This window comes from Camelus bactrianus, chromosome 33 (genome assembly GCF_048773025.1).
Source record: "Camelus bactrianus isolate YW-2024 breed Bactrian camel chromosome 33, ASM4877302v1, whole genome shotgun sequence".
Lineage (NCBI taxonomy): Eukaryota > Metazoa > Chordata > Mammalia > Artiodactyla > Camelidae > Camelus > Camelus bactrianus.
In genome coordinates, this window is record NC_133571.1 from 5,638,738 (window position 1) to 5,770,601 (window position 131,864).

The following is a 131,864-nucleotide window of genomic DNA, read 5'->3' on the forward strand; positions in this document are numbered from 1 at the left end:
CTAGCGTTGCAACGTCATTTAGTGTGGCTGTTACGTTTTCTGTTTCTAGAAGGCATCCTGGGAAAAGTTGGCACCATCACCTGGGGTCCTTGCCGGAGTATTAAATCCAGCATCCTGTGAAAATGCTCCCAAATCAATAAAATTTCCCCTACCCAACCTTATATTCTGGGCTGCTCGTCAAGCACCTTCAGGAACCAACAGCAGCCTAATCCCCCAGCCCCTGCTGGCTCATACTTGGCAGTCTTTCGGGGTGCAGGCTTTTTCCTGCCTTTTCAGGCCCAGCACATTGTTGACTGGGTTATATTGTGACTCAGCCTGAGTTAAGGCCAAGAAAGGGCACGTGTTACCTTGTGGGGAAAAAAATCCGTGTCATCAACAAGCCAAGGGAGATAGGGAGGGGTGGAACTTTCGGCTCAGAGGGCCCAGGGGAACCTGGTAATTCATGATTTTCTGGGTCATCAGCCTAGGTGACTTCACTCCATGTGTCCATCCTTTCTCAGTTGTGGCCCTGACCTTGGGGTAGAAGGCCTGTCTTGTAGGGGGGTTAACTCTCTTTGAAACTCCTTTCCTCTGAGGATTAAGTCCTGGGCCTGGTCCTTGACTGTCCCTATCATCCCACTGGAGGAGATGAAAGCCTCATTGTAAGTTATCAGGGAGCCTTCTGGATGTCACACTGTTTCCAATTGGCCAGTTACTGCTCACAGGTTTTCATTATCTTTTTCTTGTACTAAGTGATAGCCACCCAGGACCACTGTCCTTGTACTTACCCTGGTGACCCCATGTGGTGAGCACACCTTCCTCAGATGCCTTACATATCACACCAGCTAACGCATTCTCTTCTGCCATATAGCAGACACTTTGCTGCTGGGGCAAGTTTTAACCTTTGATGGTCTCTTTGTCATACTAGTAAGAAGTGGTTCAGTTCCAAAACCTCATTTTATTGGGGGGAGGGTAGAGCTCAAGTGGTAGAGCACGTGCTTGGTGCACGAGGTCCCGGGTTCAATCCCCAAGACCTCCATTAAAAAAACAAACAAACAAATAACTCTAATTACCACCCACCCTCCCCCCAAAAAACAAAAACAACAAAAAACAAAACTTCATTTTGGTTGCTCTTTTATTGAAAGCCTCCTGGTAACAGCTGTCATAGGATGGGTTTCCTAGGAAGCTGACTCTGAGACAGAGTTAGGTTGAGATGTTGAGCCTTTATTACTGTTTTGTTGATAAGTTGTCAGAGACGGGGCCTTCCAGAAGAGGTGTGGCCTGGGGTGTGGCTTTGGGTGAGGTGGCTCTGCAGCTGGGACAAGTCTGGAGAGAACTGACAGCTGGATGTTGCCTGTGGACAGCAGAGCTGAGGCGATAAGCCCTTCACAGAAGGGGGTCAGGATGGGGCATCTCAGTGTCCACCACAGAAATCTGTAAGTTAAAAGAGACTTCAGGGATATATCAACCAAATGTATTACACTGACCATATGATCCTGGTTTAAGTGTAAAAAAGAATTTTGTGACAATCAGGGAAATCTGAATAGTAAACAATGATATTAAGACATCATTGCCTTAATGTTGATTTTTAGGTGTGATAATGGCATTACAGTCTGGTTTTTAAATGAGCCCTTACATTTTAGAGATACATACTAAAGTGATTATGGATGAAATGGTAGAGTATCAGAGATTTGCTTCAAAACGATAGATTAGAAGTAAATTGGAGTGATTATGAGTTGTTTCTATGGATGGAAGACAAAGTAATGCCTCCGCCACCCCTTAGATGTTCATGCCCTAATCTCCACAACCTGTGAATATGTTACCTTATGTGGCAAAAAGAATTTTGCACGTGTGATTAAGTTAAGGATCTTGAGATGGAAAGAGCACCCTGCATTACCCAGGTGGGCCCCACTGTAATCACAAGAATCCTTATAAGAGGGAGGCAAGAGGGTCCAAGTCAAACATAGAAGACTCGGCGGCAACAGAAGCAGAGTCAGAGAGAGAAGACGCTATGCTGCTGGCTTAGAAGTTGGAGGAGAGAGCCACCAGCTAAGAAAGCTGGCAGCCACCAGATGATGGAAAAGGTAAGGAACAGATTCTTTCCTGAAAACCTCAGAAGAAATGCCAGCCCTTCCAACACCTCGATTGTAGACTTCTGATCTCCAGAACGGTAAGAAAATTAATTTGCATTGTTTTAAGCCACTAAATTTATGGTAACTTGTTACAGCAGCAACAGGAATCTAATACATTGTGTGTATGGAGTTTCATTGCGCTATTTTTTCTACTTTTATGAACTTTTCTTTAATAAAAAGTTAAAAAAAAAAAACCCCAGCATTGAAAAAGTAATGTGGGTTGATGTGTTAGTTGCACAAGTCCTTTTTTTTTTTTTTAATTATTTTTGGCATTCTTCCACATTTTTATCTCAGATACATTTTTAATTGGCTTGTCAAGTTTTTATTAAAAAAGATTATATATTTTGCTGTAATTTTATTGAATATACAAATCAATTTGGGGAAAATCATATCAAAGAGAACTGTCACAGGATGTCCCTGCTAGTGCAACATGATTCTTGTGCATTCTAGTGGGTAGATTCCAGGCGCTGGTCCCTTCTAGGCTGCAAAACTTGAAAGAGGTTTGTAGTTCTCTAGCTGCCCCACCTACAACTAAGTAGGCAAGTTCTATTCAGAGGCAAAAGAAGGAAAAACAACTCCTGATCTCCCTTTCAAGATGTACTCTCCAGGATAGCTTTACCACCATGATTTAAATATTTTAAGCCCTGTTTGTCCCCTTATGTTCTCAACTGGCCCCTAATTAGCATCTCTAAGTACGTGTATTCTCTGAAATCACTAATACGTTGCTCTAGGTTCTCAACTAAATGATGGAGCTGAAGTTTCCAAGCGGAGTTGATATGAACATTTTGAAGCAAGCCCTGGAGACTGACAAAATAAAACAAAAAAAAGTGAGGGGGCAGAAGTGAAGGCTGATGGAAGAAGTGGCAAAATTAATATTAATATTGATTAATTAATTATTATTAATATTAATATTGATGTGATCTCATTGCCTAGATTTGTGATGCCTGGGGATATGTTCTTTTTATAAGTACTAAGTTACTAAGCAAAGATACAGCAGGACGCATCTGTTGTCCTGTAATTACTAGGTTGCTTGACACAGCAAAAATACTGTGACAATTCGCTTCAGATTTAATTAAATTAAAAAACTGAGTTTCATGTAGAAGATAACCTTCTAAATTCCATTACTACAGTGTTACTTTCACAGTCTCTCCTCATCTTGTAAATTGTCTAAACTGAGAATTTTAAAATAAGGATTTTAAAAGACAGTAGCTTGAACTAAAAGTACTATAGAATTTAAAAGTGAAACTCTAATTAGTTGAAGTTTGCAAGTGATAGCATGAATGACGTGTTAACAATTGGCCAACAACCTTTTTGCTGCTTAGCACTAATCAGGCAAGATAAAGGCTTTTTTGTTTCTAGTATTGGAAAAGTGAATGTGTAATTATAGACAATAAAACAAATGTTAGAAGTGTTGGGGTGCAATTGCGTGTGTTCCTTTCAGGGTCTTTTAAATCACCCTTGAGCCAAAAAGTCAATGGGACCCCGGATGGCCGCTCCTGCCACTGTAGCTAACTGACGTACCACAGTGGGGAGCTAGGGAGATGCAATTTTGAACACTTTCCACCACAGTGGCCGCAAGCCCAGCAGTGGTCGCTGGAGGGTACCAGAGCGCAAGGTTAAGGATCCCGGAGTTAAAACCTCTGACTTGCCTTCTGATGTACCACTGGGCCTGGAGTTCATGTGCTGGTCTTCTTTGCTCTCCACTGCTGCTTCCAAATCCTCCTCTTCCCCTCTGCCCTAAAAGCACTCGGCTTTAAGTCCGGTGTCGGTGGACTATCTCCATCCATTCACCATCCTTGTCACAATTGTGTACTGACCCCTGTCCCCTGGTCATTCTCCTGCATTCCTTAATTTACATCCTGACTCACTATCATTCTCTCCAACATGACTCCTCTCATAATTCTTGGCGATTTCAATATCCACAGAAGATTTACTAGTATCCTTGTGTTTTACTAAGGTTTCTCCCGAAGGTAGACCCTGAAATAAGGGCTTGGGAGATAACCCGGGAAGCAGGAAGCAGGGAGCAAGGAGAATAGGATATAGGGAAAGAAGAAAAGCCTCTGTAAAGGTGTGGCTTCAAGGTCACTACCGTGAAAAAAAAAAGGGAGGAGGGACTCACGTCCAAGAAGACCTCTGGGAAGCATCCTGAGTGTCCCACAAAAGCGTCCGTCTAAGGACTGGAGGCTGGGACGCTTACTCACTGGCTTCCGACCCTGCTGGTTGGAGGTGGTTCCCTGAAGCTTACCTTCCCCATCCTTGCTGTACTTTGCACTTGTTTGTGAACCTAGCGGGCTCCTGGGCTTTAAGAGAAGACGTTGAGTTGGAAGCAGAAGGAGGGGGCCCTTTTCAGGTGGGAAGATGTCAGGGGACGTCTGAAAGGTCTTCCACCATAGCTGCTGCTGAAACCAGAAGTAGGTCAAGGAGATATGACTAGGACATCGAAAAAGCACCTGGGGTGCCTGGCTTCTTGGTTCCCCTGACCTCTTGTTCTCCAGTGGCCCCATCCTGTACCCTACTCCAACCATTCTCTCCCATGTTCACAGTTGAGCCCTTTTCATTGCCAATAACTGCAACCAGTAACAGCCTAAGCTCAGTTTCACCCTCAGCCACCTCCTCCTATCTCTCAGCTCAGTCCCTCTTGTATCTTGACGCCAGCAATCCTTAGACGCTTACCCAGACCTCAGTACTTTGATCCTCTTATCTTTCCACTGTTCTTCACCCTCCAGATTCAGGTCTAATCCCATGGTCAACCATCATACTCCTTTACATGTATGCTCACTCCAGCCTAGGTTACAGCTTATTCTGTACCTGTTCAGTTCTGTGCCTGAGCAGCTGAATGTGGCTTTAGAACCAAACAGGTCTTGCCACTCATGAGCCGTGAAACCTTCAGCACATTGCCTAACCCTGCTGAGTCTTAATTTCCTTAGCTATGCGGAGTGGTCTCAACTAAAATTCAGGACCACTGCTCTCAAGTGGGTCCTTGGGGCTACCTAGAAATCCTCATGCATTTCCCTAGCCCTTCATCTTCTCCACTGAAAATAATTATTTCCTTCTCTCTTTCCTCTTTTCTTCTTAAACCTCACAACATCCTATCAGCTGGTTTCCAACTTCAGCCAGAGAGGACAAGCAGTCAGAAGAGAACTCTCACTTCCAACAGCCCGTCCACTGTTTTGCATCCATCCTGCTGCTACGTGTGACTCCCGTCTCTCCATTTGTGCACTACGTGCCACCTGCTCTCCTCATCAAGAAAATGATTCTGAAAATTTCCCCCCTTCTATCTTCTGCATCGTTTTTGTAAGTGCATCATTCCCATCAGCTACTTTTGATGATTCCTCTCCAAAGATGTAAAGTTTAAGTGACGCTTAAAGTCTCCACAAGGAGGGATTAAACTCCAGCATTTAATATATTCATCTATGTAAAGTGCATAGAACGGTGCCTGGCATGTAGTAAGCAGTTTACATGTATTAGGTCTTATTACATTTATTGAGGGCTCACATGTGTAACACACTATACTACATTGCACCTTACATACACTGTCATATTTAATCCTTACAATAACTATGATGGAGATGCTGTTTTTATCCTAATATTACAGACAAGGCAACTAAGACAGCAGGATTAGCAATGCATGAGATATTGACTATAATTCCCTGTGCTACACAGTAGAAATGTGTTGTCTATGTTATATATTGTAGTTAGTATCTGCAAATTTCAAACTCCCAATTTATCCCTTCCTAGCCCTTTTTCCCCCGGTAACCATAAATTTGTTCTCTATGTCTGTGAGTCTGTTTCTGTTTTGTAAGTTCATTTGTGTCTATTTTTAAGATTCCACATATAAGCGATATCATATGATATTTTTCTTTCTCTTTCTGGTGAAGCACATGCACTTAGCAGTATACAAGGGTTCTCAACCATTAGTACGTATAAAAATTTTCAGCAGGGGAGGATATAGCTCAGTGGTAGAGTGTGTGCTTAGCATGCACAATTTCCTAGGTTCAATCCCCACTGCCTCCATTAAAAACTTTTTTAAGAAATTAATCTAATCACTTCCCCCTAAAAAACAAACAAAAACAATTTCAATAAGGTTGTGGATTAATCTTTCTCTGAAACTTAAAAATAAAATTAACTCCTCTGATCAAAGGGGTTGGTCAATACTTTAAGATAGACACCCCAAACAGATATTTGTGAATTTCTTTTCTCTGATGAATAAAAATGAAATTCAATCATGATTTTTTTTTTAAAAAAGCCCAAATTAGCAAAGTACTAACTGATTTATACGATTTACAAAGATAGTCATGATAAGTGGAGATAAACATTTTTCTCACAAGGAATATATAGAACTTTATTTTAAAATAATAAAGTAATTATTGGAAAGAATAATCTTTCATTTCCTCAAATTAGGTCTATTCTCTCTAATGTATCATTTGGTAACATTACAACATAGCACATGGACACTAATTCTTCCACCTGCCCCAACTCAAATCTACTGCATAGGGAATGAACTAAAGAAGCATATTTAGGGATCCATTGAAGTTACCTTTGTTTGTAATAAGGTGATGGCAGTGATTACAGAGAGAAATGGACAGAGTCAAATTATGTTTTGGAAACAGAATGGAGGGGATTTGCTGATGCATTGGTTGTGGGAAGTAGGGGAAAGGAGAAAGGTTTTGGACGTCAACAGCTGGGTGGAGAGTGGTTTAAAACTTGGATGAGAAGCCTTGGGAAGGTGAGAGAGAAATACATTTGGACCAGGAAAAGGCATGGAAATGGCTGTTAAAGAAGAGAGAAGATCAGAAGTCATGTTTTACACATTGTCAAAGGTAAAATACCAAGTCAGGAAGCTGATTTTACCCAGGCGATTGCAATGGGGACAGCACCCCAAATCAAAGACCAGAGGTAGGTCCTTAGGTGATTTTGTCTGGAAGAACGACCAAGTTACAGGCGGGGTGATTCTGTAACTAAGCAGGACCCCATGGGCCTTCCTGGGACAGACCCCTCCCCCATGTCCTCTGCTGCAGCTCCTCTCTGAAGGACCCAGATAAGTGTCCGATGCACATTTCCTGAGTTGTTTTACAGATATGAAAATCCCCCAACAAATGGAATTTGATGAGCATGAGCACACAGCCCCCAGGCTTACTGGAACCTAAGGACTAATAATGTTAATCCCTGGGACACTGCCCTATTATCTCACCATCAGCCAACCAGAGAATTGTGCACAAGCTGATCGCATACCCTGGGATGGCCCTCCCTCACCTTGTCGTTAAAAATGCTTTGCTGAAACCCATCTAGGAGTTCAGGGTTTTTGAGCACTAGCTGTCTTGGACTCCCTGCTTGGCGCCCTGAAGTAAAAACTGATCACAGAGTTAAAGGAAGGATACTTTTTAACATGAAAGATGCTTTTTGCTGCGGGACACAAGGTGGGCCAGCGGGTGTGGGCGGTAAAGGATTTACCAAAGACCGAGAGGGTTTAAGAACACAGGGGGGTTTACTAGATACGCTGTTACAGGCAACAGCAGAACACACAGATAGAGGTGCCTGGGTGAGCACCCAGGGTGAACGTGCAGGGGCTTTTACTGGGGGGAGGGGGTGTGCACACGAGGAGCAGGGGCTGCGTGATCAATTCCTGCACAGGCAGCTGATTGGTTGTAAGATCTGTCAGGAGCACTCTGACCAATGAGGGCAGGATGTGCTGTGAGACCTGTCCCCCGAGGGTATTGTCTGACAGGCTATTTCGTAGGGTGGTTAGTTCTGTTAGGGTGAAAACACAAATCAAGAGATGTTTTTATCTTGCAGAAATGCAGGTATGCGAAGGGTCCTGCAGTGGGGAGTTGGGGTTAAGGTGTCAGTCGGCTCCAGGCACATGGAGAGCCCAGGAGTGGGCTTTTTTATGAACTTTAGAGCAGCTTCAGAGAGCGCCAGCCAGCTCCACACTTTGTGAACACGTTTTTTATGCTGATGGGAATAAAATAGGAGAGGAGGGGAAACGATGATACAAAAGAGGTGGGGAATGGATAAAGGAAGGAAGTTCTTGAGATGGGATCCAGAATACAAACGGAAGTACTGGGCTGGAGGAGGGGCCTGGCCAACAGTACAATAAGACAAAGGGATTAAAAGATGGAGGGACAGAAGTTTGAAGACTTCATGGGAGAAGAAAAGAAAGATGCCATTTATTTCTGTGATGAAGTATGGATGGAGTACCCCACTGAGGTGCGGGGAGGGGAGTAAGTGATTATGAGATGAAGCAGGTGCACTAGGGAAGGAGCGGAAGGGCAGGCCCACCAGAGAGAAGCAGGACAGGACTGTGGGGTAGCGTTAAGTTCCCATGTGAGGTCTGGTGTGAGTTTAGGGAGAAACCGCTCAACCTGGTTTTGCGCTTTTCTCCAGCAGCGTTCAGCTACTCGGGTGTGGGTACAAAGAAGATAAAGAGGGTTTATTTAAGGCTGTGATTTTATTACTTACAAATGATGGAGGAGAAAAAGGGTAGGCTGTTGCAGGTATTTCCAAGAGAGTGATTATGGAACATGTCCAAACTGGACTATGGGAGCTTCACTCCTGACCTTGACCCCTGGATGGAAATCTTAGGTTCTCTGGTGGGGATCTCACTGCCTTACCTCTCCATCTCTCAGCCCCCGCGTCTTGTCCAGGGCCCCACTTGCTGGAGATGGGAGTGGAGGTTAAGAGTGTTTGGGGCCCTGGAGGAGGGAGCCACCCGAATAGAGTGGTCCGGCAGGCTGAGCAGACGTAAGGTACAGGGGACTGCCTTACAGAAGACAACGTGCCTCCAAGATACCCTCTCCCGAGGAAGACAGCTAACACACCCATCAGCACCGGCAATGGGTGGCACCTCCAGCCCAGCAAAGGGGGGTCTTCCGGTTGAGGAATAGGATAGAAATTGCTATAGGGACACAGTTAGACTCCAGGAACGGTTAGGCTCAGGGCTGGCTCTGTGGGGCTGTCTTCCCGGTGCCAGGCAGTGGCGCCGTCTTTCAGGGGGAGCTCTTTTTCCTTCCAGAAGTCTAGGAGGCCCCGAGAGCCATCTTCCTCCCTCTCCCACTCCCAAATCTTGAAAACCCTTGATGCCCCCCTGGTTTTTCATCAGTTCTTTAATTAATAGTTTATTGATTAAATTTTACATACTCCCTTTATATGCACAAAAGCTTTTTTTTTTTTTTTTTTTGCTTCTTACAAATGAAAAACGTTAGCTTTACAGCTATTGTGTTTAAAATGGGCCTTTCAGAGCATACAATTTTGGAAGCAACTATCCCAAACATCCTGGAAGCCTCAGGTGCTTTACGGCCTGCCAGTAATTGGATTTCTATAAGAAAGTATGAAAAAAAATAAGCACAAATATATTTTCCAGTGATTTACATCATACAGCTGAGTGGAAAAAAGATGTTAAAGAGCATAAGCAGTGTGCCATCATTCGTGGGGAGAGAAAAAAATACACACATAAATAGTGTATATACGCACAGCATGTCCTCAGGAGGTGCAAGGACCTTGTAATCGTAGTTGTCTCTGCATGAGGGAGAATGGGTGCCTGGGGGACTGTGGAGGAAGGAGGACTATCAAAAAAAAATGCCCACAGCATTTATTATGCAAATTTCAAACATATAGACAAATTGAAAGATTTTACATAGAGAACACTAGTAAACCCATCCCCAGACTCTGTTATTAATATTTTACTATATTTGCTTTGCAACCATCAATCCATCTTTTGATACATTTCAGAGCAAATAACAACTATAACTTCATTTATCCCTAAATTCTTCAGCATGAAGATCATTAGCTACATTCAAATTTTGTTTACTATTTTTTTCTTTTGAATGAGATGCAAAAACATTAAGGGTACACTGGCTGAGTTCTGGCAAATGCATACACCTGAATGAGCCAAATCCCTACCCCAATGCAGAACATCACATTACCCCAGAAAGGGGGAGGGGAGGCCTACTTTTAACTGTATGCCTTTCAGCACCTTCTGGATTTTGTATCATGTGCTTGTGTTCTCTATCTTTAAATAAATGTGTAAGCATTTTAAATTTTTAAATATTTTAATGATGATGGGTCATTGAATCTAAACTGGATGAGGAAGAAAGTGAAAACAGAAGGGGATGAGAGATAATAAGGAATTGGTGGGGTCAATGAAACGGAGAATTCATTTGAGTCAGACTTTTGTGAGCAGTGATGTTGCCAGAACAAGCGAGTTAGGAGAATGGACTGTCTTGTTAGACAGTGGGATATTTTAAACCCAGTTTTCAAAAGTAGTCATAAGGTTCAGAGCATGATCATAGGAATAGTGCTATCATAAAATAGTAGTCCCCCTCCAAACCGTACGCTCTGAAAGGCACATTGTGTCTTTCCCTCGCAGTATTTATCACAACTCCAATCAGGCAACATGTGATCGATGTAACTAGGCTTAGTATCTGGCTTTCTTACTAGACCATAAACTCCAAGAAGGAAGAGGTCTTGTCTGTCTCATTTAATCCTGTATTTCCAGTGCCTAGTACATACTAGATACTCAAACAGGTATTAAATACTTAATTGGATTCTTTAAGCTGGGTCATTAATTTATGGATTCAATCATTACATCACAGTTTGTCACCTAACTCTTTTTACGGTACAGAAGGTTGGCTATAATTCAATCAACTTACACTTTAAGCAGCAGAGTCGGACTAGGGTTGAAGACACCCCAGTTTCACTGGAAAAGGGAACCGTAATTATATACAAAGTTTGTTCTGGACAAGGACCTTTCCTTGACCTAGTTGTGACCTTGGCCAGAGAGAAGCCTCCATTTTCTCATCTGAAGAACAAAGGTGACCTCTAAGAGTCATCCGTATGTGGACATTCTGCCAGGACATGACAGGCCTAGTGGCTCTGAATCCTTGTCCTACCATGGAGTCACTGTTTAATCATGCCTAGATTACTCTCCAAGAAATCACTGTAAACTATGGGGCACCTAGGTGGTATGACTGGGTTGATTTAATGAGGTAATACAAAAGCCTTCTATAAATTACCTCTCTCCTTCTACTCTCTACACAGCAGTCAGAATGATCATGTTGAAATGGGAGTCTGATCACTCCACTCCCCTATTCAAAAGCCTGCAATGATTGCCCATCTCACTTAGAAAAAAAGCCAGTCTTTCCAGTGGTCCACAAGGCCCTATACGGCCTTATGCTGGCCTTATTCTCTTTGCTCTGAACACACCAACTTCCCACTGCTCCTCTGACACGTGGGCGACTCCCCACCTGTACTCCCCCCGTACCTGGAATGCTCTCCTCCCACATATGTCCTGGCCTCCTCCCTCACTTCCTTGAAGCCTTTGCTCAAATGCCATCTTCTCAGTGAGATCTACTTTGATCCCTCTATTTAAAATTGCCAACTTCATCCCCCTTCCCTGCTTTACTCTGTAGCTCTTATTTATTTCTGCCATATTATGAATGTATGAATGAATACTGTTTGGAAACATGTATAATACAACACCAAGTATACTGTGGGCTCTACATATAAATTATATTCTCTTTCTTTGGCCAGTGGTTTGGGGTCTAAAGGGATTAAAGTTTAGGGGCTTGTGGTTTAGGCTTTTGTAGGATAATGTACCTTCAGGTAATCCAAGATTGATACTCATTACCTGAACAACCTCTTACAGATTATTTCAGGGCCAGGCACTCTTTTTCCCCATATCTACAATTACATTTTAGTTTATTTATAGCTTTTAATAACAGCATCACAGAGGTGTAATACACAATACAATAAGGTACACATTAAACTAGGAAATTTGGTAGGATTTGACATGGGTTTACTCCCATGAAACCATCACAACAACCAAGATAATGAACATACCCATCAACCTCAAGTTTCCTTGTGTCCCTTATGATCTCTCCATACTGCCCATCACGTGATAGGCAACCACTGATAAACTTTTTGTCATATACAAATGCTAGAGAGGCTGTGGAGAAAAGGGAACCCTCCTTCACTGCTGGTGGGAATGCAGTTTGGTGCAGCCACTGTGGAAAACAGTATGGAGATTCCTCAAAAGACTAGGAACAGACTTACCAAATGACCCAGGAATCCCAGGAGTGGGCATATATCCAGAAGGAACCCTACTTCAAAAAGACACCTGCACCCCAATGTTCATAGCAGCACTATTTACAATAGCCAAGACATGGAAACAGCCTAAATGTCCATCAACAGATGACTGGATACAGAAGATGTGGTATATTTATACAATGGAATACTATTCAGCCATAAAAACTGACAACATAATGCCATTTGCAGCAACATGGATGCTCCTGGAGAATGTCATTCTAAGTGAAGTAAGCCAGAAAGAGAAAGAAAAATACCATATAAGATCGCTCATACGTGGAATATAAAAAAAAAAAATACAAAACAGAAATAGACTCATAGACATAGAATACAAACCTGTGGTTGCCAAGGGGGGAGGGGGTGGGAAGAGATAGACAGGGAGTTCAAAATTTGTAGATATTGACAGGCATATGTAGAATAGATAAAGAAGATTATACTGTATAGCACAGGGAAATATATATAGGATCTTGTGGTGGCTCACAGCAAAAAAAAAGTGACAATGAATGTATGTATGTTCATGAATAACTGAAAAATTGTGCTCTACACTGGAATTTGACACAACATTGTAAAATGAGTATAAGTCAATAAAAAAAGTTAAAAAAATTTTTGTCATATAGACTGCCTTGCAATTCCAAGAACCTTACATAATTGAATCATAGAACAGTAATCTCTTTTTTTTTTTTTTTTTTTGTCTGACTTCTTCCACTTACCATCGTTACTGTGAGATTCACTCACAGGCCAGGCACTCTTGAGTAGAAACAGTAATAGCTGACACCTCTGTGCATTCATCCATTCCTGCAACAAGTATTTAGTGGGTGCCTTCTGTGCGCCAGCTCTTATTGAAGGCTCCTATTTATTTTAACAAGCATTTCACTCGGGCTAAGGCATTTCCCTGCACCCCCAGGCGGGGGACGAGGGAAGACAGCCAGGCCCGCCAGCAGAGGGCGCGCTCCCGCCCTCTCCGCAGCCGCCCGGCCCCCCGAGGCTGCCCGGCTCCCACGCTCGCTCCCGAGCGCGCCCCCGCCTGCCGCGTCACGTGATGCGACCGCCGACCCACGAGCCGCCGGGCCCGAAGCCGAGCTAAATTCGTTGCCGGCGGCCTCCGCGGGCGCAACCACACAGACTAGTCCGAAGCAGTGGGGAGGCCCGTGGTGGAGTCGATGCTTCCTCTTCCCGTTCGGGTCGGCTCCCGTTACCTCCTCACCATTCGCCGCTGCAATCTCCCCGAGCGTTTGCATGAGCTCTTTCGCGTGGGGAAGCTCCGCTGACCATGTAGGGGGAAAGGGCCAGGACGCGCCAGGTGCCTGGGACGAGGTCAGCGCCGCGGGCACGCCGACCCGGCGCCCGCACATCCCCGGAGCGGCCCAGGTGGGGACTCCGGCCTGCAGCGGTGGCCTGGCCGGCAGCGCCACGAAATCTCGCGGCGTCTCGCGAGAGTCTAAGTTGAAGGAACATGGCGACGTCTAATCTGTTAAAGGTAAGACCCTCGGTCCGGCTTGCTTTCTGCTCCGGGGCCGCCTGGGTTCGGCCCTTAGGGAAAGGCTCGGGTTAGGTTCAGCAGCGCAGTGTGGGAGCGCTCGGGGCTTGTCTGCAGGAAGGGGAGCCGGGGAGGCTGCCGCCGCGGGCCGGAGCGCGCGGGTCTCCGGCCTTGGGGTCGGGAGGCCGCTGGGCCGGCGGGCGCGAGGCCTGGCCGGGGGCTGGCGGGGAGCGGGGCTTCCCCGGGGCCGGCGCCGGCGGGGGCCGCGGAGAGGGGACGTCTGGGCGCCGGGCCGCCGGGCCGTTAGCCTTCTCAGGGTCCCCGTTTCTTCTGAAGAGACAGTCTAAGACGCGTGGAAGGAAAATCCAAGCAAATGCTGCCTAACAGGTTTTAATAACCCGCCCCCCCGCCCCCCCATGTCTGTTCTTCTCGTTCTGTCTGCTCGAAATTCCAAGTCAGACAGCGGTGCCTTCCTCCCCACTCCCTCCGTTTTCTGCATGCTATACCTTCCCCCCTATTCGCCTTTTTTGGAGTTCATATTTTACCCGTTTTTTCCCTTAGGAAACGGTCCCTCCACCCCATTACAGCACACAGCCAGACTACTGGGGAAGCACCTCTATCGTTTCAGGGCTTAGGAAAGTTGCCTTATCAAAGGAGACGGTTCAAGTTAGTTTTAAATATTTGGGGTGCCAAGGGAGGTCTAGGCCCAGAGGGGCAGAGGCTCTACCACCAGTTAAAAAGGCTGGAAGAGAAGGAGGAAGACATGGTACTGGTTTCCTCTGTGCTGTGTTTGTAGTAGGAACCTTTTGCCTTAAAAGTGTTAACTGAAATGGGGACAGTGATTAGCTCAAGGAACGTAAATACAACGGATGAACTACTCTTTCAAACCTATGATGCCTTCAGGCAGTGTGAGTGGGTAATAGAAAATATATTAAAATTTATTGTAACCCCGCTCATGTCTTCTTTAGACTACAGATATTAGCTGTCTAATAGATGGGACTGTCTTATAAAGTATAGATCTAATTTTACTAATTTAAGAGGCAATGTATCTTCTTTTAAAAGGGGGAGAGACCTAGAACTAGACTGAATTTTTGCCGCTTAGAAGCTGTATGACTTTGGGCAAGTTTCTAAACCTCTCTGTGCCTGAGTTTCCTCAACAATAGAAGGAAATTATCAATAGGAACCTATTTCGTAGGAGCATTGTGGAGATTGAGTTAATATATGTAAAATCTTAAAAGCAGCGACGGGCACTTAATTAGTACACAATATACATAAATTACTAGAGTTACTGCTGTTTCTCTAAGAAAAGAGATTCATGGAAATTGAGTAACCCACTCTACTCTTCCTTTGTAACAGTATACCAAAGTCCTAATACTAATTCAGAGGGAAAACTTGCTTAACTTCTGAAGACTCCTGTTAATGATCCGTGTATTTACATAAACAATAGTGTAAGTTATTAATTGAGATGTGTTTAAGAAGCAGTTGGATTCCTGATTCTTTGTGACTTTTTGACTTGTTGATTACTTGGATATAAAGCAAGGTCTTCTTTCCCCCTCAGGTTTCTCTCTCAGAAAAGAGCGAGTCACTTTATTCTACTCCATACAAAGGATTGTTTGGGGGAGATATAAGTCTGAAGCTACTTGTCAGTACTACAGAGTGGTTACGTTGTAGAGATTATGAATCAACGTTTATAGCACACACCTACCTACAGAATGAAAAAACTGCCCAGATGTGTATAAATAGGCACTTAGGACTCAGGTTAAAAAGATCACTAGAATTCAAAAAGTTCTGTAACTTAAACTACTTAATAAAAGGAAAGTGATAATGCTTTGACAGAACTGGTAAATGACTCAGTCACTCAAGTGAGCATGAAAAGATGCCATAGATACCCTGGAAAAATTTAATGAAATGTTGAAAAGGGGGAAAAAGAATTTCTAAATACTATTTTGTATAGTATATGATTTTTAAATATGTGTAATGTAATAAAAGGGATATTATGAGTAGACATTTGATTCTTTTATCTGTATCACCAGAAGTTTACATATTGGCCAGAAAACTTTTTTTTTCCTCTTTTTCCTCTTCTTATTGGGGGAGAATTGCCTTGTGTTTATATATTTAGAAGTAGTTAATGAAAAAGTGGTAAGTTTATCTTCTTGGAAAACTGCAGTGAAACCCTTAAAGGAATTCATAGGATCATTTAAATTCACGCGTGGTGGTACTTTGAACAGAGACAGAGCTGGCTGGGGGCTGGCCACATTAACCTCGTTTCCTTTCTTGACATCGCTCATCGACTGGTTCACTAGCCACCTGCCTTAGACATTGTGCAATTAGATTTCACCCGAGTGTATTTGACAGAATTATCATGTCATATGGTCAGCATGGAGAAATGGGGGCCAGATGAGAATGCGTTTAGGATTGGGTTGTCAGTTAAACAACTGAACCTGAAGAATGATGAGTAATAAGCCATCATCAGCCCTGAAGGGAGGCCTTTACTTCCTGCTGAAAAAATACGTCTCCTTCTTGTTCACCAGGAGCTTGGTTGAAGTTGAGTTTATTGAATTTGTGAATGGAGAGTTTGGAGGGGTAGCTAGTATGTTAAGAGAGAGAACAAGATTCATGCCTGTGATCTGAGACTTACAAGTTGCATAAAAACCAATAAATCCAATGCAATAAAAACCACCTACTTTTTTTTAATATTGGAATTTGATTGTAATAATAATTGTTTTCACTACTTAAAGCAAGTGGACTGTTGCTGGATTTTGGAAATCTTTTGGGCATACAAAGACTTGTGTTGTACGTTTTGAGATACTCAGTGATCAGTTGCTTGGGGGGTTTATAGCTCCCAAAACCTTTCAGTCTTACTACTTTAAGTTTGTTGTTTTAACATGTGATTCTACTTGTTCCTTTACTTTTGCTGTTGCTATCTAGGCTCATTTTCTTCATTTCCAGCTGACTATCCTATTCCAAATAGCAGTTGTTTAAATCTTACTTTTTTAAGCCTAACAAATTGTTCAAACTAATTCTTAGCATATTACTTTATCGCGCTATTTAAATGCCCTTAAGTTCCTTGGCCAGTACTACAACTTTTTCTGGTTTGCTGAATATTCTTTTCTCAAGGCACCTGTTACACTGCCTCCTTCCATTTGTTCAGCCTTCATTCCCCACCCCTACCCCCAGGACTTAGCAGCGCGTCCCCCTTATTTTGTTTTGTCTTCATTGATCTCACTTCTCTGAGGATAAGAAAGTTCATGTATTCTCTCTTGTCATATAAACTTGACCTGTACTCTGCTTTGCCCTCAAACCTTTGCCCTTTTTCTCTTTTTTCCCTTCACTGTCACAGCTCTTAGAAAAGCAGCCCCTACTTGCTGTCTTTATAATTCTTCAACCTTTTCCATTAGCTTACTACGACTTGGCTCTCTCCTTACCCCCACCCAGTTAGACTGCAACTGTTAGTCTCAGGAGCACTGGCGACCTCCTGATTGCCAAAGGAGGTTCTCCTCTAATACAGTCATCCTGTCTTCTGATGTTGATTGCTGCCTCTGCTTCCCTTTTGGTTTTATGCCATTCTCTCCTTGGTCTCCTCTCTCTCAAGTTACTAGTGTTTTTCACTGACCTCCCTCCTCTCCTCAATATAATTATTCCTCAGGATTTAATCTTCATCCTTTTTCTGTCTTTATACTTTTTTTCCTGGGGCATTCTTAACTCCCATGATTTCACTATTTTTATCTCTTAACTCTGACCTGAGCACTAGACCAAAACACAGGGCTGACCATATCGCTTTCCTGTCAGATACCTTTGATAGTTCAAATTCTTTGAGAGCTTTCCAGCTGGGTCTTCTCCTAATAATGTCCTCTCTCGCTCTGTCACACGCAGTCTCTCAGACTCACATGCACACACCCCTTCCTCCACCTCGCTGGTTACTTCTTGGTTCACTGGCATATCAGAGTCTTCAAGACTCTGTGTTTGCTGTGCCTTCTGTCAGAAATGCCCCCTCCCCTCAGTGTTGTCCTGTGACAGTCCTCCTTAGTCGTGGAGACCCAGCCCAGACCCCTGCTTCCTTCTCAGCACCCTCGCCTGGAGTTAATTGTTGCCTACTCTGCGCAGCCACAGCACTGCACCTTTCCTCTAGCACTTACATCCTACCTTCCGTGTTAGTTACAGCGTCTGTTTACATGTCTAACTCCCTTTCTGGATTGTAAGTACCAGCAGTTTAGGGACTTTATAACCTGTTGATGCTTTAACCATTTAGTGTGATGATTACTTATGGTAGGTGCTCCATAAATGAGTGATAATTGATTGAAAAGGGAAGTCTAATGTGGTATCCGTGCATTGTTAAAGATGTTCAGTAAACGAGTGCTGATTGGTTAAAAGGAGGAATTTCTGGGTTTATTCCCTTCTAATTAGATCTAGAGAAAGAGACAGAAGGAGTAGAGGTGTAAAACCAACTTAAAAGACAATCCAAACTTTCAGTGGAAGCACCCTTTCTTCAGTGGAAACTTTTTTATCCTTTGAGAGGAAAGAAAAAGGAAATACAAAGGAGTGGTTCAAAGTGTGTGCAGAATTTATTCATTATTAAAATAATTTTATTGGACACGTGTGCATGACACCATGAAGATATGTAAAACAATGTCCATGCTCTTTGGGGGTTTACTGTATACTGAAGGAGATTAAAAAGTACAAATGATTAGCTAGAACTTCAGGAGTGTTGCCATGTGTTGTGTTGGTCTTTCACAGACAGAGGAGATCATTTCTGGTGGGATGATCAAGGAAGTTTTTATAGAGAAAGCACTGGTGCTGGATTTTGAAGAGTGGGTAGACTCTTTGTAGGTGATGATTAGGAGAAAACTGGGTAGAAATGGAGTCTAGATCTGTATGGCTGCGGTAAAAGCAGGGCTGCATGCTGGGTTGCATTCTGTGTCAGTGGTGCTCCTTGAAATTGTTGCGGCATAGTAGCCCAAAATACAGGAAACAGTAGAAGATAGGAGTACAAAGGAAAGTCAGGGTCAGATTATTAAAGGTCTTCAATGCTAGATACAGGAGTTTAGAATAAAGTTCCATAGATGATGAGGAATATTTGAAAAATATATGAGCAGAGATACGGTTAAGCCCTCAGTCTAATTCTTGGCTCTTATGCATAAAACCTATTCATTATTACTTCTATTCTGTGTGTATTCAAAATCTGATTTGTGGAGTGGCCATGGATGAGGGGCATTTGCGCTAACGACACCGTGTTCATTGAAATTATAGCAGGAGTCATTAAATATGGAAAATAAATTCATTAATTCAACAAGTATTTTAACATTTTCTAAGTCCAACTAGATAATGGTGATCCAAGCAAATTCCTGCCCTTAAATGTAACTTAACATTTGGGGGGGAGAGATGATAAACATATAAGTATATGTACTACAGGTCAGGTTGTAATAAATGTTGTGAATAAAAACAGTCAGGGTAAAGAGTAGTCATAGGTGTTATTTTTGAGGAATGATCAGGGAAGGCTTCTAAGGAGATGACATTTGCAGTTAGACCTGAATGAAGCAAGGGAGCAAGCCATATACATTTTTAGGAGAAAATGCCCAGGTGAATGGAACAGGAGCAGCCAGTGTGAAGGCACTGAGTCAGGAACATGCTTGGCAAGGATTATGGTAACCAATTATAATAACCAAGATGTAAATATTGTCAGTGAATGTGGCTAAAACTAGATATTTCTTTTTTAATGTTTGTTTAAACATAATCGAGAGCCTTGTTTAGAACCTAACTTGTCAGTTTTCACTGGGTTGATGAAAATTGCCCTCTTGAATGGGCAGACTAAGGGGGTCATGATCTTCGGGGCCACCTTCCCTCATTCCAGTGGCCTCTCTCAGAGACACGGTTACGTTTGACCCTCAGAGCCAAGGATAAGAAGCAGTTCAGGGAACGTATGTTGGCCATGGGTAGGGGTGGGAGTGGGAGTAGTGGACTAAATCATTCACTGTGAAATTGTGTGATAAATATAAATGTGTAAAAATGAAAAATAAGAAAAACAGAAAACAACAAAATGTGAAAATCTTTCATGTTCTGTGAAAATAAGTGAGTGAGCAGTTGCTATAATCTGCAGGTGATATATGTTAATTAAAGCTGCTAACAGGAAGTGACAGTGGAAGATAAACTTTGAGAGATTTATCAATTTATCCATGAATTAGAAGGGAAGAGTTTTAGGCTGCAGTAGGGTTTCTAGAGGACACTAAGCCTCTGTTTGGTGGGCAGAGAAGGGTGGAGAAAGACAGACAGGCGTTTCTTATTAGGTATTTTGCTAGGGTCCTAGTGAACCGAGTTGTGATGCTGAAAGTCATCAGGCTCTGGCCTTGGTATAGCAGATGGAAAAAGCTGGTGCCTGATGGGCTCTGTGAGCAGGCAAACAAGTTACAGCTCAGGTTAAAACACTGGTCACAATACATGGAGTACATGCAGGTAATAATTTCAGGGACATTTGATGTGTGTACCTGGGCTTGTTCACTCCACAAGTACACGAGTCTCCTCTCTGCTGGATGCCGTCCTGTGTGTCAGTGGTACAGCAGTGAGAGGACAGGCGAGGTGCCTGGTCTCTGGATCCTACATTGTAATGTGTAAATACTGACACCAAAGAAATCAGTAACACACTGGGTAATTTTTATAGTAGTGAAGTCTCTGATGAAAACAACATAATCAAGAGTTCTTAGAGGGTGGCGCCACTATTTTACTTACCTATTTACAATAGAAAATTATTTTTTATAGCTTTCAGCTGTGTCCTGTTGAATTTTCCTTCCCTGCTACTTGATGACATTTCAGCCAGATCCCATAGCTTTCTGGTCTTTTTAAAAAGTATTGGTTTATCTGAATTAAAAGTTCTTTCTCATAGCCAGTCAAAGCATCTGTCTTACCAGCTCAAGACCTTGGCTCTGGCTCTGCAGAGAGGAAAAGGGAAGGGCATTTTTCTTAGGTTGGTTTGGGAAGGCCTGTCTGGAGTGACATTGACGCTGAGACCTGAATGATCTGCTTTCTAGGCAAAGGTTTTGAGGTGCAGTGGTGAGCTTGGCACATCTGAGGAACACCTTTAAAAGGGTGGTGTGGCTGGAACATAGTGAGAATTGCCAGTATTCAGATATATACTGTAGTTTTGTGGTTCTTTCAGTTAATGGGGATTGCAAATGTGGGTTTAAATCACATAACTGGGAGCACTAATGGCTCATAGACATTATGGGAAGCCACACATTCAAAAAGCTAACCTCGTAATTTACACAAAAGACTTAAAGTATACAAATTGGATTCCTTTTGAAAGTTATTAGAATACCATCATTGGATATAATCTATAGTCAGTAGATCAGGAACTTCAAAGAGGGAACAAATACAAATCTTAAAGCACCTGAACTCCTTGTGTTGTAAAAATGTAGTGGGCATGAAAGAACACAGGTGACAAAAAATAATTGCTATTAGTTGTGTGGGTGTTACTATTTCTTGTCTTGCCTACAGGTTGTCCTTTAACTTTTCTTGTACTTTAGTCATCATGTAGTAAGACCTACAACAATAATAATTACATTCTTTGTTTCCTTTTAAATATGTAACACTTGACATCGTTATAAAATACTGTAGTAATGTTGTTCCCAGAACTTGATGGGGTATGTTTTGTCCTGTGTATTGTGCAGAGATTTCTGGATATTTTTCAAGGCAAACTAATAGTTTAATATTTGTGTTATTTCATTGCGAAGTAAGTGAGTAAAATGATTCTGTTACTTTTAAAACATTTTGCAAGCCAGTGGGGTTTTCTGTTTTTATTTACTTTCATGTGTTTATTTAAGCATTCCTATTTTTTAACATGGTACCAAATTTTATATTTGCATATAAGGTATTATACATCTGCTCTTTGTTGGGATTAAATAACATGGAATTGTTGTAGATGAACTCATTGCTTGGAAAAGCACTTTTGAATTTCAGTGGGAGGTGTAGATTTTTTAAGTGATAATATATTCTAGAAAGATCTATATAGTATCTTCCATTACTGGCCTGTAACAGCTCCCCATGCGCTAACACATTACAAAAAATTAATTTTTTTTCTGTAATTGACTTTCTTCTAAGGTTTGTTTGTGTTTCTTTGAAACAACCACCAGGGCTATAGGTAAGAGATTGTGGGACTTGACTTTCAATCTGTTTTAAAACTGATTCTTCCACTAGGGAATATTTTTAGATAAAGCTGAATGTGTTTTATTTGGGCTGGGCAACCAACACGTTATATTGAAAGACTCTGATTTCTTTCTACCAAGTGGAGCAGGGAAAGGGAACTGAACCTTTGTTCGCCTGTTTTTCATCTTTCTTTTTTCATGCTGTTTTTACCCTCTCTCTTCTAAGTTTCTGGGAAACTTTACGCTCATTCCACCCCCCCCCCCCAGCTGCTGGGGAGACATTAAGTAAAAAGCAATTCAGTAGTAAATACGCTTTCATCTTAAAATAAAGAAGGGAGAGCACAGGCAAAAAGAAATGAACACCAAGGGTTACAACTTCAACATTTGCTTTTATTGGACAATGCATTCAAAATACATCACCCCTTCTAAACTGTCCAATCAAATGCATTATTCCCCCAGTGTTTCTTCTATGGGCAGTGATTCCACCAGCCATTCATTCAGGTCGGAAATCTGAGAGCCTTGTTATATTATCCAGTAGGCAGAACAAGCACGTGGTCATGAACCACAAGAATGTGAACTACTTGACGACCTTTCATTTATGTGTCCCAATGATTGGCATAATCCTTCATGTACTTTAGGCCCTCTGATGTTTGTTGAATGAATAAGTGTAGTAAATGAATATGAAGGAACCACCCCCCTCCCTAATAAGTTCAAACTTTCATTAGTTTTCTTCTCCTTAAAATTAGTTTGGGTTTTTAAAAATATAAGCATTGTCAGAATTTGTTTAAAAATTATTTTTGCCTCTATAAAAGAAACCTAAAAGTTTTGGGGTGTTTTTTTTTTGACTCCTCATTTATGGGTCAGAAGAAACCTGAAAGTTTTGAAGGGAAGTGTAATGTGAAAATTTTCATTTTACTAGAAAAAGATGTTTAACTTTTTGGAAAATAATGTCCTCCCCTTGCCCCACAATGTTTAAAGAGAGACTTTTTTTTTTATGTAGTGATGCTTCCACCATGTGGCTTCTACATAATTGCTACTAAATTTTTATAATCATAGTCCCCCTCACCCCAATTTATAAGCCTGATGAGATGAAGCCAAGGGCTGGATCTGGCCCAAAGGTTAGAAGTCCCTTCAGTCCTCTTTCAGGGAAGATCCAGGGAGTATTTAAGAATGTGGCTCTAACTGAACTAAACTGCATGGGCTTGACCCCTTACTCTGCCACTGACTACTTGTAACCTTAGGGAAATAACCTAACCTAATCTCAGGTTACAGTGTATAGTTTTTTCACCTCTAAAATGGTAATAATGTCGCCTAACACATAGGATAGTTGTAAAGATTAAATGAAGTATTTAGAATAGAACCTGATGCGTAAGTAGCAATCAGATGTTATAAAGGAAAATGATCAAAGTGATGGAGTGATCTGTGCTGAAGTTAAATAATGGAGGGTATAAATAGCTGAATTCATATTTTTTCACAGGTCTCAGATGTTTGAACTACCCATAGAAATGTAAAGAAAACTTATTTGAAGATAAAAGGAACTGCTCTTTTATACCACATTTATCACACATACAAAATTTTTTGGCTGGTATAACCCAAAATTAGCCAAATGCCATGTGTTTGCAATGAGAGGTATAGTAGAAAGCCTTGCAATGGAATGACTGAGCAAAAATACAATGAGAATTTTTTTTTTGTCTTTCCAGTTTCAAGCATCCTAGTCTGATTACCTCCTCCTCTTTTTCAAACTCACGCTAGTGCTCTTATTCTGATAATCCAACTTCACTAGGGTCTCCAACTCACTGATTCTGCCTTATTGTTTAATATCTTACATCTGTGGGTTTATAGTTTTCATCACATTAGGAAACATTTTGGCCTTTATTTCTTCAAGTATTCTCTGCCTCCCAAGATCCCAGTTACATGTAGGTTAGGTCATTTGATTTGTCTCACGGCTCACTGATGCACACTTTTAAACATCTTTTGTTTCTACATTGTTCATGCTTTCAGCTGTCTTCCGGAACGTGTGGCGTATGTATATAACAGCTGGTTTAACATCTGCCATTATCTGCTAAAACTGTCATCCACGTCATTTCTGGGTCAGTTTCTGTCGATGGTTTTTTCTCTGGATGGGTTTATGTTTTCCTCCTCCTTTGCCTGCTTGGTAATTTTTGATTGGATGCCAGACATTGTGAGTTTTATGTTTTATGGGCTGGATTTTTAAAATTTCCTATAAATATTGTTGGATTTGACGGTGACAGTGAAGTTACTTAAAATCAGTTTGATCCTTCTGACGAGTGCTTTTGTTTTGTTAGAGTGGGGTCTGAACAGCACTGAGGGCCGGGCTGCTTTGTGTCTTTACAGATGCCTTGGAGCTTCCTGAAGATGCTGCCCGGTGGTTATTTCCCCAGTCTCTGGTCGTTTTCTCACTCACACGTACAGGCCAATATTTAATAGTCAAAGGCTCGAGGGGACTCCATTGTATATCTTCAGAGCCCCCCTTTTTTCTGATACTCTGTGCTACACATTTTTGTTACTTTGGCCTCCCCAAACTCTGAGCTGTGTCTCCTGAACTTAGTGAAACCCCAGGCTCTGTGGGTTCCCTCTGCTTATGCTCAGGCCTGGAAAGTCCCCAGGCAGCATGCTTGGGCATTTGCAGGGCTCGCTGCGTTTGTTTACCTTGTCTCGGGAAAGCAGTCCTGTGCTGCCCTCTGGCTTTCCAGTTGTTTAGGCAGGAGGGCAAATCTGGCCTCTGTTATTCCATTGTGGTTGGAAGCAGAAGTCTCTGTCTCTCATCATCCTGTTGTCCTTTCTCTTCCCCTTAGCCTGTCATGAATTTTCTGTTCAAGCATCATAATCTCTCCCTTGAATACACTTTTGACTCCCTTGTTCCTCTCTTGTTTCACTGGCAAAAACCACCATCCCAGTTAAATCCATCTCTTCACCTTGCAGTGCTGGCCTCCGTGTGGTTGAACGGTGCCAGAGAAAAAGACACGCACATGCTGTTTTTGCTTTAAATTCATGACCACAGACTATGACTGAGCCAGATCACACCACAGTTCCATGGTCGCTTATTCTTCCACTTTCCTAGATGTCTGTTCGACGTCTTTTCTCTCAAAATTTTGGCACGTCCTCCCCGATCTTCCATGGCATTTTCCTCATCTCCATATCACTGAGAAATTGAAGCAGTCAAAAGGGAGCTTCTCACAGCAGTGCCGTATCCCCGCTCCTGCCAGAGTCTGCACATCCTGCGTGCTCTGCCTTCCCAGCTTAGCGTAGAGTCCCTCCACCTGTGCACTGGATTCCGTTCCTTTTTGTCCACCCAGGGCATTTTAAATTCCCCAACGATTTCCGTCTTTTTCCCCATACATCATTGTTAATATTATATCTTGGAACATGTCTATCAGTATACAGACATACTGGATTCCATCTTAAAAAAACTTTTTTTTGACTGTCGGTCAGCCTAGCAATGACCATGCTGCTTCTGTGCTCCCTTTTACAGCAGCAATTGTCAAGAGTTGGCCAAAGTTTCTCCAGTCCCGTCTCCCCTCTTCCCCCTCCACTTCCTCATTCTAGTCCAGTCCGGCTTTTGTCCTTACCACCCTACAGAAGTTGCTGTTGACAGAATCTCGGTGACCCTCGCATTGCTGTCTCAGTAGTCATTTTAAGTGACCCGTCAGGAACGTTTGCTCAGGTTGATTACTCTTTCTTTCCTGATATGCTCTGTTTACTTGGTTTCCGGAATACCATGTTCTTGACTTCCTTTCCACCTCCCTGGTTGCTTTGTTTCCTTTCCTAGTTCTTACTTGTCTCCCCACCTCTCAGTATTAGACACCTAACGACTTGGGCTTGGCTCTTCTCTGTTTATGTAATTTACTCCCTCAGTGATCTCATCCAGTAACAAGTTTTAAAACCCATCTGCACTCTGATGACTTCCAAGTTTTTATTTCTTGGTCAGATCTTTCTTTTAAATTCTAGATTTGCTTGTTGAACTGCCTGCTCAGCATCTTCAAATGGCTGTTTGATAGATGGGTCGAAAGCAGCATCTGAAACTGAACTCCTGGGCTTTCCTTCTTCATAAGCTTGTTACATCTGCAGTCTTTTCTATTGCAGTTGATGGCAGTGCCATACTTCTTGGACATGTCAAATCACAAAACTGAAACAATTTAGTGACAGATTTGATGTCCTTTATTAAAGGGAAAATAGCCCATGGATTAGAGGAGTACAGTGCCTGACAAGCGGTGAAGCACTTTCCTTGAAGGATTTTGGGCAGGTTTTATAGAGTGTCAGAAGAGGCAATACAGAAACATGGCATGACTGGCTAGGAGGTCAGATTTCCTTATAAGGTAAGCAGGTCCCATTTTTCAGGCAGGGTTAGCTAGCTAAGGCTGAGTTGGAGGATTGTGACTGGTGTTAAGTTTCCTCGACAGAGAGGTGTTTCCCAAATGTGCAGGCTGATTTAGGTTTAGGTTTTTGACATGGGCTGGGCCAGTAAGGAGGCCTCCATTTTACTGGTACCAATATACAAATTAACTTCATCAGAGTCACACTTTATTCCTTTCTCTCATCCCAGGTGCATACTGTCAGGAAATCTTGTCAGCAGTACCTTTAAAACATGTAAAATCCAACTACTCACTACGTCCACTGCTACCACCCTGGTCCATGTCACCGTTACTTCTAACCTTGCCTCCTGACCCTACACTCAGCTTTAACACTCGCTCCTTATAATATATTCTCAATCTAGCAATCAGGGAGATTTAAAAACACAAGTCAGATCATGTCACATCTGCTCAGAATCTTTTAATGGTTCCCCATCTCACTTATAATTTTTTATGATGGCCTTCAAGGCCCTTATAACAAGATCTAACTCTCTGTTGCTTCCCTGACCTCATATCTCTCTCCTGTCCTTACTTTGCTCTACCTTGAGTACATCAGACATGCTTCTGCCTTGGGGTCTTTGCAGTGACTGCTTCCTCTGCCTGGAATACTCTCCCCCATCACCCCCCATGGCCAGCCTCCCATTGGCTTCCCCGTGGCCATCTGTGTTTGAGAAGAGTGCTTCTGAGGGAATTAGTTGTGCGTAAGAAGGGAAGGCTAGAGGGGCAGGGGTATGGCGAACGTTGACATCCTGTTAGTGAAGAAGAGCCGGTGAGTGTGATCATGCTAGACTTAACAGCAGTTGGTAAGTTACATAGCCTGCTTGTTACTCTGAGCGATAATGAGAGAATGAAAGCAGAGAGACTTTGTGGCACACCAGGAAAGGTTAGGTGGCCGTCAGTGAGCCACGGGAACATGAATCAAGGTTCATAGTTTGAAGGTGTCTTCACTTATCAGTAAGACATTCTGTCTTGTAGACGGTAGGTTTGGTGTCCTTGCTGCTTAGTTACGATTTAACAATACGCTCTTCAGTTTAACAGAGGGTAGGTCAAAGAGCTGCTTGAGCATCGTTTCTGGAATCTGTTGTAAAACCTTCATGGGAAGATTCAGTTATTTAATTTCTCCTTTAACTGAGTGTTAGAGGAAAATGCTCCTGGAGTTAACATTGTGTGTTTCATCAAGTAGGAGACAGTGCTGACTGTCACTTTGCCACAGCTGCGTTCAGAGCCTAGTGAGTGGTTCCTCAGATACCTGTTTATTCTAATCCCTTTGTACTATTTTGATTTTTAATTGCAGGACTTACACTGTATTTAATTTTATAAGTTGCCAGGAAAGTTGTCTTGATCGAGTATCCTCTTAAGAGGGTATTAGGATTCTCCATGTCATAGTCAAGAAAAGATTTGCATGCTCTTCCTGTGATTCTTCCGTATTTGTTTACTTGCACACCCTTTCCTCAGAGGGAAGAGTAAATAAAGAAATGATGGTTATAGGAAAATAATAACAGTGGAAAATGTGAAGCTGGCCGTAAGGGTAGTACTCAGAGTACATACCAGAGAACGGCAAATCTGACTGAGTTTCTCATTAGCCAGTACTAAGGAGAGCAGAGTTACCTACAGGAATCACTCAAGTTCATTAGGTGAAAACAAACCAGTTGTTGAGGGGAGAAGCACAGCTAACCCCAGTGCTGAATTTTGAGGGAGAATCTCTGGTGGGTTCTTATGATAAGAGAACTTTGTGATAAAAGTGGGCACCTGGGGCAGGACAGTACAGTGACTTTTAAAATCAGCCGTGTCTGTAGCTGCAGGAAGTACCATTTGCTTTCACAGTGTTAGTCAGTGGTCCTTAACCTTTCTAGCGTCATAGACCCTGCAACATTTTTACGTAGTTTTCTCATGAATTTGATAAACGTTTAGGTTCTGAACTCACGTCAAGGGTTCTGATCCAGCAGGTCTGAGGTAGGTTTTATAAATATATCTGTAACCACCACCTTAGGCGACTCTGATGTAGGTTCTTATCAGACCGTATGTTTAGAAACTGCTTCTAGATTACAATTTCAGGGAGTTTGAAGATTCCATTCAGTACACAGTCTTAATTTGATACAAGCAAGCAACATTCTCAACAACTGTATAGTAAAAAATAATAATGAGATTCATAGAAGTATTTGCTGCTGCAGTGTTAGAAAAGTAATGACTTTCGTTGAAATGTATTGCTTTGATCAGTAAACTTGAAAAGGAACAGTACTCATGACTAACATATGTGGGGTCTCTAATAATGAATTGATTTTTTTTCTTAATATCAAATTCACATTCCTGGAATAAACATGCATGATTATGAGGTGTTTTTGTGTGTGTGTATTTTGTTTGTTTGTTTTATTTTTACTTTATTTTTATTTTATTTTTTCCCTTAGTGGAGAACTGGGAATTGAACCCAGGACCTTGTGCATGCTAGGCAGGCACTCTGCCACTGAGCTCTACCCTCCCCTCGTGAGGATATGTCACTTGTTTAATTTATTAATATTTATTTAAGACTTTGCATCTGTGTTTTCCTGTTAGATTGGTCTCGAGTTGCCATTTCTTGTTCTCTTCTCACCAATTTGGTATCAGAGTTTGTTAGCATTATAAAGTGAGAAAGGTGTCTTTCAGGTGTTTTCCTGCCTTAATTTTCAGAGTTTATATGGATTTTCTATCTACTGTTTGTGAGGAGTAGAGGGCACAGACTCTAAACACGAGACCACCCTTACTTCTGACACGAGCTGCGAGTTTGGGGGGTCCCAAAGCCACCCTGAGATTCACTGAAATTCTTTAGAAACACTCATAGATCTTGCTGAAAGCTGCTCTGCTCATGGTTATGGTTTGTTAAGGGAAAGGATGCAGATGAGGATCTGCTAAAGGAAGAAGCAGCGTCTGGGAGGGTCAGACTCCGCACTTTTCTCATCCTCTCTGGTGCTGTCAGGTCGCGTTTCTCTCCTTCCCTCCTTAAGTGACAGGACGTGTAAGTACTGTCAGCCAGGGGAGCTCATCCAGCCTTTGGTGTCCAGAATTTTTATTAAGGCCTCGTCGTGTACTCATTGCTCCTGTGGGTAATCTCAGGCTCCAGATTGGTTGACCCAACCCCCCTACCTTAAGCCACATTGTTGGTGTTTCTAGATTGGCCGCCCCCCCACCCTGACTGTATGGTTTGCTAGCCCCCTCTTTAAATCCCACTGCTAGATTATCCAGTATGACCCAAGGTCCCCAGGCAAACAAAGACTCTCTTATCAGATAGAACATTCCAAGGGCGAAGAGGTACTACCTACTCTGAGCCAAGGGCAAAGGCCAGACCTAGTCAGTGAGCAAGGCCAAACTTTCCACACATACAGCTGATTTTTTTTTTCTTTTATGGTTGCTTCCTGTGATTCCTTGGTACCAGATTTAGTTTTTAGGGACTCTATTATGGAAAATTGATTCTTTCAAATTTCTCTAGATGTCTCTTGAGATAAAAATAACAGACACTTCTGACTTAACTGCATTTAAGTTAAACTATTCTTTTTTTTTTTTTTTCAAGAATAAAGGTTCTCTTCAGTTTGAAGACAAATGGGATTTCATGCGTCCAATTGTTCTGAAGCTTTTACGCCAGGAGTCTGTTACGAAACAGCAGTGGTTTGATCTATTTTCGTAAGTAATCCATTCATTCTGATTTTTTACTAACATTAAGGAAATGTGGTGACCGTAATCACATGGAATACTGGCTCCAGATGAGTCTGTTTACCTGTTTGAAATTTGTACTGGTTGTGTTGGGGGTCCCTAAGACCACCTCTAGGTTCAGTGATTTGCTAGGAGGACTCAGAGCTAAACGTAAAGTCGGGCTCACAGCTGTGATTTATTACGCAAAAGACTACAAAGCAAAGCTACCAAAGGGAAAGGCATGTGGGGCCAAGTGTGGGGAAGAGCAGGCGCAGATTTCCAAGAGTGCCCTCCCAGTGGGGTCACACAGGACACATTTAATCCCCAGCAATGAGACTGACAGCGTATGTGATTTGTTGTCTGTCAGGGAGGCTCACTGGAGATTCAGTACCCAGGGTTTTTCCTGGGGGCTGGTCATAGAGGCAGCCTTTGCCTGGCATGTACCAAAATTCCAGACTCTCAGAAAGAGCAGGTGTTCAGGGTAAATCATATTGTTTGTACAAACGGTTTAGGCACAGTGAGCCATTCTTATCATTTCAGGAAAGCTTTATATCACTGTAGGAAACTGTTGAACGTTCAAGTTCTCAGATGCCAGCCAAGGCCAAGCAGGCTTTTCTAAGGAATACAGTCTCAGCTCTGCTGTGTTAATAACTTTGGGCCTTTGGCCAGAATGTCTTTACAGCAACACTAGTACCAGTAGGACGCTCCCCCACCCCCACCCCTATGTGCAGCAAGGCAAGACCAACTTGTTATACCTTTTAGAGGGCCTAGATTTAGCTAGTTAAAATAAATCCCGCCAACCATGAGGTTTACCTCACAAAAACAGGTAGCTTTCTCCTTCCGTTTCTGTATGAACCTTTTCTGCATGGCCTGAGGCATCAATTGAGGCAAACTGCAACTCTGGCCACAAAGTTGAATTAGACCTGAGAGTCTTCCAGGGTTGAAGCAGTGTCATGATGGTCAGGGCACACACACAAAACAATGCAGTTTCAGAGGAGCCGCACGGTACCCCGGAAACAAAGAGTCTGCAGTTGCTAGGGCACTCCAGGAAAGACGGACACGCGTCAGGTAGTGTAGGTTGACAAGGCCCTCAGTGTGTCCTCCTCCCACGGGGCCTCTTGCTCTATAGAGTTCTCAAATCCAGTCCAGTAAATTCGGTTCAGGCCTTCTTTTCAGATGGACGAAGGTGGTTAGTTCACACTGTGTCCGTGACGCCATTTCATTTGCCTCGTGGTGTCGATGCCACTTTGAGGTCTCCTTTGTGAACGATGTAGGGGTTGGGCCTGCTCACTGCCTCAGAGCACTGTTAGGCGTGATTGGAAGCTCAGCATTCCGTTTGAATTCAAAGCGCTCACAACAGTGTAGAAAGCCGACAACAGGAGTTTTCCCTCAGGAAGAAGGGAAGACTTTCAAGAATACTTAGGAAAAACAAAAATCATTGACGTCCTCCTCCCATGTGCCTCACTAGATACTGGGTTTTATTTTTTGTCCCTATGAAATCAGTGTGCCCCATTCATTAATGAAATCTTTTCATTTTTTTCCCAATCCAGACCTGAAAGAGGAATAAAAACATTTTTACAGAAAAACGTTTTTGTACAACTTAACTAGAAAAACATATTGAAATCCCAAATTTTCAAAAAATTTCAAAATAAGTTTACATTACCTCCCACCCCTTTTGTCCTGATCGTTTACCCAGTGAGCAGCCTAGAAAAGATTTAATTCCTTTCTGGAGACGGCTGTGTTTAATAATGAAGTTGCCTTACTAAGGTGTGTGTGCGAGGATGGGTTAGGTGAAGGTGAGGGAAATAAAATCAGGTTATTAACCCACTGTTGAAAACTACAACTAATCCTGAGAGCTGGACACAAGCCCATGGCAGTGAGACATCCCTGAGCCATGAATCCGGTCTGCAAGGAGCAAGTAGAGTGTACTCTCCCAAGCTGCAGCTTTTGGTAGTAACCACAAGTTAGTAACGCACTTCAGGTCTGAATACCTGGTGCAGAGCCCATCAGCAGCTTGATTGCAGATGGCCCCGGCGGAGAAGGAGCCCTGTTCTTTGGGCATCTGCAAGTGGTTCAGGTGGTCTAACCAGAATCCATGATGTCATCAGTCTGTGGCTTCACAGAGGATGTCTTAAATCTTCAACAGTCCCCAAGGCAGAGTCCTACTCACTGAGCATGAGCCTGCTTTAGTTCAGCACAGCTCGTGTTGAGGTTTAGATAGCCCAATATCAGACAGTGTCAGGTGTCTGCTGAGTCAGATCCAAGCAATCAGGATTTGTGAATTCAGGATTCCAAAAAAGCCAATGACTTTAGTTAAGCGGTAGCATAACCAAGGTACTGCAGACGACACAGTCATGTTCTAAGTCCAGGTGACAAGCAAGACTTTTCTAAACCCTTTTTAACTTGTCAATCTTAGAGAACAAATTAATCCACTCAAAAATATGCACATCAGGCTGGAAAATCATCAGCTTTTCAGAGTCAACGTCCAATTTCACAAGAGCTCAGTAGCAACTAAAAACTGCTTTTTAATACTGCAGAAGTGTATTTCTGTCTGGAAATTTCCTTTATTTTCATGTTGCTTCCCTTTTCTCAGAGATGCCAATAGGTTAAAAATAATAATAAATGACATCCATTATGGAGGTTTGTTCTGTTTCCAATGCTCAAACAGTTTAAATTCCAATCCCTTTACCAGCAGTAAAAAGCAAGGAAGTTGTGTCTCACTAAGTTTTTATTTTGCAACTTTTCCTGATTGATAACGTTCCCTCTAGTATGTATGAAAGTGCAAGCATATAATATTTTATATCTTTATTTATCATACTTTCAGATGCAGTAGCCACAAAGTACAAAGCCATCTTTTAAACATCCCCTACCCCTTTTTTTCTCATTACAAATTTATTCAAACTCTCAGCAATGAATTTAGCATTTCCAGTATTAACATTACAGTTGCCGGGAGATCCTGACTGGCATGTAAGAGGCGTTGGAGGGCCTGCAGCAGAGTAGTCAGGCTAGAGAAACAGCTGGAGTGGTCTCCTTCCCCTTGGTTATCTGAAGCTGTCTTCAGCTCTGAGATCTAATAGAACTGTTAATTCCTCGTGCTTAGAGGATAGACCAAACATTTTCACATTTTGGTCCACCCAGAGTTTACCTTTGACAACTTCAGGCCTTTTCTCCTCCTACTTGGAGGCGAGAACAAAACCCAAAGGCGTCACCCATGCTGTGCTTTTCCTTCTCTCACTCGGATCAACATGGCCAGAAACAGCTAGGGGGCTGAATGAGCCAGCCCTACTGAGGTTAGAGCTATCATTGTCAAATTTCATAGGTAGCTCTCACCTCTTGCAGCAGATAGCACCTCAGCTGCTGGTTCACACGGTGGGTGAGCTCATAAGCACGCAAGCAGCAAGGTTTCATCGTGCAACTTCATCTTTCCTTTTCTCAGACAGTGCTTTCACCATGTTTAATAAATCCCACTTCTGACACCAACCACGTCAGTGGTCTGAGGACCACCCCCAGGTGATTGCTAGGAAGACTCAGGACTCGGCATATAGCTGTATTCATGGCTGCCATTTATCACAGTGAAGGATACAAGGCAAAATGCAACAAAGGTGCACGTGGGAAAGTCCAGGGGGAACCAGGCACAATGTTCCGAGTGCCCTCTCCCGTTGGAGCACATCCACTTGAGTCCTCCAGCACCTGATCGTGACAACACGTGTGAAATGCTGTCTGCCAGGGATGCTCCTTAAAGAGTCAGGGTCCAGGGCTTTTACTGAGGGAGCTGGTCATATAGGCAGCTTCTGCCTGACATGAACCAAAATCCCAGACTCCCAGACAAAAAGCAAGTGTTCAGCATAAATCAGATACTTTACATAAACAGTTGAGACACAGCGAGCCGTTCTGATCAGGAAATGGTGAGAACCCTCACAAAATCCAAATTCCCATGTGCCAGCCAAGGGCCACCAGCCTTGCAGCCATGTCTTGTAGGCGTGGTAGTTTCAGCCCTGCTGTAATGTTTGTTGGCGTGTGCGCTAGGGAGAGACTGTGTCAGTGAGTTGTAGATGTGTGAATGAATAATCTACACACATTAGGCTGTTGTGCTCATTTTTTCTCTTTATCACATAAGGAGGGTCTAATCCTAAACAATGTAGAACTTACTGCGTGATAGTAATTGACGTATATCCATGATTCTGCCTTTTGAGTTCAGTAAGAAGCAACTGAGACCTTTTTGAAACTTTATAGCATTCATGTATACATATATTTTTCTTAAGTTATTTGATTAAACATATTTTATGACTAATATGTTGAATGTTGTGGGGGTTTTGGTTTTGATTTTGGTTTTGGTTTTGGTTTTGTCAATTTGTGTTGATTATATAATCTGTTATCTAGAATAATGCTGCTTCTGTGCAGATTCCTGAGTGGGAAAAGGAGCGTAGTGTGGTGGTGTTTCCTGCTTGAAGTTACTTCCAAGCAGAAATAGTCAGTAACCTTGTATTTGATCCAGTTAGTAGCCTCAGCACGTCGTTTTTTAAAAATCCTTGATCTCCTTAGAGTTACCGAAGGCTGCTCAGCACATAAATCCCTTTAGGTTAAAGGATTCTTGTGTGTCCTATCATGCTTTCACCAAAATTGTAAAACCTACATTAGTTAAAAGCTTTCTAAATTTTAACCTATTTAGTCATGTTAACTAATAACATTTAGCTTGTTTATATCTTTCTAAATCTGCAGTACTAAAAATGCTGTATTGGTATTAAACTACGTTGGTTGTTTGCCCCCATTTTCCCGTAACCTGTATCACTGTTTCTCAGTCCAGGTGCTGTTGGCACTTTGGGTGTTGTGCATGTTGTGGGATGTTTATCACCTCTGGCCTTCACCCTCATAAACTGTGTGTCCTCCCTTCTCCACTCCTCATCATATCCAGTGTCCTGAGGAGGCAGTGAGTCCCTCAGTTGAGAACTGCTCCTTTAGATATATATTGTTTGGTTTGACTCTGATTTGTAAAATTGAGGTCAAAATTAAATAATGAATTATTTTCAATGTATGAGACTTTTTAAAAATGAATTTTTACTTTAAAATTTTTAATTTATTTATTTACTTATTTAATTAATTAACGGAGGTACTGGAAATTGAACCCAGGACCTCGTGCATGCTAAGCATGAGCTCTACCACAGAACTGGTCCCCCCAACTCCACCATGAGACTCTATTTCTAAGAAAATTCATCTTTACTATAAATAATTTTTCTAATGTTTTTCTTGTTCCTAAGTTGGTTTTTGTGACAACACTTTCTCCTGTTTTTTCTCTCATCTCTTGTCTGCCTCGGCTCTGTCATCTTAGCTGACACGTCCTTTTGTGCCCCTTAATTACTGGTTTCCTCCAGAGTTCCATTTTTTTCCTTGTTCTTTTACCTGAGATCTCATATCTTTATAAGGAATCCGGGTTATTCTCCAAAGTTCTGTACCCACGTGGCCTGTGGTTCCCTTCATGTGTCTGTCCCTTAAGTTCCACAAATACTTCAGATTTAGAATGATGAAAATCTGTTACAGTCTCAACCGAAAATCTGGAGGCTACCGTCAACCTCCTGTTTTTTGTGCTCCTTCATGTCCAACTGATGATTAGGTTTCACAGGTTTTTATTTAATATGTCTTGAATTTCTTTCCATCCCACTTCTTTTCCCCACAGTCTTGGCTGAATGATTACAGCAGTCCCCTACCTTCTTTATTGTATCTCTTGTTAGTTGTCTATTGCTGCACAACAAATCACCCTAAAACTTGGAGCTTGAAATAACACACACACACAGTGTCTGTGCTGTTCCTGAGGGGCGGGCATCTGGTAGCATCTTAATTGGGCAGATCTAGCCCAGAGTCTCTCATGAGGTTGAGTCAGGCTCTAGGCAGAAGACCTAGGCCTTTATTCAGCTAGGAGTGAATGATCTTCAAAGCTTACCCACACGATTGTTGTTGGCAGGCCTTGGTTCTTCCCTAGCTGCTCAGTTCCTCACTGTGTAGAACTGTCCGTAAAGCTGTTTACCGTGTGGCAGCTTGCTTTCCCCAGAGCGAGAGAGAGTGCTTCCAGGACAGAAGTCATGGTGTTTTATAACATAATTTTGAAAGTGACAGGCTATCACTTCTGTTGTATGCTACTGATCACACAGATAAATGCCTGTACACTGTAGGAGGGAACTGTACATAGATATGAATTCCAGCCAGAAGACAGGGATCATTGAGGGCCACCTTAGTGGCTGTACCCCAGAGGAAATAAATGATGCAAGGTTTAGAAGGTAAATCAAAAAACATGCTAGCATATATCATTAGGAATAAAATGAAAGAAGACTATTTTGAAAATGGAAGAGTCAAAGAGATCTTTCAAATGAAAAAATGAGTTAAATAAATTTAAAAGATCAAATTACTGATTTGAAAAATAAAACCAGAGTTCTCCCTTAATATAGAGCAAAGTACGGAAAATCAAATAAAAATTAAGACATACAGAGCATAGCTCTAGAATTGGGCTAACGTAGACTTAAGAGAGGTTCCAGAAGGAGAGGACGTAAGTGTAGAGGAGAGGATGTAGTCCCAAAGGATAAGAAGAAAGTTTCCCAGGGCTGGAATCGTGTACCTTCCTACCCAGCCCTACAGATCTTCGTATTGGAAGTGCTGTACATGTTCATGTACATGCCTGTACATGTCCTTAAGGCATTTCAGAATTCCAAGGATAAAGAATCCTAATTCTTGCAGAGAAAAAAAATCAGTTACCTTTCAAGCAAAATAGCCTCTCTGCCCTCTTTTCATTGGCCAAATTGGATGCAGGAGGTTGATAAATTTTTCTTTAAATATCTAAAGGGGAATTAATTTGAACTTAGTATTTTATACCTAGTCAAGTTTTTAATCATATTTAAGGCAAAATGGACATACTTTCAGACAAGTAAGGATTTAGAAGACTGAAGGATCCTGCAGAAATAAAATAGGTACCCCTTCTTCTACTGTTACCAACATTGGCCATTAAAGAGATTGAGCTTTACTAAACTAAACTGAGCGAGGTGCTCTTGAACTAGGAATCCTGACCATGAGATAAATATACATAGAAAAAAGTAGACATCATCCATCCAAAACTACAAAAAAGAACAAATTAAAATATTTTCGCTGATAAAAATTGTTCCACGGAAACCAGCTATGAAGCAGAAGAACACGAACAGAATACTCTGCTGAGCTCAGTACCTTCACACAGCCATGTGGGGCTGCTTGTCAAACAAACGAGCTGAAAATTCAAAAACTAAGGAGAGAAATCAACAAAAATAGGAGGAAATGAAATGAAAATTGAATTCAGAAAACAAATAGAAAAAGACAAAATCATATCAGAAATTGATCATAATAGATGAAGAAAAAAACATAGAGATAAGCTTTCCAAAATAAAATAGAAAAATAAAAATATTGTTTGTTAATCTGATAAAGGTGATCTGTGAGTATGCTAGCAGCAGACATGCCTGTAATGATAGCTGGAAGCATTTCGTTTAAAATTGGGAATGAGAAAAGGTGTCTTTTCACATTTTATTCCATTTCTTCCAGGTTTAGAAATTTGTTGCCATAGAATTGTAGGTAGTAGGCTTACATGATGTATGTGGTTAACATCTCATTTTTTATCCCTAATCCTACGTAGTTTTCTTTAATATGGGTATTAAGGAGTTGATTCATTTTATCAAACTTTTCACATAATTGAGCTATAAAAATTACTTTGGTATATCAGAACTTGTTGGATCCATCTATGCAGTGCTTAATTGCAAAGGAGTTTATAGCCTTTGATGCATATATTAGACAAAAAAAAAAAAAGCTAGAAGTGAGTGGTTTAAGTTTTTCTTTCAAGAAATGAAAAAAACAGCAAATTAAACTTGAAGAAGGTAGAAGGAAGGAAAGACAAAAAGGAAAGACAAAAGACAGAATTAATGAAATACAAAATAATTGTGAATAGAGAAAAGAACAAAGGTAAAAATTAGTTTTTGGGAAAGAATAATATTCCGTTTTTGTTCATTGTCATATTTATAATTTGCTTCCATATTAATGTCTTCTGATTTCTTTGATTTTATTTTGTTCTTTGTCTGGTTTCTTAGTTCTGTTATTGAACCCTTAGTTTTTAAAGTCTTTTTAATATTTTTCTTTACAATGAAAGCATTCAAACTATACATTTTTTTCCTTAGTACTGCTTTTATTGTCACCATAGGTTTTTGTGGTATGAAGTGTTTTTCTTTTTTCTTTCTTTCTTGATTGATAGTAATTTTTCTTTTTACTTTTTCTTTAATGCATGCATTATCTAGGAACTTAAATTTCTAGATATTGAAGTTTTTATCATTTATTTATTTATTTGTGGATTATAACCAGAGAAATAGCCTATAAAATTAGATTTTAAAAATTTTGTATGTATGCACGTGCTCTTAGGAAAAAATTATCTTTTTGTGATTTGAAAGAATCTCTGCCTAATTAATCATAGCCATTAATTGTATTTTTCAATTCTTCTGTGTCTTTTAATTTTTTTTTCCCAGATTTTTCAATGTTGAGAGATTTTCTGACAGTGTTGATTAGCTAAGCCATATGCATTCCTGGTTCTCTCTGCCTTGTGCTCCTACCACTACAGAGGCTAGATAATTTAATACTTCTTTGGCCTTCCTTACCACTAAGGTGGCCATGTGACATAATCCTGGCAAATAGGTCTATGGTGGGCTTCTCAGAAAGGTTTTGCTTTCCAGATGAATTAAACTAAGTGACACTCTCCTCCCTTTCCCCTTAGACCAGCCACAGACTAACATGCTAAAATGACAGAGTGAAGAGAGAGAGATCCTGGTGAGTCTCTAAGCAGACCTCAGCCAGTGCCTTTCTCCAGACTTCTTGTTACATAAGAAAAAGAACCTGATTAGGCCATTGTTGATTGACGTTAATGTTTTCAGCTGAGTGCTTCCTGATACAAGGATGTTTTAAAGTATTACAGTGTATTTGTATCCAGTTTTTACATTTCTTATTCTTTTTGTTTTATATTTTGAGATGTATATTTTTGGTATAAATAGATGGACACATCTTAATAAATAATGCTTTTTATCTTTAAACAATGTTTCCTCTCTTTAGTCCTTTTAAGTTTAAATTCTTCTTTGGATGATACAAATGTTGCCACCCTGCTTTTTTTTTAGTTTATACTTGCCTTGTATCTCTTAAGACACACTTTTTTTTTTGGCATTAAAATTTTTTGGTAAAGTATACATTATGTAAAATTTACTGTTTTAGCCACTTTTTAAAGTATATGATTCTGTGGCATTGAATACATTCATAATGTTGTGCAAACATCAGCAGTGTCCATTTTCACAATGACTTTATCATCCCAAGCAGAAGATCTGTACCCACTAAACAATTAACTCCCAGTGCCCCTCCTGCCAGCAGCTGGGAGCCTTCATTCTACTTTCTGTTCCTATGAATTTGCCTGTTCTCAATTCCACATGTAAGTGGAATCATAATATCTCTCCTTTTGAAAAGCGTATTTTCTTCTAATGGGATAAATTATTTAGTTCGATTTAATATTATAACTGATACTCTTTTTATTGCTTCTGTAATTTGTCACTTATTAAATACTATTGTTTCCTTGTTTTGCCTTTTCCTTATTTTTGTTAATCTGAAAGTTCACTTCCATTAGTGGTTACTTTACTGTTTTTCACGCTCAATCAGAAGTGTATGGTGTTACTATTAATCAAAAGCAAAATACCTATTTTTTGCACCAAGGTCACACTATTTCTTTTGCTTCCTTACTAACCTAAGGAAGTTGAAACCTTTGGGATACTTCTTACCCCTTACTTCGTTGCTCATTCCTTATGTCTGTCCCCTTGAAACCTTTGAAGAGTTTTTACTTCATTATTCTCCTACTTCCCAACTCCTTGATTTTTGTAATATAGTGAAGTATTTAAAAAGAATTTCCCCTACAGCATGTCCCTTTTAAAATCACTTTGGTTACATATTCCAAGAGAGTGTGTTCCTCTTCATTCATACTTAATTTCAGGTATTTATTGCTCACCCATTACTCCTTCCTTTTTATGTTGAAGTGCCATTTGCTATAACATAAAGTACGTGAACCAGAACTACATGCATGTATATGGGTAAATATCAGAAACATGTTGAGTGAAAAAATTATGGAGGCAGTAGGTATAGCTCAGTGGTTAAAGCACATGCTTAGCACGCACAAGGTCCTAGATTCAATCCCACTACCTACATTTGAATAATTTTTAAAATTATTATTTATATAATTTCTGTAACATTCAGAAACCCTTATAGTATGTTGTAAAACTTGGGGGAAAAAAAGACATCCAGGCTTGGTTTCGTCTGAGAAGTGTTGGAAGAGAGAAGGATTAGAGGGAGGAAAATAGAGGGTTTTGAGAGTATTGTCAGAATACATTCCTCAAGTTTGTTACAATGTATTCCTCAAAATGTGTATGAAAATCGACCTGGAGACTTGACAGGGTCTGTTGTGTGGTGGTGAAACGTATTGTATTTTGAATAAGAAAGAGTACATTGAGAATATTCTTCCCTGATGTAACGGCACATGGGAGCACCTGGACGTTGCGGAAAGGGAGCTGGAGAAGATGTGTTGATCACAAGTTTGACTCTTTCTTGGGTACCCAGCTCCCCACCATTCCCTCTTGACTTAAGAGGCTCCTCACGTTTGAGCCCTTCTGACTGTTCCTCACAGTGGTTTGAGTCGGCAGGGACTCCTGATTGGGGCGGGGGGGGGGGAAGGCATGGGACTTCTCTGATTGGTGATTTTTGCTCCAAAACTCTCCAACAGCTTTACCAAACTTTCTTAGAACTGCACTGCCATCTTAGGACTGTTGCTACCCGACCTTCTTCTTTCTCTTCCCTATGGAACCAGACCAGCATTGTGGGCTTATCTCTTGCCCGGCTTCCTGTACCTCACTTCCCATTTTCTCTCACAGGCATCACCCTCAGTAAATCTCTTGCATGTCTGATCCCATGTTCTTTTCCAAAGACCTAAAGTAATGCATGACTCAGTAAAGCGTTTGGCACATAGTAAGCAGTCAGTACATGCTAGTTTGTGTTATAGTAAGCCCAGTAAGAGATGGTCGTGATTTTGACTGTTGCTGGTGATGGATGGAAGTGTCCAAGTTGGAGAGACATTTAGGTGATGGATACTGTAGGACTATAATTGGATGTAGGGGTTAAAAAAAAAAAGGGTTACTTTGTTAAGTTTCTTGCTTATCACTTCCCACTTAACACGATGCCACACTGATTTGTTAATAGTTCACTGCAAAAAACACCATAGTGATCTACAATTATTTATTCATATTGTGACTTCTTCATAAAATATCCTTCCCCGCTTTCTTACACCTTTGCCTGGAAAAATCCTGCTAGTTCTTCGAGAGAAGCTTTGGAATCAGCTCTACCAGGGAGTCCTCCCTTTTTAACTCGACCTCTCACTTCCACCCGCACCTTCTCCGTTTGTTCCTAAGCTATCTTGTGTTTATATACGTAGTAATTGTAAACATATTGAAATATAATCAATCTATTTTTGTATCAGTTTCTTCTTTTAGACTCTGGATTCCTTTAGCCGTGAGGTGAGATTGCAGAGCTATTACAGGGGTCACTTAACCATTTTGTACTTTATTCAAAGAGCAGTGGGAAACCACTGGAGGATTTTCAGTACAGAGAAATAAGACGTAATTTGGGTTTTATGAAGATCACTTTGGCTACAGTTGGAAGGGTGGGAGGGGTGCAAGAGTAAGTTAAGGGAAATGGTTTAGTGTGGGTTCTGGAGCCTGACTGTCTGGGTTCACCACAGACTGGCTATGTAATCTTGGGAATATTACTTAGCCTTTCTTTGCCTCAGTTTCCCCATCTGTAAAATGATAGTAGAAATAGTACTACTTCAGCGTTGCTGTGAAGGTTTGGCGAGTTAAAACAGTTCAGAATAGTATCTGGCGTGTAGTGTAAGCAGTCAGATGTTATCTATTATGTTGTTATGTAACAAATATTTGTGTGCTTACTACATCTTAGGCACTGGGCCAGATACGACTATTAAGCTGAATTTAACAGATGACAAAAGCAAATTCAAATTAATATGCAGGCAGAACTTCGGAATATAATTATGTGCCTAAGAATCTGAATATAAAAAAATCTGACCAGTGTTATGTTACAATTCTAGAGATGTTTTTTGTGGCTTTTCAATTTTATTTTTAATTTTTTTTTTTTATGGTAGGGGCTCTAGAAAGTACTGAATGAGTCACTGGGGAACATTTTTTGAAAAAAAGAATCCCCAGTATAAGACTATCATTTTGTTATGTTTCCCTGCTCTACAATGAAGTAATTAGAAAATGAACTCTGTGACCGTGTATTAATATTAAATATATTTCTGTTTATGGTAAATAAAGGAGACACAGTGGTAATTGATGTGTAATGTGATCAATTATATGGAGGAAACTAGGAGTTTTGCTGTAGTGGGATTTAAATTATTCATTTTTTAAAAAAAGAATACACATATTGTTTATGTATTAAAGGATTTTTGCTTGTCTTTGCCCAAGAAGATATTAATAGTAGTTAACTTTGGGAGTCTGATTGGGAGATGTTTCTATAATTAAAAATTTAATCAGTAAGCTGCAACAATTTAAGGAAAACAATGACAAAATAAACAGAAACAAACATGTGTGAGGCAGCTTACAAAGAACGCCGGGCTCGTAGGCGTGGACGCCAGCACTCTCATCCTGGCCTCACGTGGCCCGTGGGAGCTCGGTGTGAGTTTTGCCTTTGTCCTTGTTCCAGTGTTGATGTTTGCTCACCTGCTTTGTTTTCACAGGGATGTACACGCAGTCTGTCTCTGGGATGATAAAGGCCCAGCAAAAATTCATCAGGCTTTAAAAGAAGATATTCTTGAGTTTATTAAGCAAGCACAGGCAGTAAGTGTTGCATCTGTACATTGTTTATTTTTAAGGCTTTGCTCAGAGAATATATTTTCTGATTTTAAACGTAGGACTTCCTGAAGTAATTTTAAAATATCGCATTGACTTTTGATACACTTGCTAAATAGATTCTTTAATGAGATGATTGTTACTTGTTTTCCCTCTCCTCAGTGACATTTCTTTCAAAAGAATATATTATTATCCTCAATTAAAAGATGCTATAAAGAATTCCGGTTTCTGTACATTCTTTAGAAATCCCCACCACCGTTAGTTTTTGGCCACATTTCAGTCCACATAAATCTATTTTTTCCTCACAGTTAATACCTCTTCTCAAGCTGACAGTCATTTTCTTTAATTCCAGCTGCTTCTCCAACTGTAATCCTTCATCTGTCCCTTGCATTGCTGCTACTGAGCTGAAATTCAGCACTCTTTGAGTTGATGATATGTATACACGTTTAATATTATTGAAATGAAGACAAAGCTCATTTAGGCCTTAGGTCAATTATGCAAGAGCTAGTTTTGTTTTATCTTTGTTAAAACCTTTCTTTTGGGAAAAATTAATGCAGAGGTAAAGTATTGTTTCAGATCAACTGTGACACCACTGATGCATCCTTTACCACCTAAGGACATGAGATTACCTTCTTTGCTATAAAATGAAGTTTGAAAACTAGAGAGCTAGAATTGTACAACACTAATGTTCTAATGTTCTAGCACTAAAAGTCTGTTAGAAATCTTATCAAATATTAAAGTGTTAGCAGTTGGATATTAAAAATGAATTTTTTCTATATATGACTTAATTGAATATATGATTAGTATATATTTAATTCTGCTAGTAGTCACTACCATGATGAAATAAGAACGATATCATGTTATATATTATGAAATGAAATATTTTATTGATGACACCATTAATTCTGCCATCTTGATCAATGATTTTTTTTTAAAAATTAGAGTTTTATAGGACATTATCTTTTAATGAAGATAAATTATTGTCAGGTTTGGTTAGAAAAATTAATGTTTCACTATCACAATTTAATCAAAATGTATTTTTCTAGAACTGATTTAGGAAAACAGTTTCTGCTTGCATTGGAAAGCATATCAGCTTATCCGTTTGTGATTTTTGGTGAAGATAAATTACATTATTTCAAACTGATAGAGCATTACCGTTCAATTTCTGGAAATGGGCTCATAAAGAATCATCTTAGATATTGTTAACAGATATTTAGAAATATACTTCACACTAGAAAACAAAATGTCTTAAGGGTTTCACTGTACCACAGTCCAGGGGGAGGTTTGGAATGTAGACCTCAGCCAGAACTTGAGGATGGGATTTAGTGCCACTAAGTTAGAGCAGTTAGATTGCAGAACTGGCAGTGCCAGATGTGAGTATGTAACTTAAAACATTTAAAAACTGTTGAGAAAATCAAGCTTTGTGAGTTATTTTACTAGTCAATTATGAAACTAATTGAAATTACCTTGTTAGGAAGGACCACATCTCCTAAAGAGGGCAGGCAGTATGCATTGAAATGTTTATTACAGCATTATATAAAATGACAAAAAAGGAAAGTATAAGTAAATGTGCAATGTTTGGGAAGTTATTAATTCTGATGTTTTCTTTCCTTTTTAAGGTTAACATAACTCTTTATTTGCACGTAGTTCTGTGGCTTAGCAGTTTGGGCTAGACTCACTGATTTCATCTGAACTTATTAACGTGGCAGTAAGGTGGTGGCTGTGCAGGGACGGGTGGTCTAAGAGAGCTTTTTTTCATGTTCCTCATGTTTGGTACTGGCTTGCTTCTGGGGCTTTTCCCCCTCACGTGGTTTCTCATGCTCAAGGAAGCCAGGCTTTGAGGTAGTAGTGGGATCTCGCCAGACCTCTTCAGGTCTTGGCTCAGAAGTCTCGCATGTCTCATCTGCTGCATTCTGTTGGTCAGAGGCAGTCAGAGGACCAGCCTTAAGTCCAGCAGTGGAAAAATAGATTAGGTTAAAAAAAAAGAGAGAGAGATGTAATTTGCATACCAGAAAATTTACCTTTTAAAAAGTGTGTTTTAGTATATTCACAAAGTTGTACAATCATCACCCACTAATTCTAGAACATTTTCATAACCCAAATAGAAACTCTGTACCCATTTAGTAGTTACCTCCCAATGATCACCCCTCCTCCCCACTCCTTCCCACCTTAGCAAACGCTTACCTGCTTTCTGTCCCTCTGGATTTGTTTATTCTGGACATTTCCTATAAATGGAATCATACAATATATGGCCTTTTATGACTGGCTTCTTTCACTTGTCATAATGTTTCCAAGGTTCATTTATGTTGTAGCATTTAGCAGTATTTCATTCCTTTTTATGGCTGCATAATATTCCATCGTATGGCTATGCTGTATTTTGTTAACGAATTTGTCATTGATGGACATTGGGTTGTTACTACTTTCTGTTTATTTTGAATAATGCTACTATGAACATTTGTGAACAACTTTTGTTTTGGGTATAATTGACACCTAACAGTATACTAGTTTCAGGTGTACAACATAATGATTCGATATTTGTATATATTGCAAAATGATCACCACAATAAGTCTAGTTCACATTTGTCACCATATGTAGTTTCTAATATTTTTCCTGTGATGAGAGCTTTTAAGATTTACTCTCAGCAGCTTTCAAATATGTACTACAGTATTATTAACTGCAATCACTATGCTGTACATTACATCCCTGAGACTAATTTATTTTTATAAACTTGGAGTTTGTACCTTTTGACCCATCTCACCCAGTTTGTCCTGCTCCTCCCCAGTCTCCTGCCTGGCAACCACTAATCTATTCTCAGTACCTATGAGCTTGGGGTTGTTTTTTTTTTGTTTTGGGGTTTTTGTTTTTGTTTTTGTTTTGTCTTTTGCTTTGTTTTTGATTCTGCATATAAGTGAAATCATAAGATATTTGTCTTTGTCTGACTTACTTCACTAAACATAATGCTCTCGCAATCCATCCATGGTGTCACAAATGGCAAGATTTTATTCTCTTTTATGGCTGAATGATATTCTGTTATGTCTGTGTACCACATTTTCTTTATCAGTTCATCCATTGATGGACATTAGGTTGTTTCCATGTCTTGGCTATTGGAGATAATGCTGAAGTGCATATGGGGGCACGTATATCTTTTTGAATTAGTGTTGTTTGTTTTGGATAGATACCCAGAAGTGGAATTGCTGGAAAATATGGTAGTTCTATTTTTAATTTTTTTGAGAAATCCCCATGCTGTTTTCCATAGTGGCTGCACCAGTTTACATCCTACCAACAGTGCACAAGGGTTTCCTCTTCTCAACATCCTCATCAATACTCGTTATTTATTGTCTTTTTGATAATAAGCCATTTTAACAGGGGTGAGGTGATATATTCTTGCAGTTTTGACTGCTCTGTCATAAACGAATTGGCCAGATACGTGTGGGTTTATTTCTGGACTTTGTATTTTCTTCCATTTATCAATATTCTGTTTCTGTGCCAGTACCATACTGTTTTGATTACTAGCTTTGTAATATAGTTTGTAATCAGGGAGCTTGATGCATCCAGCTTTGTTCTTAGTTCTCAAGACTGCTTTGACTATTCGGGGTCTTTTGTGGTTCCACACAAATTTTAGGATTCTTGGTTCCATTTCTGTGGAAAATGTTAACTGAAATTTTGATAGAGGTTGTACTGAATCCATCCTACTTTGGGTAGTATGGACCTTTTAACAATATTAATTCTTCCAATCTATGAGCATGAATATCTTTTCACTTATTTGTGTCTCACTCAGTTTCTTGCATCATTGTTTCAGTGTAGGTCTTTAACCTCCTTAGTTAAATTTATTCTTAGGTATTTTATTCTTTTTGATGCAATTTTAAACAGGACTTTTTCCCCTAATTTCTCTTTTTGATAGTTTGTTATTAGAGTGTAGAAACTGAACAGATTTTTGTATAATGATTTTCTATCCTGCAACTTTACTTAATTTATTATTTTTTGGTGGCGTCTTTTGTGTTTTCTATATATAATATCATATCATCTGCGAATAGTGACGGTTTTGTTTTTCCTTTCCAATTTGGGTGTCTTTTGTTTCTTTTTCCTGCCTAATTGCTCTGGACAAGACTTCTGGTATTGTGTTGAATAGGAGTTGTGAGAGGAGGCATCCTTGTCTTGTTCTTGATCTTAGAAGAAAAACTTCCAGCTTTCACCATTGAATATGATGTTAGTTGTGGGCTTGTCATATATGGCCTTGGCTATGTTGAGGTACATTCCCCCTGTATTTGTTCAGACTTTTTATCATAAATGGATGTTGTGTTTTGTCAAATGCTTTTTCTGCATCTATTGAGATGATCATATAATTTTCATTCATTTTGTTACTGTGATGTATCACATTGATTAATTTGTGAATGTTGACCCATCCTTGCATCCCTGAAGTAAATCCCACTTGATCATGGTGTAACGATCCTTTAATGTGCTGTAGAATTTGGCTTGTAGAATTTTGTTCAGGATTTTTGCAGCTACATTCATCAGAGATACTGGCTTGTGATTTTCTTTTCTTGTGGCGTCCTTGTCTGATTTTGGTATCAGGGTAATGCTAGCCATATAAAATGAGTTTGGAAGTGTTCCCTCCTCTTCTGTTTTTTTGGAGGAGTTTGAGAAGGATTGGCATTCTTCTTTAAATGTTTGTAAAACTCACCATTAAAGCCATCTGATCCTGGACTTGTGTTTTTGGGGGGAATTTTTTGTTACAAATTCAGTCTCGATAACTTACCAGTAATTGGTCTGTTCAAATTTTCTTTTTCTTCACTGCTCAGCCCTGGTAGATTGTATGTTTCTAGGAGTTTATCCATTTCTTATGTGTTGTCAAATTTGTTGGTGTTTAATTGTTTGCAGTAGTCTCTTAATGATCCTTTTGTGTATCTGTGGTATCAGTTGTAATGTCTCCTCTTTCATTTCTGATTTTATTTGAATCCCCTCTTTTTTTCTGGTGAGTGTGCACAATTTTTTTTTGGAATGTTTGTTTTTGTACGTAGGTATTTATAGCAGCATTGTTCATGATAGCCAAAAGGTGGAAACAACCCAAATGTTCATCAGTGAACAGATAACCAAATGTGGTATATCCAGGAAATAGTATTTAGCAATAAAAAGGAATAAAGTACTGATGTATGCTACAACTTGGACGAGCCCTGAAAACACTATTGCCATGTGAAAGATGTCGGTCATAAAAGTCTGCTTATTGTGTAATTCCTTTCATATGAGAGCTCAGAATAGGCAAATATATAGACACAAAAAATAGATTAGTGGTTACTTAGGGTTTGGTGGGGAGGGGGAGCCAGAAAGTGGAGAGGATAAGAAGGTAATAGCTGAAGTATATAGGATTTTTTTAAACTGAAGTATAATTGACATAGTAACATTTTTTCAGTTTCAGGTGTACAACAGGAGTCGCTGTGTATATACTGTGAAATGTTCGTTGCAACAAGTCTGTGTGAAAATGTTTTAATTTCTCTTGGATAGATACCTGTGTTTTGATTTCTTTTGGATATAATATGGATTATATAGTAAAGAAAATGTTTTAAATTTATGGCATGAATGTATTGTTATTTTTTTAAAGCACCTGCATTTATTTTAAATTGATATGATTCTTTTTTTCAGCGAGTACTGAGCCATCAAGATGATACAGCTTTGCTAAAAGCTTATATTGTTGAATGGCGAAAATTCTTTACACAGTGTGATATTTTACCGAAGCCTTTTTGTCAACTAGAGATCACTTTAATGGGTAAACAGGGCAGCAATAAAAAATCAAACGTAGAAGACAGTATTGTTCGAAAGGTAAGTCAGTTTTCCCATTTTTCTCTAATATTCTTCAGAAATAGGGTGAGTTGAAGACTTTCAGAAGTAATTTACACTGGAGTGTGTTTTTCTATTTCACATGTGAAGTCCTTTTCAGCTCTTGCTGAATTTTATTGAGTAACATTAATTTTCTTTTGTCCATTTTTAGCTTCAGTTCTTTCATCTTTCATCTGGTCTGAAGCTGTGGATCTGTGTCTTCATACATCACCTCCTTTGCTTTTCCTTCTGACTTTCTCCTTTTCATAGTTTTTTTTAAGGTTTATTTTTAAATTTTTGAATTTAATTTTAATTTTTTAAATAGAGGTATTGGGGATTGAACCCAGGACCTCATGAATGCTTGTGCAAGTTAAGCATGTGCTCTGTCATTGAGCTATACCCACCCTGTTCCTTTTCCTAGTTTTTAGTATTTTATTTCCTTATTCTTTCTTTGTACTTTTACTTTGTAAATTAAATTATTTTTTTCTGTTCAAAAAAATCATTCCTTTATTAGGTTACCTTCTGGTATTTTTGTGCTTAATTGTGGCTAAACTGCTGTCACCTTTATAAGTTTTTACTTGATTCTACTTACTACAAACTCGGTATGTACTGTGCTTATTGTCATATTGTGCACAGTTTCTAGTTAAAAGATCTGTGCCCAATAACAGCTCGTGAATTGATGGAGAGAACTCAGCTCTGAAATGGAAGAGTCCCAGATTTCCCTTTCAGCCTTGCAGCCAGCGGCCCCGCCTTGCTGTCCTCGTTCACCATATGTATATATCTGTCATATATATGTATGTATTTCAGCTTGTGAGAATCAAATGGAGCCACAGATTTGAAAAGTAAAAAAATGACGTTTGAACTTGCAACAACTGACTAGTTGCTGTGATGGTTCTAGCAACCAACTCAGGCCTTCAGTAGTGGCCGGGACTTTGTCGGCCCTTCCCAGCTGTAAATCTGTGCTAATGCTGACAGCATACCCATGGACTTGTGTATGCCACTTCCATCATTTAAACAGAACATCTGTAAGGTGGATTTGTATATTCTTTTTAAATTCAGTGTCAAACATATTTTCAGTTGGTCCTTTTCACATTTATCGTATGTTCGTACAGACACGCTTCTGAGCATGCCAAACACTTATCAGTATTTCTGAAATTCAGCCTTGGAACTGTAGGGGAAGTAACATTTTCCATGTATGACCATATTATTTTTTAATGGGGGGAGATAATTTTAGGTTTCTTTATTTGTTTATTTTTTTAAACAGAGGTACTGGGAATTGAACCCTAGACCTTGTGCATGCTAGGTGTACACTCTACCACTGAGCTATACCCTCCCTCCTGTATTACCATACTTAATTTTTACAACAGCCACTTGAAATTTGTACTGTTATTTTCACTGTTTTACAGATGAGAAAGCAGGTAAATAAGTAACAGAGCTGGAATTCAAATCCAGTTACGTTTGACTCTTTACCGTTATTTCCCACCTATTATTAACTAGATTTAAATGTGCCGCTTTCCTACAGTACTCAAGTGAATGTGGGTCTAAGAATTTTATTTCTTTTTCAAGTGTTTGTACTTAAAATTTTGTGTGTTTATATGTGGCACTTGGTATATTATTGACTGAAATGATTGCATATGTTGTTCTTTTTTCCTAGCTCATGCTTGATACATGGAATGAGTCAATCTTTTCAAATATAAAAAACCGACTTCAAGATAGTGCAATGAAGCTGGTACATGCTGAGAGATTAGGAGAAGCTTTTGATTCTCAGCTTGTCATTGGAGTAAGAGAATCCTATGGTATGTTCTGAACTTTTATGATCAGATTTCCTTTTCATGGAAATTCTAAGGGAATTATCGAGTAGTACTATCAAAGCTATGTTCACTAGCATGTAGTCACATGTACCTCTAGTGCCACGTGCTTGTAAGAGGACACAGAGGGTAGTCTCCTTAAATGGAACCTATAAAAATCCATATTCGCGTGGTTAACACTTATTTTCTCCATCTCACTCATTTCTTGGCTCGTGAATCTTTTTGTGATCTAAATTAGAGAAATGTAGATTTGAATCTATAGCTTATAAAAGGTGACTGGTTTTTGTACTTACGTTTTTAGGACATAAATTAATTCCGGGTGTTCGTTCCTCTCTAAACTTTTCAGTGTCTGACAGTGATGTTCTCGTTTGCTCATTCAGGCAGATGTGCTGCTTCCTCTGACTAGAATACTCTTCCCTTCCCTTTAATCTTCCAACTCATCCTCGTCCTGTTTCCTCCTGGAGGCCTTTCCTAGTTCCCGGATGAGGTTAGGTGCTTCATAGCACCTGTGCCTCCCTGTCCTAATACTTCCGTGTTCTTCACCCTGTATCTTTATTGAACATAGAATGCCCGGCGCGAAATAGTTGTCAGTAAGAATGAACCTTTAGCTGTCTTTCACTTGCTTTCTGCATTGCCCTTGTATTTCTTTAGGTATCGAGTCTGGATTTTCATTAGCCTTGTCCTTGACATTTATTCTTTTTTATTCCAACTCCCCCCAGTTTAGACTTCTTTTAATTCTACTTCTAGACTTCTCAAAAAGTCTTCTTATAGTGATCTTATTGCTATCACTTAAGTCATTTACCGTTCACAAGATTAATTTTTAAGTACTATATGAGTGGTATTTTTCTTGCCCATTTGATGGTATGCCATGCTAAATTCAGGTTACTTAGCCAGAGAGCTGAGGTTCTCCGTAACCACTCCTAATTACCACTCTGCCTTATCTTCTATTAACCTTACAGTCCCGACAGACAACCTAGTCATTGTGCTTCGATTTGATGTTGTGTTTTTCTGCTTCTGAATATTTACTTACTTTACTAATCGGTGTAAATCCTGGTTTGTTCTTTAAGACTCAATTCAGATCCCATCTTTTCTATGAATGGTTTCTTGATCATCCAGTTAGAAGTTAGTCTCTTTCCTATTCTGAAATAAAATAGTTTTTGTTATCTGTGCTTTTTGTCACTTTACTGTTTTGTTCTATTATCTTTTTAAGTTTCTTATGGAGACAGATTTTATCTTATATGGCTTTATGTTCTCTTGAGCATCGTCACAATTTCTTGAGCATAATGACTCCTCAGTATATGTTTTTATTTATTGTACTCAAAGTACTGATTTGAATCATAATTAGAGTAAATTTTATTTTCTGTTTTTCAGTTAACCTTTGTTCTAATCCAGAGGATAAGCTTCAAATTTATAGGGACAATTTTGAGAAGGCATACTTGGATTCAACAGAGAGATTTTATAGAACACAGGCACCCTCATATTTACAACAAAATGGTGTACAGAATTATATGAAATATGTAAGTCAGAACTTAGTATATGTGATAATTCGAGCTGTTTTCTTGATATTCTTAAAATGACTGCTATTTTGCTTCTGGACAGGCAGATGCTAAATTAAAAGAAGAAGAAAAACGAGCACTACGTTATTTAGAAACAAGACGAGAATGTAACTCGGTTGAAGCGGTAAGTAATTTTGTTGCTGTTTATTCTTTGAGATTCTTTGAAGGGTAGTAGCCCAGGAGCGGCAGGTGCACGACGCAGGTAACGTTACTCTCTTTTCTCCCTCTGTGACTAGCGTTACTGACTGTTCATGGTGCTGTCTCCCAGGGAGCAGAGCACAGCTTCAGAAGGCACTGGATTCAGAACTCATTGTTTTTCAGAGCTGATGTGCAACATAAAATCTATTTGCCCTTCCTGCTCTAGACTTTTCTGTATTTAATGCATTTATTTTTTAATCAGTCCCCTTTTATTATGTTTTGTGCATATTATCTAAAGTTAGCCGTAGCAGTGATTTTCACGTGGCAAGTAAAATATGCTCCCAATAGACAACGGTTGATTCTCGCTGTTCATGGTAATTGTGTTCTATAAACTAGTGGCTGCGGACACTGAAGTAGTGAGCACCGCGCCGCTGCTGCTAGGGGATGCTTCTTTTTGTTATGAGACGATGTTTTCAGACTTCCTCTTGTCATGAGATAAAATGTCAATTATTTGATAAGAGAACATCAGTCTGTTATATAGTTATTTGTTTTTGGTTCCTCATTTAAAAAAAAAAAGAAAGAAAGAAAAATCAGAGGTAGTAGCCATGCTACAGTGTCCATCCTGGTGTTTGCTTTTATGTGGAGAATGACTCTAGTGTGCTTTGGTAAGGAAGGTAAGAATCAAGTTTGGATAGAGTTTTAGAAATTGCTCAAATATAGCTAGCAGTATTGCTTCCAGTTTCTTTCAGTCTTTGGAGCTTACAAACTAGATTTAAATTTACATTCAAAGCAGTAACTTCCCAGTTTGCCTAAACCAGACATTTTTCAGCTATGGATGGGATTTTTTTTTTTTTTTAACTTCTGACTTTTTTTTAGCTTCTTTCATCTTGATTGATAGTCATGTTTATTCAGAAATTGGACTGAGTTGGATCTTTTTTCCCTTGTTTTTTGTTTGTTTTGCTTTTTATTATGTGCAGTTTATTTCCTCTTTCAAATAAACTTTGATATTGGCCAGAAAGGGGGGCAAATTTTGTGTTGTTTATAGAAATTCTCTATAGAAGTTTAAAACCAGGCTTCAGCTTCATTCAGAAGGCAGGGAAGACCATTGAATATTTTTTAAACAACTATGCCATGCTCAAAGTTATCTCTGAGAAACATTAATCTAGTGACTGTATGAACGATCAATTGGAAGGGGGAATGGCTTGGAATAGCAAGTGGGAAGGTTTTACAGTAATTTGAGGAAGGTATTAGGAGTACCAGGCAGGGTATAGCAATGGAAGTGGAAAGAAAGAGGGCGGGGACAAAGACTTCCCAGGGGTGGAATGTTGCATTGTGTGAGCGGGGCTAGACATCAGAGAGAATTCAGTCAACAATGTGCCTGAGGTTTTGGTTGGGGAGAATTGTGTTGCTACAGAGAGATGAGGTCTAAGAGTAAACCTTGGTAGTGAGGGAGAAGGATGAGGTTAGTTGAGGAATTGAGTGTTTTGAGTTGATTGGAGTGCGTGTCTAACCTGGGTGGGGATGTTGTAATTTTGTAAGGTAGAAGTATGGTTATATTCTTATACTCTAGTTTACACAGCTGAGTTGTATCATATTTATATTAAACTTATGGAAGTTCAACTATAGAGGCCCAACTAAGAGCGAACAAGAGAGCAAGAAAAAGAGTAAGAATGGTAGAGAGAAACTAATACACATGAAAACTTGTATAGAACAGGTCAGTCTCCCTTTCTGCTTTAAAACACGCGCGCACACACACACACACATTTGGGGAAAAACTTGAAATAGAAGATGTGAATTTACTCTTCCGCGGATACCAAGTGGTGTGAACATCTCACCAAGCTGAATGATTCTAGAGTTTAAAGATAAGGTTTTGTTTTGTTTCAACAAAATCCACAAGTGCAATATAGTATGCTTGCAAAAAAATTGTACTTTATTGAGGACGTAAGAGGTCTGTTTGTATGGTTTGTTTTAATTTTGTTTTGATTTTATGCTTTTATTTTTAATCAGCTGTTTTGATTGGTGGTCAACATATATACAGAAAAGTGCACAGAAATCTCAAGTATAGTATAATAAGTGAATTATCACAAAGTGAACATACCTGTGAAATCACCAGGACAAGAATTACCAGCAAATAGGAAACTCTATAAACACCCCTTCCAAAGCATCATTACCATCTTGTTCTTCAAAGATTGTCATTTTCCTAACTTTTACGAGCATAGATTAATATTAATCAGTGATCCCTATATAGTTAGTACAGCAAAATTTGGTGCAGAGAAGACAGTAAATGAGAACTGTAGAATTAACTATAACGTTGGGAACTTAAGGGTTAATGCAGATGCAGGACTGTATTATATACCTCACTGATCTAAGGCCACTATACTATATATACATAATATTTGTTATATATTTGTTAATTTACAGTTTCTGTTTCCAAAGAGAAATGATGTGTTAAAATGAAGTGTGTTGTAATGGAAGAAACAATAAACCAAAAAATCACCAAGTTCTGGGTTCTAATTTAATACACATTAAGTGTAATTTTTTTTTGAAATAGTTGTTAAGGAAAGAGTCATTTCCGTAACTAAAGATTATTCAAAGCAGACTCACTACCCTAAATTCTGTTAGAGGAATTACCAGCCGTCAGAACATGCTACGTCAGATCTTCGTGCCTTGTTGATAGTAGCTTTAGTCTATACGTACCTATTAGGCTGTTCTTACTAGTGGAGAACAATTATCTATCAGTTCATCTGGGGCTACACAATAATACACAACAAAATTTAATATTAATAAGTATGTACATTTTTGACATTAACATTTTCTCTGAAAATTAGGAAATTATTATGATTTACCAGTTATCTTCTTTGAATTTAGTAAGTCGTGATCTTAATCTTATAGATCTGATTACTTTTCAGTATGCACAGGAAAACAAGTTTCTGAATCAGTTTTCTGTAGAGTAGGTCAAGTCTCACCTAGGCAGTATCCAGGTGTACGGCAGGCCTAATAAAGGCCAGGTGTGCATTTTAAGTAATGTTTACATAGTACTTTAGCAGCTTACTGAATTCTTTCCTAGTTTATAAGAGTTTTCTTTTGTTCTTTTGGATACTTCCAAGCATCTGATTATATCTTTCTTTTTAATACTATCATCTCCTATTTCCTTCAGTGGATTGGATCCTTTAATGGTTTATTTTAGAAAAATGTTAAAGAATATTGGGGATCCTTGACTTCTTCTAGTCTTTGATGGCAGTTCTCTAAGTCGTCACAATTAAGCACGATGCTGCTTTTTGGCATGATGTATGCATTTTATGATGCTAAGAAAAGTATTTACTTATTATTCTTTTATTAAGGATATTATCAGGAATGTATATACCCTAGTTGTAAAGCCAGTATCTTATTTTATGGAGTCTCATTAGAGGCATTTGTATTAAGATCATGAATAAGGCAGGGACACTCACCATTTCTAACTGCTATTTAACACTGTATTAGAGGCATTAGCCCATGCAGTTAAACTGTAGGAATCAATGAGAATGGGTAAGCCTGAAGGAAAACTGTCTCATTTTGGAGATTACATGATAGTACTTTATATGGAAAACTCTACAGTCAGTGTTAAAACTAACTCAAACAGTAAAGTAATTCAGTAAAGTGGCAGGATATAAAATTAACATACAAATGTCAGCCTTCCTATGTACAAATAATAAACAGGGACTATATGATTAGGGCAAACCTCACTTATGGTAGCAACAAAAAAAATTAAATACTTGGGAATAAATTTAACAAGAAATGTGTGAAACCTTAGGAAAATTTTTAAACATGCCAAAGACAGAGAGGTAGACTTGAAAAAACTGAAAGATACCCCTTATTCTTAAATTCTGTGAGTCAAAATGATATAGATGTCACTTCTTCCCTAAATTAATTTATATGTTCCCTGTAATTCCAATAAAAATACCAGCAGCTGTTTCATGAAATTAGACAAATTGATAAAGAAGTTCATGTGGAAAAATAAAGTGTAAGGATAACCAGGAAAACACTGGAAAAGAAAAACTTTGAAGAGAACTGGCCCTACCAGACGTTAAGTGTGACGTCTCATGGAGTGTAAAGCCTCTGTGATTAAGTAGTGTGGTCTCACAATGGAAGAGACAAGAAGAAGGTGAAGTGAATGTAGAAGTACTACCAAAACAACCTGAAAACAAGTGATAAACAGGTAATAAAATGGCAGTAAGTGCATACATATCAATAATTAACTACTCAGGGGGAGGTATAACTCAGTTACAGAGCACATGCTTAACGTGCATGAGGTCCTGGGTTCAGTGCCCAGTGCCTCCGTTTAAATAATAAACAAACAAACCTAATTCCCCCTCACGTTCAAAACCCAGTACCTCTGCTTAAATAATAAATAAGTAAATAAATAAGCAAGCCTACCCCCCCCAAAGAAAGAAAACAAAAACAAAAATTAATTACTTTATATATCAATGGACTAAATGCTTTGCTCAAACAACACAGGGTGGCTGATTGTATTAAAGAACAAGACCCTTCAATACACTGCCCACAGGAGACTCCCTTCAGGGTGACACACAGAGTGAAAGAGAAGGGATGCAGAAAGATTTCATTTAAACAGAAATGACAAGAAAGCAAAGGCTGCAGTACTCATATGAGAAAAAATAAACTTTAAAGGTCATAATGAATGACAAAGAATAACATTATGTAATGATAAAGGGATCACTATAAGAAGAGGATATTATGGTCGTTAACATATACGCAGGCAGTACAGGAGCACCTAAATATATAAAGCAAATACACCATGATCAAGTTGGATTTATTCCAGTGTCACAAGGGTGGTTCGTTGTATGCAAATCAGTCAGTGTGACACACATTAATGAAAGGAAAGATAAAAATCACAGTATCTCAATAGATGCAGAAAAAACATTTGACAAAATTCAACATCCATTCATGGTAAAAACTCTCATCAGAGTGGGTATAGAGGGAACATGATAAAGGCCATTTATGACAAACCCACAGGCAAGAAAATACTCCATGGTGAGAAGCTGGAAGACTTCCTGCTAAATTCAGGAAAGAGACAAAGATGCTCATTCTAGCTGCTTTTATTTAACATAGTATTGGAAGTCCTTGCCACAGCAATCAAACAAGAAAAATGAATAAAAGTACCCAAATTGGAAGGGAAGAGATAAAATACTGCAGATGACATGATGCTCTTTATAGAGAACCTTAATGTCTCCACAAACAAATAATTAGAACTAAAAAATGAACTCAGCAAGGTTGCAGAATACAGGATTAATATATAGCAATCTGTTGCATTTTGATACAGTGAGAATGAAATATCAGAAAGAGAAAGTGAAAAAAAAATCCTGTTTAAAATTGCACCAAAAAATTTTAAATACCTAGGAATAAACTTAACCAGGGAGGTGAAAGACATATACTCTGGAAACTATAGACCATTGATGAAGGAGATTGAAGCTGATTCAAAGAAGTGGAAAGATATCCCATGCTGGCTTGGATTGGAAGAACTAATATTATTGAAGTGGCCATACCACTGAAAGCAATCTGCAGATTTCATTCAATTTCTATCAAAATACTCATGACATTTTTCACAGAACTGGAACAAATAATCCTAAAATTTATATGGAACCACAAAAGACCCTGAATTGCCAAAGGTACCCTGAGGAAAAAGAACAAAGCTGGACGTATAACTCTCCTAGACTTTAGACTGTCCTTCAAAGCTACATTAATCAAAGCAATGTGGTGTTGGCACAAAAACAGACAAATCAGTGAAACAGAATAGAGAGCCCAGAAATAAAACCACGCACCTATGGTCTTTTAATCTGTGATAAAGGAGGCAAGAACACACAGTGGAGAAAAGAGTCTCTTCAACAAGTAAGTGGCTGGGAAAACTTGTAAAACAGTGAGATTAGAACATTTCCTCAGAGGTGATCATATGGCATTTTTCTTCCGTTGAACTAACTGGTTCAGGAAATCACATTAACAGAGTTCCTAACGTTACACTATTCTTCCATTTTCAAAATGAACACCAAGTCCCATTTTTAATGGACAAAATTTATACCCCAGAGGGGTTTTGACATATACTATATAGCCCATTAAAGTTACTGTCAATATATTAATGTTAGGTTTAGTCTATAATCACAGGATCCTTTTACAAATTTATCCTAGTTCAATTTTCATACGAATTTGCTTGTTGTAATTCAGCTTTCATTTGAATTTGCTTGTCACAGTACAGCAGATTCTGATAGAGATGAATCAAAGAGAAGTGAGTTACGCTGTGGGTTGTTAGGATAGCTGATGTGCATTGAACGGAAATCTCTAGGCTGGCGGTCTTCAGTGACGGTAGTGTCTGCCTCCAGCACGTGTTACAGAAATTTGTAGAGACTTTTCTTTTTCTTTTTCTTTTTTTTTTTTTTTGGTTGTCACAATGATTGATTTTTAGTGAGTGGGATCCAGGAATGCTACTCAGACTGTCCCACATAAGCAAGAATTACACCATATCCCAAAAATAATGTTCAGTAATCCCACTGGCCAATCATGTAAGTGAAAATCTTGTTTATACTTATTTGCATCTAGAATTTTATTTTACTTATGAATCAAAACATTTTTGCATGATATTAGTAATACACTTTATTTTCCAGGGATGATATTACTGTGTAAATTGAGGAACGGTAATATATTTTTTATTTAGAATCTTAAATTTTGGTGGGGGGTATAGCTCAAGTGGTAGAGCTTCACATACACAAGGTCCTGGATTCAATCCCCAGTATCTCCTCTAAAAATAAATAAATAAATAAACCTAATTACCCCACCACCACCAAAGAAAATTAAAAATAAATTTAAAAAAAAAGAAACAAATTTTTTTCACTGTCAAAAATTGTATCATCTGTAGTGATACTGCTCATGGTGTTTGAGTCACTGATGCAGCTGTGTTGGATTGAAGTGGGGATCATGAGAGCTCCCAGTTTGTCCCTCCAGTTTGGACCAGAGGGAAGAGTCTGGCCCTACTCGTTTTAATTAGCCTAGTGCTAATCGGCCCAGCTCTGTTTGAGGGTCCAAACTTGGATCAGATGCTTTGTGTGTAAGTGTGTTTCTTTGTGCACATGTGCAGGCGTGAGTGAGCTGTCAGTGTATATGTGTTTGTAGTAGGTATGATGCAGGAATACTGGACTCCTCCAGAGGACAAGCCTTCTGGCAGCTTGAGCTACTTGCAACTCAGTGGGGAGCCTGGAAAGTAAGTCAGGCCAAGAGATCTGAGCAGCAGCGCTGCCTTAGCTGCCTGGTAGGCCCGCTGCTCTACCTTTGCTTGCAGGAGAGCAGCTTAGTCCCGCCCAGACCCAGGCATCCTCCCAGCTCTCTAATTAGCTTGATTATCACTGGACGGGCCTGTAGAGATGAGCAGCGGTATGTTAGTAAAACTGGGTCAGAGGCTTCAGAGCTGTGCTGGCTGAAGAGGCATCATAGACAGCAAAAAGTGACACATAACAGTAAGAAAAGAATGAGAAAAAAATATAAAACAAAATAACTTACAATTTTTTTCCTGTGGCTTTTAGCATTTTAGGTGATAGTCCCACATCCCTTGGTACTACCTGAGAGCATTCAGTTATTACTTACCATGCACCTGAACTGTGTCAGGCCTTGTGCTAGTGGGGATAAGAGGACAGAAGTGGTCCCGGTCTTCAGAGTAGCACTAGAATAAACTGGAGTGTTTCTACAGTGGATTAATGGACTAGAGAGTGAAGCAGTGGTGGCAAGTCTTCATTTCTTCACAATGACCAGGGCACTGACGGGGAGGCAGTGTAGTGATTAGGGGCATACACGTTGGAACAAGAGGAGGGTTTGAGTTCCGTTGTCATTTTACCCTTTGGCAAGTTCTTCAACTTCTGTAATCCTTGTTTTCCTAACTGTAAAATGGGTAATACCCAATTGTGTTTAATCAACTACTTTATCAAAACATTTAAGCACTGAAACTGACATGGTAGTTTTTACTGTTAGGGCTGTGGTCTGCAGAAAGTTGCTTACTGAGTCTCAGACAGAAACTATTTTACTGCCTGTGCAAAACACTGATGAAAAACTGAATTAACAACAAGGTTACAATTCATAAATTATTAACATTAAGTAAAGTACTTGTTGACCCTCATTTTGGTATATTAAGGGTGCTGTGTGAAAAGTCAAGGTGAGTCTAATTGATTCCATTGGTCTATATAGAGAGTTACTTGTATAGCTAGTTTAGAAATGAAGCAGGTAACACTAGTTATAAAGGTTTAAAAAAAAATGTAACCAAGCTAGAAAGGCCAAGAGAAGTTAATTTTGAGACTAGCCTACCACACATGCAGTAAATGAATTCATGAATACATTACAGATATCCTTGTGTGGTTAAAGACCTGATAATAATAAAGTAGAATCTTAAGGTGGAGAAACCTAGGATAATTTTTAATCCAGCTCCTCTATTTTATAGCTGAGACAAAAGCAAAATATTGCTTGTACAGGATTGCATAACTAATGAAAATCAGAACTGTTCTTACTGCTTTTTATTAAACTTCAGTGAAGCAGCACTAATTGTGCAAACTGCATACTGCTAAAAGAGGACTCTCCTACGTCACTTAGCCTGCCTGTCCCACCTTCCGTCTTCACAGACCTGCACGTTCATTCATTCAACAGGTACTGAGTGCCTGCTGTGTTTTATGGCAGGCATCATCTTTGAAGAGTTTTGCTATCTAGAGGAAGGTAAAACATCAAGCACGTTGATAGTTAAAGTGTTGCACCTTGCAGACCTCTGGGGAGAGTGCTATGGATTTAGAAGTGGTGCTCATCTCAGGCAAAATACAGGCGTTGATGACATATGGCAAAAAGTTTTTTTCTTCACGGAAGCTAGCAAAAGGAGACAGAAAGGGAATACAAGGTGAGAGAGATGGTTTATCACTATCCTTTCCATGCAAGATGTATTTTTCAAATAACAAGTATATATTTAGGGTTGACCCTGGATGCAGAACTTTGGTAAACGATGGGGGAAAAAGTACAAAAGAGGAATAACATTGTCTCTGCCCTCAAGAAACTTTGGTTAAGACAAGACTCTGGAAATAAGGAGAGAACTCTTATCAAGCAATCTCCCTTTCTTCTTTTTGCCTACATAAAATAGTTTTCTAAAGGATTTTTCAATACACAGGGACCTATGCCATAATTCTTCTCTTTATTTTTTAATAAAATATTTGTGTTGAAAGTTTTCAAATATTTACAAAAATAGAGAAAATAGTATAATGAACCCCACTCCCCAAACCCAGCCCCCAGATTTAACAGTGATCATTTTGTCATACGTGCTTGGTTGATCCTTTTTTTCTTTTTTTTCCCTCTTTTGTCCATTCCTCCTTTCCTTTCCTTTCATGTCCTTTCCTATCTTTCCTTTCCTCCTTTTCCTTTCTTTTTTTCTTTCTTTTCTCCAGCACTGAAAAAAATGATAATGCGCACTTTCACTCTAAACACTTCTGAATTATAACATTGTTTTTAATGCCTGTATATATTTCATTGTATATGTGTATTGTAATATACCTAATTCTCTAATGATGGGAATTTTCAGTATTATTTGTTATCATTAGTTTATTTTTTACAAATAGTACTTCCCGGAACACTCTTATATGCTTATATCTTTTTATCTTTTTAACATCTTTATACATATATCTTTGTCACATGTGGCAGCCTCTTGGAATAGAATTTCCTGGAAAGGAGGTTGCTGAAGCAAAGGCTCTGCACCTTTCACAGATCGCTGTAAACACCAAACAGATTTTCAGAAATGTTGTTGTAATTCTCATTTCCATTTACACTGTGCCTGTTTATCTTTGTTCATCGGGGTTTTGTCAGACTATTAATTTTGCCAAGCTCAGTATCACAGATTTTAAAAGATTTTTTATATGCACTTAAAAATCACTGATGAGGCTGGGCATCTTTATCTTACTGTGGACCATTTGTGTTTCTTCTTTTGTGAGTTCGGGGTACTCTTCCATAAACATCACTTTCACTATTTTATTTCTTTATTCAAAAGCCATAGTATCATTATTTCCTGTCTGTGATTTTCAAGGCCCTTCATGATTTGGCCCTAACTTATTTTTCTAACTTAATATTGTTCAGTAAGAGTCATTCTACCCAATAAGGAATATTTCCTTATTCATATAGCTCAGTCTGTTTGTTTTTTAATTCATTTTTTAAAGCAACGTTTTACTGCACCTCTTGTTTCTACAGCTTGATTTAGTAGCAGATTACAGGCTGCTTTGTTGTGTTGTTTATCAAGTACCGGCTGTGTTGAAGCTGTGGATGTGTGGCTACGGACAGAACACAGTCTCTCTCCTTGTGAGGTTTATGGTGTGTTAATGATGTGTTTGCTTCTACTTCTTTGCCTTATTGGTGAAATTGAACTTTTTATGCACCTCTGTTGTGTATGAAGTATGCACACATTTTTTAGATACACTGCACTCCAGTTACTAAGAGCAGTGAGGATATAAACCGTGTTCTGTACTTCTCTGTTCCTTATAACACACAACTCTGAGCATGTAGCCATTGCTAAGTATATACTTGCTCTCTTAGTGTAGTATCAAAAGTTGTAGGCTGTGGACTCACATACCTGGCCTCATATTACAGCTCAAAACCTAATGAACTAACTGTGCAACATCTGTAGGTTATTTACTTAGCCTCTCTCAGCTTGTTTCCTCATATGGTAGATATCTGCGGCATAAGGTTGTCATGGATTAAATGACATATGGGTTAAATGAGATAATGTTTAAAAGGCTTTTAGCATAATGCTTGGTCAGAGTAAGTGCGCATTAAAAATATTTGTTATTATAATAATTTGTTTAACCTTTCAAGCTAGAAACTGCTTCAGCAACTTAGATCCCTAACTCCTTTCACTTAAGCAGTTACCACAGTCTTTGCAGTTTACTTCAGTTGTCTTGTCGATTTAGCCTCTCCTCTTAATCCTCATTGTAACCCACAGTAAGAAATACATTTTTTATTGTGGCTTAGTATATTCTTTGTTTATTTGCTCACATCTGAAACAAAATTTTTATGGAATAGTATTTGTTGCTGTTATCTGTGTTGCGTTCTGATGTTGTTTGTACTGTTCTGTATTATTAAAGAAAGAAACCCTGGTCACAGCTATTAAAACTGATTTCACAACAGACAGTTTGAAACACACTGGTCTGGATTTTTGGAGTCTGCAAAACTTGGACTTCTCCTGAACACAAGTTGGACTACTCCTGATCTAAACTAAAATAGAAAGCAGAGCTGAAGTGACTGGGGCTTGGGGCTAATTTTGATGGCACTTTCTGTTTCTTCTTTATTAGTTACATGTAATTAGATTTATCTAGTCTCTGTTGAAGCTGGTAGTGTTCAGTTGTGCATATTCCAGAGCTGGTACGGAATGAGGTTACTCAGTGATTGGGGCAGAGCGCCCCACCTTGGCAGGGCAGAAATTTCTCAACCACTTTGTATCTGTGTGTTTTTTTATTACAGAAATTGACATACATGGATTTTAAAGTCATTAGCATAATTCTCAAAGAGGGACCTGAAAAAGATCTTTTATTACGGAAAATTTTTAACATTTTTTAAAGTAGAAAGAGTAGTATAATGACTCTCCATTACCTAAATTCAACTCCAGTAATTATCAACATTATGTCACTTCCAAGAGGAATTTTTGGCAAAGAACTTTTTAAGACACACATAGTTCCCTTCCTTAATATAGATCTATCTATGATGATCTGTTTTTCAGAAGAGAGATGTCAGCCTTGTGTACTTTGCACCCTATTCATTTTATTTGATACCTGTGAGACAAGTAAATATATGACATGAAGGAGCAGTGATGAGGTGGGGTGGATTTTCCTGAGGGCCAGCCAGAACACTGGACCCTAACCATCTTACTTGGAGTATTTCAACAGCCTTGTTTGCCAGTCTCCCTACCACCACTGAGTACCACCTACCATTAGACTGAGCATTTAGAAATGACTTTGTAGGGGAGTCAAAGCTCATTACATTTATCCTCTGTTTACAACCTTCCCTACCTATAGAATAAAATCCCAAACCATAGATTTTCATTCACAATCTGGCTCCAGCTTACCTTTCTGGCTTTCCCTCCCACTGTCTCTTCACTACTATATTCAGCTTCTTGTTCCTAGAATACTCAATCCGTTTTAAGACTTGTACTTATTTTTAAGCATTGAATTTACATTTCATCTTGTGCATGAGACCTTTTTAACTACCCACGAACAAATAGTAGTCCCTTTGTTTTTGTCTGGGGGCGTGTGTGTGTGTGTGTGTGTGTGTGTGTGTGTGTGTGTTGTGCACGCGCGTGCGCTTTGCCACTTACCTGAGTTGTGTTTATTAGTTGACATTTGCCTCCCTCCCTGCCCTCAATGAGACAGTGGTCTTCTCCAAAGCAGAGGTTATTTCTTAAATTCTCCTTTGTATCCTGATCACTTCTTTGGTGCCAACAGCAGCGATGCCTACTATGTGTTGAATGAATGTTCATACTTTTAGAATTTTAGGATCTAATTCCAGCACAGGTTCTCTCCAGATGAGAGTTTACCAAAGGTTGTTTTTTCTTTTTTTTTTTTCATTTTGTTTTGTATATTAAAATTTTTTCCTCCCCTCCTTGAGGACTTTCATTAAAATTTCTAACGAGAACCTACATTCTGTAGCCTTTTCCTTAGAGGGAAGTATGCTTTGGTAAACTTACATAGAGTACCCATCTTCAGTAATCCTCTCGTAAAGGTAAGTAAAGTCTACTTTCAGTGAGCTTAGCTGTTTTGCTATTGTTCAAGAATGTGGTTTTATGGAGCTATAAGGCAAAATGGAGAGGAATAGATTTGTGCCTTACTTGTGCTTACAAGGGCCTTGACCAGTTTTTGATGTGTTTCAGCTCATGGAATGCTGTGTAAATGCCCTGGTGACATCCTTTAAAGAGACTATCTTAGCAGAGTGCCAAGGCATGATCAAGCGAAACGAAACTGAAAGTAGGTAAAACATCACATAACGTTCTCATACTCTTTTTAGAGGGTATCTTTGAAGCACATCACTTTTAATAAATTGCTGTTAGGTCACTCTTTTATACGTATGTATTTTTGTTATGGCAAATTATACTTAAAGAAAATGATAAAATATTTAGCATAGTTAGAAACACTGTAAAGAAGATTATAAATGTATATTTTAAGCATTCCCCTCCTCACCCCCCCCAGGTATCAGTATGTGTGTGGGTACTCTTGCATGTGAATTTCAATTTCTTCTCAAAAGTAGGGGGGGAAAAGTAGGACTCTGCTTTTAAAGGCTAGTTTAAATGATAAACATATGGTATAGGATAAAACTAGGTAATTTGACTTGTGTGTGGGACCTTGTGACAAATATTTTTAAAAAGTAATAAAATGCTCTATGTTTGTAATCTTCATCCCTCTCTCCCAAAATACATTATAATTTAAGATATCTGAAGTGTATTTTTTTACTTAAATTTTTTTTATTACTTAAATATGATAAAGGTATATTTTGGGAGGTAACAAGTACATTAAAACAAAAAAGAATACAGTAAAAATTACCCATATCCTTACCACTCCGAGATGACCACTTTTAACATTTTGATGTATTACTCTCTAGATTTCATTATGTAAAATTGCGAGGTCTCTAGTTGCATTTAAAGTATGTATTTTGTACCTTGAAAACATTATTCTCAAGAATATCTAGTAAATGAGTGATAAAGATGAGTCTTGCCAGTAAGTCATTTCTAAATGGGAATTTAATTTTCTGTGGAAGAAAGTACTTACGTCCCAGATCTGACAAACCAGTTGATAGGACCTTCTAATGGAGAAGCAGAAGAGGAGTTCACGGCAGGCTAAAACCAGCTTCTTTAAATTTTCCAAGACTAAATTGCATATTTCCTAAATTTACATAATTACATTATTGTACACTGGTTTATCTGATCATTCACTCAAATAAAAATTATGATTAGGGTTTCTTCTATAATAGTTAATAGCACCTTGTATAGAAATAATAGCATTATCAAACATAAAGAGTGAAATCCTTTGATTTGGTTAACATTTTTCTTTGATTGCTTTATTTTCTGATGTGTTCCAAATACTTTGAACAGTGACTAGCATGAGGTAGATAATAAATATTTATTAAATAAGAAAATATATATATATATTTCAGTTCACTTAAGTCCATACACTCTTCAGAAGTAGTTTTGTAGTAAAAAGCAAGTTTCTCACTTGGCATAAATGAATTATTTGAATTTCTGTATGCCAAGCTCAGTAGTGTTATGTCAGATCCATGTTGGACTCCCTTCAAAAGGACTTATTTAGTGGTACCCAGTTCAGAAGTAAGACTTTTCTGAAGGTCAATTAAATGGTAAAACAGGAGAAAGTGCTTTTTTGTAAATTGAAAAAGTTTTTATGAATAGAGTTTTATGCTGTCTTATCTGAGGACATGATTATTTTACCCCTTAATCACATGGCTGTGTTTTGTGTATTTAATATTGCATCTATTTTATGAAATGTACTAATCTTTTGTGTAAACTTTTGTATTTCTTAGAATAAATACATTCCATTGCATTTGAAAATCAGATGACTCATCTTTTAAGAGGAGTTGGGTTTTACAGTGTGTGTGATCACTTCAATTAGGATTTCTTACAAAAATAATTTTTGAAGGAGGAGGCTGTAGCTCAGTGGTAGAGTGTATGCTTAACATGCTCCAGGTCCTGGGCTCAATTTCCAGTACCTCCATTATTTATAAACAGACAAACAAACAAGCCTAATCCCCCCCAAAAAATAAAAGTTATTTTTCTCAGACTGAGAAGGTAGATTAGGAAGTTCTTACTGTAGAGTCTGCAGTTCTTACTGTAACAACCCCTGAACTAATTGTACCCACAGAATACTACTAAAGCTGTCAGCTTCCAGCTAGTACTTCCCCGCACTCATTGTGACAGGCATCATGGATCCAAGATACAAGGCAAAGAGAAAATCTCTTCTGGTGGATGAAAGGGTTACATGAGTATGTTCTGTCCTTTCAGAACTACATTTAATGTTCTCACTGATGGACAAAGTTCCTAATGGGATAGAGCCAATGCTGAAGGACCTGGAGGAACACATCATTAGCGCGGGCCTGGCAGACATGGTAGCAGCTGCTGAAACCATTACTACTGTAAGTCTTCTCGGTGACAACATATATATCAAGGTTATCTTCTCAATGCAGAATCAGGTGTTTAAAATAATAACTGATAGCAAAACAGTAATGTTGGAACACCTTTTTTAAGAAAAACTTTTTTCAGAAAATTTTCCTAATTTTAAAGCTGTAGTGTTTTATTAAAATTATGTTTGTATTTTCTCTCTTTTTTGTATTATTATTTTCTTTTTAAAGACTCAACTGAATATAAAACACTTTATTTTTAGGACTCTGAGAAATATGTTGAGCAATTACTTACACTATTTAATAGATTTAGTAAACTCGTCAAAGAAGCTTTTCAAGATGATCCACGATTTCTTACTGCAAGAGACAAGGTATATATTCCTGTATATTAACATTACTGTCATAATTTAATTTTAGTAAGAAACTTACATCATTATTCTATTAAGTTACAAGCTAAAAAAGCTAGCAACACTGATTTTTCATCAGTGGAGGGCAACCGTGTTTATTATGTTTGGTTTGTTAGTGCTTTTGTCAGCATTGGGTATGCATGTGAACCAAAATTTAGCTAGAAGGTTGTTCTCTTCCTCATTTTTCAAGAATGTTTTCCTGTTTTTGAATATTACTGATTATTGAATTCCTCTTCATCCTTCTTCAAGACCCAGGTCATAGCATACTTCTCATGGACCATCCTTGATACTCTGCCTCTCCCCACATCCTGTCCCAAGCAGAATTGATTTCCCTGTCCCCTTTCCTTTCATAGAGCTCTTGTGACAGTTACATCACATTTATCCTTGTTTTCCATACCCTCTTGCCCATCGTTATAGGATAAAGATAATGAAACAGTATTATCCTTAGAATTGTGTCTTTTTAAATGACATAAACCTGTCACTAGAAATTACTGTTAGTTCCCCCCTCCTTCAGCTACCTTTCCTTACTTCCTAAGTTAGATTTTTTTTCTAGACTCTTAAAAAAAATCAGCTTTTTCTAGTAGGCTTTTTTCCTCATTATTTTTAGATAAATAAATGAATGGTTAGAAAGAAAGGTAGGTAGGTAGTACGTGGGTAGATAAAGTAGGAAAGGGGTTAAGGGAGTGTGGAGGAAATGAGGTGGTTTGAAGTGTTCAATTGGCCTGCAGAGGGTTTATTCAAAGCTAGATTGAAGTTGATTAAGGAGTAAGCCGTGTGGTTAAGAGAAGAGTACTCTAGCCAGAGGAGACACAAGTGCGAAGGCTCTAAAGCAGAGATACACCCGTCATGTTCTAGGACTAGAGAGGAAAGAGATCATTGTGGCTAGAGGGGGCAAATAGTAGGAAATTAAGTCAGAGATAATAGAAGGCCAGGTCATGTAAGACTGTGAGCCATTGTAAGGAGTTTGGTTTTTACTCTGAATAGGTTAGAAAGTCATAGAAAGATCTCGAACAGAATGATAGGATCTGATGTATATTTTATCAGGATTACCTGGCTGCTACAGAAAGACTAGACCGAAGGAGGCAACAGAGGAAGCAAGAATATGGGTTAAGAACCTATTTAAGTAATTCGATTAAACAATGATGGGAGCTCTGCCCAGAACAGTAGTAGGTAGAGGTAGTCAAAAGTGGTTGAGTTCTGTTTATATAGTGAAAAGAGACTATACAGGACTTGATAATGGAACCAGACGTGCAATGTGATAGAAGGAGATCCATCAAGGATGGCACTCCAGTTTTGTTCTGATCAGTTAGAAGTATATGCTTGCTGAGATGAGGGCAGATGAAGACTGTGGAAGAAGCAGGTTTTGGGGAGATGGTTGAAGAGAGATTGGGAACTCAGTTCTGGACAGGTTAACTTTGAATGTTTAATAAACATCCATGTGATAACACCACGTCTGGAGCTTAAAGGGAGAGGACAGGGCTGCAAAAATAAATTTGGGAGCATCAGCAGATAGATGGTGTTTAAAGCACTGACACTGGCTGTGATCTCCAAAGTTAAGAGTGAAGAGATCCAAGGACAGGCCTGGGGCAACCTAAATTTAGTTATCAGAAAGATGAGGAACCCAACCATCTTTCATGAGGAGAGAGGAGAATGATTGGAATGACCAGGAGAGTGCTATGCTAAAAAACAAGTGGAAAAAGCACTTTCTGGGAGGAGAGTATGCTCTTCTGTTGTAGAATGCTGTTGATAGATCAGATGGGTCAGATAAGATGGGGATTAGCCACTGTCTTCAGCAACATGAAGGTTGTGAGTGACCTGGACAAGAACGATTGATTGGAGTAGTAGTGAGAAAGCCTGGTGATAGAATGGCTCACAGTAAGAATGGGAGTAGAGAAATTAGAGACAGTGAGTTAGATAATTCTTTGTGTGTGTGTGTGTGTGTGGATATGTGTTTATTTCTTTTGGGTAATTAACAGTGGAATTGCTGAATCATGAGAAGTGTAAATAACTTTATAAAATCCTGTAAAACTGTTTTCCAAAGTGGTTCTACCATTTTACAAATCTATCAGCAACACTTGAGATAGATAATTCTTGAGTTAGATAATTCTTCTAGGAATTTAGTTTAGAGAGAGAGAGAGAGAGATGGGTGAGTACCTGAAGGTGGACAAAGTCAAGAGAGAATTTTTAAGATTTAAAAAGTAATATGTATGCATACTGAAGCTGCAGAAAACAGAGAGGAAGAAAATGACACAGGAGAACTAGGAAATTCTGATTACTTCAGTCTTCTTGATAAAATAGGAAGCCCAACCATCAGCTGAGAACTTGCATGGGAGAGGAAATATTGGAGGTTTGAAGAGAAAGGAGGTGGTATGAAAATGTTTTCCAGGAAAATGTGTGGACAAGAGAAAAATAGTATGGTTATCAGGCAGCATTAAGACCTCACTTGAGAATTATGATAATCATATGACAAAGAACATGCTGATGTCATTGCCTTGAGGAATTCTATCAGGCCAGATACACCAGTAAAATTAAAAATCAATTTATATTTTATGTATTTTTGGAATTGTAACAATTTATCTAGCTGTATTTTAAGTGTTAAAAATAATGTTTATGTTTTACTTTAAACCATTTTTTGCAGGCATATAAAGCAGTTGTTAATGATGCTACCATATTTAAACTTGAATTACCTTTGAAGCAGAAAGGGTAAGGTTTTTAAAAATTATGTATTTAATATTCTTACTGTTTTTGGAGAGTACTGTGTGTTATTGAATATGCAGAAGTGCCCTGTTTCCCTAATCCTATCAGGTTTGTTTTTTTGCTTTTTTAACTTTTATGATTTTTGCTGCCTTTAATTATTAAGAACTGTTTCACTTTTAAATTTTATATTGTCTCCTATTATTACCAAAAAATGTTGACATTATTTTTTAAGTAGAAAAAATGTTTTGTTCTTAATCTTTTTGAATCTCTACTTGTTTTCCCTCCTCATTATTCACCAGTTATTTTATAACCTACAAAAGCATGGAATATGACTCAATTCACCATAATGATTTAAAAAAAGGAGAAATAATTTTAATGTAAATTTTTATATTGCCATTTTTAAAACTGATCTCTCATTGATGAGCTCTCATATCATCTCTCAAATAAGATGGACTTACTTGTGCTAAGTACTATTATAGAAAATCTAAAAATCAAAATTTAATGAAATATTAATCTGAGCTAGCTATCATATCTTCAGAGTAGTACTGAGTAGCAGTAAAGGTTAATTGGAAAAGTCTTTTTTTTTTTGTAATTTCTAGCTGAGAATTGCTATTTTAAATACATTTTATACATAATGCTAATAAAATATTTGAAAGTAACATGTCTTAAGAAGGAAAAGTAATTGTTCAGGATTTTTTTTTTAAGTCAGTGTCAGTTTGTCTTTTTTGAGCCATGTAAGTTATTCAAGTGCTATTACAGTGGAAGACACCTGAGTCCTACAGTTTTAAAGTAATTGGAATAGTTTAGAAGGGCATTTATTGTGTTCTCTTTATAGATTGTGAAATATATGAAACATAACATGACATATTGGAGATCCCTTCATATGAATACATAAAGGTCTTCTTCAGTCTCCTCTGCTCCCAGAACTTTTTAATAAAATTTTCAAACTCAGGAGTAAAGTCACTCTATTGCCTTATTAAATGTGTACCTCCCTATACACCCATCAGTCAGCTTTTTAAGTGCACTTCAAAAGAAGTTGCAGGCATCAGTAACCTTTACTTTCTAAACACTTCACCATATAGCCATTAACTGAATTTTGTGTTTGTTTTGAGATAAAATTTACCTTCAGTTAAATCCATAAATCTTAACTGTATAATTTTGTGAGATTTGACAAGTGCCTACATCCCTGTTAAGATACACAGTATTTTCATCATCCTTGAGAGTTTCCTCATGTCCATTCCCAGTCAGTTCCAACTCCACTCCCACTTCCTTCCAGAAGGCAACTCTTCTGATTATTTCAACATAGGTTAGTTTTGCCTGATCTAGGACTACATATAAATTCATACAGTATATATACTTTTTGTGTAAAGGTTTTTTCAATTCAGCATAGTGCTTTTGAGATTCAGCCATATTTTTGTGTATCATAGGGGTTTGTTTTCCAATGTGGTTGTAGTGTTTTACATGCTCACCGGTGAAGTGTAAGAGTACTAGTTAATCCACATTCTCACCAATGTTTTTAGTGTTATCATTTTAATTTTAGTCATTCTGTGTGTAGTATTACCTCAGTATAGTTTTAATTCCCATTTCCCTTATGACTATTGATATTGAGCACTTTTTCATGTATTTTTTGGCATTTGTTTATTTTTCTTTATAAAATGTTCAAAATTTTTGCCTGTTTTTTTTTCCACTGGGTTGTTCCTTTTTATTAGTGAGCTGTGAGTTTTTATATATTCTGTATATAGGTCCTTTGTAAGATATATGCTCTTCTTTGTGGTTCTTCTTTTTTTTTCTTTGTGAAATTATTTTTTTTTTATTGAGTTATAGTCGATTAACAATGTTGTGTCAATTTCCAGTGTAGAGCACAATTTTTCAGTTATACATGAACATACATATATTCAGTGTCGCATTCTTTTTTGCTGTGAGCTAAGATCTTGTATATATTTCCCTGTGCTATACAGTATAATCTTGTTTATCTATTCTACATATGCCTGTCAGTATCTACAAATTTCAAACTCCCAGTCTGTCCCTTCCTGCCCTCCTCCCCCTTGTCTGACAACCACAAGTTTGAATTCTATGTCTATGAGTCTGTTTCTGTTTTGTATTTATGTTCTTTTTTTTTTTTTTTTTTTTTGTAAGATTCCACATATGAGCAATCTCATATGGTATTTTTCTTTCTCTTTCTGGCTTACTTCCCTTAGAATGACATTCTCCATGTTGCTGCAAATGGTGTTATGTTGTCATTTTTATGGCTGAATAGTATTCCACTGTATAAATATACCACATCTTCTTTATCCAGTCAGCTCTCAATGGACATTTGGGCTGTTTCCATGTCTTGGCTATTGTAAATAGTGCTGCTAGGAACATTGGGGTGCAGGTGTCTTTTTGAAGTAGGGTTCCTTCTGGATATATGCCCAGGACTGGGATTCCTGGGTCATATGGTAAGTCTGTTCCTAGTTTTTTGAGGAATCTCCATACTGTTTTCCACAGTGGCTGCACCAAACTGCATTCCCACCAGCAATGTAGGAGGGTTCCCTTTTCTCCACAGCCTCTCCAGCATTTGTCATTTGTGGACTTTTGAATGATGGCCATTCTGGCTGGTGTGAGGTGATACGGCATTGTAGTTTTGATTTGCATTTCTCTAATAATTAGTGATATTGAGCATTTTTTCATGTGCCTGTTGATCATTTGTATTTCTTCCTTGGAGAATTGCTTGTTTAGGTCTTCTACCCATTTTTGGATTGGGTTGTTTGTTTTTTTCTTACTATGTCGTATTGGCTATTTATATATTCTGGAAATCAAGCCTTTGTAGGTTTCATTGTTTGCAAAAATTTTCTCCCATTCCATTTGTTGTCATTTTGTTTTGCTTGTGGTTTCCTTTGCTGTGCAGAAGCTTGTAAGTTTCGTTAGGTCCCATTTGTTTATTCTTTTATTTCTATTGCTTGGGTAGACTGTTCTAGGAGAACATTTTTGAGATGTATGTGAGATGTTTTGCCTATGTTTTCTTCTAGGAGGTTTATTGTATCTTGTCTTATGTTTAAGTCTTTGATCCATTTTGAGTTTATTTTTGTGTATGGTGTAAGGGAGTGTTCTAGCTTCATTGATTTACATGCTGCTGTCCAGTTTTCCCAACACCATTGGCTGAAGAAACTGTCTTTATTCCATTGTATGTTCTTGCCTCCTTTGTTGAAGATTAGTTGACCAGAAGTTTGTGGGTTCATTTCTGGGCTCTGTATTCTGTCCCATTGGTCCATATGTCTGTTTTTGTACCAGTACCATGCTGTTTTGATGACTGTAGCTCTGTAGTATTGTCTGAAGTCTGGGAGAGTTATTCCTCCAGCCTCTTTCTTTTTCTTCAGTAATGCTCTGACAATTCTGGGTCTTTTGTGGTTCCATATAAATTTTATTAGTTCTGTGAAATATGTTCTGGGTAATTTGGTAGGAATTTCATTAATCTTTTGTGGTTCTTGCTTTCTGTGTTTTTTTGTGAAAACCTTTGTCTACCTCTACCTCTAGGGTATGAGGGTATTTTTCTCTTTTCTTCTAGAAGCTTTATAATTTTTAGCTTTCACATTTAGGTCTAAGAGCTACCTTAAATTGATATTTGCATATAGTGTAAGTTAGGTGTTAAATTTCTTTTTTTTTTTCTCTCTTCCATATGGATAGCAAGTGGTTTCATCACCATTTGCTGGAAATATTTTCCATTCCCCACTGCATTGCTTTGGTCTTTTGTCAAAAATCAGGTGACTTAAAAATGTTTATGTTTTTCTGGCCCATCTGTTCTAGTCCATTGATTTATATGAGCATCCTTAGGCCATTACAGAGTCATGATTAATACTGTTCTGCAGTAAGTCTTGAAGTCAAGCGGTGTAACTTTGTTCTTTTATTCCATCAGTGCTTTTGATATGCTAGCGTATAGAAATACAGTTGATTCTTGTACATTGATCTTATATCCCGTTACCTTGTTAAAGCTATTAGGTCTAGTAGTTCTTTTTTAGATTTCTTAAGACTTTCTATGTAAATAATCATGTAATCTTTGAATAAAGATAGTTTTATTTTTTCCCTTCTCATCCTTATACCAGCTATTTCTTTTTCTGGCCTTGATGTACTGGCTAGGATCATAAGTACGATGTTGAATAGAAGTAATGAGGGTGGGCGTCCTTGCCTTTTTTGGCAAGCTTAAGGGGAAAGCCTTAATTTTTTGTCATTAAGTACAAAGTTAGCTGAGGATTTTTCATAGAAGCCCTTAATTGGGTTGCTTTTTCCCCCTAATTATTGCTGAAAGTTTTGATAATGAATGGGTGTTGACTTTTATTAATAGTGCTTTTTCTGTGTTGAAATGACCATATGGTTTTTCTTCCTTATTCTTTTGATGTGGTGAAATACATTGATTTTTTAAAAAAATAATTTAGCCAATGTTGACCTCTTGGGATAAATTCTACTTGATCATGATGTATTATTCTTTCTGTATATTCCTGGATATAATTTGCTAGTTAGTGTTTTGTCAAGTTTTTGGAATCTAATTTTGTGAAGGATTTACCTCTTTCTGGACTATGTGCCTTGTGCAATTTTCATTTTTGTGATGTCTTTGTCATTTTCTGATTTCAGGATTATGCTGACCTCATAAAAAGGATTGAGAGTTACTCTTTCTTTTTGAATGTTCTAAAAGAATTAGTGTAATTGGTATTCCTTCTTTAATGTTTGATAGAATTCATTGGTAAAACCATTTGGGCATGAAGTTTTTAATGAACTGATACTGGTTACAAATTTAATTTCTTTAATAGATACAGGGCTTTTCCAACTTTTACATTTAGTCTAGTTTTAGTTTTGGTAAGTTGTGTTTTTAAAGAAATGTGTTATTTTCAGTTGTCAAATTAATATACATAAATTTGTTAAGTTCTATATTATTCTTTTCTGTGTGGAAATACCATTGAAACTTTCTTCTGGAACCGTTTGAGATTAAGTTGTTCATTATTCCTAGTGCACTAATATATATTTTCTATAAATATAATCACGGTATAACTATCAAAATCAGGAAATTGACTTTGAGGCATAATACCATCTGCTGCTCAGACCCCTTTAAATTTATTGACCATGGAGTTTTTTTGTTGCTGTTGCTGTTTTTGTTGTTGTTTTAGCAGAAGAATCCAGTACAGAACCATGTGTTGCATTTGGTTGTTATATTTCTTTTTCTTTGGCCTGGAGCCATCTCTCCTATGACTCTCATGACCTTGACGTTTTTGAAGCCTACAGTCCGGTTTGAGTCAGTCTGGTATTTTTATGATTAGATTCAGGTTTACACGTTTGGCTGAAGTGAGGCTTTATTGTTCTCATCGCATCTTGTCCGAGGGAAGGTGCGTGGTTTTGACTTACTCCATTACTGCCTGTGTTTAGTTTGATTGCCTGATTGGGTTAGTGCCTGCCAGACTTCTCCACTCAGTTACTCTTTTTCTTATTGTCAGTAAGTATTTGTCAATAGGTGCTTCAAACTGTGTGAAGACCCCATCATTGCTCGTCAGATCTTCATTTTATACATTGATTTGTCATTTCAGCATGGACTCATGGTTTACTATTTTTCTTCAGTGGGTTATAATTTACTTTTTTTTTTTTCTTTATTTTGATTTTCAAATTAGCCTAGATTTCACTAGTGAGAGCTGGTTTCTGGGTCCTTTTGACAGTAAACTCTTCCTTTCTTTTCGGCACATGAGGATTTCCAGACTCATTTTTTTTACTTGCCCTTCCCCTTGCCTCAGAATCAGCCATTTTTTCACGAAGTCCTAGTTCCTTTTAGTGAGCAATGGTATTTCGTGGACAAAGTCTGGTGCTGGGTGTATTCATTGCTGTTGCGGTGCTACTGCTCTTAGACCCTCTCAGTGGACAGACTTAAAGATATACAACGCAGTGCCTGGTTTCCTGGCAGATGCATTCCTCACCCTGCTGAGGCTCTGAGTCCCCGGCCTGGCCCCCCCCCCCCCCATGTGAATGCCTTCCCCATCCCACTGGAACCTTTGCACCTCCCACTGTGCCTCCCTTATGTGGGCACCCTCCTCACCTGTCTGGTCTCTCATATGCCGTACCTGTCAACACACCCTTTACTGTTTGGGCTTTGACACCTGGATGCTAGGCCTTTCCAGTGGATATCTGATTTGCCAGGCCTAGGCTCTGACTCCCCATGCAAGGCTGCAGCCCTGCAGGAATGGCTTTTCCACTCTGTTTAGGCTTTCATGTCCCTGTTTAAGTTTACTGCTAGGTATGTTTTTCTTTTGGATGTTATTATAAATGAAATTGTTTATATAATTTCCTTTTGGATTTTTCATTGCTCGTGTGTGAAAACACAGCTGATTCTTGTGTGTTGATCTTGCACCCTGCACCTTTGCTAATAAATTCATTCATTGACTCTAGTAGCTTTTTTGTGGATTCTTTCATATTTTGCGTGTACAAGGTCATGACATTTGTGAAGAGAGATACTTTTACTTGTTCCTTTCCGATTTGAATGTCTTTATTTTTCTTGCCTAATTGTTATAAGTAGAATTTATAGAACTTCTAGCACAGTGATGAATAGCAGTGGTGAATACGGGTGTCCTTGTCTCATTCCTGATTTAGGGGAGAATGCCATCAGTATTTCACCATTGAGTATGTTAGCTGTGGGTTTTTGATGACTGTGTTATTCTTAATAGCAGCGTGGCATTATGTCTGGTAGGTACAGCATAGTTTATTTAATTGATCCTTTATTGCTGTGCTAAGTAGTTTCTGATATTCTCCTATTACTAATAGTGCTCCAGAGAATAATATTGTATACTTGCCATTTGATATACATGAAAGTGTTTTTACAGTCTAGATCCTGAGAGGCAGGGATTACTGGGTTTCTCTTTTTTTTTTTTAATTTAAGGTCACTGTGTCCTACCTTTAGCTCCAGATTAAGTAGAAATTTTCTGTGGAATAAAATGAGTATTATTAGCTGATCCAGGCAGCAGAACATGGGTGCTGTGGCTATTAGAGGTGGTAGAGGTAATGTTCTAGAAGAATAAAGCTGCTAATAGCATCCAGGGTATTTGAGAGACTCACCTCTCAGGAGGAATAGAGTAGTTCATGCTGAGCCAGTGCTTCCACTGAGAACAACCAGAAAAATCAGGTAAATTTAAGAAAATAGTAATTTTCCTATTATCAAAGAGCTACAGAAGCAACTAGAACAAGATGTTCAAATGTTATACAAATGAGAGAGAGCCTTTCAGAAGTTAGCTGAGGTTTTGTAGCTGTGTTTCCCTGAAAAGAAGCAGCTGAGAATCTAGGCTTGGCTCAGGCTGAGCAGCACTGCTGGGGGACAGTAGGGCTCTGGGTCACCACACAGGCCTGGAATGACAAAGCCCCCTCGGTTCGCAGTTGAAAGCCCAGGAGGGACGTTCCATACATTCAGTGGCTAACCAGGGGTAGACTGATTCTTAGCAGAACTACAGCCCGTCCTTGAGCCAGTGCAGTTCCTGATTAAAGTGATTAGCCTCTTCCATAGCAGAATGAAGGGTGAACATACTCTTAATGGAAGATAAACATCATCTGGTACCTCTGTGATTCTTTTATATGCAGTTCCCAGTGTTCGGTACGACATTACTAGTCCTGTGATAGCAAAGAAAGCTTATGATCAACCAAGAGAAAAATCATTTTAGGGTCAGACTCTCAGATGACCCCAGTATTGGAGTTAGCAGATAAGGACTTTAAAATAATTAAAATTGATAACTTAATCACAGTGAAATACCGCTCACACTCACTGGGATGGCTGAAATTAAAAGGATATTAACAAGCTTTGGTGAAGATGTGGAGAGACTGGGATCATACATAGTTGGTGTGCAGCTACTGTGGAAACAGTTTTATAGTAACTCAAGAAGTTTAACATAGAGTTAACATGTAACCCAGCAGCTCCACTCCTGGGTATATACCCAAAAGAAACTAGAACATATATCCACTCAAAAACTTGTATGTGAATGTTCATAGCAGCATTATTCTTAACAGCCAATAAATGGAAACAACACAAATGCCCATTGTCTGATGAATGGATAAGCAAACTGTGATATGTGCATGCAACAGAATATTATTTAGTTACAGAAAGGGATGAGATTCCATACATGCTACAGCATGAATGATACCTTGAGAATATTACGCTAAGTGAAAGCGCCAGACACAGCAGGACAAATTTTGTGTGATTTCACTTGTATGAGGTGCCTAGAATAGGCAGACTTACTGATACAGAAAGCAGACCAGGTGTCACAGGGACTGGGGTGAAGAGGGAATGGAAAGTTACTGTTTAATGAATAGAGGGTTTCTGTTTGAGATTATGAAAAAGTTCTGGACATAGTGATTATATTTGCATAACATTGTGAATGTACTTAATGCCACTGAAGTGCACACTTGAAATGGCTACTATGCTAAAAATCTTTTGACCATGATAAAAAGGAAGGAATGAACACGCTGTGATCCAGAGGAATCATAAAAACATGCTGAATAAGAGATGCCAGTCGCAAAGAGTCACATATTGTATGATTCCATTTATGTGAGATGTCCAGAATAAGAAAGTCCATAGAGACAGAAAGTAGGTTAGTTACAGTCACGGGCTGGGAGGGAGGGATTGCTGGAGAATGAGATTTGACTGACTGCTTATGAGTGTGGAGTTTCTTTTAGGGGTAATGAAAATATTTAAAATTTTATTTTGATGGTAGTTGCACAACTTTGTGAATATACTTAAAAAAACATTGAATTGCACCCTTTAAATGGATAATTGTGTGGTATGTAAGTTATATTTCAGTAATAATCTTAACTAGACCATAAATAATAATGAATAAATAATACATGTTAACAAATAGGTAGAAATTATTACCTGAGAAAAGGTGAAATATTTATAGAAATATGTGATTGGAATCATAGAGAATGCAAAAGAAGACACAAGCTACTGACCAAAATTTTTCAAAACTGATGAAAGATGTGAACTTATATTCAAGCATCTCTTTGAATCCCACGCATGACCAATATAAATTAAACCATTCCTAGGCGCCATTCCATAGTAAGACAGCTAAAAACCGGGGAAAAACAAAACACTGAAACAGCCAGAGAACAAGGGGAATGACGCAGTACCTTCAAAGAAACAACAAAAAAACTGACAGCTGTCTTCTTGACAGGTTGAGTTAGGAGATACAGCAGTCATTACAGTAGTTCACACAGAAGCCAGGCACTGGCAGGGTGAATGGGTCGGACAAGCTGGGTGGGTTCTTGTGATGTAAGGAAGCTGTCTTCAGACTGGCCTGTGTCTGCCTTGAGAGATACAGGAAGACTTGCCTGGAGTAACCAGTGTGGATACTTTTAAGGCCATTGCTTTCTAAGTCCTCAACTTCCACATCTAATTTTTTCAGAAATTGACCCCTCTGGTGGAAGTATTGTTGCAGTTTCTCCTTTCCACTTCTCCTTTCTAGTTACTCTTTCCTGTTTTGTAAAGAAAGACCCGCGTCTCTTCCTTCTTACTCTGATTTGTTGCCTCACATTATAAAAAGCCCGCAAGTTGTGTAAGAAAGGAATATTTTGAAATATTACTATTGATGTACAGAAAATGAATTTTTAGTGGCTAGGTATTGTATCCTTTTGCAAGATGGTTTCTAATTCTTTGCTTTCAACACAATTGATGGCTAATTTGATCCATTATTGAAAGTAGGTTTTTTTAGATCACTATATATTTTTTAGCAAATAACTCAGAAGGTGCTCAATGAATTGAGTAACATAAGGAAAACTTCTAGTCCTATCTACTTATTTATGGTAATGAGACTTTTCAGGGAAAACACATAAATTTATAAATATAAAAAGTAGAAGTAAAATTGATGATGATAATTGGGAGGGAAAATTTTGCATATGCATATGTTTGATACACACAGTATAATTACTTTGTTTTGGTAAGTTGTGTACTTACAATAATTTGGATAACTCATTTCTGATAACAGTTGAATTTATATACACAAGAAGTTTTAAAATGTTAAATTTAAATTTATTTACATATAGTTTAAAGAAGTAGGATAAAGAATAAATGCAAGACTTTCAAGTATAAAATACAATACACTGGTTTTGAAGTTTTGTTGGAAAAGTGAAATATAGATACAAGTTCATTGTTTAAGAGAGGTTTTTTATAGCTTTTTTTTAAATGGATGATGGTAGATATTCATACCACTGTGGAATTTAGGTTACATTGGATATGTTTCAGAGTGAAATAACAGTTTTATCTTAATACTAATAATGAAAAGTTTTAAATATTAACTTATATTCAAAGATTTACATAGTTTTTCAAAAGTATTTTAGAATATCTGAATAAAATCTTTTAAAGATGATTGGCAGAGCTGCCACTAGATTGAGGCAAGGAGGTACAATTTAAGGAGATGATACCGTTAGGGTTCTTTCTACAAGTGCACTTGCAGGACCCTAAGAGTGAGTGCCTCCTTAAACCGTGACCCTAGGTGTAAACTTTCTCACCCTATTCCCACTGGATTTATATAGCATAAGAAATTCGTTTGTGAAAAGTTGGCTTTAGAAAACATATTTCAGATTCAGTCATTTTCATCAACTGCTTTTAATTTGTTTTTCAGGGTGGGATTAAAAACTCAGCCTGAGTCAAAATGCCCTGAGCTGCTTGCCAATTACTGTGACATGTTGCTAAGAAAAACACCATTAAGCAAAAAACTAACCTCTGAAGAGATTGAAGCAAAGCTTAAAGAAGTGGTACATACATTTTTTTTTAACTTCAGATAGTTTAATTATCTTACTTTGAATTTGTGTTTTGTGTATAAGGTTTTCTGTGATAGCATTAATTTTTTTAACATGTGTCTATAAGCAACTAATATGAAATTTTACCAGTGTAAGATCTCTGTAAAGCAGTTATTTTTCTTCCTGAAAATTTTTATTCTATAGCTGCCAGAAAGGGAAATAGCATTTCATTCTTTCTCGATTCTTTTAAAAAATCTATTAAATTCTAGCTCCTATGAAAGGACAAAGCAAAAAAGAGAAATGGAACCAGCCAATGGTGTTTGGAATGATGGTTGAGACTGGATGTTTTTCACTTCTTTCTTCTTGTGAGAGCTCAAAATAGATAACCAAGGGTGAATGAGTGTAGTTTCAAAGTTAGTTGCTTTCATTTTTATTTGTCTCTTGTTATTAGTGTAACATGATATTAGCCCAGGAAATCAAAGAAGAAAAAAATTAGTAAGCAAGTTACAGAGAAAGTATAGACAAAAAGAGTTAGAGCGAAGAAGATTGGTGTCAGAATAAAGTGAAGAAGATACATAGAAGAAAAAATTGGGAAGAACCATTGATTTTCCTATAAAGTTCTATCACGTTTTATATAAAATTTCAAAAATTGGTATTTATAGGCACTCAAAGGTTATTTGGTTACAGTCTCTCAAGTTTGCTAACTTTTAAAGTAGTAAAATAATACCAGGATTGGTTATTGTTCAAAGATGGTTACTGTTCAGGTTAGTAGGCCTCTGTCTGTATATGTTTATATAAATTTCTGACTTTTGACGGTGGGGAATGTAGGAAGGTCTAAATGAGAGGGATGGCTAAGAGCATTTATAAATTGAAAGTCACTTTGTTTCCCGTACAGCTCTTGGTCCTTAAGTACGTACAAAACAAAGACGTTTTTATGAGATATCACAAAGCGCATTTGACACGACGTCTTATATTAGACATCTCTGCTGATAGTGAAATTGAAGAGAATATGGTAGAGTGGCTAAGAGTAAGTAAATTTTTAAAAAATACTTGGTTCTCTTAAGATAGCACATGGTTCATATGTGTGCTTAAGCAGTACAGTTTGGTGATAATTGTTAATGTTGAAGAAATAGGGGACATTTTATAAGAATATGGCATCAATTATATAAAATAAGTATTTTCTTAATAAAGAAGCACCTTTGCTCTTGCTTTGCTTCTGTTGTTTCACTCTTGTATCTCTCACTTATTGACGTTATTAAATAAACTACTGGACAAATCATTTCATTTTTAAAGGTATTTTTAGTACTAAATATTTAACCACAGAGATGTTTGTAAATAAATACATCTATAAAGGAAAAAGAACCAATAGGTAAAGGTGGTGGCTTATTTAGCGTAATCAGTGCTAATTATGACTACATTCCTATGTCACAGAATTTTAAGTTTGTCTCTTTCAGTTAATTTTAATGGAATTTGAGTTATATTAACATAAATTAATATGTCTTTCATTTATATATATGTATTCTATATAATATATAAATATATGATAATAAGTACATAATGTGTATACCTACATGTATTTCATACATATGTCTTTCATTTATATTTGTATTTCAAATTGCAGGTTTACAGATAGTCCTACTTTGCATGGTGGTGTAGGGTAGTAAAAATTACTGTGTAGTTGATCTTAAAATTAACAATCAGTGGGGAAAATTATTGTTCTATAACTTAGAAATTTTTGTCAGTATTAAAAACTTACCATCTGTTATATAGGAAAATAAAAATAAGTAAAATTAGTATGTATTTAGTACACTAAGTTAAAACATAAACTTTCAGATTTAAAGTGGTTTTTTTTTTTAAAAAAAACTTTAAAAATGTAAAAAGAGTAGTTAGGAAAATATTTGCAATTCATATGTCTAATATTGTATCTAGAATATGCAAAGAACTCTTACAACCCAACAGTAAAGGCAAATTGGTTACAGATGGGCAAAGAATTAGAATAGACATTTCTTCACAGAAGATATACAAATGGTCAGTAAGTGTATGCAGAGACGCTCAACATCATTAGTCATCAGGGAAAGGCAAATCAAAACCACAGTGCGATGCCACTCCGCTCCCACTGCGACAGTGAAAAATCAGATAATAACAAATGTTGCCAAGGAAGAGGAGAAATTGGAACCCTCATGCATTGCTGGTAGGAATATACAATGGTGCTGCCACTTTGGAAAACTGACAGTTCCTTAAAAAGTTAAACTTAGAGTTAACCTGGCAAGTCTGCTACTAGATAATTCTGCTCAAGGGAAGTGAAAACATATGAGCACACAAAAAGTTGTGCATGAATGTTCATAGTAGCATTATTCATAGTGACCAAAAAATGAAAACAACCCAAAATGTCAAACCAGTTGACAAATAAACAAAATATAGTTTATCCATGTGATAGAATATTGCTTGTCCATAAAAAGAAATGAAGTAATGATACATGCAACAACATGGATGAACTTTGAAAACATTTTCTAAATCAAAGAAGCCATTCACAGATGACATACTATATGATTCCCCTAATTCAGTGTGTCCACAGTAGCCAAATCCTTAGAAACAAAAAACAAGGGTTTCCAGGAATGCAGGACTGGGGAAAATGGGGAGTGACTGCTAGTAAGCATGGAGTTTCTTTTTGGCATGATGAAAATGTTCTAAAATTAGACAGTGGTGATGGCTACATAACTGTGTAAATACACTAAAACTTGATTAATTGTACACTTTAAAAGGGGCAAATTTTGAGACAGATGATTTATATCTCGGTAACACTGTTACTAAAATGAAGAGTGGTTTGACTAGTACTTGACTTCTTGTCATGCAACTCACAGTACACAGTGAGCACCTTTTGTATACCTTGAAGAGCTGTCATACTCTTAAGTTTGGATCAGCTTCCAAACTTTCATCTTTTGGTCTTTCAAAGTCATGAAAGTTTTTGCTGGCATCACGTCCTCATCTTATCCTTTTTTTTATTGTCACTACCATTTTTTTCATTTATGTTGATAATTTGCCCTCATTAAGTTTCTATACCTGCATATTTAAAATCTTCGCCATTGGCATTATCAATAAACATTAAACAACCACAGTCAGCTCTTTTTTCTAAACTCCATTTATGTTCTATTTTATTTTCATTTCCAACATTGTTATATTTTTGGTGTACTTTTGTCATCTTTCTTGACCAGTTATGTCTTTTGATTATGCATTTTAATAAAATGCCATGTGGATTTATCACTGGAAGACGTGGAAGACAGGCCACAAGACTGCGTGCTTTGCTGTCTGTGGGTGAATTGAATAAACATGACTGACAGATTTTGGAAGAAGTATCTGTGATTGGTCACTGATATGATATGCTCTGTTATTAGTGGTGCAATAGACTGAGGAGCCAGAAGTTATGTTAGTGATTTATGTAACACTCACATTTAATATATAGTGGTAATTGAAAGTTGAACTGTGTTGTTGGGAGACTGGTGTTATTTAACTGTACTGTGGTAACTGAAATTCATGTGTATTGGAACTGTGCACAGAAAGCCAGGATTGCCTGTATATTCTGTTTAGTTTCTAAGAATCAAATTTAATAGGTATTAGATTATAAACATTCTAATAAATAAAAGAGAAAGGCAGAATTTTGTACTAAAGCATCTAACACTTAGCTTTCCATTAAAATTTTTTGCTAAGAGTATATCAGATTATATATTATTAATTACTTCTTCTGTCCTTGGTTTTCATAGGAAGTTGGTATGCCAGCAGATTACGTAAACAAGCTTGCTAGAATGTTTCAGGACATAAAAGTATCTGAAGATTTAAACCAAGCTTTTAAGGAAATGCACAAAAATAATAAGTTGGCTTTACCAGGTATTATTTTATAATTACATACATGTTTTAACTTTTTAAGAAAGAGTATCTTTGTTTTCTAATAAATTAAAAATAAACCTAAGTAGTAATAGATAAAAAGATGTTACAAAGCCCATGTTCCTTGAAGGCACCCCATCCCACAAAGCGGAATTTAGATTTGCTAATTCTTATTTTGAAACAAAAGGACACTTTTTAACAAAACCTTTAGAGTCTTGTTTATTTTTCACCAAAGCTTATCCTTTATGTATTTTGAATTTTATCCATTGTTAAGATTATTTGCTTTATATTTTCTGATATTCGTTCCTATAGCCGATTCAGTTAATATAAAAATTCTGAATGCTGGTGCTTGGTCAAGAAGCTCTGAAAAAGTCTTTGTCTCACTTCCTACTGAACTGGAGGATTTGATACCTGAAGTAGAAGAATTCTACAAAAAAAATCATAGTGGTAGAAAATTACATTGGCATCACCTCATGTCAAATGGAATTGTAAGTAGATGGCGTGTTAGTTCAGATACTGGTTGGCTGAAAGCAGCAGGACTCCACATAAGATTTGCTTAGATGAGGTCCTTGCTGCTCTTACAAGGGAAAGTCGGAGCAGACAGAGTGGATCTGTTTCACGAGATTGCTAGGGACATAGGCTTCTGGTTGTAGCACCGTGCTTGAGGTCTTCTTTTGCCTGCAGTATCCAATATGCTGCTCGCTATGCCTGTCTTCCAGCCCAACAGGAAGGGAAAGATAAAGAGTATAGCTTTCTTTAAGGGCAACTTCTAGAAGTTTCCCCCATTGTTTCCACTCAAATCTCATTGGCCAGCACTTAGTCACATGGCCACGTTTTGCTCAGGAAAGCTGGGAGGTGAGTCTGTGTTCTGAGTAGTCATTAAGGTCTGCTAAAGTTTTTATTACCATGTAAGAAAGGAAGAATGGATATTGGAAGACAGCCAGCAGTCTTTTTTATACATAGTCTCATGTAAGATATATTATAGATAGATGGTAATCATCATAAAGAGATTACTTTTTAAAATTGTTTTATCTATTATAGATCACGTTTAAGAATGAAGTAGGTCAATATGATTTGGAGGTAACGACGTTTCAGTTGGCTGTATTGTTTGCATGGAACCAAAGACCCAGAGAGAAAATCAGCTTTGAAAACCTAAAACTTGCAACTGAACTCCCTGATGCTGAGCTTAGAAGGACTTTATGGGTTGGTTTGCTTTTATGTTTTTTTATTTTTTAAGTTACATCCTCTCTCATAGCAAGAAATATGTGTTGGCTTGCTTGAAATAAATTTATGAGTTCATAACACTCTCAAATGACTTTTAACCAAGAAAAATACACTAATGAGATATTTATGGAAAAAAAAGAAATTGAAAATAAGCAAGTTATTAAGACAGAGAATGGCAAAAAGAGAGAGAGTGTGAGAAAGATTGAGTTGGTATTTAAATGTTATCTATGAGGAGTGGCCAAAGATTGCATCATGAGACTGTGTTCCAAGATTTTATGGTAACCCAGATTCTAAGAAGTATCTTTTGAGGGCTTGTAAAATGTACTTATCAGCCTCCTGTTCAAAACTGCGTTTTACCCCGACTCCACAGGCCTCTTCCAAAGTAAATTCTCACCTAGAGAGAGATCAGCTGGTTTATAGCTGGCAGTGGTGTTCATCGTGCTCATATATGACCAGCGCCTCTGGGTTTTTTGGGTTTTTGTCTTATGGCAGAGAGAGTATTTATTGCTTCCTCACAACCAGCTCTTTTCTCCTCATTCTCTCTCCTCATTATGCCTTTCCATTGTTATATTCACAGAAGTACTAAATAAAAGTTTGAATTTGAAATTCATGCTCATAATTCTTTCTCACCTATGTTGGTCATGTTGGAGAATTGATCTTGGCATTCTGCACTGTTTATAGAAGCTAATTGTTTTCTCTTTGTTCTTCATAGTCTTTAGTAGCTTTCCCAAAGCTCAAACGGCAAGTTCTGTTGTATGAACCTCAAGTCAACTCACCCAAAGACTTTACAGAGGGTACCCTCTTCTCAGTGAACCAGGAGTTCAGTTTAATGTAAGGTCTACATTGGTTGATCTAAAATAAAAATAGCTTGTTTGAATTTTAATGTTTTATTTTTAGCAAAACAGTTGTTCTCCTTACATGATATTTAAAACATACCTGTATACTGTCATCACTTTAAATTTATGCCATTTAGTTGTTTATTAAACACATTAATGAGCTGGAGATGTTTATTACTTCTTTGTGTATTGTCCATGGATACGTGTGGGTGTCTGACATTATACTGTATTGCTCTTCAGCTTTAAACATCCTTTTGCACTTTAGCAGCTTTATCCACCCAGGATTTTTCCCCTTAGATCTGATTAGAAGATAATGCTGAATTACAGCCAGTATATCTTCAGTTATCTAATCACTTTCATGGCAATATACATTATATTAACTCTGTTACTACAGGGAGTGTAGTCACCCGTATTCTATTAGCAGAGCTTTTACCATATTTGAGGGAAACCATAGGGTTCTTTTTTTTTTATAGGATTCATTTTAATAAAGCTGTATGTTGGTTATTTGTTACTTTTACCTTAAACAGTGCTGGATATTAATTTTAAGAATACTTCTAAATTTTTTATTAGACATTGTTGCTGTAATATGATGTTTTAAAGGCCTGTCACTGCAAAATATTTGACTCAATGTTTTTTATAGAAAAAATGCAAAAGTTCAGAAAAGGGGCAAAATCAACTTGATTGGACGCTTGCAGCTCACTACAGAAAGGATGAGAGAAGAAGAGAATGAAGGAATAGTTCAACTAAGAATACTAAGAACCCAGGTTTGTAATATTAAGATGGAGTCTATACATTTTGAAAAACTTCATTGTTGTTCTTTTATCTTCAAATCTTTTTTGAAATTAAAGGAATGTAAGTATTCAGACTTTTTGTACAGAAGAGCTAATTTTCATTTTACTGAAATCTAAAAATTGTATTGATAGTGTTCTCAGTTGCTGAAAGAGACGTCTGTGTGACTTGGTGGTCTCTGGTAGATTCTGTTGTTTGGGCAAAACCTTCGTTTTTGGTTATGCGTCTCTTTGACCACACGTCAAAGAGAATAAATGTATCTCAGCAACAAGTTACAATTCTGGGACTGTGTGTTTAAAATTTCATTTAAATTTAAGACTTCTAATTCCATTGTCATGTGAAATTAGGGAACATTTTTTCTAACATATTTTAAAACTAGGATTATGATACCTCTGAACGTGATAAAGAGTACCTATAGCAAACTAATGTATGAGTGTTTTAACTTCAGAGATTTTTTAAAACTAAGTTGTGCCACTTTTACCATTTTCATTCCATTGTATTTGAAATTATTGGCCAGTGTAATCAAACATGAAACAAATAGGAAAGATTAAAATTTTTCATGACTTTTAGATCATATAATATGATAAAGGAGCAGAGAGAAGATGAATAAAAATATAATGCTTTTCTGTTTAGCAATAAACAAACAAATAAACTTAAGAACGTAAAAGAAGAAACCCTAGAATTCACTGGCATTTCTTTAAAAAGCAGTGTGTAGGCCCTCTGTGAAGAGAGGGCCCTTCACCTGAGAAATTCAAAGGGAGATTTGAATAAATAGAAAGATTGTATCTTACTAAATTTTTTTATTGAGGTACAATTTACATACAATAGAATGCACATTTTTTTGGTTCTCAGTGTTCTGCTGAATGTGTATACTTGTGTGACCATCACCCCAATTAAAGTACAGAACATTCCCATCATCTCAGTGATTTCCCCATGTCTCCTATCCAGCCGGTCTCCCCCTTCAACCCTCTTGACTCCTGTTGCCACTGCTCAGTTCTGCCTGTTCTAGGTCTGCATATAAACAGAATCAGACAGTGTATGTACTCTTTGTATCTGGCTTCTTCTGCTTAACATGAAATAACATTTTTTAATGATAAGGCTGAATAAGTTAAGTTGATTTTTCCCGTAGTAGTACCAGGATTACTGAATTTCATATAAAAACTCACCTAGGAATACTGTGGGAGTTTTAAAAATTGATTCTCAATTTTAATCAGAAAGAATGAATAGATGAGAGTGATTGAGAACCTTAAAAAAAAAGTAAGAATAAGGTGTTAGTACTGGTGGAACTTGTCTTGACAAATACTAAAACTTAATAAAATATCTACAAAAATAAAAGTGTGACGGACAGATTAACTGAAAGAAATAATAACTCGGAATTAAACCTCCTATGTAAGTGTAGATGAACTTTGCAATAAAGGAAATAATTTCCATGGCCCATGGAAAGGAAATGTATTATTCAGTAAGAAGGTTCAGGAAATTTTACTTCTGGGGGAAAAAAGCATGATATATTTCTAGCTTATGTCTACACCGGATCCATTCAGATAGATTAGAACTGAGATATGTAATGTGAGGGCAGGTGTAGTTACACTGTAATATGTGCAGAGAAAGTGAAGTTTTGTTGTTTTATGTAAAACTGATCCATAATTCCGCCCAGCCCGCTGATCCAGGCTGTCCCTTGAGCTGATGCTCAGGCTTGATTATTTCTCCCTGATTCTGCTCCGACCATTCCCATCCTTCCCCGTTTTCACAGGTGGCGTCTGGATGTATTGAGGTTGAGAGAAATTCACTTGATCTCCTAGTGACAGTGAACGGACTGTCATATCTGTACAGTTGTGTCCGTGTCCTGGGTTCTTGCTCTTGTCAGCTGTGGAGTGCTTTCTTTATCTGCCACCTGTGGGAATTTGACTTTCTTCTGCCGTCTGTAGCAGATGCACGTGGTTTATTCTTTTTCTGGTTGGCGAGGACCGCATGGCATCTTTCCTGCTCTGGCTGCCTGTCCTCCGCTCTTACTGGGCTCTTGAGCCCTCTGAGACCCCGCCGCATCTTCTGTGTGTCCCTTCACCCACATGGCACGCTCTCATTGTCACCTGCTGCTACAGGAGCACCCTCTCCTGCCGCTAAAGGCCTTCTGTGGCAGGTCCGTTAGCTCTCAACTCGATCTGCATCATGTGAGAACTGAGAGAGGCTCAGGAGTGCAGATTCTTTCCATTATATCATGCCGCTTTTCTAGTGACCTCCAACATACTAAATGCGGACCAGGGTCAGAACCCTTGTTGGTCTCTCACACACCCCACCGTCTTCACCTCTAACACAGCTAGAATCGGAGAAATTGGGATGTTTCCAGTTGCTCCTCTTCTCCTTCCTGGCTCTGTCGTGTACAGGTGCCTGAAGGGAGGGACAGCCTTTTTCCCTCTTTATTCTTTCTTTCTGGACCCTTAACATAAATCCCTGTGATGAAGAGCCTGGATCTGGACAAAATGACATTGGGAGGAACCCACCTGACCTCTAGTGGCAGTGTAAGGTCCTCCTGTCTGTCCAGGGGAAGCTGAAGGTACTTTCTCATGCTGAGTAGCGCCTGACTCCCAAGGCTGATACTGCCTTGCAGCAAAACTCCATTTTTCAATCACAAAAGCAAATATTTACCTCCTTTTCTGTTTTCACATTTCTTTTCAAATAAATTCTTATCTCCACTACGGCAGATGAATACCTTTTGTTGGCTGAGGAGACAGCTTGTACTGGAAAAGCCAAAGGGAAAAAAATATTTAGTAATTTTCTTATTCTTATTACAAAGCTTAATATTAATTAAAGAAATCATCAAGAAGACTGTTGATAAAATTGACTTAGATGAAAAGTACTTACTCCTATAGAAAGTAAAAATACTGAATTGAGTCAATATAAGCTGAAGATACTTACAACAAATACAGTTTATTCATCTGGTAAATATAGAGAGAGTCATAATTACTAATTTTTAAAACAGACACCAACTGACTTACTACTTACTATACAAAGAAATAACTGAATACAAATGAAAAAGTATGTAAAGGAGTTTGTTGTATCTTAGTTCATTCTTAACACAATACCAGATTACATACATTTTGTGTTCACAGGTAAGATAAAATTTTTAAATGTACATAGTATGGAAAGAAGAAATGAAGGGAAAAACAAGAAAACATTAGGTGTGATTTTTCTTTCAGCAAAGAGGTTATGGGTAGATTTTGTTTTTCCTCACTTTCAAAATCTCTATAATATGCAGATTTTATTTTTCAGAGTGAAAACATTTTTATTTGTTAAGTAAAAGGTACTGGTCTCAAGATTAATCTAGTGATTGCTGATCATTTGGAGAGATGTTGGCTAGAGGACGAAATACGTAAAAAGTCATTTTTTTTGTTTTGTTTTGCTCAAAATAATATTTTATTTTTATTTTTTCTTTTAGGAAGCTATCATACAAATAATGAAGATGAGAAAGAAAATTAGTAATGCTCAGCTGCAGACTGAATTAGTAGAAATTCTGAAAAACATGTTTTTGCCACAAAAGAAAATGATAAAAGAGCAAATAGAGTGGCTAATAGAGCACAAATACATCAGAAGAGATGAATCTGATATCAACACTTTCATATACATGGCGTAATTTTGAATATCATGGACAATACTAAGAACCCAAATTGTGGAGTGCTTGGGCAGAAAGTTGTTACAGTTTGTGCTAGAGGAAGGTTTATTTGGACTTTGATTACATAAATATTAAAATCTCTGCCTTACCTAACAAAACAACTATATTTTGCCAATCACGTTAGTTAGCATGGTGGCATTCCCTTCATGTTGCACACTCTTTAACAGCATGCTGTTTTGTGGAGAAACTTGCATTCATGAAGAGCCCATTATGAACTTTTAAAAATAAATCCAATTTATACCCACCAGAAGAAATACAATGGGAAGGGTAACAGTGGGGTTCTTGTTGCTTGTTTTTTTCTTTTCTTTTTTTTCCCTCTCTTAGAAAAATGTACTTGCACAAGGAAGGATCTTCAGATGTTCGTGCACTGAAAAATGCTGTTATGTTTTGTTTTAACAATGCAATTAAAACTAGAAATAGCATTCTTCGTTTCTTTTGATCAAAAGAGTGAGCTGGTCAACACAACATTGGGACAGGGCAGATGTAGGGAAAAGACAAGTATTTAATAGTGTCAGATTACTTGTTCAAACACTGCTTCAGTATAGTAACTGGATTTTAATGGTGACTTTAAAATGGTATTAAATTTTTCCAACTTAAAAATGTTGGCTTTCTTTAAGCAGGAGACTACTGTGTTTAGTTGTTTCTTGTTAAATGATAAGGAAATTTTGAATTTTTTTTTTATCTTAAATGGATGGAAAACTTGTTTGGGATAAGTGAGGATTATATTAGTTATTTCGGTTGTTAAAATGTATGGAAATAGGTCATTTCGACCGCAGAATCAAAACAGCAAAACAAGCATCTTAAGTGTTTGCTAAGACACTTAATATTTATATACCTAATATTTATTACGCCACATTCAAATTTATTAAAAACAAGACAAATCTCCTGCTCTAATATAATGCTGTTTTGTAACTGACCTCTTAACCTGTAGCATAGACATTTTGAAATTTTAAAGTGAAATTGATTCATGATTATGGATTTATAACAGTTTTATGGAAAGTAAGACATTCTGTTTTAAAAAGTAATTATCAAGTCACCTAGGAGGAAGAGGAAAACCACAACATAAGATCTGAAAAACATAAGCAAAATTGTTGCAATCTTAATATGAACAGTAAACTTGCCAAATATATGTACATACATATTTATATATTTTAATAATAAACATTTTCAAAATAGTCTGAAGGCAACACTTACCTTGTTCCTTTTAGTCAATCCAAAGTGGCAACTTATTAGTTGCTGGCAACTGAATACCCAAAATAGTGGAGGTTTTAGGACTTGAGGACATGAACAACTTAAAAGAGAAAAATTTATTCCCCGTTGGGAAAGAATGGCTGAACATGGATTTTATTCATTGTGGGGCACATTTCAGATTTTCTTGCAAATTGTTTGCTATTTTGTTTAGTATTAGTAATAATATTGTAAGTGAATTTGATGACAGTAGGAAACAGAATGCTGGAGCATCGAAAGGCATACAGTATTACTGCAGAGTGCTTGCAAGAGCACTTCATGGCGGCTGTCCCCATTCCCAAGAGGTTTTGTGAGCTGCCCGCTGAAAGGAAGGAAAGCAAATTTAAAACATTTAAGGTTTTGCTGTATAGTCAAATACCTATTCTGAAACTCATAGGAAATTGGAATTTTGTTTCTAATTTAAAATCTTATACTTGAGCTCTGAGGTAGCATATGTCAATTATTAAACTAAGCATATTGTGAAGAATTCAACTAAATTAGTGCTCACTGTTTCCTCTAGATGACTGTTAACAATGGATAAAATTGAAATTTTAAAAAATGATGATTTGGTAATAATTGTTTCCCGTATGTTTAAAAAATAGTTTGATATTAGCATATTTGCTTATCCAGGAATGCCAAAGGAGGGAGAAATGGAAGGAAAAATTACAGGCCATTTCTTAAAAGTTTAAGATTTTTTTGTTGTATTAAACCAGAATTGTCCTCAGAACTTTTTTGGAATTTCTAATCTTTTTAGTCATTTAATTTAAGAATGAGAGCCATGATGTTTTGATTTATAAAGGCAAATTTAATGCAAAAGTGGGTAACTCTAAATCCATAGTGAAGTTTTCTATTAAATTTTATAAATTTTTTAATAGCTAATTATGTCCTAATTGTATTTTGGAGAATAGAACAGCAGCAAATATTGTAGACTTACAGTTTTCATCATTGTTTTCGTTATGCATACAAAAATTTGACTACTTTTTGGTGTTTATGAAAACCATTTAGTTGACAAGGTGCCTATACCATTGTTGAATTTTCTTTAAGTATATTTTGACAGTAGATTTGTTAATTAAAAAAAAAAAGAATCTGAAAAAAAAAAAAAACCTACCAGCAATTTGCTAAAGGTACAAAATCACAGTTAGTAGCCTTTATTATTGAGTCCCCTTCCTGGTAATGTGCACTTAAAATTAGTGCTTATGAGCAGGGATGAAACCTGACATAGTTAAGGGGAAAAATATATAGATATATACATATATGTATATATTTTTTTCATGAGGAGTATGGCAATAGGACCCTTGAGGTTAATTTAAGCTTCGAGCATTCATCTTATGATATAAAGATGGAGCCATCTGGAGAATGTTAACCTTTGTTGCCGTCTCATTGCCAGAGTAAGTAAACATGAAATAAAGTAAAAATATAGAACAATTTTAATGGTTACAATGAGTTAAATATTTAGAATATTACTGTTCCAATGATATAATGAGGATCATGAAATAAATTCTGAAGTCTTCCAATTTTTACATTTATTGGAGGGGTCCCTGCATTCTGTCAAACTTTATTTAAGTGTCTTACTCTTCTTTTGTGCATAAATATTAAAATTTCCAAAAGTGAGATATTAGCTTTCTTGTTTTTATCTTTTATTAAATTTAATGCAAAATATGACCAGAGTAGTTAAAAAGTATTTTGCATTATTTGCAGTAAGTTGTCATTGGCCCTGCTCAAAGGGCAAATTTTAAAACTTCAATTTGGGTGAAAGATTTGCAAGTTTTCCAGAAAGATTTGCTATCTTAAACTCAAGCTTGTTTTTTCTATTTTCATGTAAATGACTGGGATGCTGTCCTATAAACTCTTCCAAGGTCATGTTTGTGAAATAAACATTACATGAGAGCTTTCCTGTCATCTACACTATATATGTTGTCTGGAGTGTTGAACAAATTTGAGTTCCTGAGTTGTAATCTACCCTCGTATGGAATATACAATTTTGAATGTGTGCCACTACATACTGAGATGATAATGCTGTACAATTTTAAATGGTAGCAGTTTCTGTATGCAGTAGGCTGAAATATTTTGATGAACTGCTTAATTTTTGGATTTTATTTTTTAAGTTGTATAATTTATTTTCTTGCAAAATAAAAATGTAATATAAAAGCTTTCACCTATCCAGAAAATGTTGGTGTTCTACTGTAAAACAGTTTCTAAATTTTAATTCAAATTTTTGTAATAGGTATTTTTATATATTTCATCATGAAATACTAAATCTCAGCCAGCCTTAGGAGTCAAAAATATGAAAAGTAACCAACTTACTTTTGAATTTCAAATCATAGTTCAGAATGAAAGCTGTCGGGAGTGCAGCTTTTCCGTTGACGGTCGCATAGGACTGTCAGGCCTGGAAGAGGTCAAAATTTTCAAACCTTAAAGTGATGAATGTATTCGTTCATCAGTTCAGATAGGCCATGTCGTACCCCAAATTTAAATTTTTTTTTATCACATAAAAGTAAAAAATATAAAAATTATTTGTTTTGTGTATATTTGATAACTTGTGAAATATTTAAATTTCAAAGCTAGAGGCAGTTTAGTAATAAAGTTATGAAGATAGACCGTGTCTTGTCGGTCTTGGCAACTGTAACAAATCACCACGGACTGCATGGCGTGTACGGCAGCAGAAGTTGGTTCCTCATAGCTCTGGGGGCTCCGAGTCTGAGATGCGGGGGCCAGTGTGGCTGGCTCTGGTGAGGACCCTCTGCAGACTGCTGGCCTCGCACTGTCTCCTCACACGGCGGAGGGAGGGCTTACGGAGCGCTCTCCGGGTCTCCTTCATAAAGGTGCTAATGCCGTTCACAGGGGCTCCACTCTCATGGCCAAATCACCTCCCAGAGCAAAGGCCCGACCTCCCAGCAACATCACGTTGGAGACTAGGTTTCAAGTATGCCTTGTGGAGAGACACATTCAGTCCATAGCACTTCATGGTGACCCTAAACTCCGCCTTGGACTTGAACTGGGATTTGAGGTTGGGGGGAAATTAACTTGGAAATGAAGGCAGAGGAAAGTGTGACCTCAGTCTAAGGTTCACCAGAATCTAGAGACAGATTTACTATTAGGCATAAGCTTCTGGGCCCTGACTTGCACGGCCCCCTTCCAAGGCCCTGCGAGGGGCCCTAGGAATTTTGTATTGGTAATTTATATTATTTTTTCTCAAAGAAAATCCCCTAAATATCCAAAGTTGGATCCAGTCCTGCTGAAACAACGCAAAAAGACACGTGTCTGGCACATAGAAGGCATGCAAATGTGGATCGAATGAATGAAGCATGTATGCTTAAGAACTGAGTAAAGTTCAGTATTTTAAGTTTTAAATGGGAAGACTATTTTCTAATTGCTTATTCTAGGCTGTAAAATCAAATACGGACTTTGTATGTTCCTAAACATCTGTTTTAACCAACAGACAGTCTGGAACAAGGGTCTTCGACTGTTGAGAATTTTATGAGCATCTGATTAAAGAGAAAGCCATGTATATAATGTCGCAAACAATTCTGTGTATAACTGTAAAGTGTTCCAACACTCAAGATCAAAAAGCTTTGATAGTGAGATCCCACAGCGCGTAGAGAGTGGGTAGCAACTTGCTGTGTGAATTGGTAATGGCCTGATGTCACAAGCGCTGATCCGAACTTAGGTCTCTAGTTCTTGGCTGTTTTTATCTCAAGAATGACACCTGCGTGTTACTGGGTTTTGTTGTTTTCATTTAGTGGTAAATGCAGTATTTCTCTTGTTGTTGTGGTTGCTGGAGCGGACTGCTACTTAGGTGTTTCTTCAACAGTGATTGATGGTTGAAGGGTAGCTGTGGGAACCAGGAAGGCAGAGGAAAGGAAAGAGCCAACTTTGCAACGAGCCAGGTTTGAAAATTAACACTCCTGTTAAGAGACCATATTTATCGTACCTCTAAGAAAGGATGGGGCCTGGGAATACCTTTACAAAGCCCTTTTCCTGTGGCTGCTAAGTGTATCATTTTCTTTTCCCTTATTCTGCCTTACCTCCTCCATTCTCAGCAGAAGATCTTACTTTGAGAAAATAAGCAGAGAATGTAAGGCTGTCAGGTATGCACTGTGGTAACTTGCCTTCTCTACCTGTCAGCTTCAGCAGCGCACGTCTTCATCTGCCTACCTATCTCAGAGGAAGGGGTACCTCACTTCTTGCTCAAGGCCAACTGTTTTATCTTTCTCTGCTTCCTGTGTTCTGCTCCAAAAATACCTACATTCCTGTATCTTCCAGTCATCCTTCTTTTGGTTACTTTCTCCTCAGCCCACAACAGGGGTTCTCACGTTTTGGGCCACAGACCAGCAGCATTCTCATCACTTGAGAACTTGTTGGAGATGCAAGTTCTTGAGCTCTACCCGAGACCTACTTTGGGGAGAGGTGGGGACAGCAATCTGAGTTTTAATAAACCTTCCAGGTGATACGGATGCACTAAAATTTGAGTCACTGACTTAAAAACATTCAAGTATCCACCATCCTTAAGAATGTCCTCCCCCTGCCTTGGTCATGTTATGACCTTATTTTCCTCCTTCTTCCATTTTCTGCTAAACATCTTGAAAGAACTGTGCACTCTGTCTCTATTTCTTCTCCTTAGTACTCACTGGCTTCTGCCTCCACTGGTCCTCTTGCCAAGGTCATCAGTGTCCTCCTGTTGCTTCATCAGAAGTTCATTTTCAATCTTCATCTCCCTTGATCCCCTTGCAACATTTGTACCTTGAACACTCCTAGTTACTGAATTTGTTTCATCCCTCGACTTTAAGGATACCATTCTCTCCTGGTCCCAAGCTTACTCTCTTAGCTTCCTCAGCCTTGTTCTCTGCCTGCACGCCCCAGGATTTCATCCCCATTTCTACTCTTGCTGAGCTGTGGACTCTTGGCTGATTTTACCTACCTCTCTGGCTTCAACCACTGTCCGCATGTCGTTGCTCCAGACTGTGTCCATCCCAGGCTTTCCATCCCCAGATCAACGTGTATTTACAGCTGATTCTTGAACATAGCATCCATCACAGACTTGTTCCACTTAGTAGCTATCTCCGTCTCCCAGGTTAGCAACCTTGGTGTACCTGTTGCTCCCCTCCCACACCACACTATTGATTCTACCTCTGTATTGCCTTCAGGGTCTCACCTTTGTTTGCCTTTACTGCTACTATGTTCACTGAACGAATATTTCGGTCTGCTTACACCATCTGAGGGAGGTAGGGACTAGCTGCTGGGTTGCTTCTTGGCCTAATTTGGAAGTGGACTAAATGTACAGAGTGATAAGTAGTGGCCAGTAAGATGATGTTTGTTTAACGTCCGTGGCATTTCTGGACCGCTGGCCTAGCTCTCATTTTCCCCTGAGTTGCGCTCAGACCTCTGTCTGAGGCCTGACGCCAGCTGAGGTGAACTGGGTCATTCCCTTGAACCTGTGGCTGAGGAAGCGCTCTAAGTCGAAAGCATAAAAGCAGGACAAGGATTTTCATCATTTAAAAACTTCCCACGTTTTTAGTGCGGCTCCTTGCTCAGTTAGGGGCCCACTACTTGCAAATTTTAGTTCAAAGATTTGGGAGCCACTGCTGACCAGACCAAATCATCCTCTAAAGGTGAGGGACAGGTTAACAAGCCCCAAAGTCATGCCTGGGGCAAGCGGGACTTCTGTCTCACTCTCACTAAGAACTTCCCCAGATATCTTCTTTTGTATCTTTCTGTTCTAAAGCCCAAGATAAACCCAATGGAAGTTATTTTTAGGCACTCTTCTCTTCTCTTGTGCTGTCTTGTGCATCTTCCGATTGTAATCATTTTCTTACTTGAATGCGTGTTGCCAAATGACAAAAATAAAACAGTTTAATAAAGAGTTGGGTGTCCTTTATTCAGGGGAGAACTTACATTCCCCATGGGCTGGGGAGCACAGCCCCTCCCGGGCAGTGGAGCATTCCTGCTAAGGGCTTTTGGGCAAGAGGAGCCTCACAGAGCTTTAAACGGAGCAGCGACCTGGAAACGGCGTGACCTGTGTGAGGTCGGCCTTGCCTGCCTTAGGCTAGCCCGTCAGCCAGGGAACCAGGAAAGAGTATTCAGCTTCAGTTAATTGGCCGAGGTTTCACATCTGACCTTACCTAGAACAAAGAAATCAGTACACACTCTTGGCAGTTGGGGATTGGCCGGCTAGATACACTGTATTTCTGGTCAAGTGGAGCATTTACAAGGACACGAAAATTATCTTAAGTTTCTTTGGCTCCCAAGGCAGGAGCAGCTCCACCCTGGGCTTGGAAGATTATTTCAACAGTTAGGTACAAGCATTTCCAAATGTCTGCTAAAGAAGCTCTTGCCGCTTTGTACTTCCCAGGATTTCAAGAAAGAAGATGTTTTATGGGGCACGCAAATAGAAATAACATGAGGAGGTGACATACGTAGTCTGACCAGGATGAGTACATTAGTTTCCTAGGGCTGCCATGATGAAGGGCCGCAAGCAGAGTGGCTTAAAGGAACAGAAGTTTATTCTCTCCCTGCTGTGGAGGCTGGCAGCTTGAGACCCAGGTGTTGGCAGGGGGCTCCTTCTGCGGGGTCAAAGGGAGCTTCTGTGTCACGCTTCTCTCTCAGCTTCGGGTGGTGTCGGACTCCTTGGGGTCTCGTTTGTAGGTGCATCGCTGCATTCTCTGCCTCCATCTCCAAGCGACCCTTGCCCCTGTTACAAGGACACCACTCACTGTATTTAGGGTGTAACCCAGTCCAGCATGACCTCATCTAAACTTGACTGATCTGCCAAAAAAAAAAAAAAAAAATTATTTCCAAATAAAGTCATTCAGAGGCAGGACTTGTAGGGGACACTAGTCAACCTAGTACAGTGAGGTATTCCAGTAGACTATGATGGAAGCTCCTTGTTATAGAAGAATTTAATTCAGAATGAATAACAAGCATTCTAGTATTGTGAATCTAGTACCCACACTTTTTTTTCTAAACATCTTTTTATCTCCCAATTTGTTCCCTGCTATGAAAATGTTGTTCTAATGTTCCTAAAACTAACTTGTACTTCTAGGAAACCACTCTGGGGCTTAGGACTGTACTTATGGGTGTTTACAAAGAGGAGGAGGCCAACAGGTTTATTTTATCAAGACTGATGGTATTCTTTCCAGGTTGTCAATCTCCACTCACACTGTTGCCACTGGCAGGGGTTATGGGCTAGTCTCCAAGGAGGGCAGTGAACTTTGAATCCGGGATGAAGCACATTTCTAGAGAGGTGGCTCTTTATTAATGACTCTGTGTCCAGACGCTGTTACCTACTGTGACAGGAATGATAACTCAAACCTACAAATTCAGATATGCAAAAAAAAAAAGTTTTAAACTGTCTCTAAACTGGGCTTAAGTTTTGTTTTCCAACACTTCGTTTCTATCTCATGGAAGAAATTTTAATCTAGTCATTTTCACCTAAACTCAGTAAAATTCAGTTATCTTTTCATAAATTAGAAAAGTTAATTGAAGTATAGTCAGTTTACCATGTGTTAATTTCTGGTGTACAGCATAATGATTCAGTTATACGTAATATATATTCCTTTCCATATTCTTTTTCATTAGATGCTCTTATGAGATATTGAATATAGTTCCCTGAGCCATACAGTGGGACCTTGCTGTTTATCTATTTTATGTATTTATATATTAGTATATGCAAATCCTGATCTAATTTATCCCTCCACCCACCCCTCCTTTTCCCCCCAGGAATCACAATTTTGTTTTCTATGTCTGTGAGTCTGTTTCTGTTTTGTAAATAAGTTCATTTGTCTCATTTTTTTTTTGAGTCCACATATAAGTGATAGCATATGGTATTTTTCTTTCTCTTTCTGGCTTACTTCACTTAGTATGACGATCTCCAGGTCCATCCATGTTGCTCCAAAATGGCATTATTTTATTCTTTCTTTCTGGCTGAGTAGTATCTTTTCCTAAATTGTAGGTTAACGACCTGCCACGTTCAGGATCGTTCCCTTCACCCCTTCTATCCTGGGCACCGTGGCGCCCTGGTCTGCCCTGTGCCCCGCGTGGGGACACCGCCACGGCCTGTATGGGAGGCCTAGCTTCCAGGAGCCGGGCCACGCAAGGATCAGCTGACTTCTGTGCTCCTCACAGCTGCAACAGGAAAATCACCCAGTTCACAGTTGTGGGGCTTTTGGGGTCATGGGAACGTTCTGTGCGGCCGCCTTAGGCTCCTCATGTCCAAGCGCCTGAAGCCACCACCTCAATCTTCTGTTTAACCTCGAGTGCTCACATGGGCTGCTTTTCCAGACAAACTGGTTTGAATCTGGGAACTGAGATTTACTCATCCTTGGAACACTGAGTTCATCGTGTGTGTGTGTATGCCTGCCTGCGGCAGGGCTCCAGGAGGAGACGGGATCAGGGCCTTGTCACGGGGACACTGGTCAGTGGCAAATCCTCTGGCCTCCTCTCTGGCTCTAGCCTTTCTCCCCTGAGTTTCCCTTAACTAGCACTGGGCAGGGGCAGGAAAAGCGAATTTTCAAAACTTTCTTGTCTTTTACCTAAAGTGTGACCTTCAAATTTTAGAATAAAAACCTCAGTGTCCCGTTGTTTGCTTTGGCCGTGCTTCCCCTTGGTGATGATGGCTTCACATCTGGGTGTGAATGGAGGACTAGCCCAGATACAAGGATGGCGTGTCACAGCCCACAGCGCCATCTGCTTCTTCGCTGCCCTTCTGTTACAATTCTTGTTCCATCCATTTTGGTGTGTCCTTTTCCTCCACCTGAATGCAGGTATCTTTCTCTACAGGCTTTTCTTTGGGTCACTTCATGCATTTAATACCTTCAACCGTTATGTCTCTGCCCTAACTCCCAGTGCTATGCTTTACTCCTGAACTGGTTCCCAATTCAATCTTTTTGACAAATGCAAATAAAGATCAGAATTAGTTTTTATTTATTTAGGAGTATAAACTGCCCCGAGAGTAAGCCACTCAAGTACTACAATTATTCTTACTGTAGTGAATTTCCCTATTTTTTTCATCTGAAATTTTAAATTTTTTAAAATTTTATTTATTTTTTTATTGAGTTATAGTCAGTTTACAATGCTGTGTCAGTTTCTGATGTACAGCACAATGCTTCAGTCATACATTAACATACATATATTCATTTTCATATTCTTTTTCACCGTGAGCTACTACAAGATATTGAATATATTTCCCTGTGCTATACTGTATAAACTTACTTATCTATTTTATAGATACCTGTCAGTATCTGCAAATCTCGAACTCCCAGTTTATCCCTTCCCACCCTCCTCCCTGCTGAAATGTTTTATTTTGCTAAAATTTACAAATAGAATACAGCAGCCCACATTCTATGGCTTCTAAAAAAAAATTCTCTTATTTTCTTAAAAAAAAAAACCTTGAATTTTCAGATTCCTAGGTTCTTAAATGAAATTATTAACCACACTTAGGCCTGCTGCTCCACTTGTGATGAATCTGCTCCTAGGTTTTAAAGTTGAGTTGGAAGGGAAGCTGTCTGCTGTGTGTTTCTCTCCCAACTGCCCCAAGTCTCTTTGAACTTCTCCAGAAGTCACTTTCAATACAGTGGCAATATTTCCTGGAGTCCTTTTTTATTTTTAATTGAAGTGTAGTCGATTTACAATGTTGTGTTTGCTTCTGGTGTACCTAGTAGTGCTTTTGATGGCAGAATTGTCCACTCAAAGCTGTACTTCTAAGGCTGGTCTCTCCTAGGGCAAAACTAGCGAAGAGGCTTGGAGCCTAGACCCGGCAACCCGACAGCCTGGGTTCAAACTGCAACTGTCACTAATAACTCGCTCTGTGAACTTGAACAATTTATGTAACTTCTGTATCTAAGTTTCCTCGTCTACAAAATGTGGATAACAAAACTCCCTAATTCACTGGGCCTTTGTGAGGATTAAATGAATTAAACAGTGAAAGAACTGCCCCATACTAAGAATTATATAAATAGCTATTATTATAACCAGTCATCTTTTGATGTTTGACGACCCCCCCCCCCCGCCATCTAGTTATCAGCACTGGCATCTGTTTATTAGACCAGACCAGGTGTTTAATTTTCTGAGTCATTTCTTTAAAATTTCAACTTTTCAGATAAAGATCTCATATATCTTGTACATTTCACATACACACAATTTAAGCATTGATACACATTATAATGATTTACTTTTAACAGTTACTGAAGCAGTAGGTATGAAAAGGTTTGTGCTTAGCCTAGAGTAGGGCCAGCAAGAGAGAAGGCTTGGGTGTGACATCGAAAGGAGGGAGGCAGGACTTGATAACTTACTGATCATAGAGGATCTGTTAGCTGAAGGAATCACATACCCCTCTAAAGGACCAACCTAGTGTGACTGGGAAATTTAAGGTGGGGTGCTGAATTTATCATTGCTATGTAGAAAATTATCCCCAAATATAGTGGCTTAAAACAATAGCCATTTATTTTCTCTCATTGTTTCTGTGGATCATGAAGCCAGACAGGGCACAGGAGGGATGGCTTGTCTCTGCTCCAAGATCTCTGGGATATCAGCTGGGATGTTTGAAGGCTGGGGACTGGAATCATCTGAGAACTTTTTAATCCATATTTCTGGCTAGATCTAGCCTGGGAAGTCACATACCTCACTTCTGCCAAACTCCATGGTCGGGGCAGTCAGTGTTTCCTGCCCAGGTCCAAGGGGAAGGAACACAGACCCCCACCTCGAGTCGGAGTGAGCATCGTCATATTGAAAGAAGAACTTGTGGGGTGGGCTACCTGTATGGTCGCCAACCCCACAAGGCCGCCCCCACCCCCCGCCCCACATGGCTGCTCTCCTGCTCTCCGGACGTCCCCTTCTTGACCAGACCTTGCTTCACCCACACCCTACTCACCCGGCCGACCTTCCCTCTTAACCACGCAGCCTGATTAGTGAATGCCTGCGTACTTGGCCCCATCTCCGCTAGAGACTGTTCTAATCTTTAAATCAGAACATCTCTACAAAGATAGTTTATCAAAGGGGTGGTGAGGAGTGTGCTCCTCTGCTGCTCTCCCTGGTAACTAATGAGCCAACCTGATGTCAATTCCCCCTATAGCAAGTCCCTCTTCCCCCCTGAAGCCCAGACTGTGCCCCTTCCAGCCTGCCTTCTGCAGCCTGTGGTGGGGTGTCTCTCCAGGACCCTCTTGCTATGGGTGTAAGATCCCCTACCCAGTAAACCATTGATGTCTCTGAGACTGACTCTGGACTCTTCTGGTCTTGAGGCCAGGCAATTACAGGGCTTGCAGGCCTGTGGGGTGCAGCCCAACACTAACTTTAGTTGTGGCCAACTTTGAAGAATACAATCTCCCTCTGTTACAAAGCATAATTAAGGGTGGGGATTTTACTTTAGGGAAAACATGGGTTTGGGCATGGAGGAAGCTGAGTTGGAGTGCTCACTGTGTGTGTGTCCACTGCTTTTATCTTCTGTATAAAATCAATATAAAGGAAAATAATGTTACAAAGTCACAAAGATTTGCTGTCTCCAGCTCTTCAGCTGACGATCCCAAGTAATGGGTTCCCAAAATGTAAGAATAATCATAGTTAACATTTGTATCATTCTCTGGGAAAAGGGACAGGAAAGCAATGCAATGTAATGCTATCAGTTCAGACCTGAGCTCCAACCATTTTCTGTGCAATCATGGACAAAACATTAACTTCTTTGTAGCTCTTCATCTCATTAGTTAAGGTGTGGACAGTAACAGCATCTAATTCATGGAGTGTTGTGAAGGTTAATATAATTTTATTAATTGTTCAAGTTAGGCATTAATGTGTTTTCTCTTCTTCCTCCTACTGAAAAACAACTGCAACATTATCTCATCATAAACGAAAACCTGACTTGCTTAAAAATATTTTCATGACTTTCCTTTGTACTATGTGGGTCTAAGTGAGAGAAGCAGGCTCAGTGAATGGAAAAGGCCCGGTTACACATAAACCACTGGTCTCAGGAGGTCAGAAGCGGTGGAAACGGCGCCCCAGCAGCCCGTCAGGAGCTGGGTGGTTTCTGCTCGGACGCCCACAGTCACGTGCGGCTCCGGGGCCCAGAGTCAGGCTCCGCCCCCCTCCTCTGCTGCCGGCCAATGACGGCCGGCCATCGCGATCCGAGGCTGCTATTGGAGGAGGCGGCCGGGCCGGGGGTGGGGCGGAGTTGGGGACGCGCCGCGCGCGCCCACGTCTCTCTGCGGCGAGTTCCCGCTCCGCGCTCGTCGAGGATGGCTGTGCAGGAGGCCCTTCTGCTAGGCCGAGCCCGCGCCCGCGGGGGCAGCTCCCTGCTTCGGAGGCTGACGCAGGTGAGAGGGGCCGGGACTCAGGACTCGCCTCCGGAGGCTCCCGCCTGCAGCCTCGCGGCCGGATGCGCGAAGCCCCTCTCCGCCGCGGGACCCACGCCCAGAAGGCCTCCCCGCCGACCGCGCGCGCGGACCCGCCGACTCGTGCGGAGCTCTCCGCTCGCAGGGGCGCTGCCGGGCCGTGGGGGTTTTTGCTTCTGGGTTGTCAGGCGGGGCGGGTGTTTGACAGCAAGGCCAGGGCTAGGTTCTGACCTTGCCCGGCGGGCTGGAGAGCCCGTCACTGCGCGCTTTTCTGTGGACGTCTGTGGACGTAAGATGTCGCTTTCATGCAGGAGGTAGTCGTCGGGCTCACTAGACGCGAGGCGCTGTGTGATGGTGAAAAGATGTGCCTCTCGACTTCAGACCTGTCAGCAGAACGGGCCGATCAGTTTCTTGATGAGTGAAGGTTACACGCTGAGGGCGTCCGGAGCCGTGTTTCCCCGCCGGCTGGTGTGTTCAGGGGACACGAGCGGCAGCCTTGAAAAAAATCTACTGTTTTCCGTGCACAAAGCGAGCTGGCTTTCACCGGCAGGTTTAGGGTCTGGCAAAACCTAAGGAGTAGGTAGAGAAGGTCAGGGTGTGGTTGGTTGGGGAGGTGTGAATTTTCCAGTTTGGTTGGGCCAGTAAACTTTGACATCCAGTCAGAGTGTAAGAGTTTGGCTTTGACTCGGGTCAGGGAGGACCATTGATATTTATATTTTTGTCGTAATTAGAGGTCTGGGAGGATTGAAGTGGGGTGAAAACTATTGTCTGTTAGGTGCAGAGCAGCCTGAACTGGTGTGCTGTGGCACTGGTTCAGAGGGAGCCGCTTTAAGCAGGAGACTGTGAAAGTAAATGCAGAGCTGGACAAATGCAGAGTGAGGGCGGGGAGCCAAGGGAAAAGGAAGAGGCCAAAATTTAAAATTAATCCTGGGGGTTGGGGGATAGCTGCGTGGTAGAGCGCATGCCTGGCGTGCACGAGGTCGTGGGTTCAACCCCCAAGTTACCTCCATTAACAATAACAACAAAATTAATAAATAAAAGTTTTTTAAATAAAATTAATTCTGGGGGTAGGGTATAGCTCAAGTGGTAGAGCGCATTCTTAGCATTCCCGAAGTCCTGGGTTCAATCCCCAGTACTTCCTCCAATAAATAAATAAATAAATCTAATTACCTCCCCCTACCAATAAAATAAAATAAAATAAAATAAAATAAAATAAAATAAAATAAAATAAAATAAATAAACAAAACAAAACAAAACAAATCCTGGATGGCTGAGGTAATAGAAAAGTCAGGAGGAGTGGGTTTCCAGGAAAGAGTTCTTAGTCAACATACTTGTCAGTTTTGCGGAATGATTTGGGAGAGCAAAAAATGTGATTAGGTCAGCCTGGGTTTCAGCCAACATTTACTAGGTGAAATAGGTGAACTAGGTACTATAAGTTTGTAGAAAAAAAAAAAACAACAATAACCAAGTGCAGAACCTTCTTAATTTATAGTTTAATTAAGAGCTTACAATCAAACACAAGTGTTGCTAATGAGAAAAATGAAGCTGTAGGTTCCTTAGCATATGATTTGTGGCATACATTTAATTGAACTCTGGGATTTAGTTGTATTGGTTGTTACTTGAATTAAGTGGTCATTTACTGATCTGTGGAAATCTGTTTTAACAGGGTTTTCAATATTCAGTGCCGTTTTGTGGAATGGAACTTGACCTCTCATTAAGTAAATTGGTCTTTCCCCTTTGCACTCAGCTACACACACGTCTGCCTTATGGTCAGCAGACCTTTATACGCTTTAGCAGAGCTTGTTGCTTCCCATCTGGAATCGCTTTTTCTCACGGTCCTACTCGTCACTTTCCTTTACATCCATTTCTCTTTAAACGTCTGCAGTTAGATTTCTGTGTACTCTGCTGAAGAATACCAGTGGTTTTCTCTTTCTGTACTTTTCCTTCTTCTTCTTGACCTTTATACTGTATTTGACACTATTGACCATTCCCTCCTTTAAATGCCTGTTTTACTGTTGGGAAACAAAATAATTTTCTTTTAATACTCAAGACTTTTTTTTTTTTTTACTTTATGGTGGTCCTGAGGATTGAACCCAGGACCTTGTACATGCTAAGCATGCACTCTACCACCAAGTTATACCCTCCCCTTCAATACTCAGACTTAAAGAAACAAAAACAAAAACAAAACCACCTCCTGCATTGTTCCAGTCCTGAGCCTATTTGTTCTAGATTAATCTCTTGGCTCTGCTCTCTCTGTATTGCTGTGAGGCTGACTCTTGCAGGTGCCAACATCTTAATGTCCATCAGCTGGCTTCTGGCTGCTTCAGACACCTACGGGAGATTGGGAGATAGGAAGGGAGAAGTCAGGATAATCATTTTTGCCCTCTTTCTGCCTTAGATGGTATTTCTGACAGTGTCTATGACTCATTTGGTTCTTGCTTCTGCCAGGTTATCCTGACCCCCTTGGCTTTGGTAACTGTTTCTTCCCTTTGTCCCAGTAGCCTATGGTGCCTTCCTGTTTACTGATCCCTGTAATCTCTGTCCTGCTTTCTCCTATTGTTCTCAGCTCTTCTGTCACCTGTGCATTTTATTCTCTGCATTAAATTCTGTTTCAAATACCATGGCTTTTGTTTTCCTGGTTGAACCCTGAGGCTGTCAAGTGGGCACTTGGATATGAGTCTGCGGATCAGTTGTGAGAGGTGTGGGCTGGAGACAGAGCTTTGGAAATCATCAGCACATAACTGCTGTTTAAATCTGAGCCTAGATATGATTAAGGAGACAGTGAAGCTGGAAAATTAAAATGGGCCAGGAACAATGCCCTGGGACATTCCAGCACTAAGAGGTTGGGAAGGGGAGGATGAAACAGCGGAAGAGACTGAGAAAAATAACTAGGGAGGTAGCAGGAGGGCCACAAGATTATGTTAAAATGAAAGCCGAGAAAAGGGAGGGTCTGTGTAATGGTTTACGCGTATTACCTCGTTTACTCTCACAACGACTTGTGGAGAGTGTTCTAGAAAACCAAGGTAAAGGTCAGAAGCACACAGCTGTAAGCCCAGGCTCCTGCCCACGGCACATATGCCCCAAAGGAGGACAGTGAGCTCCGGGTCTCCGAGGGGCCGGGACGCACATGGTGGAGTGTTTGTTGGATTTTGCTGCCCAGACATTGCTGACCTCGCTCAAAGTCATCAGCAGGATCGATAAAAGCCAGATGGGGTGGAACAGGAAATAGAAGGTGAGGACAAGGAAACAGATTGTGAGTAAGTTGTTGGGGAACTTCTGTTGTACAGAGGAGCTGGGGAAGGAGATGAAAGCTCAGCGGGAATTGGGGTTAAGGGGAGTTTGTTTGTTCTTAATTCTTTTAGGTGGCAGGAGCCAGAGCCTTCTGTGCTGACGGAATGCTCCGGGAGGAGAGGGGATGGATGCTGCAGTGGAGAGGGAAGGGATAATGGGTTACATAAGCAGCAGCCCGAATTATATGACAGGTTAAGGGTGCACTTGTTTTTGCACAGCTGAGACCAAGGAGGAACACGCATTAAGCAGGAGCCCTGCCGGGCACAGACTTGCGCCCTGGGCCTGGGCCGGCAGTGTCCGCTGTTGCTCAGGGGGACACATGCAGCTCAGGAGGGTAGAGAGACAAGCCTTGCTAACCTCATGACACAGCTTTCAGAGGTACAAATGCAGGTAAGAGGGCAGGTACGTTGCATTTCAAGGTCTACACAAACAGGTTAATTTGATAGTAACAAGTAGCATGTTGGTGATCCCTATTGTGTTTACATTTGATGTGTTTGAAAGATGAATTTAAACAGAGTGTTGGTGGAACTCCTGTCTGAAGCATTTCAGTGGAACCCCACCCGGTACTTGAAGACCATTGCACAACACCAAGTATATCGTTCTCCTCTGAAGGTCTCCTCCAGGAACCTGTCTTCTCTGGGGATGGCTTGCCTTTCTTATAGTTCACAACAAATTCTGTTGCAGGAAGTGCAGATAACTAGCATTTCTCCCTTATAAGGTTGTAATGCTGCTTGAGTACAGGGACCATATTTGACAGACCTCAAATTCCCCATAATGCCTGCTGGAAGGTAAGTGGTGTCAGCATGTTTACCTAGCAGGTGAAGCGTCAGGCGGTCTTATGTGTGTTGGCCATCTCCCACGCACAAGAACTGTAAAGGCATTTCTTTAGAATAGAGGCTGCACTCAGTAATGTAATGATGACATTTTAGAATCAAATCAGGACTAAATTAGATTATTTCTTATAGCAAAGTTGCTTACATGAATTTCCTACATAAAAGTGAATTACTCTATCATATTAACTTTGGAAAAAAGATTACCTTAGAATTAAGTTCTGTTTTTCCACTGCCTAGGAAAAAATTCTCTTTACGCTGCCATTTGTGTTTCTTTGTATATTTTCACCTAAATACTTTATAAAAGTCAATTTTAGGTGGGTACTTTATAGTGACTGTGGTTATCCCTGCTTGTAACCACTGTTTGTCGAATCTGCTTTCTTTTAGTCTGTGATGTATTATAAATTGAAAGCTTTCGTTGGTTCTTTTCATTGAATCAGGGCAAGACTTATTTAATGTAAGTTCTTTGGGTCAGTTTAAAGTTTTTAGATATTTGTAGACTTGTTTATTACTCTGTGAGATATGACTGACCATTATAACTACCAAGAAGGTTGGGTTCTAAACGTAAGCTGTCATTTTTGAATATTTATTGTGCTTTCTAACTCCAGAGGATATAAAATTTTATTCTTTGTTCTTCATCCTGTAAATTGCCCAATTTCAGATCAATTAGGTCTCTAAACTGTGACCTGCATTTTCAAATTTATTGTTGGCATTCATTCCTAAGACCAGTGTGGAAAAATTGAGATATAGGAGCAAGATATTTACTCTTCTAATTAAAAAAAAATTGAAAAGTAATTTATCTGGTAATATAGACTAAATTTGTATGAGGTGTTTTTCTCACATAAATTAGAGACATTTGTTAGAAGTGGATGGGGAGAAACAGCAAGTTTAACTTAGAATTTTTTTAAGCAATGAGGATATTGTGGTACTCAAAAATTACTTAATTTAGAACTTAGATTAACTTAAAGCTGCATTTTATAAAGCTAGTACTTAAAAAGGCTTAGAAATTTTTAAATCATAAGCTTATCAGAAGTTAAAACATACATTTCCAACCAACAGTTCATCAGATGGGTATATTACAAAAGCAGTAATTTTTTTTTTTTACTATAACAGTGATATATACTAACTGGAAAATGTGGAAGTAAAAGTGTGATGCAGCCAGAAGAAATCACCATAACTCTATTACTGAGAAGTGCAAAGTGATGTAGTTTAATATTTATTACATCATAACATAAATATTTATATTACAGGAAATAAGATACGTGGAGCGAAGTTATGCATCAAAACACACTTTAAATGTAAGTAGAAATTTAAATTGTACTTTAAAATTTCAAGAATTTGAAGGAAATATCAATAAAAACGTGTATTCTTATGATTTGTGTATAGGTGAGGGTCAACTCAGAATGATGCAATGGTTAAGAACAGCTCATTATTGAAATATGAAGTCAAACTCCCAGAGTACCATAAAAATTTTCAATTTTGTGCCCTGCATAATTTCTGCTTCTTCCTCATTGTCTGTGGTGAACAACCTTCTCTAAAAGTAGGCAGTGTTCTTTCTTTACTCTGGAAGACTCTCACTGTATTGTGTGGGTGCATTACAGAGGCCAGATGGAAGATACTAGAAGAAAGAGACTGAACGGTGCTGGGTTGAGACCGCAAGGACCATCAGCAGGTCACCTAGCGCTCTCAGGGGTCCCGTCTTGGTTTCGTAAGGTTTCTAAAATGACTTAGTAGTTACCTTCAACCAGCATCTAGGGAGCAGTTCTCTTATTATCTGTGAGAATGTAGGTATGTATGTGTTTATCTAAGAGGATGTAGAAAGAGAATTGTTACAGTAGTGTTTTGCAATATTTAAGAGAGTTTTTATCTTCTTTTTCTTAAATTTCTTATTGTCTTACTAATAGTTTAAGGAGTTATGGCTCTGGCTGTGTCCTGCATCAGTGGTGTGGCCCACAGTAGCACACAGGCCTTGATTCCAAGCCCAGAGCTCCCTTCAGTAAGAAGCCCTTGATTAGGGTTGTTTGCTACGCAGTTAACAAGGGTGAAGTGATCGTTTCTTAAGCTCCAACTGAGGAATAGAGTTGACACTTAAGCTTCTGGTTTGAAGTTCCTGTAGGAAACTGGGAGGGATCTATGCCTGTTTAAGAACTGCTTTGTCTTAGGTTTTCTGTTAGGTCTTAAATCATAAAGTACCAGCATTGAACGGTTTTTACTGCTGTTCAAATATGAAGATTATTTTAATCTTTGATGGGTAATTAGTCTTCATAACATCTGTTTCTTGGATAATATGTCTGTGAATTATGTTTATTTAATGGAAGATGATTTGAGTAACATTTAAATGTAATCATTTCCACCCTCTTCTGTCTTGCCAGGAAGTGGTCATTGTAAGTGCCATGAGAACACCCATTGGATCCTTTCTGGGCAGCCTTTCCGCTTTGTCAGCCACTAAACTCGGTTCCATTGCAATTCAGGGAGCCGTTGAAAAGGCAGGTAAGTAGTCGCTTTACTTTTTGTGTTGAGGGGGCAAGTGATTCAACAGAACTTATGTTTATTTTATGTTCTCTCTCTCTCTCTCTCTCTGTATGTGAATAGTATATATACACACACACATATATATATGTATATATACATAAAACACTTAGAAATGAATTAACACCTATCTTTTCCGAATTCCATTGAAAGGAAGTCCTTGTACTATAGTGTTAAGAATGAAACCCAGAACCGACAAGAAAAGGAAACCATTCCTGCTATATAGTGCCATGTACTTGACTAGGTAATTACAAATTATTCAACTGACTAAAATACGGAAATATCTTTTTAATTTTTTTTTTTTTAAAAAGGGATTCCCAAAGAAGAAGTGAAAGAAGTGTACATGGGTAACGTCCTACAAGGAGGTGAAGGACAGGCCCCTGCAAGGCAGGCGGCGCTGGGGGCAGGTACGAGGAACACGTTTTGGCTTTTATACTTAAAATGTCTGACCTGGAAAAATGGAGGTCATTTCAGCTTAAGTAAGATGTTAAATGTGTGATAGACTTACATTGGCAGGAGCAATGTTGCAGATTATAGTTGAACGTGCTGTATTTTATTAATTTTCATTCTCAGTTGTGCTTGAGGAGTGTCTTTGTTTTTCACAAGTGTGACTTCTTCTGGTTTTAGGCTTAGCTATTTCTACCCCATGCACCACGGTAAACAAGGTTTGTGCCTCAGGACTGAAAGCCATCATGATGGCCTCTCAGAATCTTATGTGTGGACACCAGGTAAGAAGTACCTTCTTTTCCTTTTTGTAACTAAAATAGTATGCTGTGCTACAAGACACTAAAGATCTAAGCGTGTTCATACTTTAGAAGTGAGATTCTTGGGGTGGGGAGGGTATAGCTCATGCTTAGCATGCACGAGGTCCTGGGTTCAATCCCCAGTACTTCCCCAAAATTAAAAAAAAGTTAAAAGTGAGATTCATAAGTATAGTTGCTGGTGTTGTTCCGGACACTCAGGAGTGTCCGGATTTGGCAGCTCCATCTGAAGTAGAGGTCAGAACGATGGCTTAAGTGTCTTGTGTTAAAAAGTAGTTTTCAGCCAGGATGTTTTAGTCCTTGGGTGCCCCTTTACTCAGAGGTTCTGGGTGATTTAAAACATCCCAAATTTTGTATTTGCCAGAATAAAAAGGATTTTCACCGTAAATGAGAGTAAGGTGCTGACATGGGAATCAAATTATGGATCGAGCCCAGGATGGATGACTGATTTGTGGTTCCTCATGCCCAGATTCGCTTTCAAGACTGGCCTTGCTGATTTTGGTCTTGTCTTTACCTGAGACTGAGCAAATACATGCTGGCTGGTAGGAGACCAGACGTGGACTCAAAGAACCTAGAGTTTATCAGATCCCAGCCCTTTTTTTCAGTTGCGGAAAGAGGATGAGTCAATTCCAGGGCTGAAATTAGGAAGCAGGTGTCTCTCTCCCTGTCTAGTGCAGTCCAGCCTATCAGGGCGTAACACACCCGGTAAAAATCAGCTGTGAGCTGTTTGCAGATTGTTTCTTACATAGATAAGAGCCAGATTATGCATACCCTTGCTGTTAACTCCTCCCTTGCTTTGTTCCCAGTTGTAAGACAGGCCAAAGAGAAAAAAGAGTGATAGGCTGGTACGCGTGCTAAAAACTGAGATGGCATAGAAAAGTATAAGATGGGAAATCTTTCCTCTTGCCCTCCTTGGAGTCTCTGACTTACTCACCGCTTCTGCCGCGTAAGAGCGGAGGCCCTGGGGGCAAGTTGCTTGCGCTCTGTGCCCCACGTCATGTCTTGGAGATGGCTCTGTATCACACTTAAGGTACTATCCTATCGAACTGAACAACTGTAATATATTCTGTGGGTCCTTTTTGAATGGACATCTAGGTTGTATCCAGTTCTTCACTATTTTAGATAATGCTGCAGCAAGGACCCGTGTAAATACCCCTATATGTGTATTCATAACTACTTCCATCAGCTCTTGTTAATTCATTGCACTGAGCACTGTAGTGGTTAACAACACAAAGTCTGGAGCCAGACTGGTTTGGAATCCTAGTTCTGCCCCTCGTTAGCTGAGGACCTGCTATGGGGACTGCAGACTGGTGAACAAACCATTAAAAAAAAAAAATCTTACTATGTGCAAGTCTGTCTTTTGGAAAAATTCCTAAGAGGAGAATTTCTGGGTCAGAGATGTCAAAATGTTGATATTTTCAAATGCTTTCCACTAAAGTTATACTGGGCACACATTTTCCAGAGGTTGTGACAGCTTGTTTGCCTACACACAAGGTAACGCCAGCGTCAGGTATGACCTAACCGTTGTCAAAGCAGTGGGCGGAAAATGGTCGTGAGATTGTTTAGATGTTTCAGTTCTGTTTGACAAGGACCACTTTGTCTCAGTTGATTTATTGTGGTTCTCCAGCAAATGCTATTTGCACTACATGGAAATGCTTTCAGTTAGTATTATGTGATGCATCCGCGCATGTGCACAGTGACCTGACCCAGAGGAATACTAGGAATTGCCTTATTTTGATATTAATATTATCTGATTTTGGCAAATGGTCAATTTTATATTGTAGAATAATTGGTAACTTAATTTCTGTCACTTATTTATTGCCATCATCTCCAGAAAATATTCAGTATTTCAGGAGAACTGAATAAAACTTACATGAGAAATAATTGAGAATCTATATTTCAAAACAGGCGAAATACTTAGGTTTCTTCAGTGTAGAACTTCTGTTTGTTTTTATTCTTGATTAAAGGCTGTGAGAAAATAACGTTGGCTTTAATGTGTATTTACATTACTGTTTTATATTAGACGGTTTGTTTTAAATTAGCCCTTATAATGCAAATGAATTTCTTGTTGATCTGTAATTATAGGTTAGGTGATTAATATTTATACTTCTATATATGCCAGGCACCAGTGACATAAAAATAGATACAGCAAGGTTTCTGGCCTCAAAGGAGCTTAGTTTAGTGAGAAGACTTGACAAAGAAATACAGTTACAATCTAGTAATGGTGTTAATAAAAGCAGTGCACAGTAATTGAGGAACACAAAAGAAGGAAGGGAAGCTGTCCCCAAAAGGGATAGAAGTAGGAGGTCTGGGAAGGCATGGATGTGCTTCTGGCTGTGCTTTGATTAGTTGTAAAGAAAATGTAGGTGTTTTGCATGTTGGGGGATGGGTCCGAAGTGCAGAGGTGTGTGTGAGTGTGGATTAGTGTGGTATCTTTGAAGACCTTTACCCAGTTCTGTGTGACCTGAGGCGTTAGGTCAAAGGCATGAGACTGCGAAGGGAGAGAGAAGCCAGGCTGTAAAGGGCCTTATTTATATACTGTGCTGCAGAGTGCTTTCAGGAGTGGGATGACCAGACTTACAGTCCAGCCAGCATGAGTCAGGTGAGTGTCAATGACACCTGGGTGGGAGGAAAGGCTGTGTGCATGTCAGGTGATCAAGTAGGAAGTTACTGTAGCTCTCTGGGAGGAGATGAGGAGGATTTCAATCAAGGAAGCAGGATTATTTCTGAGAACTGAGATTACATTGTAGTGTGTCAGTGACATGATGGGTTAGAAGAATTTCAGAAGATGGGTTTTTCATGAACGATTCCTGGCATTCTTGTTAATGTCTGATTTTATCTTTATTACCGTTACACATTTTAGACCATTTCCTTTCACCGGTGGCAAGAGGGCGCTTCCTGTAGTGCCTGTGTAGCAAATGTTCACTGAAGTCCATGTAGAATACTTGCTTGTGGTGGGTGTGTGAAGGGTGAAACGGGTTTGCAGTTGACCCTTGAACAGCATGGGTTTGAACTGCTTGGACCACTTAACGTGCGAATTTTTTTCAGTAAATTCAACTACAGTTGAATCTGTGGATGTGGACCCATGGCTGCCAAGGGCTGATTTTGAAATCATACAGGACAGGATTTTTCAACGGTGTGGAGGGTTGACATTCCCAACCCCGGTGTTGTTCAAAAGTCAGTGGTACTATTTGAACTGACACTGGATTTCTGTGTGTTGCTGAGCAGGATGTGATGGTGGCAGGTGGAATGGAGAGCATGTCCAACGTTCCGTACGTAATGAACAGAGGAACACCACCATATGGCGGCGTAAAGCTCGAAGATTTGATCGTGAAAGACGGGCTAACTGATGTCTACAATAAAATTCATATGGTAATTATTGCTTTTTAATGGAGAAATGCCATCTATGTATAATAGTGCTTGATTTTTAAAACAAATATGTATTTTAAGAACGACACATTTTAATTGACTATATACTTTGGCTTAAGAAAAATAATGTATTTTAGAAACTGAACTGAAGGATATAAATGCTGATTTAGCCATTCATTTTAGGAAAATGTTTTCTGTGCTCACTGTATCAGCTTGGCTCACTTGTTGAATAAAACTGCCCCACACTACTGAAATAGGGCATTTTCTGACTTCTCATAATGGATTCCAAAACCATTTAATTTTATGCCTTCAAAATTACAACTTCTGGGCTAAGTATTTGAAGATGAGACATGAGTACGAAAGTTACCTAATACAAATAGAAGTATATTTTAAGAAACTAAATTTAATTGCTAACTAACTACTATTTTATGTTAAGCAAAGTTAATGAATATTTTATAATGTATACAAAGTTAATTCATTTTTAAAATTTTCTTAACTTTTATCAGGGCAACTGTGCTGAAAATACTGCAAAGAAACTGAACATTACACGAGATGAACAGGATGCTTATGCTATTAACTCCTACACCAGAAGTAGAGCAGCATGGGAAGGTGGAAAATTTGGAAATGAAGTTATTCCTGTCACAATTACAGAAAAAGGTTGAAGGATTATGTTCCAAAATAGATTTTAATTTTCAGTAGACTTTACATGTTGCTAAATGTTTTATGTTTAAGTTTTAAATTAGTACACTTTTATCTCTGTTCATTTCAGCTGAGGACACCAACACTCCCATTTATGGTTAATGACGGGAAATGTTGCTAGCTCAGAGATAATCCAGCCCAATTTAATATCTGGTTTCAACTCAAATGCAAATTCCCCTAAGCATATAATTTTTAGTTTGAGAAATGCACTTATTAGAACTCTTTGTAATATAAGTGACAGACAACACATTAGGTTAAGTGAAAAAAGGAGAGTTATTAGGCTGCTCAGTTCCTCCCGGAACTGAAGGATGTCTGGCAGCAACTGGGGCCTTCAGGGCTTGGAGCAGGAAGTTCAGTACCGGTGGGACACGCTGTCTCGGCTGCTCAGCGCTGCTTCTGCGCTTCGTTCTCTCAGGCTTCCTGTGTTGCCATCGCATCTGTAGGCCTCTCCGTCACGGAGGACTGACACTTCTCGCCAACGGCCGCAGAATAAGTCCACAGTAAAGACTTGCTAATGTGGTTTAGGCTATTTCCATTTTAGAAATAACTGCTGTGCTCAGAGCGATGGGATGCTAGAGCTTGTCCACCTCGGTTGGACACCTACCCCCAGGGTTAGAAGAACGGGTCTGTGATCATAGGAGAAGGCTGAGAAGGAAGAGAATGAGGTGTGGCTGAATAGAAGATCTAAATTGTATCACGCTACCTAATAAATTCTTCTAACACCAACAGAAATTATAGATGGTAGATTCTTGAGTGGAATTTACGTGGGATGGCTTGAGGTATGCGGGCGTACAAAGGGAGGCACAGACTACCAGGCACCTTGTTCGCCGTTTCTTACTGAGCAACTGGTTATTGTCTTCAGTGCTAAGATTACTTAATTTAAAAGATTTTTGTTTTAGGTAAACCAGACGTAGTGGTGAAAGAAGATGAAGAATACAAACGTGTTGATTTTAGCAAAGTTCCAAAGCTGAAGACGGTTTTCCAAAAAGAAAATGGTGAGTATTAAGAAATGAAGCTTTAAAAAAAAAAAAAGAAATGAAGCTTAAAAAATAGTCATATACCGTATCTAGTCTTAGAGTGGCCTAAAGATTTTAAAAAAGTAATTCTAGAAAACATCTAGATGTTGTTTCACATTTTTAGTATATCTGGCTCAAGTGAAATGAACAAAACAAATGATCTTTTTCCAAAGTATATTTGAAATTGCTTAACAGTTAATACTTTCAATATAAAGTCTCTGAAACAGATTGTAGAACGACTGTAGAATTCAGTTTTTCATGTGCATTTCATCTTGGAAGTTTTTTGTGATATCAAAGTCAGGTTTACATGTTATGTTCGATATCTGTAAGCCTCTGGAAGACCAAGATGACAGCTGTGTTTTTCACTGTCGCACCTCCAGTGCCTAGTCCTCAATAAATAATGTTGAATGTTAGTACAAATGGGATCTCAGGGCTCTAAATCCTTTCAGAATAAAGGGTCAGTTCTGCTTGTAAAGTTGGCTGTATGCAGCTGTGATGATGATCTAACGTTTTTCCCCTTTTCTGATTGAATTTCCCAATACCAACTATAGGAGTGGATTTGTCTTTCTTTTAAAAGCATCATATAAAAATTTATATTGCAAAAGTATATATATATATATGTATTTGTTTGTTTTTTGGGGGTAGGAAATTAGGTTTATTTATTTGATGGAGGTACTGGGGATTGAACCCAGGACCTTGTGCACGCTAGGCATGCGCTCTACCACTGAGCTATATACCCCTACCCCCTGCAAAAGTCTATTTTTATAATTTTAGCAGCAGACAATTATAGGGTCTTCACTGAAAACAGCTTAATTGACATAGACTTTGCATACCATCAAATTCTCCTTTTTGAAATATACAGTTTTTTAGGGTTCATTGACATTTAACTTCGTGATTATAGTGAAAGAAATACCTGATTTTGACATTGATTTGAAAAATATATAATGAGTACCTGCTGTTTTCTGGATAAGCCAAGATTTAGAATTAGGAAAAATATGAAGTCGTCCTTATCTTTGAAGAATGAAAAAAACATTGTTTTGATTGCGTTTTATAGTCAGTTTACAGTGTTGTGTCAATACCTTTGAAGAATTATAATCCAGCATTTACCCAGTGCCATCATGCATGTTTTGAGCTAGCTTTGAATAAACTGTTACAAAACACTAACATAAAAAGGCATCCTTACATTGTGTTACACACATACATGTTTTTTTTACACTCTCATACTTTAATTAATTTTTAGCAGGGGGAGGTAATTAGGTTTATCTGTGTATTTATTACTTCTGGTGGAGGTACTGGGGATTGAACCCACGACCTGGAGCATGCTAGTCATACACTCTACCCTTGAGCTATCCCCTCCCCCCATCACACACACATTTAATTATGTATGTTTCCTGAGGGCAGGAATTATCTCCATCCATATTTGTAATTTTCATGCATCTAGCAACCCAGGCAGTACAGGCAGTCCTTTGTAGGAATTTAATTTGTTAAATTGAACCCAGCACATTCAGTGTGAAAGGACTTTCTGACGATCGTACTCATTGATGCCTTCAGGCACGGTGACGGCTGCCAACGCCAGCACGCTGAATGATGGAGCAGCTGCTGTGGTTCTCATGACCGCAGACGCAGCCAAGAGGCTCAGTGTTAAACCACTGGCAAGAATAGCAGGTAGAAAATGTTCTGAACTTGTTTATTCCTAACCGCCTATCAGCTCTTCCTGAAACTGAGTTTCCTTGTTGGTAATACACAACACTGAAGTAGCCAACTATTTCTGTCTGTAGGTTGTACTTTGTGACAGAATTTAACTGATAACGTGTTTTAATTGAGATAGAAGCTCCTTTAATATTTGCATTGTGGTATGCTTTATATAAGAGAAAGCTTTAAAAACAGTCTTTTCCTATCCTGTATGATGTGTGGGGGCCTGAAAGGCACATGTTTTCCCCTATGGGGAAAGGGAGCCAGGTAGCATAGAAAGAATATGCGTTTAGGAGTCTGCAAATGTGAACTCTAATTGTACTGGTATTTGCTATTAACTCCGTGGCCTTGGCACACCCTGTCTCCTTCAGCCTATTTTTAGCTATAAAGTCGGCCTCGCCTTCTTCACGAGAAGTTAAACAGGTACCATTTTGTTTAGATCATGGTTTCTTAACCTCAGCAGTATTGACATTTTGCAGCAAATACTTCTGTGTTGTAGTGGGTACTCTGTGCACTGTAGGATGTTTATAGCATCCTTGGCTTCTACCCACTAGATACTGTTATTAGTGGCAGTCTGCCTGTTACAACAGCCAAAAATATCTCTAGATAATGCCAGGTCCCTGGGGGCAATTCCCCCTGGCTCCTTACCTGGGAAAATCAATGGCTTAGATGACTGGTATAATTTTACAAAGTGCAGAATCTTAGAACAGGCACAGATACATTTAAATATATTATAAAGGGTAGGAAACTTGCTCTTTTTAGTATATTATATAAATTATTAGATACAGCTTTGGGTGCTTGTAAAACAGGGTTTAATGACCTATTTATCGTTTCTTTTAATGAAGCATTTGCGGACGCTGCTGTGGAACCTATCGATTTTCCAGTTGCACCTGTGTATGCTGTGCCTAAGGTGAGGGCAGGTCGAGGGGCTGTGCTCCATGGGGCCCATTTCTGGTTTGCTTATTCTGGTTGCGTGTTTTAGATTTTAAATGCCATTTGTCTGCCAAGGCATAGAGGTAGCTGGGTTTCCAGTCTTCTCACTTCTCCTGAAAACAATTACAAGAACAAGCACAACAGCAGCAAAAGTAAAAGAGCAACGGCCCACAAACTGCGTCTTCAGTGGGAAGGGTAACAGGTGCACAGCTGAGTGCCTTCTGAGTGTGCTGTGAGCTCGGAGGCCTGGGAGGTGACCGCCCAGGGAGAAGTTGGTGCAGCAGAGAAAAAAAGGGATGCTGGGGGTCCAGGGTTCTAGGCCTGAAAGTAGACACTCGTTACTGAAAGGAATGGTCCTCATCCTGAATGGGAACTCCTGGGAGCTGGTCTTAGAGTAACATCAGATATGGAGAGAACCAGCCACTCCGGATTGTCAGTCTGAGACCCTGTGGGAAGTTACTGAGGGATCACAGGAAAAGAGACAGTGTTGTGCTGGTTTAGGGGCTGAGGGATCTTGGAAGACCCCAGCAGATACCCCCTTTCAGAAGCAGAGGGCCTCACCCTGAGAGGGGCACCCAGATTCAAAACAGACAGACAAAACAGAAATCAGTAGGGAATAAGGATAGACAAGTACTGGAAACAGTGGGGAGTGCTGTCTGTCCAGAGGTGGCAGATCTCAGAAAGCAGCAGAACCACCCAGCTTCTGCAAGTGGATGCATCACATTGGAAAGGAAGGGTGATAAACATTTCTCAGCTAGCTTCCGAGAGCTAGACAAGTGGCTGCGCTTGGGGACCCTGTTCTATCTCATGCCTTTGGAACTAGAGGAAGCTGTTTGAGCTGTACAGCTTAGAAGCTGCCTGAGCCAGCTGGAGGACGGGAGCAAGGAGGAGGAAGTTTCATGTTAATTTTATTTTGGCAACAAGAAACTTTCTTAAGAAAAAGGTGCTAGCAATATTTTATAAAGATAGTAGCATAAAGATAACCACTAGCACCATACATACACCTTCCTGTCATAGCTGAGGAATTACCAAAACAAGAGGTTGTATAATAAAAGACTTAAATCATTTACAGTGAAGATGCAGTATCTCTGAATAACTGTGCCCCAGATCACCCCACAGCAACTTTTATAAAGCAGAAACTCTAGGGGATGCAATGGAAAACAGAAACATGGTAACAGTAGAGACTAATGCACCTCTTGCATCTGACAGATAATCTAGAACTAAGTAGCGTATGATCAGTAGATTTTAAGAATATGTATCAAGTATGTACCCCCAAATAAACAGTACATGTTCTTTTCAGGTCTTCATAGAATGTTTAAGAAAATCAAGTTTTTTCTCTCTCCAAAATAGAAATAAGATAATGCAAACAAAATTCTTTCATCACAATGCAGTAAGATGAGAAATTAAAATCAGAAAATAAAAGCCTGTCTTCCTGGACACTAGGAAACTCCATATTTAAATAGTTATATCAAAGGGAGATATAAGCCAAAATTGCTGAATTTCAAGAAGATAATGAAATAAGCTTTGACTTTTATCTGAACATAATCTATATTTTAAAAAATTTTAGGTTCTGAAAGATGCAGGATTGAAAAAAGAAGATATTACAATGTGGGAAGTAAATGAAGCCTTTAGCCTGGTCGTTCTAGCAAACATTAAAATGCTAGAGATCGATCCCCAAAAAGTGAATGTCGACGGAGGAGCTGTTTCTCTTGGACATCCAATTGGGTAGGTAAAGTCATAAGGAGAAAGGTAATCCAGGGTAATGGCTGCCTTTGTCCTTCTAGCTAAACTTAAACTGCTTCATGATAATTCCTGTTACCCTTGGTTTAACAGTTTTTCTTCCCACCCATCATCCTTCATAACCTAGGGCAGATGCCGTTTCTGATAGGATCCACAATGAACAGAGATTTGGTACATCTATTACTTGAAAACTAATATTGTTTTAGGCTGAAGGAGATATTTAATACTAAAGTCTGTGCTTGGGATTTTAAAAAAGCTGTAACCATCTTGAAACAGGCTTCTCAAGTTAAAGTAGTTAAGTTCAGCTATAAGTAACAGCTAGTAAACTTTTAAAAAAATCAATTTGGAATAAAAACTTTTTTTTTGGTTATTCATACCTTCTATAAATCATTAAAGAACCCAAATGCTTTCTTAACCCTAGGATGTCTGGGGCCAGGATCATCGTTCATTTGGCTCATGCGCTGAAGCAAGGAGAGTATGGTCTTGCCAGTATTTGCAACGGAGGTGGTGGCGCCTCTGCCATGCTGGTCCAGAAGCTGTAGGTGCTTCCTTCGTCTCAGGCAACGGCCCTGTGTGGCCAGACAGGCCTGCTGTCCTCAGGGTGACTGAGGACCCTGGGTCAGCTCATGTCGATCTGTTTCACTTTTTATTTTCTCTTTTAACTCTTAAAAAAAAAGAAAGATAAAAAGATCAAATCCCATAGCCTTCTGATATCACAAATGAATTTTTTCTTCTGCTTTAAATTTTTTAAGAATACAAACTCTTTGTATTCTTTTTGTTATAAAGCTGTATGTACTATTTGAAATACCATTGTGCAGTATTTGTTTTTTGGGGGAGTCGTAATTAGTTTTTTTTTTTTTAATGGCAGCACTGGGGATTGAACCCTGGACCTCTTGTGTGCTAGGCATGCACTCTACCACTGAGCTATGCCCTCCTCCCCCCATGGTGCAATATTTGTGACTTAATGAGTAGCTAGAAGCTTCAGTTTTAGACACTAGATCTTAATTTACGTTTTTGAAGCTTGTTAAAGATTACGTGAATGTCATCTCTAGCTAGTTGAGATTTAATAGACTCTTCCAAGTGAGAGCGGCTGTTCTGCACAGACCAGCAGTGCCTCGGATCAACAGTCCAGAAACCACACAGTATCTGCAGTGTTGCTAGAAATAGGAGGAACCCATGTGCTCAGATCTAAAGTGGGTGCGATTTCTCATAACCTCAGCTTTCAGAATTTGCTGGGTGTGTGGTGGGGGGGGTTGGGACTTTGTGCTGAATTACTACAGCAGCACAGAGTGGGAAGGAAGTGGAAGCTGCTCAACTGAATAGATTCATGAAGAGACGAGACTGCCGCTTGAATTATGCCACAACACCTGTTCTTGCTTACACAGGAGGGAATTCAGCACAAGCAGTTTGAGCTGCATTTCGTCTAGGAGGAAACCACATGGTAGGCAAGGCTGTGCACACCGCCTCAGCTGCAGTTCTCAGAAAGGAAAGCCTTCTCAATTTGAGACTCACAAGAGTCAGGGATTGAGAGGGCAGGAAAGCTCACTGTGTTACACATACCTCATGGCAAATTAGTCACGTTTAATCCTTTGAGGGAACAAAAAGATAATATATGGAAAAAAAATTGTTCTTAGATTCAGACAAAGACTACTTTCAAAATAGTAGTAATCACAGCTCTTTCGCAGCTCATCATGTGCTAAGTTGGGTCGTAGAGGCTTTATTTGTAATAACTCTAATCCTCACAAAAACTCACTAGGGTAGGTGCCATTATTATCCTTCCTCCATAGATAAGGAATTGGAGGCACAGAGTGGTAAGTGGCTGAGATGGGTTCAGTTCTAAGCAAAACAGAAATATAACACACAAAATCATATGGGAAACAGCAAGATCAATTTTAATAGGGAAGTCATACTGCGTTAAGAATCAATAAGGATCTCAATAAAACAACCTAACCTTACACCTCAAGGAACTAGAAAAATATGAGCAAACTAAGCCCAAAGTTAGTAGAAGGAAATATAAGCTTAGAGCAGAAAGAAATGAAATAGAGACTAAAAAGACAATAGAAAAGATCAGTAAAATGAAATGCTGATTTTTAAAAAAAGAAACAGAATAGCTAGAGTTACAATGAAAAAGACTCAAATAAAATTATAAATAAGAGGAGATATTACAACTAATACACAATGAATCATAAGACACTATGCTGAACAATTACACACCAACAAACTTCACAACCTAGAAGAGATGGATAAATTCCTAGAACATTAAGACCTACCAAGACTGAAGCATGAGAAAAATAGAAAATCTGAGCATACTAATTACCAGCATACTAATTACCAGTAGAGGAGTTTGAGTCCGTAATCAAAAACTTCCCAATAAAGAAAATTCCAGGAGCAGTCAGCTTCATTGGTAAATTCCACCAAACATTTAAAGAATATTAATCCTTCTTAAACTCCTCCAACAAACAGAAGAAGAGGGAACACTTCCAAACTGATTTTGAGGATAGCGTTACCCTGGTACCAAAACCAAATAAGGACACTATAAGAACAGAATACTACACGCCTACATAACATCTCTGATGAATATAGATACAAATACCTGAACAACATATTAGCAAACCAAAGTCTACAGCACATTAAAAGGGTCATGCGCTATAGTTAAGTGGAATTTATCCCAGGGATGTAAGGATGGTTCATATCCATAAATCAATGTGATAAGCCAATTAACAAAATGAAGGATAAAAATCAGATCATCACCTGAAAATGCAGAACCATTGATAAAATTCAACATCCATTCATGATAAAAACTCCCAACATATGGGGTTCAGAATGTACCTCAACATAATACAGGTTATATATGACAAGCCGACAGCTGACATCAGACTCAATGATGAAAAGCTGAAAGTTTTCCTCTCAGATCAGTCACAAGACAAGAATGTCCACTCTTGCCAATTTTATTCAACATAGTACTAGAAGTCCTAGGCAGAGCAAGTGAAAGAAAATGCAAGGAAAGGAAATGAAAGCTTCTGAAACAAAAAGGAAGAAGTAGAGGAACTGTAGATGACGTATTATATATAGACTAACCCAAAGACTACCAAAAAAACCTGTTACAATAAACGACTACAATAAAGCTGCAGGATACATAATCGATGTACAGGCACACCACATTTGATTGTGCTTTGTAGATGCTGCACTTTTGTTTTTTAACAAATCGGAGGTTTGCTTCAATCCTGCTATCAGATTATGGTTAGTATTTTTTAGCAATAAAGTATTTTAAAATTAAGGTATATATATTTTAGACATAATACTATTGCACACTGAATAGACTACAGTATAGTGTAAAGATAACTTCTAGATGCATTGGGAAACAATTCGTGTGACTCGCTTTGAGATGCTGCTTTACTGCAGTGGTCTGGAGCTAAACCTGCAATCGCTCCACGATATGCCTGTACTGAGTTTTTTTTTTTTTTTTTTTTTTTTTTTAAACAACTTTGCATCAAGCAAGGCTGTTAGGGCCATTTTTCCAACAGCATTTGCTCACTTTGTGTCTCTATGTCACATTTTGGTAATTCTTGCAATATTTCAAACTTTTAAAATTGTATTTGTTATGGTGACCTGTGACCAGTGATCTTTGATGATACGATTGTAACTGTTTTGGGGCAGTATGACCTGTGCTCGTATCAGATGGAGAACTTGGTAAGTGTTGTGCCTTCTGACTGCTCCAGCCAACCAGCAACTCTCGTCTCTCTCCTTCTTCCTGAGGGGAGGGAGCAGGCCTCCCTATTCCCTGAGACACAACAGCACATACTTTTTAATTTTCATTTTTTATTGAAGTATAGTTAATTTATAGTTTTTCAGGTGCACAGCACAGTGACTCAGATACACACACACACACACACACACACACACACACGTATTTTCAGATTCTTTTCCATTATAGGTTATTACAAGATATGGAATATAGTTTCCAACACTATACAGTAAGTCCTTGTTTATCTATTTTATATATAGTAGTGTGTATATGTTAATCCCAAATTCCAAATTTATCCTTTCCTACCTCTTTCCTTTTTGGTAACCATAAGTTTACTTTTTATGTCTGTGAGTCTATTTCTGTTTTGTAAATAAGTTCATCTTATTTCTTTAGAGTCCACATATAAGTGGTATCACATGACATTTATCTTTGATTTACTTCACATAGTAGGATAATCTCTAGGTATGTCCATGTTGCTGCAAATGGCTATATTTCATTCTTCATGCATAACATGCATGAGGTCCTGGGTTCAATCCCCAGTACCTCCATTAATAAATACAAATAAATAAATAAACCTAACTACCTCCCCCTGCCAAAAGGAAAGAAACCCAAACCAAAAAAACCCCCAATATGGTATTGACATAAAAACACATAGATCAGTGGAATAGAATAGAAAGCCCAGAAACAGACCCATGCACATATATGGTCAATTAACTTACAACAAAGGAGCCAAGAATATACAATGGGGAAAGGACAATATCTTCAATACGTGGTGCTGGAAAACTGGACAGCCAAATGCAAAAGAATGAAATTGGGCCACTATCTTAAACCATACACATAAAGACTGAAATCTGATACCTGAAGCCATGAAACTCCTAGATGAATACAAAGTAGGTAAGCCCCTTGACATGGATCTTGACAAGGTTTTCTGGATTTGACACCAAAAGCAAATATAAACAAGTGGGACTACATCAAACTAAGAAGCTTCTGCACAGCCAAGGAAATCATTCACAAAATGAAAAGGCAACCTATGAAATGGGAAAAGAATTTGCCATATATATATATGACAAGGGGTTAACGTCCAAAATATATATATAGAACTCACACAACTCAACAGCAAAAAAGCAATCAGTTAAAAAATGGGCAGAGGATCTGAACACACACTTTTCCAAAGACATACAAATGATCAGCAGGTACACAAAAAGGTGTTCAACATCAGCAGTCATCAGAGAAACACAAATCAAAACCACAATATCACCTCACAGGTGTTAGAATGGCTATCATCAAAAAGACAAAAGAGAAGTGTTGGTAAGGATGTGAAGAAAAGAGAACACCGTGTACCGTTGGTGGAAACGTAAACTGGGGCAGTAAGTATGGAAAACAGTATGAAGATTCATCAAAAAATTAAAAACTGAAAAAAGTATGAATCCAGCAATCCGAGTTCTGTGTATATACACTCAAAGGAAATGGAAACAGGATATTAATATATAAAAAAACCGAACTACATTCCTATATTCACTGCAGCATGATTGACAATAGCCTAGATACGAAAACACCTAAGTGGCAGTCAAAGATGAATGAAGAAAGATGTGGCAAATATATACAATGGAATGTTAATTCTGCCATGAGAAAGAAGGATGTCCTACCATTTGTGAAAACATGGATGGATCTTGAGGCAATTATGCTCAGTGAAATATGCAGAAAGACAAATACTGCATGGTATTTATATGTGGAATCTAAAAAAAGGAGTAAAACTCAGTAAGAAAGCAGTTGCTAGGGGCTGGGGGTGTAGAGGAAAATAGGGAGAAGTTAAAGGTTACAACATTTCAGCTGTAACATGTATGGTCAGAAGGTTTAATGTGTAACATGGTGACTATAGATGATAATATTGTATTATATAATTTAAACTGAAACTTGATAAGTAGAAATAAAATATTATCACCAAAAAAAAAGTGATGATGGATTTAACTAGATAGGAGGAAACTTTCACAATGTATATGTAGATCAAATCATGATGTACAGTACATTTAAAATATCTTACAATTTTGAGGTGGGGGGCCACGATGGCCAAAGAGAAGCTCACCCTCTCCCACAAATACACCAAAACTCACATCCACGGAACCACCAGCCAGCCAGAGCACTGCAGAACTCTGACAGGACATCGCCCTCTTCAAAAGACAAAGATGCCAAGAATCTGGTAGCAGAAAAGGAAAAAGGAAAGAAGAAAAAGCAAAACAGTGCAGTACTGGTCCTGCGGGGAGGGAGCGGCAAAGGAGGACTGGCGCTCGCTTGCTGGGTCTCCCCTCTCCAACAGAGGACAGTGGGACGGAGGGGAAGCCTCTGAGGCTCGGATCTGTATGGACCTACCCCTTGACCGACAGAACTAAGTTAAACGGGGACAAAGGGTCTCTGTGACCCGCAGCCCTAGATGCATACTGGCAGCTGGGGGCTGGGACAGGCCGCCCGAGCTGGGTGGAGGACGGGGGTGGCTGCACTGAGGCAGCCCCAGGGGACTGCAGGGAGCTGCATGCCATAGACGAGTGGGTGCACAAGGCAGAACAACCTGGGCCCTCCATAAAACAACACGGCTGATATGCCCGTATCTCTGAAAACCGGCGGAAGGTTTTGGACAAAGAGAGGCAGGGCTCAGGCACAGCTGCCATATCCTCCAGTGCTTAGCACCCAGGCGGGGGCAGGGGTGAAACCTGAATCCGCACCTAAGGGCTTAGCAGCCTCAAAGGCCAGACAACACTTGTCTACAGCCCGAGGCAGATAGGATCCTTCCACCCTAGTAACTCAGAGAACTAGCGCTGCCAAAACAAACAAGGAGCTGCGATTTAGCATGAAGCAGGGGCGGGGCCGTTCTGCAGTCTTCCCTGAGCCCGCCTACAGAGTACTGACCCAAGGCAGATCGGGCAGTGGCACAGAGCAGCAGAGCGACCAGCGCTGGGAGAGGGCGGGCGGCCACCCGCCTTCCTGGCAGGAACACAGGACCTGACCGCAGTGCTGGGAGGGGGCGCGATCCAACCACCTACCTCACCTGATCACAGCATCTGACTGCTGACTAGGGCATCAGGAGGGGGAGTGATCTGCCCACCCACCGTGTAACAGTGCATCACCTGACCCAGTGTTGGGAGGGGGTGCAGGCTGCTTGCAGACAGGCACTGGGAGCAGCACAAACGAGAGGAGCCAAGGGAGGACCTCTGGAAACAGCAAGCTGAGTTTGTGAAACAGTGCGAAGACAGACCTCTCGATAAAATCATTAACAGCGCACAGTCTTGACAAGAACACACTGCCCCCCTACTGTTTTAAATCCGTTCTATTTTCTATTACCTTTTTAAGTTTTACTTTTTAAACCATTGTATATGTCTCCAGTTTTAATCCCCTTAAAATTTTTCTTTTAAAATATTTTAATCATTATTTTTTAAAATCCACCTGATTTCATTTTCATTTCTCTTGCTTTTGATCTCCTGTTACTGATTATACACAGGTTTCAAATAGTTTTTTGTTCTTGTCTCCTTTTTTTAAGGTTTTTAAAAGACATCTCAACTTGGTTGCTATTCTGCTTCAACTTGCTCTTCTATTATTGATTATACACTGTTTTCAAACATTTTCCCCCTCCCTTCTTTTAAAATTCTTTTTTAAAGTTTTATTCCTGCATAGGCTTTAGATAGATAAATAAATAAACTCCTTAAGGACCACAATAGATAACTGATACTCCATAAGCCACAGTGCCAGAGAGATGTGAGCAATACAAAGCAGCAGAGGAACCACTCCCAATTGAAAGAGGAAGAGAAATCCCCTGAAAGAACAATCAATGAAATAGATATTGATGGCCTACTAGATCAAGATTTCAAAAAAGGAGTGATTAAAGTACTGAAGGAACTAAGAGACAGTGCTTAGAGATATAAAATGTCAAAAATGAAATTGAAGCTATAAAGAAGAACCAAGTAGAATTGGTAAACACATTTGCTGAGATGAGATATTACCTAAAGGCTGTACAAAGCAGGCTAGATAATGCAGAGGAACGAATAAGTGAAGTGACCTAGAAGACAGGACAACAGAAAGCACCCAATCAGAACAGCTGAGAGATAAACAAATAAAAAACAATGAAAACAATATAAGGGACCTATGGGATAATATAAAGCAATCTGATCTAAGCATAATAGGGGTTCCAGAAGGGGAAGAAAGAACAAAGGGGATTGAAAAGGTATTGGAAGAAATCATGACTGAAAACTTCCCAAACCTAAAGAAGGAATCAGATATCCAAGTACAGGAGGCTCAGAGGGTCCCAAACAGGAAGAACCCAAACAGACCCACACCAAGACATATCATAATCAAGATGGCCAGAGTCAAGGATAAAGAAATGATCCTAAAGGTACCAAGAGAAAACTAAAGAGTGAGTTACAAGGGAACCCCAATAAGGCTCTCAGCTGATTTCTCTACACAAACACTACAGGCCAGAAGGGAGTGGCAAGATATATTCAAAGTCCTGAATGAAAAAAAGGTGCAGCCTAGGATACTTTATCCAGCAAGGCTATCCTTTAGAATAGAAGGAGAGAGAAAGAATTTCACAGACAAGCAAAAACTACAAGAGTTTAGCAATACTAAACCCATGCCAAAAGAAATATTGAAAGGTCACTCTACATAGAAAAGAAGCAAGATGCTACAGAAATGAGAAAGTCATAACTGGAAAGGTGATAACTACCAAGAATTACAAATAGAATAAACAAGAAATTGTAAAAGAAGACATCTAAATCATTAAGAGTGGGAGAGGGAAGCAAGAAAATATAGAGTATTTTTTTCCTTTCCTTTTAAAATTTTTTGTTCTCAGTAGGATGGGTTTGAGATTATATTACTATGTGTTTAATACAAACAGTTATAGTAATGGGTTAATAGACTTACAAAAAAGGGTAACCACAAGCCAAAAACTTACAAGGGAGTCACAAAAACTAAATAAAATCCAAGATAATACAAAGGAAAATTACCAAGCCACAAAAGGAAGAAAAAAGGAATAAACAGGAAATACCAAATCAACTGCAAAAATAAGTTCAAAATGGCAATAAACACTCATCTGTCATTAATTACTGTAAATGTTAATGGACTAAATGCTCCAATCAAAAGACGCAGAGTGGCAGACTGGATAATAAAGCAAGAACCTTCAATATGCTGCATGTAAGAGACCCATTTTAGGGAGAAGGACACCTATAGATTGACAGTGAAAGGATGGGAAAGGTTATTCCATGCAAATGGAAAAGCCAAAAAAGCAGGTGTAGCAGTACTGATTTCAGACAAAATAGACTTTAAAACAAAGGCCATAAAGAAAGATAAAGAAGGACATTTTATAATGATTAAAGGAGTAATACAAGATGAGAATATTACACTCGTAAATATTTATGCACCCAATATAGGAGCACCGAAGTACATAAAACAACTACTAACAGAGATAAAGGAGGATATTGATGGGAATATAATCATTGTCAGAGATTTTAACACTGCATTAACATCACTAGACAGATCTTCCAGACAGAAAATAAATAAGGCAAGAGAAATTAAATGATACAATAGGAAAATTAGATTTGGTGGGTATGTTCAGAGCATTACAACCCCCCAAAATAGGATACACTCTTTTCAAGTGCAGATGGAACATTTTCTAGGATTGATCATGTACCTGGGCACAAAAGAAGCCTCAACGATTTTAAGAAAATAGAAATTATCTCAAGCATCTTTACTGACCACAATGCCATGAAACTAGAAATCAACTACAGAGAAACAAAGGAGAAAAAAAGGAAAGCATGGAGATTAAACAATGTGCTATTAAAAAACCAATGGGACAATGATAAAATCAAAGTTGAAATTAAAAAATACCTTGAGACAAATGAAAATGAAAACACAATCACACAAAATTTATGGGACGCAGCAAAGGCAGCGCTAAGGGAAGTTTATAACGATACAGGCCTTCCTTCAAAAACGAAGAATAATCTCAGATAAACAATCTAACCTACCAACTGGAAGAATTAGAAAAAGAATTAGAGCAAAACCCCCCAAAAGTCAGCAGAGGGAAGGAAATAATAATGATCAAGGAGGAAGTAAATAAAATAGAGATTAAAAAAACAATAGAAAAAGTCAATCAAACCAAAAGCTGGTATTTTGAAAAAGTAAATAAAATCGACAAACCTCTGGCCAAACTCACAAAGAAGAAACAAGAGCACAAATAAGCAAAATAAGAAAGGAAAATGGAGAAATTACAACAAAT

General features: G+C 38.8%; 2 protein-coding genes and 1 long non-coding RNA gene across 3 annotated transcripts; 2 read left to right on the forward strand and 1 right to left on the reverse strand.

The window, feature by feature from the left end:
- Positions 1 to 1,096: 1,096 nt before the first annotated feature.
- On the reverse strand, positions 1,097 to 13,529 carry LOC141575865 (uncharacterized). Its single transcript, XR_012503845.1, has 3 exons — positions 13,396 to 13,529; positions 12,902 to 12,986; positions 1,097 to 1,413 (listed from the first exon to the last, which is right to left on the reverse strand). It is a non-coding gene; the product is annotated as an uncharacterized LOC141575865 (long non-coding RNA).
- Positions 13,051 to 94,848, forward strand: CUL5 (cullin 5). Its single transcript, XM_074357067.1, has 19 exons — positions 13,051 to 13,668; positions 29,712 to 29,821; positions 42,651 to 42,750; positions 48,401 to 48,577; positions 50,229 to 50,370; positions 51,754 to 51,899; positions 51,982 to 52,062; positions 64,987 to 65,080; positions 67,123 to 67,253; positions 67,502 to 67,609; positions 70,284 to 70,348; positions 80,950 to 81,082; positions 81,963 to 82,094; positions 84,826 to 84,949; positions 85,259 to 85,434; positions 85,988 to 86,149; positions 86,883 to 87,001; positions 87,647 to 87,770; positions 91,229 to 94,848. Exons 1-19 carry the CDS (start codon positions 13,645 to 13,647, stop codon positions 91,421 to 91,423), a joined length of 2,343 nt encoding a protein of 780 aa, XP_074213168.1. The 5' UTR covers positions 13,051 to 13,644; the 3' UTR covers positions 91,424 to 94,848.
- A 9,987-nt stretch (positions 94,849 to 104,835) lies between these two features.
- Positions 104,836 to 122,668, forward strand: ACAT1 (acetyl-CoA acetyltransferase 1). The gene is made up of 12 exons (XM_074356983.1): positions 104,836 to 104,985; positions 110,375 to 110,422; positions 111,497 to 111,614; positions 111,965 to 112,060; positions 112,281 to 112,381; positions 115,643 to 115,786; positions 116,290 to 116,440; positions 117,382 to 117,477; positions 119,050 to 119,163; positions 120,036 to 120,100; positions 121,691 to 121,848; positions 122,285 to 122,668. The coding sequence occupies exons 1-12, from the start codon at positions 104,908 to 104,910 to the stop codon at positions 122,403 to 122,405; spliced, it is 1,290 nt and encodes a 429-aa protein (XP_074213084.1). The 5' UTR covers positions 104,836 to 104,907; the 3' UTR covers positions 122,406 to 122,668.
- Positions 122,669 to 131,864: the final 9,196 nt, after the last annotated feature.

What these genes read in the sequence shown, in the direction of transcription:
- CUL5 (XM_074357067.1), top strand. Translation starts at nt 13,645, where the DNA reads ATGGCGACGTCTAATCTGTTAAAG. An exon ending in TTCTTACTGCAAGAGACAAG is followed by an intron (nt 67,610 to 70,283) that starts GTATATATTCCT and finishes CATTTTTTGCAG; the next exon opens with GCATATAAAGCAGTTGTTAA. An exon ending in ACCTCATGTCAAATGGAATT is followed by an intron (nt 85,435 to 85,987) that starts GTAAGTAGATGG and finishes TATCTATTATAG; the next exon opens with ATCACGTTTAAGAATGAAGT.
- ACAT1 (XM_074356983.1), top strand. Translation starts at nt 104,908, where the DNA reads ATGGCTGTGCAGGAGGCCCTTCTGCTAGGCCGAGCCCGCGCCCGCGGG. An exon ending in CATCAAAACACACTTTAAAT is followed by an intron (nt 110,423 to 111,496) that starts GTAAGTAGAAAT and finishes CTGTCTTGCCAG; the next exon opens with GAAGTGGTCATTGTAAGTGC. An exon ending in GGGAGCCGTTGAAAAGGCAG is followed by an intron (nt 111,615 to 111,964) that starts GTAAGTAGTCGC and finishes TTTTTTAAAAAG; the next exon opens with GGATTCCCAAAGAAGAAGTG.